This window comes from Pteropus medius, unplaced genomic scaffold (assembly GCF_902729225.1).
Source record: "Pteropus medius unplaced genomic scaffold, Ma_sr-lr_union100, whole genome shotgun sequence".
Lineage (NCBI taxonomy): Eukaryota > Metazoa > Chordata > Mammalia > Chiroptera > Pteropodidae > Pteropus > Pteropus medius.
In genome coordinates, this window is record NW_024354875.1 from 14,882,207 (window position 1) to 15,026,385 (window position 144,179).

General features: G+C 35.0%; 1 protein-coding gene and 1 pseudogene across 1 annotated transcript; one reads left to right on the top strand and one right to left on the bottom strand.

Moving 5' to 3' along the window:
* The first annotated feature begins 5,053 nt into the window (after positions 1-5,053).
* Positions 5,054-111,002, top strand: EPC2 (enhancer of polycomb 2). Its single transcript, XM_039855812.1, has 14 exons — positions 5,054-5,477; positions 43,361-43,520; positions 76,964-77,109; positions 83,098-83,304; positions 88,508-88,656; positions 89,435-89,567; positions 91,753-91,944; positions 95,232-95,321; positions 96,536-96,681; positions 96,791-97,134; positions 104,816-104,952; positions 106,435-106,594; positions 107,563-107,896; positions 108,811-111,002. Exons 1-14 carry the CDS (start codon positions 5,325-5,327, stop codon positions 108,881-108,883), a joined length of 2,424 nt encoding a protein of 807 aa, XP_039711746.1. The 5' UTR covers positions 5,054-5,324; the 3' UTR covers positions 108,884-111,002.
* LOC120597312 (uncharacterized) lies at positions 69,518-69,635 on the bottom strand (annotated as a pseudogene).
* Positions 111,003-144,179: the final 33,177 nt, after the last annotated feature.

The following is a 144,179-nucleotide window of genomic DNA, read 5'->3' on the forward strand; positions in this document are numbered from 1 at the left end:
CTCAAAAGCCACCTAAAATCCTTTCTGAAACAAGGTGAGGGGTGTGGGTGAGCCAGTAAATATCTAAGTAAGTAGTGTATTTTATTTCAATGGTTTCTGTTCCTTCCGTGCCAAAGTCACCTTTAATTGCTGATGAAAGACAAATACACCTGTCTTCTAATTTTGAGATATTAACTTGTTTTCCTTTTTGCCTCCTAACAAGTTACTCCGGAGTTTAGAGGGCTCTCAAGATGCTAATACCAGAACCTTTTCTTTTAGGAAAAAGACCACTTTGTTTTTGGGAACAACAAAGATAAGATCAATAAGGCATGGCTGTTACAAAACCAATTCAACAATTTTCTTTAATTCAGGAATCTAACTGCATATTCTATTCACAAACCTAGGTTTGTAAACATTAGTCCTTTGGTGGTAGACGAGACCAAAAAAAAAAAAAAAAAAATAGGTAGGGTGAGCACATTTAGAATAGCAACCCAAGATTCCTAACAATGTACTCCTCTCAGCTAGCATTTTGGACCCTAGCAAGCTCAGTTGCTCTGAGTCTGCTTCAGTTGAGATGTGCCAGCACATCAGTGAGGCTAAATTGTCTTTACAGGGAGAGAGAAACCATCTTCCAAGTTACTTTTCAGAGATGCTTGAGGAGAAAAGGATGCTTCATGGAGGCCATGGAAGGCAACTGAGAAGAACAGATGTTACAAGAAACCTAAGCCAACAGAAGTGTACCTGTAACCCCAAAGCCCCATTTTCTTCCTTCCACTTCCCTACTGAAAATAATATGAAAGGTCCAGCCAATTCCATGAACGTAACAGTGGCTTCAGCCGAATGGCAGGTGTGCTGAATTTAGAGAAGTATGGAATTTCTTAAGGGCAAGGTAGCTGGATTGGAAAGGATCCTATTTTACCTCCCATGGAAGGCTCCAACAATTGTTTCCCTGTTTGAAACTCAGCACTTAATTAACATAAGTAAGATTGTATTCATCACCTCGGTGCAACCTAGTGCCTCAGAAATCCAAAGTTCTGAAATTAAATTTATGTAGTTCATTTGATGTTTGGACGCAGGTAATTTTCCTAGTCAGATTCATTAGCTCTGTCACAAGAGCTTTATTTTTTACTGCTACCCCCAGTCCAAAAGCTTGAGTGAGCAGCGTCAATCTATTCCATGTGTGGGCCATTGGATGTGTTTTTCGGTCCGGTTTGGGCAACGAATGAGACAGGCTGTCGGTGTGATTCAAAATTGAGTGCTATGGACTCTCTGGAGCGCTGTGTTTTCAAATCTGTTTCCTTCAATTACATCTGTCTCATTTTTCCTTGGTAATAAAATACAGAGCTTTGGGGCTGATTATTTTTAAGTCTATCTGGATCCTTTGTGGAACTGAGAAGTAAATCGTCAGCTTATACACAAGGTGGCACCCTGTGATTCCAACCAGGTCTGAGAGAAGCGTTGCTGCTAAGAGACTGATCCATAGCCATAATTTTTGTTCAGCATTTGGTTTTCCATTATAGCAAATATAAAGGTGGATGTGGATGTTTGGCATGTTACCTCTGAGGGCAGTGTCTTTCCCTGTGTCTCAAAAATTCAGAGTTGCCTCATGAAAGGGCACTAGAACCAGGGAGCTGATTCTATTTGATTGTAATGAACGCAGACCCCACATTCAGATTACATATGGAAAACAACACAGCTTTATTGGCACTGGGCTCATTCCTGGGGCCATAAGGGGGAGGAGTGGGAATATAGTTCACATACCGACTCAATTAACTTTCTATTGGTTTTGCTGAAATAGAGAGCCAATTAGAAAGAATGTGACATTTACAAAACTCTGAAATAGTTGAATAGTAACTGTGTTTACCAGTTTTAAAGTTCCTTTCAAAAAGTAATTCATAATTTGGAAGCTGCTTGTCCTGATCATAGTATAGGGAAAAGGAAACCAGAATATAATCTCAATTCTTACAGTTACTTGACTGGTATTCTAATTTAGATAACATTTAGACAGTGGTTTTATTTTTGATACGGCTTTAAAACTATATCTAATTCTTGAGTGTTTATATATGACACTTGCTTGGCTTAAATGCATATCACTGGGAATTGGTCCAGAGCATATTTAAAGTAGACTGATTTTAGAATGACTGTACTCAGTGCATTGTATATGGAAATTAATATAGGCTATTAGGCTGCATAATCATTTGAAACAGTTTTGATAAAGACATTTTATAATAGGATCTGCTTCAAAAGTTAGAAAGATATTTTCTGTTTTTCTAACAAGTATATTAGTATTCAATAAATAGATTAGAAATAAACTTTATTAAAAAGAATATTTGTGTACAAATAAAAGCTCCTTTCCATATGTGAAACAGAGGCATTCTGGTTTGGGCACTGGATTGGAAGCTAAGAAAACAGAGGCTGTGTCTCACTTGAAAAGTGTATTGTGTTATTTGCCTCCAACTGTTTTATTCCCAGCTCTGTAATCACTGCCTACAGGGCAAGAGGAAAATGGAGATTTGGGGAAGAAATCTGTTACATGGTCAAATAAAAAGAACAGCAAAACAACTACTACAGCAAAAATCTGTTCCTGTAATAGAATTTCAGGTTTCAAAAAGTTTCTTTGAATTGCTTTAATTAGTTCTAAAATTCCTATGCCCAAAGGTAGGAAGCTGGAGAGCAGGGTAGGCCATAATAAAAGCAAATATTAGCAGCGATGGCTAGGTCGAGTGACAGGCCAATAAGGTATGTGTACTCTAAGCTGGAGTGGAGTGGGGTCAGTATCATTAAATCTCTTTAAGGACTATTATCAATCGACAAATATTTATTAGGCGTCTGCCATGTGTGAGGCACAGAACTGAGAGTATAGTGATTAACAGAGATGATGTTCTTGCCTTCATTGAGGCTACTGAATCTCTGGGTTTTGCACCCTATTAGCCATTGGATAGCAGGCTGGCAATGCTGAGAAAACAAGAATTTTAGAGAAAAGCTAGACCTGGTTTTGAACCCAGTTCTGCAAGTTATTAGTGTTGAAACTTAGCAAATTATCTGTCAGATCTTAATTTTCCTTATTAGTAAAATTATAATATTTCTTCATAGGGTTATGAGAATTAAATGAAATTCAATTAATAGGTAATATAAAGTACCACTATAAAGCTAGTATAGATACTCAATATATCCTTTCTTGAGAAAGAGTAATGATAATTGTAGGGAATAGAAAAAAGCTATCCTATCTGAACCTAAGTGCTGGGCATCCTGATAAAAACTTGGGATGATTCGTTTCTTTCATTTTTTTAACCACCTTCAGGCTTGAATCCAGTGTTGACCCCCTCCCAACAACATCTTGTTCTTCCTTGCAGAGAACTGGAATTGCTCCAGAGGGTAGCACTCAGAACAGGACATGCCCATAAGCTTGAGGAAGGTATTGCTTACAAGAAGTGAGTCACAGCATGTCCATTGTTTCCAACAAAACAAAGTAGATGGAAATTACTCAAGCCCAGCTAAACAATGCTCAAAGTCTCCCTGGGCCAAGAAGGTTAGACTATTTAGACACTGCCCCCGAAGTCCATATCCACCATTTTGCTTTCAAGGGGGAAGGTGGGGAGAAAAAGGAGGAAAAACAGAAAAAAGAGAGAGGGGAAAAAATGGATAAGGAGGAGGTGATGGAGGAAGATATAGAGTTTTGATATATAGAAATGATTTTAGGAATAAATTTTTTCACTTCTGGACTTTAGCGAATCATATACTTTTCTCTAAACTAGGCAGAATATTTACCAATTATTAGAAAATGGTACACTCTTCCTAGGGATTTTGTGAGAAAATTGTAATGAAGAAACCTGACTAAATGAGGTTGTCGACAATAGTTGGTACTTATCTGAGTCAACTTGATTTACCTTCCTCTTTAGAACGTTCTCTAACCAGCTCAGGCTAATGTAATGTCTCTTTTCTCTGATTTCTCACGGCAATTCTTGCCAGTACAACTCACTTGGTAATTAATCATATTCTAGTGTCTTGTGTCATCTCCTGTATAGTTTTTTTCAAGTATTTACATCTTTTTTTCCTGCTGTCATTTATCCTTCCAGTTTTCCCGTTTTTCAACCATTTAGGTTTCTTACAGTTATTCATCTTTCCAACCATCCTGCCATGAGGGCAGGAACTTTATCTCAAACTTCTTTGCGTCTTCCACAGCACCTAATATTTTACATGTATCTGCCACTGCGGAAATGTGTGCTGTCTTCGTTAAATTTTATAAGTTCAACTTTTAAGAACTTTAATATTTTTTAAATCAGCGGAATATCTATTACCCACCAAATAACTATTGAGTTTGGGTGACAGGTTCAAGTGCACTTGTTGCATTTGGCAGCCTCAAACATTAACCCTTACTGCTGCCATTAGCATCCTCCCCGCCGAAGGCGAGTACGAGCAAGGATGCCTTACCTTGGAGAGCTCTTTCGGTCAGGTACTAAAGAAAAGATGCGGGGAAGCGGGCAGGGACTACGTGAGTGTTTTCGGGGCGGGCGAGACCCGGCAGGTCTGCGCCCCTCTGAATGGACAGACAGAACGGACCTTTGGCACTTCTCGGGGACGTGCGAATTGGAAGATGCGAATTAGCTGGCGCTCTGAGGGGCCTTGAAGATAAGCGCTTTATGAGAACGGGCTCGGTGGTGGCTGTTGTGGCCCTGGCTATCATCTTCCATTCTCGCTCACAGACTTCTGCATACTCGCGAATTTCGGCGCGGCTGTTTTGCCCGGCGCCTTCCTCCCGGGCGCCCAAAGAGCGGGGTGTCGGGGCCGCGAAGGCAGAGGCGCACGCTCGGAGGCGCGGGTTAACCTGCGCACCTGGCACCTGCCACAAGGCGAGAACGCGGGTCGCCGAGCGGAGGGCCGTCGCGGCTCGCTCTCCCCAGAGCGGCCCGAGGCTGAGCACGCTCCCGCGGGCCGGCCGCGCAGCGGAGAGAGTGGGTGGGCAGGCGAGGGAGGGGAAGGGAGAGGAAGGAGGGAGGGAGGGAAAGGGCGAGGCGCGTCCCCGCGGCGGGGGCGCGCTCTCGCGCGGGCTGCCGGGATCGCTCGCCGCCGCTGTGGTAATGTCCGCCATGTTGGCCATGGCGCAGGGAGCGGATCGGGCGGGCGAGCGGCGGATCTAGTGTGTGGAGGCGGCCGCGGGCGGCAGGGGGCTGTTTTCGGGCGGGGTGGGCGCCCATGCTGTGGCCGGGGGCAGTGAGGAGGAGGAGGAGGAGCGGGCCGGCCGCGCTGCACTGAGGAAGGAGGTGGAGGAGGCGGCGGGAGTCCTCCCCCCCTCCCCACCCGCCCCGCCGCCGCCGCCCGGGCTGTTCCTGTAAGGCGGGGAGACAATGAGTAAACTCTCCTTCCGAGCGCGGGCGCTGGACGCCGCCAAACCGCTGCCTATCTACCGCGGCAAGGACATGCCTGATCTCAACGACTGCGTCTCCATCAACCGGGCCGTGCCCCAGATGCCCACCGGGATGGAGAAGGAGGAGGAATCGGTAGGGACTCGAGTGTTTATTACCCCCCCTTCCCTCCTCCCCCCTCACCTTTGTCAGTCGGGCCTCGCCATTCACAGCGCGTTTTACGCTCGCTGGAGGGCGCCGCTGTCGCTCCAGCGCATGGGATCCTACGCTGGCGGAGTAGCGTAAACCCTCTCGGCCGGCGCAGCGCCCGCCCGCGGCCGCCATGTTGTTGCGTCCCAGTGTTGTGATTAGCTCGCAGCGCCGCTTACGCTGCCGTAAGGGGGCCTTGCCGTAAGCGGCGGCCAGGAATGGCGCAGGGAATGTTCTGCCCGCACTTGGCGTAGGGCCTCTGTTTACCTTTTTTTCCTGCACCCGGTGGGGGTGGTTAATTAATGAGCGAGGGGCCCTTTGGCTAGCAAAGATTTTTTTTCCCCACTTTCAAATTTAGTTTTGCATTGGGTCCTATTTGAAATGACTTGTAGAAAGTAAAGTGCTTTCAAAACAAACATTCCTCCTAGCGAGGGAATCCTCGTTCCCTAGCCTCTGGTGATGCAGTGGGATAAAGCGGTGCAGCACTGCGGCGGGCGAGGGCCGGGGCCGCGGTTGCCCAGTGGGACGTAGAGTTAGAGAGCCGCGGACCCGCTAGCTCCGTGTCCAGGAACGGGACATCTCTGCCTACCCAAGACGGCGCCCGCTCAGTACACAGCTTTAGAAAGGAACCGGCGATGTTCAGCAATGGGTTGTCGGTGCTGTGCTGTCCCCGCGCCGCTTCCCTGAGAATTGTCATGGAGGGGCGAGAGGAGTCTTAGAAGTTTGAGGACTTAGTGCGTTTAAATTGACAGTTGCATTTTTGATAATATAACGCTTTTTGACAAAAATGCTGCTTTTTCTCTCTTATGGGTTAAATTTTGCATACGGTTGAATTTCATCTGGCTTTGGCAGTGTTTATGACTCTGGAGTGGTGTTACTTGCGTGCGAAGTTCATAGTAACTGCACCCTCAAGAATTTCTTCAATGAACCTGCGGTCCCGCCTTATTGTCAACCCCGAGTGTGCGTGGATTGGTTCTCTTGCTTCAGTGACTTGTCAAAAGAAGGCTCAAGGTTTCTGTGATTGGTTTTCTCTTTTGACTGTTAAAATTGCAGGAAATGCTTTTATGCCTTTGATTGGCTGCTGGAGTTTTGAGTTCATTATATTACCCTGTTATTGCTACTTTCTGCTGTGATTTAATCACATTCTCTTTGGTGTTTGATTGCTTCTAAGTCTTGCACTTTAAGTAGAAAATGAATACGGCCGCCGTATCGGATGAACATTCAACCTTCACCTTCTTTTAAAATAAGATAAAAACCCAACATTTACGCTGAAAGTTTAGAGCAAAGTCTTATGTGAAAATTCTTTTTGTTTCTTGAATAAAATTTATTTCTAACAGCTCAGTGTTCCGTGGGAAAGATAATATAAGAAAGTTATAGTATGTACGAGAATTAATTGAATTGAACTTTAGAAAACACAACTTTGGATTCTACAAAGTTAAATTTCCGTTAATATTATATTATGACATATGAACCAAAAAGAAAGGTGGCTGCTGAGTTTTAAAGTGTCAGTATTGTACGTAACTACTTGGATCCTATTATTTTGGTTTGAGAAGTACTTGAACCAAGAAACTTGTTCTAGAATGAAGGTAGCACCTGGAAGATACGGCTACTTTTTGCAAAGAGTGATCAGCACTATACTTTGTTACACCTTTAGTCCTTAGTTTGCCACATATGTATTTTATCTGAATTTAGGGAGAAAACTTGCAGTTTAGTTACCTTTTTAATGATGGCTTAAAAAATAAATGCTTAACCCTATTACAATTTTGTCCTATTAACTTTTTCAGTAAAACTTGTGATCTTTAATCTAAACCGTGAGTACTAAAGTTAGGTTATTTTCAGAAGCCTGTTTCAACTGCTCAATTTTAGGGAAGAAGAAATCCACATTCTGATAGAACTGGACTTGTAACCCAGGACTTTTTGACTCTTTGTCCTGTCCTTTCTGCCTCTTTAATGTTACAAGTAGAGGTTCTTAAAATCAAAACTAAACTAAGCAATAATAGTTACAATTTATAGTCTAAAGTCTTTTGCGTCCCAGAATGTCCAAATTAAGTTCTAATTTTTTTTAAATTAACATGTAAATTAGAAGACTTGTGCTTGCATGAGTGACAGCCAATTCATTTCTTCTGGTCTTATCTAGAAGACTTCTGTTATTAAGCAGAATTATTTGTTCATTTTAAAAAGATGTTTTGCCTTGATAAGCATCAGTAAAACAAATTTCACAAATATATTCTTTCATTTGAGTTGTATTTCAATTTGATTTCTATTGTCAGCATGTTCCTAATTAGTTACCTTTATAAATATTTTTTAATCACAGACTTTGGGGATGCAAAAACAAGAAAAACCTTTGTTTATGGATTTAAAATTGTCACTCTGCATTTCTAAACTGTCCACACTGTGACCATGACCCCTTTACTTCTTCATTGGCAGAATCCTTCGACTTCATTTTAAAGCCTTCATGGATATGTCGTCTCCTCCACCCTCCTCCCTCCCCCCTCCCCGCCCCCAATAAGGACTGTCCCTATGTAGCTATTGGACTACCATTAAACTTGGTTTATACAGTCATTAACTCACTTTTGAGTTACATTTTGATAATGCCTGGATGAGGTAATCTAGATGTTCTTTGACTTTGCTATGACTTTGCTAACACTATCATCACTGAGCATGTCATTCTCTTAGCTCTTTCTTTTCTTCTGGAATGCAAGCATCTTTTACTTTTCTTACCTTTTCTTATTTTCATTGCTTTTTTGCCTAAGGTCTTCCAGTTGGCATCTTCCTATAACTTGGTCTCTGTAGTGCTCCTTTTGACACTTAGTCTAGGTCAGATACTGTAAATTTATGTTTATTTAGAATCTAAACAGTCAGGAAGATCAGATGATCAGTGGTTCTGCCACCTCCCCATGAGTTTGTATAGTGGTAGTTAATGTTCTTAATATATCTGCCATTTTTGAAATACTTCTTGTGCCACAGGTACTATGCTAAGAACTTTACATATATTATTTAATCCTTTTTAAAATCAACTTTTTTGAGGTATAATTTACATACAATGAAATGTACCATTTAATGCATAGAGTTTGATGAATTTCGACAAAAGTGTACACTGATGGAAACAGCACAGTCAAGATATAAAAACATTTTAAACACCCAAAAAGTTCCCTTGTGCTACTTTGCGAGTGCCTCTGCACCAATAGTTCTAAGCATCACTGATTTTCTTTCTCTCATTATAGATTTGTTTTGCCTTTTCTAGAATTTCATATAAATGGAATTATACTTTTTTTGTGTATGCTGCTTTTGCTCAGCACAATGCATGAGGATTCATCTTTGTTGCATATATCAGTCCATTCCTTTTTGTTGTTGAATAGTATCCCAGTGAATTGATAATACTGTAATATATTCATTCTTCTATCTGTTGTTGCATATTTGAATTGTTTCTAGTTTTTAGTTTTCATTTAATCTTTGTAACAGCCTTTCGATGTATTATTGTTGCTGTTTTGTAGATGAAGAAATTGAAGGGTCTCAGTGCTAGTAACTGGCCAAACTAGAATTCAGACCCTTGCTTGTAATGTCACAAAAGCCCATTCTCATAACCACTATGCTTCATATTGAGTTTTTACAGAATCTCAAATTGTCTTATGAACAATTATTAAGTTATAGTTGGTGTAAATAATATTTTACTTTTCATAATTTGGGGGACTGTAAAAGATAATTTTGATTTGATTGGAATATTAAATTATTAAGAAGTTTAGTTTTTCATCACTTTGACTTTTGCTCTTCAAATTTTGTCTCTTCTTTTCTTGTTAGTCTTTTAACTTTGCTTCTTTGTTGGCACTATTATGTTTATATGAGTGTTTGTTATCCTAAATATAAGAAATTTGTGAGAAACTATCCTATTTTATTATTTAGATTTTTCTCGTAATAGAATGTAATCTCTGAAAGGGTGGGGGATCTTTGCATGTTTTGTTCATTAATATATTTCAAGTGCCCAGAATTATGCCTGGCACATAATATGTGCTTGATAAACATTTCTTGAGTATAGAATGAGCTTTTGTTTCTTTTTTCCTATACCAAAAGCTATGTTTTTGTGAAACACTGTGTGTGTGTGTGTGTGTGTGTGAGAGAGAGAGAGAGAGAGAGAGAAAGAGAGAGAGAGATTCGTTAGCAGAATTTGGTAAATTGTTCTTACAGGAATTCTTTTTTGGTTTCTTTCTTTGGTACTATGTATACCTAAATATTAAATCTTTTTGGTACTATATGTACCTAAATAGTAAGTCTTTTTTTTCCCTCATGAGTCAGAGGCTTTTTAAATATAGAATTTTTATACCTAGATATGGTTGTAATTAATATTTCTTATGTTAATTACCCATCATAGTATGTATGCTATGGTACTATATGTACCTAAATATTAAATCTTTTTGGTACTATGTATACCTAAATAGTAAATCTTTTTTTTCCCTCTTGTGTCAGAGGCTTTTTAAATATAGAATTTTTTATATCTAGGTATGATTGTAATGAATATTTCTTATGTTAATTACCCCTCATAGGTGTATGCAGATTTGTGTAAGATGTCTCTCATACTAGAATGAACCAAAATCTACATGAAGTATGCAATTCCTTTTTTTTTTTTTAAGAAAAAGACCATCACTGATCTGAATTGACATTTCTCCTCTCACATATGTTAGTTGCCTACTTTTTGTCATTATCTTAAGATTTTAAGTGATATATTTTTTAAAATAATTATTTTTTTATAGTGACATTGGTTAATGAAATCCAAAGTTTCAGCTGTACTCTTTAACAATAAGGCATGTATATATTTACACTGTGTGTTCACCTCCCTTTAAGTGCTATTTTGAGTGATAGAATAGAAATATATTTCGTCTTTCTACAGTTTCAAAGTTATTTTTGGCACTAATATGTTTCATAATAGAGGGTTCTGAAGAGCATATAAAATGCCATTTTGTAAGCTGATATTATAAAAACATTAAGTGTTTAATCTTTCAACAAAAGCAAATACTAGCCAGGTATCATCTAAGTGCCAGGTATTATCTAAATAAGATATTGGGTAACTATTTAAAGGGGCCTGTAAGTCAATATGTGTAAGGCTGTATTCTGAAGTGTTAGGATTAAAAGAATACAGATCTTAAGAGAATTTAAATGAATCATTGAGGTAAAAAACATCTGGGAAGTTAGCAAAAACTACCAGGTTAATCAGCCTGACAGACATTCAAAGAGCATTAGAGTAAGTTAAATGTCATTGTATTTAAGAGGAGTAAGAGAAAACTTACTGGAATGCATAGAGAAGGCTTGCATTCCAGTAAGTTTTCTCTTACTCCTCTTAAATACAATGACATTTAACTTACTCTAATGCTCTTTGAATGTCTTTCTTGGAGAAAGATTAAACAATTTGGATTTTCAGGTTTGGTTGTATGGTATATGTTGAAGCAAATACTTGGGTGCAGGAATATTTAAAGCAAATTCTATGGATGTTAAGTAGACTAAAGAAGATTATTCCATGTTTTATATTTTTTAATCTGTCTTGTCTAGCCTTCTTCACCTACTGACCGAAACTTGAGGAGGGTAGCAGTCGTTTCTGAGCATGTCATTCTCTGGCTTTTTTTTTTTTTTGGGGGCCGGAGCATGCAGATGGCTTTTACTTTTCTTCCCCTTTGTTCCCTGCTGTATCTTCAAAGATATTGTTTACACTAGAAATTCTTTAGAACATAGAAGGCATTCATTAAATATTTGGTGATTGAATGAATAAAAGTTAGATTGGAGGTTAGGTTGAAAAAAAGGTAGAAGTATACCAGATTACCAGTAGTTTTGAATGTTAGGCCCAGGAGTTTGTAGGCTGGTGTAGAAGAAAGCATTGAGGTATAAGTGTGAAATCTGTTTTTTGAGTTTTAGTTCTGTTGTTGAGTGATCATATGATCTGGTAAAGTTGCCTACCTTCTCTGAGCCTCAGGTCGTTCATCACTACTGTCTCAGTTACCATTTATTGAATGTGTATTAGTGTGTTGAGCATGTACCAGGCACTTTGTTAAACTCAGTAGATGGTTTAGAGCTCATTATAGGTGGGATGTGTGGGCGCTGTTATCTCTTTTCCAGAAGAAGCAGCAGAGGCTTTGGAAATTAAGTATCATGCCCAAGGGCACCCCTTCCTAGACTAGACCATGGTAGAGCTGGTATTTGAACACAGGCCTTATGGGTGATTGACTCCAGGGCTCTTATCTTTACCATTATACACCTCTATCTCTAAAATGAGTGGGTTGAGAACTAGATGGTATCTAAGGTTCATTACATCTGTACTGTTTTATCGTTTATTATCCAATAGGCATGCGAGAGTCATTAAAAGTTTTTGCCTTGGGGAATGATATCATGAAAGAAACTTTGTGGCGAATATCTTTTGTAAAAACACATTCCTTTAAAAAAAATTTAAGGAATGGTCAATCAGGTGTAAGTTTAGATTTTTTCTGTATCAGTTCTCTTAAAAATGAGGCCTAAAATCATTTTACAGGTAAGATCTTCAGGTTGGTTTCAAGTAACAGAAACCAGATCTGATTTCTTTAAGATTCCTGGAGGTTGTCTCACAGACACCAAAGAAGGGTTAAATAGTCAGGGTTTAGGAAGGCTGAGAACCAGGGCAGCTATGGGCCTTTCAGCAGCAAGCAACATTAATGACACTCAACTCTTAACAATTCCCAGTCTTTTAATTAGTAGTATAGGGTAGTAGTTAAGTGAATGTGTTCTGGAACCTGGCTGTATGGGTTTGAGTCCTCTGGCAGGTTAATTTCATCTATAAAATCTCTTGAGGTTTTTGGGAGAATGAATGAGGCAGTTCATGGTGTGTATAAAGCATTTAGTATAAATATTAGCTATTATCATTATTGTTATATATTTTTTTCAGTTCAAAATTCCAGATTCCTGAGATAGAGAGTATATTAGGTTGGCTTTCATCAGGTATCTATCTACCTCCAAGCCTGCTAGTCAGAATAGAAGTTAGTATACATGTGCTGTTAATGGCTACCCTCCTGAGAATGGGGCTTTAGCCAGGGAGCTGCCTTTGAGAGAGAGAGCTGCCTGGTGGGTATATAACATCATAATCAAAAGTTATGGAGTTAAATTGTTTTAACCAATGGTTTGACCCAAGATGAATTTGTATACTTAGTGTGTTTTTACAAACCTTAAATTTGTAAGATATTTTAATGAGATTAGAATATTTTATGTCTTACATTTTTTAAATGAAATTTGAATTAAGGACTATAAAAGAAATTTCCAGAATCCTTTTAAAGAAAATACACTTTTCACACTTACTAATCTTCAGAGTAGTAAAGGGATGAATTTTATATGACCTCAAAGAAACTATTTAACCTTCTGGCCCTTAGTTTCCTAACTTGTGAAATAGAATTGGACTGAGTGACCTTTAAAATACCTTTGGCTCTAAAAATTACTGCATCTGTGAATCCACATGTCTGCCTCCTGGGCATATTATCCAGAATGTTAATCAGATGAATAGAACAAATGAGAGACTAAATGTTAGGAAGATATTAATAGGTAAGGTTTAACTCTAACACTATTGCAAATGCTGTCAATTTGGTTGAGAGAGAGAGAGAGAGAATGAATGAGAATCAGTTACATTTATCCACTCTCTGACACTAACTTTTCCTCAAGGTCAGTGGAACAGTCCACTCTCTATGTTTTGAATATGGTCAGTTCCCTTGCTTTCATGAAATTTTCTTTTACTTTCTTTACTACTCTTGTTGCTGTACATGTTCTGAATTTTAGCATACTTTTTGCCCCTAATATGAGTTTATTCTAATTTTCTGATATCTCATTTCTTTCTGTCTCCTCCCTCCCCTTCTTCCTCTCTCCCTCCCAAGTTTCCAGGTGTGTGTGTGTGTGTGTGTGTGTGTGTGTGTGAGAGAGAGAGAGAGTGAGAGAGTGAGAGAGAGAGTGAGAGAGAGAGTGTGAGAGCACAGGTGAGATAATAGACACTTATTTTCCCAGTTAGACCAAATGCCTTAAGGAAGATATGTCTTTGTTTTATTCAGCACAGGCTAGATACCTACCCAGGCACTTCAGTGATAGAAAGTATGTAATACAGGCATTGACCATGATGCTGGCCACTGGAATTGAGTTTGATTGTTACTCAACATACAGCTCTGCTTCTTCGTTTCATTTTAAGTAGAATTGGGGTCGGAAAATAGTAATGGATGCATAGGGGACAGCCTGAGGAGGAAATAGTTAGGAATAATCCATGAAGTAGATCAGTGTAGATAGTAGAAGGTCCTTCTTGATTGATTTCATCTTAAAACTGATCCTTGATTATTTTTTTGCCTTGTCTGCACTTAAATAGAACAAAACTTCAGCTTTGCCTACTCCATCATGTAGGACTTGTTCCTTGTGGGATTTATACTGGAGGAAGATAGCAGCCACTTCCAGATTCTTTTTAGCACTATTTCCATGTATCTGCTTTTAGATATCTTTTTTCTTGTCAGCTAGTATACTGTGCAGTCTGAAGAATGTGGGGTGGAAGAGTCAGCCTGTCTGCTATATCTATCTTTACTTCCAGCTTTCTTACTCCCCTTTTGAGGGGGGAGGGGCATGGGCAAAGTTGTTGTTGGTTGGGGAGTTGACAAGCAGTCCTTAGTTGCACTACTAATTTGATGAAATTGTTGGAACTTTGAAATTATGACTAAGGTTCCAGTCCTGGCCTCTGTCACTTTTCCTCTGGGCATGATAAATTACCTTATTAAACAACATTCCATCATCTGTTTAGTGAGAAGTGTTTCAAGGGTAACTTTTTAAAGATTAATTTTTTTTTTTGTAAAGACTTAAGTCAGAGCCTTATATAGGCAATTTTTTTTGCTATTTTTTTATTGATAATTTTTAGTTATACAGGATTATAAATGTGAAGGAATATGGAAAAGTAAAATATACAAAAGTATCTCCATTATTCTGTAGTATAAAATTTCACGTTTTTTTCTCCTGCCAATTATATTTTTACATTTCTCAGACATTAGCAAATTGATACTGTATTTTCCTCCTTCCAGCTCTGTTTCCTGGCAGAGCAGTTAACAATCAAATTAATTTTAAAAAATTGAAGAATGAAAATTAACAGCCAAGAGAACTAAATCTTAAGCAAATTCTCAGAGTAATAATTAAGTCTTGAATACTTGGTAGTTAAAGTATTGTATTTGTTTTTTAAAAGCAATTTTTTTTCAGATTAGACAAATTCATCGGTCATGGGGGGAAATAGGTTTTAATGATAAAAATTTGTTTAGTGGGTGGTATAGACTAAAGAAGCAAATGAAGAGAGACATTCTAATATCCTGGTGACTCTGGGATGAACACTTAAGTTTGGAAACTGGAAAGCCTGGTACTGAAGAAGATAATGTTGCCGTATGTTTGATCCTTCAGATGGTTCTCAACTGGAATGTTTGAACATTCAGTTTGTAGTTGGTTGTATGAGGCTGTCACAGACATATCAGGAAGTTTATTAATCAATCAATCTCCTGTCCACTAATTTCTGGTAGCATTCCAATTTTCCATAACCCCAAAATATTCCCTTTCTCAATCTCCAGATGGGTGCTGTTACTCTTGATTTGATAACCATTATTCCAAGTCTTAACCTTTTTTGTGACTGGACTCCTGTGGCTGTCTGGTGAAACTTCTCAGAAGGATGCATAAAATTAAAATAAAATCAAACTGATTATAATGAAATATACTTATCAAAATATTAAAAGTTTTTAATTTATTAGCAAATAACAGGATCTAGGGGAATTGGGTCTAATTACCTTAAATTTGAAATAGTGATGAGTATAAACAATATTTTGGCAGGTGCAACCATTGTAACATGACAGTGAAAAAATCTATGATTTCTGTTGTATTAATAGTCAAAAGTATTACTAGTACTATTGTGGTCTGTTGCCTACATTAGTAATCAAAGGAAATGTTAAATTTGTTAAAAGTTAGTGTTATTAGAGAGGATTATTTTCTAACCTAAGTTCATGGATCCCTCGTGTCTTTCCTGCGAATGTTTTGGGGTTCTACGACCTTTGGCTCACAACCCCTCAGGAGAATTTCCGTGGCCCAAATGGCAATTCTATTCTTGTGTCATCCTTGTCCCAAATATATAGTCAGGCTACAGATTTTATTTTCATCATTATAAAAAAGATGCTACAATAAACAGAATATCTTATTTTCATGTTTAAGACATTTTCTAGCTTTTTTAAATTAAAAAATAAGTCCCACATGATTTAAAGATAAAAAATTAATAACAAAATGATATACATAAAAAGTAAGTGTCCTTCCTTCCCAGTGTACCCCAGACAATCTACAGAGGCAGCTGTTAGCATCATGCACATACACTAGAAAATTTCTAAATGTTTTTTATTTAGTGAAGTGGGCAAATATTACTCCTGTAATATTCATTTTATAAGTGAGTAATATATGATTTAGAGTTTGTTAATCTAGAGTCATAAAATCATTTTGATTTTAAATTTCTTCCTTTTAAAATTTCCAAGGAATTGAGAATTGGCAAATTGTAGCTTTCTAATGGATTGTTTGGTGATAGCAAACTTTAACCTATTGTTCCCATCTGGGAATTTGGTTGTCAGTAATACTTGCACTGTGCATAGTATTTTCTTTATTTTTCTATATATAAAACATGTCAAAGGTAGGTGAACTATTAAGTGACTTGTCTCAGTGTTTTTTCTCTAACAATAATTTATGGCCTTAAATAGCAACTTGGGTCAGAAGAGCGACAACAGGGTACCCTTTTGAAGAAAACTGTCCTTTGTCGTGTATCATATTGGTAAACTGGATCTTTTATACAGACTATATTCCCACACTTGCAGTGTAGTTGTTTGTGATGTTTATTCGTTAAGTAAACAGCTCCATGAACACAGGGACTGGACTGTCTGTATTACCTTTATGTTTGTATCCATCATCTGGTACAGTGAGTGACATATGGTAGCTGCTCACTAAATATTTGCTAATGGAATGAACAACACCTGTTGTGTACTTTTTTAATTCGTTTTTTTTTTTTTATTCCTATTTTTATTATGGCGACATTGGTTAACAAAATCCAGTAAGTTTCAGGTGTACAATTCAACAGTAAGGCATATATATACACATTGCAATGTGTGTTCATTGTCCATAGTTAGATTTTTTTCTGTCACCACATATTTGACCCCTTTTACCCCATCTACTTCCTCCCTGCTCCTCCCCCTCTGTCCTCTGGTAACCACTAATCTATTGTCCATGGCTATGAGTCTCTGCTTGTTTGTCCTGTTCATTTGTTGCTTTTAGGTTTATATCCCACGTATAAGTGATATCATGTGGTTTTCAACTTTTTCTATCTGGCTTATTTCACTTAGCATGATTATCTTGAGGTCCATCCATGTTGTCACAAATGGCAGTATTTCATCTCTTCTTATGGCTGAGTAATATATTCCATTGTATATATGTACCACAGGTTCTTTAGCCAGTCATCTATTGTAGGACACTTTGGTTGCTTCCATGTCCTGGCCACCGTGAATAATACTGCTATAAACATCGGTGTGCAAATATCTTTTTGAATATGGGTTTTTAAGTTTTGGGGGTAAATACCCAGTAGAGGGATTGCTGGATCATATTCTTAGTTTTTTTGAGGAACCTCCATACTGTTTTCCATAGTTGCTGCATCAATTTGCAGTTCCACCAGCAGTGTATGAGAGTTCTTTTTTCTCTGCATCCTCTCCAACACTTCTTATTACATGTCCTACTGATAACAGCTATTCTAAGAGGTGTGAGATAGTATCTCATTGTGGTTTTGATTTGCATTTCCCTAATAGCTAGCAATGTTGAGTATTTTTTCATATGTTTCTTGGCCATTTGTATGTCTTCTTGGGAAAACTGTCTGTTCAGGTCCTCTGCCCATTTTTTGATTGGATCGTTTGTTTTTTGTTGTTACTGAATTGTAGGAGTTCTTTGTATATTTTGGCTATTAGGCCCTTATCGGAGGCACTGCTTGCAAATATATTTGCCCATTTGTATGGTTGTCTCTTTACCTTGTTGATGATTTCTTTTGCTGTGCAGAAGCTTTTTAGTTTGATGTAGTCCCATTCATTTATTTTAGCTTTTATTTCCCTTGCCTTTGAGGTCAAATTCATAAAATCCTCTTTAAGTCTAAGGTCCATGAGTTTAGTTCCTATGTTTTCTTCTGTGCAATTTATGATTTCAAGCCTTACATTCAGATCCTTAATCCATTTTGAGTTAATTTTGGTGTATGGTGATAGAGAACAGTCTAATTTCATTCTTTTGCAAGTGGCTCTCCAGTTTACTGCTGTGTACTTTAGACATGGAAAGAGATGTGATAGCTGTCTTCAAGCAGCTTATAGTCCCATAGAAAAGAATTATACACAGATATCTCTGTATGAGGTTAATGTGTTATATGGAAGATAAAAATTATATTGTGAAAATTTGTGTCATAAAGGACATGATTTGAACCAGAGTATATATGAATTAATGTAATAGCTAGTTGAGCATAGTATACAATTAAATTAATATTTACAAATTAGTTTTGAAATTATTTCCATACGCCAAATGCCATGAGTTAGTCGTTTTTTTTTTTTAAATAGACATGTCTTTATTTTTCATATTCAAAGTGTGTGATACCCAAGAGAGTTGTTAGAGGGTTGAAAGAATTTTTGTGATCTAATGTAAATTCACCTTTTAGGACAAACTTATGTTATGAACAGTGCCTGTTTACAGAATTCTGAGGAAAAGAAACTTTGTGTTATGGAGGATGTTCTAAAGAAATGATACTCCTTGATTATTATGCTAGTAATATGCAGATTTTACTTATTTTAGTTTAAAGTAGAGGGACCACTCTCCATAAAGAAGCTACTTGGAAGAAGTTTGTCTCTACATTATAGATACTTCAATGTGGGTAATAGTAACAGTTAACCTTCAGCTTTATTTGAAATAGTTCATCCATCTTAGAAGAATTCATCAGAGTTTTCAAAGTATCTCCAAAAGAAATACAGAAGATTTAGGTCAGTGATCCTCAAACTTTATCATGCATCAGAATCACCTGGAAGGCTTGTTAGAACACTGATCTCTGTTCACCATTCCTAGAGTGCAGGATTTAATAGGTCTGGGATGGGGCCCAGGTTGTTGCATTTTTTTTTTTTAACAAGTTTCCAGGTGATCCTGATGCTGCTTGTCCAGGGACCCCACTTTGAGAACCACCATTTTAGTGAGGAGAATAGTGGTTCTCACCTAGGCCACACATCAGAATATCCGGGATACTTTTCTAAAGTATTGTTTAGACTTTACTTGAGATTTAACAACCAAATCACAATTTATGGATGATTCTGGTACTAGGTAGAAAAAAAAGATTAGCATTTGTGCCTGTGATCCCTTGTATGCCTTGCCATTTAACCTCTCCTTTCAGGGTTTCTTATCTTGTGCTTTCAAACTTCTCTGGCTGTGACGTGTGTGTGTGTGTGTGTGTGTGTGTGTGTGTGTGTGTGTGAGAAAATGTATTTAATTTTGTCACACACACACACACACACACACACGAATATACAGTGGATTTTCATTTTTTTTCACTAGTTATGTTCTATAAAATTGCCATGGACAGTGAATTAGTAACTACTGAACCATTGATCCTAGAAGAAATTAAGGGTTAGGTTCCTGTGAGACTGTGGTCACATTTTCATCAGCCAATCGATGCATGCATAACCTTGTTTTACATACATTTCTGTTTAAAGATACTTTATATTATATGTGTTGTTGATTGACTGAACTTGAATTTACAGCAGTGCATTGTAACTGGTGCCTGAATGAAACTTGTTTAACACACCATACTTTCTCTATAAGGCACATCATAGCCTTCTCGTGCTGAGGAACATTAGACAGCACTTAAGCACTACATTTGGGAGCGGTGTGGGGAGGGGCATAAACGATGAAATCATTTTAAAATGCTAAAAACCTGGCACTAAATAGAACATTAAGAGGACAAAATAGAAAATTTTCAGTTCTTTCAAAATGGCTCCTGGTTTTTGAATTAAAGTTAAGGTGTTTTCTCCCTCTCTCGGGTTCTTAATTACCTCGTTTTCTTCCAAAACTTACATGGTTCATTCTAGTATAACTGCTCTGTAGATCCAGTTTTTTCATCCAAATGGTTATCCAGGTGTCCAAACACCATTTATTTAATTAAAATTATTGGGATAGGATTGGTTAATATAATCAAATAGGTTTCAACAAATACCATTTTCAAAAATATTTTTTCTCCCTGATTTAAGATGCCACTTTTATTATATTTTAATTTTCTTAGGCATTTGGGCCTAACTTTCTGTTTTGTTCATTCTGTAAAAAATTTGCTTTTTTAATCACTAATCAATTATTATTTCATTATTTTATCTTTATATATTTATTTTTTTAAAAATCTGGTAGAGTTAGTCACTTTTCCCATTCTTATCGCTCTCTTTTTTCAGAGCTTACTTTTGTTTCCTATTTATTTTTTTATACGAACTTTATAATTATTTTGTCTAACTCCAGGAAAAAAGTTGATATTTTAATTGAGACTCACCATACATTTATAAATTAGCTTATAGAGATTGACAGCTTTGTGATGTTGACTTCCTATCCAAGAACATGGTTTAGCTCTCTATTTGTTGAAGTCTTCTTATATATCTTTCAGGAATAGTTTTCTTATATTAGTTTTGTGCATTTTTGCTTAAGCTTATTCCTAGGAATTTTACCTATTTGGTTGCTATTGTAAACGCTATCTTCTCACCCATCATACCTTGTAACTTGTTATTGCTTGTATTTTAAAATGCTATAGATTTCTGTGTGTTAATATTATATTCTGTAACTTCATTGTTATCTAATTGGTAATTCACTGGATCATCACTGGCTTTCTTTTCAATACATTTTCAGTAGTTACATGGAACTAAGAAAGATCCTCTAAGTCACCTTCCACCTTCACCACCATCTTAATCCACCACCACCACCACCTTGCCTTCAGATGTTAGTTGCAGATCAAGATTGTCACCTTTGCTTTTAACCAGCTGCTTATAGATTGAAGGCTTTAGTGACCACCTCCTTGAGTTCAGTTAATTTACAAAAACAGCTTACAGAACTCAGAAACATTTTACTTGCTACATTACTAGTTTACGATAAAAGAATATAACTTAGGAAGTCAGATAGAAGGAGATGCATACAGAAGTGTATGCGAAAGGGGTGCAGAGAGTCCATGCCCGTTCTGAGTGTGCCACTCTCCCAGCACCTCCATGTGTTCACCAACCTGGAAGCTCTCTGAACCCAGTCCTTTTTGTTTTTCTTTTATGGAGGCTTCATTATTTAGGCATGATTGATTAAATCATTGGCTGTTGGTAATTGATTTGCAGTCTGCAGCCCTTCCCCAGAGTTCAGTGGGTAGAACTGAAAGTTTCAACCCTTCTAATCACATGATTGATTCTCTTGGAAACTAGCCTTCATCCTTAGGTGCTTTCAAAAAGTTACTAATTCGGGTATAGTTGAAAGGGATTTGTTAGGACTATTAATGCACCTTTATCACTCTATCATTTAGGAAATTCCAAGAGTTTTAGGAGCTCTGTGCCAGGAAAGGGTACAAAGACCAAATGTACATTTATAATGTACATTATAAATCACAATATCACAGTATTACATGGAATTTTCAGAGTTAGAATTTATCTGTTATATATGGTGACATTATTTTAGCCAGCGTTTTGTATTTGAAAGCTATCTTTCTAAAACATTTATTGAGATATGATTGACATAAAGTGCACATACTTAATGTGTACAATTTGGTAGACGCTGGTATTTGTAGACAGCTGTGAAACCATTACCATAGTCAAGATAATGAGCATATCACCTCCGTGCCCCTTTATAAACCTCCCGTCTTCAGGCAGATACTGACTTTCTGTTACTGTAGATTAGTGGTTTGCATTTACTAGATTTTTATATAAATGAGATCATACAGTATATAATCTCTTTTGGTCTGGCTTCTTTCACTCAGCATACTTGTTTTGAGATTTCATACATATAGCATGTATCAGTAGTTCATTCCTCTTTATTGCTAAATAGTATTCCATTTTAAGGATATACCACAGTTATCTATCTGTTGATTGATTTTTGGTTATTATAAATAGAGCTATGAACATTTGTGTGTGTGTGTGTGTGTCTGTGTGTCTGTGTCTGTGTCTTTGTCTGTGTCTATGTCTATGTCTGTGTGTGGGGGGGTGGTATATCTGCTTTCATTTGTTCTGGGTAAATACCTGGGGGTGAAATGGCTTGGTTGTATGGTAGGTATATTAAAAAGGTTTAATTTTTTAAAAGCTGTTAGACTTTTCTAGAGCATTTATACAATAAAGATACCTTTTTTTGAGATGTTTACATATTTTAGAACCTTGCCACTCGAAGTTAGGTCTGTATTTGGAATTACCTGAGAGCTCATTAAAATTGCTGTATTTCAAGTCTCATCCTACACCTATTGAATCAAAATCTGCATTTAAAAAAGATCCCTAGTTGGTTCAAGTGCACATTAGAATTTGAGAAACTGTGATTTAGAGCAGTAGCTCTCAACTTTTTTTTTCTTTTCTGTAACACACCTAAGGGCTTTTTGACACGTTTCTATGAAATTCTTAAGTGTGGCTGGGAGATGCAGTATCATTTTTAAAAGTCCAGCAGATAACCTTGATAAATAGTGAATGTTCTGCCCTCCTTCAGATGATTGCTTGATAATGATTCACTTATAGCAATGACTTTTTTGCCTAGTGCCCATTTCAAATATGGTAGTTTCAGGAGGAATTGCTTCCCAGCGTAGAGCTATCTAGTCTGGCACAACTTTTTTGTGAGTAAGAGATAACCATTTTCTTTTTGTGTAATTTCTCTGGTGAATGAGTTCATTTGCTAGCCTTTTTCAATAAAATGTTATATTTTTCTTCATAACCAGTGATCTCATTCTTGTTATTTTCATGTGTAAGTATCTTGAAATTTTCTGCATGGATTATCTATCTACTCTTAGTATTCAAGGAATGCAAAATAATTTTAGAAATGACTTTGTTAATAGGTAAATTAATAAATTATCAAATAATGCTTTTTAAAGCCAAATATCAATAATTTGGCCTGTTTTTAAATTTCTCTGGTACTGCTCATTTCCATTGTTGAGTGAATATTTAATATCAAGCTACATTGTTGTTAACTGTTACCTTCCTGAATTCATGTTGACATTGAAGGTCATGGTTTTAATCAGCACTAGGAAATTCTACATTTAAAACAAAGTTTCAAAAACCCACACAATTAGATTAAAAAGTAAACATTAATTACTTTATCAAGTGAAACAAGTTGGTTTTATGTAACTTATAATTTAGTTCGTTTCCAGAAGTTGATTTGTAAGTCAAATATTCTAGAATTAATTGCTTGTGGCAAAATATTTCTACTCAGTAAGATTGCTTTTACTTTTACATTTTTGTGTAAGATATCAGTTACTCAGGCCATTAAAGCCCCCTCACCCCCATTTCTTCTTCACATCCCACTGGCAGTTAAGATAGAATGAGAAGCTCTGGGTGATTCAATTCTTATTCATTTAACATTTAACACAGCTGTTTTTCAGAAAAGAAAAATCTTTACCCTGTTATTAAATTCTAAAATTCATTGCAAATGGGCACTTATCTGTTTAATTGAAAAATGTCTTTACAGTTTTACAGAAAAAAAAAAATCAGAAGCCTTAATAAGGTGACTTTTTGTTTTATTGATTTTTAACTAAAGCTGATGTATATCTTTGGGAGGCAAAGTTAATGAAATATATGTAACTTAACAATAGCAGTATTTAGAATAGTAGAGGAATGAATGGATACTATGTTCTTGAGGCCGATGTTTCTCAGATTTTCTGTGGTAAAAGACCAGTTTTTTTTTTTTTTTTTTATTTAATTCATTGCTTGCTAATACTTTTCTCAAGGATAATAAAAAAGTTACTATAAAATTTAAATAAAAAATGCAAAAAAATTACTAGGCCACTATTTTTTTTATCATTCATTTTAGCAGACATAAAATTAAGTCTGTCACGTTGCCTTAAAATTTTCTAAATGCTAAATTTCTGTACTTCTAGAGAACCACAGTCTGAGTAGCATTGCTATAAACTGGTAATTCTAAGTGTAGTCCCCCAATTTACAGCTTTATTATCACATTAGAACTTGTTAGAAATGGAAATTGTCTGGTTCCATCCCAGACCTACTGAATCAAATTCAACTCAGCAGTCTTTTGAAATGAGACCTACAAGAGATTCTGAAGCACACTGAAGTTTGAAAGCCACCGCTTTGGGCTTTATCCCTAAAATGCTGATTATCTCAACTTTTTAAGGAGAAACTAGATAGTCTAAAGCCTCTTTGAGTGCCAACTGTGTAATTGGAAGACTGAAAGGTATGACTGGTTAAAAGTTAAATCTCATGGGTTCTGAGATAGGAGATAACACATTAAAGATTGAGATGTTTGAAAATATATGTGCTAAATGAAAAAATTCTGATGTTTTAGATCTCAGGAATATGGATCTCAATTAAAATTCTTTTGATAGAGTTGAGAAGTCTGACTTCACTCTCACCTAGATGAAGATTTTGCCCTTCAAAACTCTTCTGGTTTTAAGACCTCAGGGTTGCATAGCAACTGATTCAGACAGTTTTGGATGTTTGGCAGGTTGTTTCAGTATATATTCAAAGGAATTAGCACATTGTTATATTTTGAATCACTTGAGATTAAAATGGGATCTTTGTTTTGATGAATCTGTAATTTTATTCTAACTTCAGAGTTTTGTAACTAGTACATAGAAAAACAATTGATTTTGTATATTGATCTTGCATCTTGAAATTTTGCTAAACTCAGATCTTTTGTAGATTCCATCAGATATCCTATATAAAGGATCTTGGGGTTCTGTGAATAAAGGCAATTTTACTTTTTCCTTTCCCTGTCTGGATGCTCGCTCACTCTTTCTGCCTGTCTCCCTCTGGTTTGGCGATTACACTGACTAGAACCTCCAGTACAATATTGAATAGAATTGTTGAGAGCAGTTATCACTGTCTTATTCCAAATATTAGGGAAGAAGTATTCAATATTTCACTTAAGTATGATATGGCTTTTTTTTTCTTTTTTTCTTTTTTTTTTTTAGTAGGTACCCTTTATCAGTTTGAAGAAACTCCTATTTTTAGCTTTCTAAGAATTTTTGGAATGGATGTTGGATTTTGTAAATGCTTTTTCTGTATATGGAGATGATCATACTGGTTTTTGTTTGCTTGTTTTTTATTTATTAATACAGTAAATTACATTGATTTTGGATGTAAATCAGTGCTGCAGTCCTCGGATAAACCCCATTTGGTCATGTTTAATGACCTTTTAATATATTGTTGGAGTCTATTTGCTAAACTTTTTTTTAGAATGCATTTATGTTCACAAGCATTATTTGTAGTTTTCTTGTAATACCTTTTTCTGGTTTTGGTATCAGTAATACTGGCTTTATAGAATGAGTTGAGAAGTATTACTTCCATTTCAGTGTCTTGGAAGAATTTGTGTTGAGTTGTTATTATTTTCTCCTCAGATATTTGGTAGAGTTCCTTTACCAGTGAAGCCATCTATCCCTGGAGTTTTTCTCTGTTTGAAAGTTTTTACAGTTTAATTTTTTTTAGTAGATATAAGGTTATTCAGGTTATCTATTTTTTCCTTTATGAGCTTTGGTAGTTTGTTTCTTTCAGGGAATTTGTCCTTTGCATCTAATTAACAAGTTTATTGGTATGAAGGTGTTCATAATATTCTCTAGGGTGATATCTCCTTTCACGTTCCTAACATTGGTAGTTTATGTCCTCCAACTTTTTTCCTCATTGATCTGTCTAGAAGTTTATCAATTTTATTGATTGCATTAAAAAATCAGCTTTTGGTTTTATCGATTTCCATTTTGACCTTGATTAGTTCCCTCTGCTTACTTTGAGTTTAATTTTCTCTTTCTAGTTTCTTAAGGTAGAAACTGAAGTTGTCGATTTGAAACCTTTTTTCTGTTTTTATACAGGTGTTTAGTGTGCTATAAATTTCTTCTTAAGTGCTGCTTTAGCAGCATCTCACAACCTTTTTGAGTGATTTGGTGATGTATCTAAAAAATCAGTGACATACCCAAGGTTATATAGGTTTTCTCCTGTTATCTTACAGTTTTATAGTTTTACTTTTTACATTTAGGTCTGTGATCCATTTTGTCTTAATTTTTGTGAAGGATGTTAAGTCTATGTCTAGACTGTTTGTTTTGCATGCAGATGTCCAGTTCAAGCACCATTTGTTGAAAAGAATTGCTCTGTTGTGTTGTTTAAGTCTTGAAGTCAGATAGTGTCAGTCTTCCAACTTTGTTGTTCTTCAATTTTGTGTTAGCTAATCTAGGTCTATTATCTCTCCACATAAACTTTAGAATCAGTTTGTCAATATTGACAAAATAACTTGCTGAGGTTTTTATTGGGATTGCATTGAATGTATATAGATTAAGTTGGGAAGAATTGACATCTTGACAGTTTTGAGTTTTCCTATTCATGAGCATGGAATAGTTCTTTATTTAGTTCTTTCATTTTGTTCCTCAGAATTTTATGATTTTTCCCTCATAAATAGTGTGCTTAATTTGTAAGATTTATACCTAAATATTTCATTTTGGGTGATGTTGATGTAAATGGTATTATGTTTTTAATTTCAAATTCTACTTGTTTATTGTTGGTATATAGGAAAATGATTTACTTTTGTATAGTAATCTCAAATCCTGCAACCTTCCCATAAATCACTTGATTAGTTTTAGGAGTTTTTTGTCACTTCTTTGAGATTTCCTACATAGATGATCATGTCATCCGCAAAGACAATTTTATATCTTTCTCAATCTGTATAACTTTTATTTCCTTTTTTCGGGGTATTGTCTACAACTGCCAGTACAAGATTGAAACAAAGTGGTGAGAGGGGACATCCCTTCCTTGTAAATGATCTTAGTGGGAAAGTGTCAAGTTTCTCACCATCAACTATGGTGTTATAGTTTTTTGTAGACGTTCTTTATGAAGTTGAGGAAGTTCCCCTCTATTCTTGGTTTACTGAGATTTAATATGATTTTCGATATGGTTAGTTTTTACTCTGTCATTTTATCATTTTCCATTTCTTCTGTTCTTTGTTCCTTTTTCCTTTCTTATTCTGCCTTTTTTAAAATTATTTTTTATGATTTCATTCTGTCTGTGTTTGGTTCATTAACTGTTGCTGTTTTTGTTACTTTAGTGATTTTCAGTGGGGTCTGATTTATTTCCCATAGGGACACTTGGTTATGTCTGAAAATATTTTTGATTTTCACAACTTGGGGTACACTACTGATGTCTTGTAGGTAGAGATCAGGGATGCTGCTGAACATCCCTGCACAGGGCAGCCTCCCACAACAAAGAATTGCCTTGCTAAGAATGTCAGTAGTGCCAAGTTTGAGAACCTCTGATTTGGGGTTTATAATATAAATTTTTATTTAATCACAATCTACTTTCAAGTGATATACCACTATATATAGTGTAAGAACCTTACGATAGTGTACTTCCGTTTCTTCCTGCCCAGCCCTTATACTGTATTTTTCATATGTAATAATAATCTTATTTAAACAGCCAATTATTTTTCAAATACTTTTAAATAATATGGAAAAGATGTATATATTTACCCTTGTAGTTATCACTACTCCTACTTTTCATCAATTTGTCTTACAGCCAGACTTCTATCTGCTATCATTTTCCTTTTTACCGAAGGATTTCTGTTACCATTTCTTGTAATGCAGGTCTATTGGTGATGGATGCTTTCAGCTTTTGTATGTATTTATTTCACCTTTTTTGTGTGTGGTAAAACACGTAACAAATTCATCATCTTAACACTTTTTAAATGTACATTACCGTATTAACATGCACATTGTTATAGAACAGATCTCTAATTTGTCCTTTGTTTTTGAAAGATATTTTTGCTGGGTATAAAATTCCAGCTTGATAGTTTTTTCTTCTGGTACTCTTCAAATGGTGCTCCAGTCTTCTCACTTGCATTGTTTCTGATGAGAAATCTGGTATCATCCTTATCTTTTTTCCTCTGTATGTAGCATGTTTTTTGTTTGTTTGTTTGTTTGTTTTTAGTCTGGTTGGTGGGAACATGTGCTCTCCTGGCCCTGAGTGCCAGGCACTGTTTCCTCTAATCCTTTGGGATAGTTCTTTTCCAGTGTCAGATAGCTTTTTCTCATACATATGCTGTTGAGTACTCTGCTGAACATTCCAGGAACATTCCTTTGCAGGCTTCCTGGGTTCTCTCTCTGTGAAGTTCTTTCCTCTTTGATACTCTGCCCTGTGAACTTCAGGTGCCTCAGTCTTCCTGGATTCTTATGTCTGCTCAACTCATGAAGTTTTCTAGGATCTGCCTCAATTCACTCTCTTGCTCCATACCATGGAACTCTTTCATGGCAGTAACCTAAGGCAGTTGTAGGGCTCACCTCATTTTATATTCCTTCTTTCAAGTATCTTTATCCTTTATTGCCTGATGTCCAGTGTCTGGAAAACCACTTTTTCAACTCTTTTGTCAGATTTCATTTGTTGTTCCTTCAATAGAAAGGTGAATTCATTCTCTGTTCACTAATCTTTTTTTTTCTTTGCAATTTTTTTTATTGCGATAACATTCATATAACATAGTTCACCATATTAAAGTGTACATTTTCATGGGGGTTTTGTATGTTTACAGTGTTGTGCAATGTCACAACTATTTTGTTTCAGAACATTTTCATCACTCTAAAAAGAAACCCCATACTTCAGCGGTCCCCATCCTTTTTGACACCAGGAACCAATTTTGTGGAACACAATTTTTCCCCACACTGGAGGGTTGCATGGGCGAATGGTTTCGGGATTATTCAAGCACATTACATTTATTGTGCACTTTATTTCTATTATTATTACGTTGTAACATATAATGAAATAATTATACAACTCACCATAATGCAGAATCAGTGGGAGCCCTGAGCTTGTTTTCCCACAATTAGACGGTCCAATCTGGGGGTGATGGGAGACGGTGACACCTGAAGTGTTGCTTATCCTTGGTGTACTCTGTAATCTCATTTTGGTTCCTGTCATTGCAGAAAACGACGCTTCACAAAGATAGGATGTTGGAAATGGAAACAGGCTTTTCATTGTGCTTTTGTGGCAATCTCAGAATATTCTGCCTCGACTTTAATCCAGAACATATGAAGATTTGAAGTTATCTCAAACATACTTTTAAGGCCACCGTCATTTGCGATCTCAGGCAGTTGATCTTCCTCAAACATAAAGTCAGTTCACCTGGCTTATTCACAAATGGGTCATGGATCCATTCCTTTTTTTCCATTCTTTTGTAGTTGGGAAGTAATGCTCAAACTCTTTTGCAAGTTGACATAGGTGATCATTCTCCAGTTGGGAGAAGGAAGGCCCTGGCTCAGTGTCATTCAAAATCTCTGCTAATGTTTGAAAAGTGTCAAAAATCACAATGTTCACTCGTCACTCCCATAATTCCAGTTTGGCTTTGAATGCAGCCACTTTATCTGCTGACTTGAACATAGTTGTCGTTCTCCCCTGAAGTACCAGATTGAGTTGGTTAAGCAGATTGAATATGTCACACAAGTTTTGTGACCCATTCTGTGTCACTGAAATATGCAGCCAGTGGTGACTGTTTTTCTCAAAGAAATCTCTGGAATGGCTCTCGTAATTCAAAAACTCTGGCCATTGATCTCTTTAGAAAACTGTCTCACTTCTGTGTATAAGAGAAAACTTTTGTGTTCTGCATCCATCTCACAGAGCTGTGCAAACAGATGTGAGTTAAGGACTTGTACTTTAATGTGCTTGATCATTGTAATCACATCCTGCAGATCCTGCAGAACGTTAAGTTTAGTTAACATTTTTTGGCTAACCAGCATTTCTCTAGGGATGACAGTGCGTAGACACATTCAGAAGCAACCTCTTTGACGCAAGTAGTGAAAGCAGACCAGCCACTCCATGCATATACTGACACAAAATGACCAATTTAGTGTTCCTGATGTGTAATCATTCAAAGACTTGAATAGTTCTGCAGCTATGGCATTGGTTGGCAGCAAAAGTGCACATAACATATCCTCATGCACATCATCCTGAAAAATACATTGCACAAAAACAAACATTGTCGACTTGTTGTCAATGTCAATAGACTCCTCAACCTGGATTGCATACCACAGTGACTCATTAGTCCTCTTTAACAATTGTGCCTCAATATCCTCTGCTATTTCATCAATTCATCTAGTTATGGTGCTAGCTGAAAGAGGAACACGTGCCGCCTTTTGAACTGCAGCCTCTTAAAAGTTCATGACAAACATTCTTAGCAGGCAGGATCAACTCTTCACCAATAGTAAAGGGCTTCTGAGCTTTAGCAATGTGGTTAGCCACTAAGAATGATACTCTTAGTGCAGACACATTTGATTAAATGGTGACCTTCAATAATTGTTTCTGTTCTTCGTAGTCACGGTTTTTCTTTTGAAAAACTCCAAAGGCTTGTTTTTTGATGCAGGGTGCTTCGTCTCCATGTGGCGAAGCAGTCTCGAAGGTTTCATGGCTTCGTTGGATAGGATAGCTAGTTGCCACACATTATACAAAGCAGACTTGGACAATGTGAATCACCTATTGCAAAGAACTGATAGTTTGAGTAGGACTCTCGATATTTTATTTTAAATGCAGTTTTCTTTTCTTTGGCAGTCTTAGAGGCTTCTGCTGTCTCATCATTGGGTCTTTCCCCCTTTTCAAAGAAGCTCTCCAGTGACGTTTGTTTTTTATTCATTTTGGCTAGGGTTAGCTTGCAGGTTTATCAAAACTGTGACTGATACAAGTGCACAGTGCAGCAAAGAGGCACGTATGAAAGTGGTAAATAAAATAATGGGCAGGCCATGTGTGGACTAAAATAAATGTCGGATTCTGACTTAGAAAGCCTGCCAGCACATGCAGCTGTACAATTGAAGTACATCAACTCCCTTGGTACTATAAAGCCTGCCACCAGATGCAGTTTAATTGTCACTTGCCACTCACTGATAGGGTTTTGATATGAGTCTACAAGCAATTGATTTTTTATGGTCTCTGTGCAGTCAAACCTCTCCGCTAATGTTAATCTGTTTTTGCAGCCACTCTCCAGCTCTAGCATCACCGCCTCAGCTCCACCTCAGATCATCAGGCATTAGATTCTCATAAGGAGCACGCAACCTAGATCACTCGCATGTGCAGTTCACAGTAGGGTTTGTGCTCCTATGAGAATCTAATGCCTGATGATCTGAGGTAGAGCTGAAGCAGTGATGCTAGTGCTGGAGAGTGGCAGCAAATATAGATGAAGCTTAGCTCTCTCACCCGCTGCTCACCTCCTGCTGTGTGGCCTGATTCCTAACAGGCCATGGACCAGTTACAGTCTGTGGCCTGGGAGATGGGACCTTTGTCAGACCCATCAGTCATTCCATTTTACTCCTCCACCACCACCACCACTCCCAGACAACCACTAATATACTTTTCTCTCTGGATTTGTCTGTTTCTGTACATTTTCTATAAATGGAATCATACACTCTGTGGCCTTCTTTCACATAGCATAATGTTTTAATAGTTCATCTGTGTTGTAGCATATATTAGTACTATTTCCCATGTAGTCCATATTTGACTTCTTTGTATTAATTTTAATATGCTGCCAGGGCTGAGAATCAGATTTAGAAAATACTAGAAGAGGAGCAGGATTAAATAGAATAGGCTAAGGACTTACTTAAAGTCTTTTATTCTTTGTCTTCATCCTGCCTTCCTTTCTTTGATTCTGAAAGGGATACCAGATCAGTTTAAGTGGTTTTAAAGATTAGCACAGGTTGCTTTCTGTAATACATACTATGATTTAATAGTAGAAAATGTAGAGAATAGAGACCACCTATACTCTTAGCACCTAATAATACTTTGGTGCATTTCTTTCCAGCCTTTTTTTTTTTTTTTTTTTTTTTTTTACTTTTTAATTTTGCATTTATGCATCCCATCACCTATTGTCTGTTTACTGTATTATATTTGAAATTATCTTTAACATGTGATTTTGTTTCTTGTGTTTTCTACTTAATGTATAAGCATTTTCAAATACCATTAAATTATATTTAAGAAGTTTTAAATGGCAGTTTATAAGTTCATCATATGGATATACCACATTATAATTATAATTATTCCAGTATTAGAGATGATTAGGTTGTTTCCAGTTTTACTGCTTATAACTATTGTATAAATAATAGATCAACTGTTAGATTTTTTAAGGCTTAGAAACTACCAAACTGCTCTCCAGAACGTGCCAGTTTACACTTTAACACATTCACTAGCACTAATTCTTGAAAGTGTCTGTTTTACTCATCACAGTTTCACCAGCATTATAAATATTGCCTTGCTAGCATGTTTTGTTTATGTTAAATATTTGTTTACCTCACAAGCTTTTTTTTTCTTAGATTTAAAAAGTCAATTTTATTGAAATATAACGTATATAGTATAAAGCATTTATTTTGTGTTTGGTTCTGTGTTTTAATAAACAAATATACCAGTGTAACTAGCACCCCAAACAAGGAATAGAACATTTTATTCCCTACATAAATTCCTCTTACCCCTTTCATAGTAATATCCTCCACTTTCATTTCAGGCAACTACTGATCTGATTTTGATCTCTATCGATTAGTTTTGTCTGTTCTCAAACTTCGTATAAAGAGAACCATACAGTATGTAGCTGCTTGTGTATGGTCATTGCTTAGTATACTTTTGAGATCCTTGTTGTGTGTGTGATTAGTTTGACCCTCCCTCCTTATTTTCCCTTTTAACTAAGTAGTATTCTGTTGAATAAATGTATTCACTTGGATTTTCTGTTCACCTGTTGATGTACATTTGTATTTCCAGTTTTTTGCTATTGTGAGTAAAATTGCAGTTAACATTTATGTGCAAGTTGTTTGTGGACATGCACTTGACTTCTCTGGTACATACTTAGCAATAGAATTGCTGGGTCATGTGATAAGTATATATTTACTTTATAAGAAACTGTTCAACGGTTTTCCAAAGTGGTTATATAACACTCCAGCAGTTGGTGTGGTCAGTTTCTTAATTTTAGTCATTTTGTGGGTGTATAGTCAGAACTTTCTGCGGTTTTACTCTGCATTTTCCTAATATAAAGATTTTGAGCATCTAATAAAGTATTTATTGGTTATTCCTGTATCTTTTGTGAAGTATTTGTTTAAATCATTGGCTCACTTTTTTAAAAAAATTGGGTGGTTGTTATCAAATTACAAGAGTTTTTCGTATATTCCACATTTAAGGTATCTCACATATATATTGTGAATATTCTTTTCCAGTCTGAGTTATCTTTTTGTTTTCTTAAGAATGTAATTTGAGTAGCACAGTTTTGAATTTTGAGGAAATTTAGTTTATTAATTCTTCCCTTTATAATTTGTGCTTTTTATGTCCTAAGAAATCTTTGCCAAATTCAGGGTCACTAAGACTTTTCTCCTATATTTTTTTGTAGATATTTTATAAGTTTAGGCTTTATGTTTAGTTCCGTGATCTATGTTGAGTTAATTTTTGTGTGCAGTGTAAGTAAGGTAGGAGCATTAGGCTCGTTTTTTCCCCACCTCATGTCCAGACCATTCATTGAAAAGACTATCCTTACACCAACTTAATTCTCCCATTAATTGACATCTTTGTCTAAAATTCATTACCTATGTGTATGTGGTCTATTCCAGACCCCTTTTCATTTTCATTGCTTTATATGTTCATCTTTATGCCAGCAACATACTGGTGTTGGTTAATTTAGCTTGTAATCAAATTGTATATGTTCTTCAAATTTATTCTTTTCTTTCAAGATTGTTTTGGCTGTTCTATTTCTTTTGCTTTTCCATATCAGTTTTAGAATCAGCTTGTCCATTTCTTTTCTTTTTTTTTTTTTAAGCCTGTTGGTTTTTTGATTGGGATTATGATTAGTCTCTGTATCATTTAGGGAAAAATTTACCTGGGAAAGTTTTTCTTGAACATTATTGAGCCTTCTGATCCATGAACATGTTATATTTATGTTGCTGTGCAAGTTTTGCACATACTTTGTTAAACCTATTCCTAAATATTTAGTTCTGATGCTGTTATAAATAATATTGGTTTTTATTTTCACTTTTCACTTGCTAATGTATAGAAATACAGTTGAATTTTGAATATTGACTTGCGATCTTGTTAAATGCACTTTTTAGTTCTTTCAGCTCTGTTAAGATTCCTTGGGATTCCATATCATGTACAGATAATTTCACGTCTTCATTTCTAATCAGTATGCCCTTATTTTTTTTTCTTCCTTCACTGCATTGGCTAGAACCTCTGGTCAAGTGCGGACTAGAAAACACAGTAAAATGTGCGTGTGCGAGGATAGACTTACTTGGCTTGTTTTTAATCTTAGAAGGAAAGCATTCAGTCTTTGACCATTAAGTATGGTGTTGTAGGTTTTCCGTAGGTGCTTGCCCTTTTCCTGGTTGAGGGCATTTCTTGCTTTCAGAGAATTTTTCGTTATGAATGAGTGTCGAAGGCAGGTTTTTAATTGTCAATTTTTCTAATTTTTTTTGGCTTTTAAAAAAAATTTCAAGATTTTTAATGTTTTGCCTTTGTGGTATGTTTTAATAAAAACAAACTTTTATCCTTACAGTGTGCCATGGACTATGCTGAACACCTTATTAACTTACATAATCATGACAATTCTTTGAAGTATATATTTAAGTTTTACAGATGAGCCTCACATTATTTTCCAAAGGAACTTAAATTCCTTTCTTTCCCATCTCCTTCATTATAGATATATGAATAATCATTTATAATAAGTGAGGTTTATTTGTTGTTTCTCTATGTATTCTGTTTTGGATTCTCCCCACATCCCTGTTGATTTTAATTATTTTTAGAATACGTGAAACATTAACATGGTTCTAAAATTTAAAACTATGCAAAGGTATATACTCAGAATTGTCAACTCTTCCTTATATCTTCTCCGTCCATAATACCCTATTCTTAACTAATATATGTTCGGTTTTATGAAAGACCTATTGATACTTGAGAAGGGGCATTGAATGTAAATTTTGATATATAACTGTACAGTTTACCTTATTAATTTGTGTAGGTCCTTGCTTGTTTTACTTTATGCTGAGAGTGGTGTGTTAAAGTTACTTAATGTCTTTATTAGTCTTTGCATATCCTGTAACCTTGCTTTATAAAATGGTTGCTATGTTATTTGATGTATGGATATTCATAAGTGTGCATAGATATTCAAAATCTTTGCTGTGAATTGTGTTTTTTGGGTCATTCTTAATGCTCTTTGGCTTGAATTCTACTTGTCTGATGTTAAGGTTTACTTGTCTGTCTTATTGTTTTCTATTACATGATAAACTTTAATCTATGCCTTTAATTTTATTCTTTCTGAACTACTGTGCATGTGTGTGTGTTTCTTGTACATACCATATAGCTGAGTCTTGAGTTATGAGACAAGTTGAAGATATTTTTTTCATTGATGAGTAAAATCTGTTTATATTTATGGGTATGACTATGTTTGGTCATAACTCTTTCCTAATATTTAATTTTTAAAAGTTTTGTTAATTGGTTATGTTTAATTTTTTTTGCTCTCTTAATCTAGAAAGATTAGATTTGGTGTTTGAAAATGTTTATTTTTTTTCAGTCTCCCATTTTCAGTTGTATTATTTCTACTTTAGTGTGCATATTTTTGTACATTAGTCTTCCAGCCTTTTCCCCATCGTTGAAGTACAGTTTTGCTAAAATTTTCCAGCTAATCATTTCTTGGTTGAATGAAGCCAATATGAAGATGGACTACACTATCCAATGTGTAGCCACTAGTCATTTGAGGCTGTGGAGCACTTGAAATATGGCTAGTGTGAATTGAGATGTTCTATCCATGTAAAAAAAACCCACTAAATTTGGTAGACTTGTTATAGAAGAAAAAATGTAAAATATTCCCATACGTTTTTATATTGATTACATGTTGAAATAATGTTTTAGATATGTACATTGTATACATACACATATGTAAATAAAATGTTAAAATTAATTTCTTTTTACTTTAAGTGGGGCTATTACATAAATATATAGCTCACATTTGTGGCTTGTATTATATTTCTTTTGAACAGTGCTATTCTAGTAGAGTCCTCAAAAGTCTACAGAATTCCCTAAGTTCTTTCTTGATGCTTGCTGCTTGAAGGACAACTTAGCTGGATGTAAAGTTCTTGGTTCACACTTTTTGTTCACCGAGGTTTCTGAAATGCTGCTTCGTTGATGCTTTGCATTGCGTGTTGCTTTTGAAGTCTGATTCTTTTGGCCTTTTAAGTTATTTTAATTAGTTTTATTCAAATATATATCAGAGTAGGTTGCTCTGGGTTACTTTTGCCAGGCCCTTGGTAAGCTTTTCATATTGTTATAAAAAACCACATAACCTAAAATTTACCATCTTAACCATATTTAAGTGTACAGTACAGTAGTGTTAAGTATATGTGGTGCTATGCAGCACATATCTAGCATTTTTTTCATCTTGGAAAGCTGGAACTATACCCACTGAACAACAGCTTCCCTTTTCCTCCTCCCCTCAGACGTTGGCAACCAACATTTTACTTCCGATTTCTAAGAATTTGATCACTTTAGGTCTCATATAAATGAAGTGATGTATTACTGGTCTTTTTGTGACTGTCTCATTTCACCAACATGTCATCAAGTTTCATTCATGTTGTAGCACATGTCAGACTTCCCATTCTTTTTAAGGCTAAATAATATTCCATTACATGTATGTACTATGTTTTATCCATTCATCTGTCAATAAACACTTAGATTGCTTTTACCACTCTACTGTTGTGAATAACAGCAATATGAACATGGGTATACAAAAATATCTCTTCAAAGTCCTGTTTTCAATTCTTTTGTATATATACCCAGAAGTGGGATTGTTGGATCAAATGGTAGTTCTGTTTAAGTCTTCTAATTCATGAAAACAGGGCGTCTCTCCTTTTACTTATGTCTTATTTAATTTCTTTCAGCAGTGTTTTGTGGTTTCCGATATCCAGGTCTTTCACCTCCTTGGTTAAGTTTATTTCTGAGTATTTTTTCTTTTTGACATTGTTGAAATGGGATGGTTTTCTTAATTTCCTTCACAGATTTTTCATTGTTAGTATATGGAAACAATTGATTTTTGTGTGATCTATCCTACAACTTTGTTGAATTTGTTTACTAGTTCTGACAGGGGTTTTTTTTTGTGTGTGAAATCTGTAGGGTTCTGTACATAAAAGATCATGTCATCTGTTGACAGAATGAATTTTATTTCTTCCTTTTCAATTTGGATGCCTTTTTTTCTTTTTTTTTTCTTTTTTCTTTTTTTCTTTCTTTTGGTGATTGCTCTCATTAGGACTTCTGGGACCATGTTGAAGAGAAGTGGTAAAAGCAAGCATCTTTGCCTTATTCCTGATCTCAAAAGAAAAGCTTTGTTTTTCATTATTGAGATTTTTAGCTGTGGGCTTTTCATATATGGCCTTTATTATATTGAGGTAATTTCCTTCTATTCCTAGTTTGTTGAGTGGTTTTTAATATCATGAAAGAATGTGAATTTCGTCAGTACATTAATTGAAATGATCATGCCATTTTCTCCATTTTTTTATTATGGCATATTATAGTGTTCAATTTTTGTATCTTGAACGTTCTTGCATTCTAGAAGTAAATCTCACTTGGTCATGATGTATGGTTACCATGCTGTACATTACATCCCCAGAATTTTATTAATCTCGTAACTGGAAGTTTTTGCCTTTGACAACCTTCACCCATTCCATCCCCCTCCTCCCTTGTAGTGTTTTTGTTTGCTTTTGGTATCGAGTAATACAGGCCTTATAAAATGAGTTTGGAACTTTTCCCTCCTCTTCAGTTTTTTTGGAGAATTTAAAAAGGATTGATGTTAATTCTTTAAATGTTGGTAGAATTCTTCTTTGAAGCCATACGGTGGTGAGCTTTTCTTTGTTAGGAAGTATTTGATTACTGAATCAATATCCTTACTAGTTATAGGTATGTTCAGTTTTTTCATTTTTTCATGATTTAGTCTTGAAAGGCAGGGTGTATGTTTCTAGAAATTTATCTTCTAGATTATTCACTTGGTGCATAATTGTAGTAGTCTCATGAGTTTTTATTTCTGTGGCATCAGTTTTAATGTATCCTCTTTCATTTCTGATTTTTGGTATTTGAATTTTCTCTTTGTTAGTTTGTGTAGCTAAGGCTTTGTCAATTTTGTCCATCTTTTCAAAACAACTTAGTTCCATTGATTTTTTCCCCTATGTTTTTATTTTCTATTTCACTTATTTCTGCAATAATATTTATTGTTTCCTTCCTTTTTTCAATTTGGGGTTTTGTTCTTTTTCTAGTTCTTTGAGGTGTAAAGTTAGTTTATTGATTTGAGATTTTTTCAATGTAGGTAGGAATTTACCGCTATGAACTTCTCTCTTAGTATTGCTTTTGCTGCATCCCTTAAGTTTTTATGTTGTAGTTTTGTTTTCATTTGTCTCAATATTTTCTGAATTTCCTTGTGATTTCTTTTTTGACCCATTGATTGTTCAAAAGTATGTTGTTCAATTTTCATGTATTTGTAAATTTTCCGGTTTTCCTTTTGTTGTTGATTTCTAGTTTCGTTCCATTGTGCTTGTAAAAGATACTTAGTATGATTTCAATCTTAAATTTTGTAAAATTTGTTTTGTGTCTAAGGAATGTTCTGTCTGAATTTGAGAAGAATGTGTTTAGTTGTCTATTTGCGTTCTTTTGTAGAGCTTTGAGGTTTACTAAGATTATTCTAAACCTTGTTGTCAGATAATTCACAGATCTCCATTTCTTTAGGGTCAAGTCCTAGAGATTTATTTTGTTCCTCTGAGCCAATTTCTTCACGTGCCTTATTTGTTGCCGAAAATTGTGTATTTGAAAACACAGTCACCTCTCCCAGTCTTTATGAATTGGATTTATACAGGGGAAGACCTTTACCAATCAGCCCACATAGGAAGTCTGGAAGCCCAAAACTTTTTTCTGGAGAAGCATCTTCTCTGGCCATGTGCATGTAATTTCCCAGTTAGAGAAGTTTGTTAGTTCTTGATCAGGAGCTTGTAACCTTTTGCTCTCTCTGGTGTCTGTCTGTGGTACTGCAAGTTCTCTGATGCTATAACAGGCCTTTCAGCAATCTTTTGTTCTCCACAGCCCCCAAACATCCAAAGAATGCTGGTTTAGTCAGCCCTCTGAGTTAGGTGAGATAGATGTTAGTCCCTTGGGCTGCTCCCCAAAAGCTGGAATGTTTGATGCACGTTCCTCTCTTCTCTTTCCCTCCTAATGGAGAAGCCTTGAGCAGGGTGTTTCTCTAGAGTGCACCAAGCCATATCAGTTTATGTCTGTGGTGGTACAGGTTGTCATCCACTGTCTTGCTCCTTGGTGGGCTTTTTTTGATATGTAGATTTATATCTTTTATTTTCAGACAGTTGCAGGGTGTGTGTGGGGGGGGTATTGTTTTAAGTATTAGTTCTGTTGCACTGTTTTGTTTTTCTCTTTCAAGGACTCCAATTTTATGAATGTCGTTTTTTCTTTCACTGTTTTACATCCTACTATATTCTTTCTTATTCATTTTTTTCTTAACCTCATTTTTATTCTCTTGGTTATTTAACAGTCTTTATGCAATACATTTATGTTTTTGTTGGAGTATATTTTGTATTGGGCTTTTACTAATTTTAGTCTTCATCTCTGATATACTGCCTTTTTCTTTCCTGAGTTCAGTCAACTCTTTCCATTTATTATGAGTTTTTTACATCTGTCTCTGATCTTAGCTTTTGAGTTTCTCATTCAAGGTGATTTTTTATATCTCTATGTCTTTATTTGGGGCATATTTAATTAAGTTTAGAGCAGTTTTCTTAAAGTTTCCTTTTGTCCCTCCACCCCCAAGAGTGGAGGTTTCATTAGAAGTATAGTTGAATTTTGTTTTATGATTTTTGATAACAATAGACTTACTTTTGTAGATTTGGGTGGTTCACAACATTTCAATTTCAATGGCGCCCTCTTCTGTCTGTGTAGAATGATCTGCTTTTGAGGAGTAAGCAGTTGAAGGGCTTATCTCATTCTCGTTTCTAGCTAACGTTTCAAAATCCTCATCATTTGGTTTTCTGAGGGACAGATGAACTCAGTTTTTATCTTTTCTTTCTCTGCAACGATTCGAAACTTCTCTCAGTTTTCATCTCCCAGAATTTTGTTACACTCTGTTTTGTGCTGATGGCTCATCTCTCATTCTCCTTGTCATTGTGGCTTTATAAATTCCTTAATCCTATGCTAGTAAGTTTCTGTTATAGGGAGGTAGAGTAGATAAATGGAGGCATTGAGTCTTTTATCTTTAATTGGGAGTTTTGCATATGAATTTTTAAAATACTAATGAATAATCTTTGACTTTGTATGCAGCCTGACTCAATTGATAGATTCTGAAACCCAGTAAGTTGGGACATGAGCTTGGCAAGATGACAAAGAAACATATAAATATCTACCCATGTGGCCATAGAGCCTTAGTTCACTCATCTCTAAAAGAAGAAGAAAAAATTTCTACCTTGCAGTATTGTACTTGGTACTTATTATATATGTCTAAAGTCATGAATTATTTAGCTTCCTTTAGATAGCTTTTAATGGCTTGTGTTAATTTCACATGTACTAGGAAAAATATAAGATACAGAGAATGTATAATATCTCCAGGAAAACTCAAAAAACGTTTAGGTATAATATAGGTTTCAAAAGGATATTTCAGAATGTCAGTGTAACCATAAGAAGTGATTACGTGTATTTTGATGGAGAGTTTCTTCATTTAAAATGCAAAACTTATAAACTTTTTTCAAAAACTTAACAAAAGAATACAGATGTACTACAGAAAATTCAGTAAATATAAAAGGTCATACCAAAAAATAAAGGCCACTTGAACGGTTAGCATTTTGTGATATTTCCTTTTCTGTATTCTTCCAGGCTCTGTTTTCTACATTCATACTCATTTATAGTTATACATATTACTTTAAAACCTGCTTTTTAACTTAATATCTTAATGTCTTTTCAAGTTAGTAGAGATCTACATTGTGTTCTTTTTTTACTACTACCTAAGAGTTCCATTTTATGTATATAAAATAATTTATATAACTAATTCCCAATTGCCATTAGACTTTTTTTGGTATTATAAACAATGCCATGATGAGCATTTTTATTTAGTTACTGTTGCCCATTTATGTTGCCTTTTGATGAATTTCATAAGTAGAGTTGGTGGATCAAAGGAATGAATGCCTTTTTAAAGGAAAGGAAATCAAATAGTGCTTGATATATAATTATTTTTTTAAAACCACGTGATCTCACCAATGTATAATGCCGCATATAACAAGGAATCAACATCATTCCTGTCAGTCTCTTTCCCCAGTAAAACAAATCACAACTTTGGTACCTACTTCTAGGATTTTGTGTGTTTGCCACTGGTAGTTATGGTTATTGTATGAAACATAGGTGTCTAGAGGCCATACCTTTTTGGGAGGGAAGGTTGGGGGATGACAGACTGATAATCTGGGGAAGGAAATGATAGCTGAGAATTTACTTTTAGAGCTAAATTTGGTCTGTAAATTAAAATGGGAGATGTGTCATGGTCCTTAATATCTGGCTGCACCTCTGTCATCTGCTAGCTGTGTTAATAAGAGAGTCATCTGATCTGTTTTTAAGTTTTCTCATTTGTAAAATTAAAATATTAAATCTTCATCTATTAAAGATGTATTTCAATAATTGGATAATGTTTAAAATGTTTTATTTAGAAAGTTCAATATATATCAAAAGAATCTCTTCAGATCAAAAATATGTTGCCAGTTAGCTCAGTTTCCTCTTGTCACCCATGTCTGTGCATTATCAGCAATACAAGAACATGGTTTTTTCTCTACTAAGGATGGAATAGTCAACATTTGAGTCAGAGTCCTGAAATTTGACTTATATATTTTATCACAACTAAAAGCAAATCACTTGTTTCTTGAATTTCATTTATGTAATGGGATAATATCTCTCCTTATGCCCCAAGATCGTGAGGGGCTGATAAGTATGTGGTTGTGGATGTACTTTGAGAACTGTAAAATGTTATATGACTACAAGGTGGCATTGCATATTGCATCACTTTCTTTGACCAAGAGGGGTGCAGTATCAGCAAAGTAATAGGAAAATATAGGCTTATATAATGCTAGAAGTTGCTCATTCAGGCAAGGCCTGGTTTCTTAGTTTTTTGATGGGTGTGTGTGTGTGAGAGAGAGATCCTCACAATTTCTTAGTTAACTCAGAAGTTTTTACTACTAAAAGATCCTAACTAGATTGATGATAATATATGTATGAGGACATGTATTTAGTGCTCCAAGTTGGTATTCTAGCTTATGAAAACCATATTTCTACCTGGCACTGAAACTGGAGAAACTCTCAGCTGTAAGCCAGCACCCAGCCTCCTGTCCTTTTCCTTAGCTCCTTCCCTTTTATTGGATGTCTCCGGGCTTTTGTCCATTTTGGATATTCTGTTTTCTCTACTTGGCTTGTTTCTTCTTTTGCCTTACGAAATCTCCATTGATCCTAAAAGTCTTAGTTTAGATTTTACTTTTTTTGTTTATCTTTTGCTATCAAGACAAGTGGTTGGAGAAGAGACATGCTTGTCAAGCTCATACATGGTTGCATACTTAGATATCTATCTCTCTTCTATTAGCTAACTTCCTTAATGGTAGAGTCTTTGTCACTCACTCTTATAATTCTCAGTGACAGGACTGGTGTCTGATAGGTGCTCTGTAAGGTGTTGAAAGAATGACTACTGATAAATAATTCTTAATTTATGCGCTGTGGCAGAGCTGTTCTCTTTTAGATGAGGAAATCACAGAAGGCCCCTCCAGATGAGACTTGAAGGACTTTCCAAAGCAATCCACTGGATATTTAGGAACCTTAAAGAGAGGCAGTGTAGCTAGAATGAAGAAAGAGAAGAAAGAGTTAAGAGATAATAAGGTCATGAAGATAGATATAAGGCCTTATAAGTCATTGAGTGATTTTTTTAACTAATCTAAATGTGAAGGGGATCTACTGGAGAATAACATGATCTAATTTTCCTTCTACAAGGTCAAGCTGGTTTGTTGGGAATCGTCCATAGTGGGTCAAGAGAGAAAGTATGCATTAAGTGGTGGAGGTAATGAAAAGTTATTAGAATCTGCGTTTATTTTATAGGAACTTTTTGTTTAACTTTGTTTAAAAATATCTCCTGCCATGATAGTAATATAGTCTGTTGAACAACATTTTATCTTTGAATTATCCAGAAATTTTTACTGTCAAAGTTTTAGGTATATAAATGCAGAAGATACTTTAAATCTGTGATAAAAATTGTTTTCTTGTCATTTGCATTTTGTTTGTAATCTAGTATTGGTGGCATACCTCAATTACTTTAGCAAACAAGGGATCAATCTTCTTGTAATTAAGATGTTAAATTCTAGTTTGTGAATATGCATATGTTTAATCTTTAAAAATTCCTATTTATTAAAATTCAAATTAAGGTGATATCAGTATAAATAAGTATCAAAGGGGAGCTATGGCAATGTTTTCTATAGGTCTGTGGCAAAGAAACTACTTGTAATTGATTCTTAAAGCACCTTGCAATTATTAAACAAAGTAAAATTTAAATATAATTATGCATTGAATTAACATTATTAAAACAACTTATGTTGCCTACTTTACATTTTCCAGGAACATCATTTACAACGAGCTATTTCAGCACAGCAAGTGTTTAGAGAAAAGAAAGAGAGCATGGTCATTCCAGTTCCTGAGGCAGAGAGCAACGTCAACTATTACAATCGCTTGTACAAAGGAGAGTTTAAACAGCCAAAACAGTTCATTCATATTCAGCGTAAGTTTGTTAATTCATTGTTTTCTGTTTGTAATTTAAATTTATCAACCAGCGAAAATCCTTTCTCTCTTCTGCCCAAAGAGATTTTAATTTTAAATTCATATACCCTGATTAATAGAAAACGTACAACCTTAAAGAATAAAATCCCTTTGTGCTTACATTTGAACTTAGAGATCATTTTGAATGTTAGTTGCATTTGGATCATTTGATGTTTATAGTTTAGAATTTTGTATAACACTTATACCTTATTATACAGCTAAAAGTTGCTGATTACCATACCCAAATAAGATTTACTTTTAAAGGCCCAGTGGCTGTAACGCCAATTAAGTGTGAGTTGTCTGAAAATTTTTAGAATTAGATCCTACCTTCATCTAGTTTATAAAATTCTAATTTCACTTCTTTGGTACTCTCTCTCTTTTTTTTTTTCTTCCCATTGTTACTTTTTAAATGATCACCATCTCTTGCCTTAAAACTATTTTAGTAATTTCCTAACTATTATATTTATTATCCCCCATCTCCTGTTTTTGCCCTCTTCTAATCTTTCCACAAAGTCCACTGGTAGGAGAGTGGTCTTCTTGAAGTGTCAGTCTGATTAAATTATGCTCTGGCTTAAAATTCTGTTATTTATTGTCCACAGGAGAAGTTTTTAGCTAATTCTGCAGAGAGATGCTAGTGGCTTGGTATCTCGTCTGGTAGTGGGTAGTGTTTTAAAAAAAAAACAAAAACAAAAACCAAAAAAAAAACCTACTTTGGGTAGCTTGTTAAAAGAAGAGATTCCAGGTCTCTGCTTCAGGCCTGCCTATCTGAGAATCTCTGGTATGCAGCCTGGTAATGAGTATTTTTTAAAAGTTCCCCAAGTAATTCTGAAACATCTCCAGATTTAGGACTCACTGTAAGATCTGGTTTTTTAATCAATTCTGAGATGCACATTTTTTTCATTTGTCATCTTTGAAATGAGATTGCATCTTAAATTGCTATTGTCCTGGAATGAAGTCTGGTTACTCTAAAGAGAATTTACATTTGTTTCTGCCAGGCATCTGGGGACACTACCAACCTGAGACCATTTTAAGTTCTTTGCTTGTTTTGTTTTGTTTATTTGTTTTTGGACCACAGTGGTAGCTTTAGTTCAGACTGCAGACCTGCTTGGAATTTAGTTCTCAGAGGGAGATTTTTACTCTCCCTTCCACCTAAGGGCAAGTTGAGAAATATAAACTTACTTGCTTTTCCTTTTGGCATGGCCAGTTTATATCTTTACCTTACACTGACATTGTTGTAGGAGTATTCTATCAGACTTCTTGATAGACCCCAGATAAAGCTTTTTTTCTTTCTTTCTTACTCTGTATAAAGTAATGGTGCATGTTGTAGTTGATGTCAGGTTAGATTTGACAGACTTCAGTAAAAGCCGAATTCTTCAGTTTGATTTGTGATTTGTTCCCTGACTATTCTGCTAACTTCATTTCCTGTTGCTTTTCCTCTCACTCTGTACCATAGGGAGCAACTAAAAATTATACACATTTGCTTTGTTTCACATTTCACAATTCCTTGCATGTGCTATTTAAGTCTTCTTTCCCTTCCCATAGCTCATTTAAGACCTAAGCTCCCTTATGAAGCTTATCTTGACCTTTCTCATTCTGTCTCTTCTTTGTATCTCAGTATCTTGTATATCATACCTCTATTAGTGGACTCACCATACAGCTTGCAATTATTTGTAACCATTCTTTCTCCTTTAGACTGTGAGTTCCTTGAGGGCAGGGGACTTTGTTTTATTTTCTCTTTGTATCTTTAAAGTGCATGGCTTATAGAGATACTCAATAAATGGCCTGTTTGTTGACTGATTGAATTGTTTTTAAATGGTTTTTTAAAGGCCCTTAGGTGTCAGAATCATCTTCCAGAAACTCTTCTGAAGCATTCAAGAGAAACATACATGCAAAAATTATTGTCATATGTTTTCTCTGTATTCTTTGACTTCGAATCCCTTTAACTTATTGAATTTGCCTTTGTATCAGGAAGGAGATAGCTGTTCACAAGAATTTCTCAAGCCAAAGTATCTGATTTTTTTGTATATTGAGAACAGTATAGCTGGACAACAGGACCATTTGTAAAAACTATTCTAGGAAACCAAGAACCAAGAAATTAGGTGTAACCCATTTGGGTCAGGCCCATTGAGTACAATAAACATGAATTTTATGTTGGTTTTTTTTTTTTTCCATTTCATTTTATTCTATTGTAAAAAATGGAATAAAATTATGTATCTTTTAGTTTGTCAGCATGTAAATTCTATGTACTATACTATATAATATACTATATATGTAATTTGTTCTGCTTTTCTACTTATATTTTAAGTTTCTTAGATTTTTATATAGTCTCTTATTTTCATTTCCAATGTATATTAATTTTTCATGAAATTGATACTCCACAATTTGCTTACCTGTATGCCTATTATGGGCTTTAAGGTTATCTAATAAAATTTTAACTCATGTTATTGAGATTGGTTTTCAAAGAAGGGTTTAAAGAAATTTTTTGACATAGCTTCTTTCCAAGCCATTAAATATAAGAAATTTCAGAAAATATTACTCTGTGTTTTTCCTTTTACTCTTTTAATGATAGATTGAAAAGAATCCTGACTTGCCTGGCTAGAAAAAGACATTGTAAAGTTGCCACAGATAGGGTAGCCTAGTTCAGGCCCATCACATTGCTTGCTTGGGCTTTGGCAAAAACATTTTTATTGTTCTCTCTGCTCTTCGTGCCTTCCAGGCCATATCCACACTGCCACTATTGTGATTATTACCCATCTAGAATTTTTCAAAGACTCTCTGTTGCCTGTAAGATAAAATTTTAACACTTTTGTATAATGTTTAGGCTCTCCTTTGTGCCAATCCATCCACGGTTTCATGCATGTTCTTCTGCTATGACACCAACCTTATTGAAATGAACTGTTGGAGGGTCTGGTTCCTACTCTTGACTGTAAGGCCCTCAGGAACAGAAGCTCCATCTCATTCACCATACAGCCTCTACAGTTTCAACATATTCCCCTCGCCCTCAATTTCTGTAACTCTTCACATTTTCAGCTACAGTAACAAGCTTCTTGCATCTCTCTGACTTACACCTGTTTCCACATGCCTCCATGCTTCCACATAGCCCTTTACTTCTTCACTTATTAAAATATAACTTGTTCTCCATGTCTGGGACACCTTTAGGAGCCTTTTCCTGACCCCTATAAGCCCTTGGCACTGTTTACCTCAAGCTCTCTTGTATCATGTGCACACCCTTGATGTGGCATAGACCACTTTCAGTTTTGATTGTTTGGCCTTTTGCCTCATTAGGCATAATGCTCATTGAGAGCAGGGGCATTTTTTTCTTTTAATTTCACTGCCTAGGATTATCATTATTTGCTATTGAGTTTTATGAGTTCCTTAATATATTTTGGATACTGGCATAGAACCTAGCATGTGGTTAAGTATGTAATTAAATATTTGCTGAATACATAAATGAATGAGTGAATGGATAATTGAAGATAAAAATATATACATTGTGATATTTTTCAGACAAGGTAGGACTCAAAATTGTACACAGAATCAAATGTAATAAAAGTATTGGTGTATAAAATGAAATTGAGAGACTCACTCTGTGGATCCAAGTTAGAAATTAAAAATTAGCTCTGTTATTCACCAAAACGTCGTTTTAGGGAAAAAGTTTCCACCAAAAGGGAGTTGGGAGTGGAATGATACCAGTTTTGGTATGGATGTGAGATAAACCTTGTTCCTTCCTGTCCCTTTCAGTACTAGTTTTCCATAGTCACTCATATTGGTATTTTGGGGAACTTATTTAATCACAGCACATTGGGGTAGTCTTACCAGGTTGGAAGCATCTTGGAAGCAAATAGTTTTTGATGATCCAAGATACTCAAACTTTCTCATTTAGGCTAATTCTACACACTGATTAATTGTGCGACACATATAGAAAATGCTGCCTCCATTTTACCTACTGTTATAACAAATTTACTTTGGGTATCTCAATTCAGATTTTATAATTCTTTAATTCCTTTTGGAGTTTAAAACTTGATCAAATTCAGGATCCAAACTTTTCTTCTTAAAGAAATGACTGTTTACATTGCAATAAGTTTTTTATTTTGACCTCCTGTGACTCCTTTAATATAATATTTTACAGTTCACATTAAGTATTTCAGAATTTTAGAACATAAAGGAACTTGAGATAAATTGTTTCATGAGTATTCCGAAGTTAATTTGTGTCTAATTTTGAACTCAGATGGTTCTTGGAAACAGGACTCCTTTTCATGTTTTGAGAGGAAGCTTCACTTTCCCTTCTCACTGCATTACGCCTACAAACAAATCAGTGGACCATCTCACCTGCTTCTTGGCTATAAGAAAAGAGAATTCAGGAGAAAGGATAAGTGGGAATAGCACCCTCTTACTTGTTAGGGAGAGAAAGCCACTCTAAGGAAATTAAATTCTGCTCTTTGTATCTGCAGCCAAGATCATAAGCCCTAAAAAAGTGCCTGTCTGTGTGTGTACGCTACTGTACAACTCAGTACACTTGAAGCTGGCTCCTTCTATGTCCAGCAAAACTGACTAGTCAGTCTACACTGGGAAAAGAAGAAAATTTTCATTCAGTGTAAAGTGGACCTGTATAGACCTCTAGGTTTTCAGCAAGAGTGAGACAGATGCTGACCTAACATCCAACTTCAGTCTCATTTTCCTTGGAATGTCCTTTGCTTTCTCCTCATTAAACAAAAATGATGATAATTGACCCTTCGCCCTGGCAGGACAAGCATGTTTTGATTGGAAAGAATTGGTAAAGATTCCAAATGAGCATTGTTTTATTTATACAGCAAAACTTCTTGGTGAAAAGGATGCATTTTAGGAGAATATCAGTTTCTTATATATTAAGAAATCAAATCAAGCATTAATCTCACGAAATGATATCACATACTTAAAATAAATAGTTGAAAAACAGTGTCACAGCTACAAAAGCAGATTAGATTTGTGGAGACATACTCTAAGTGAAGCTAGATCCCAGGTTGGAGTGATTAGAGGGGTGATAACAAACAATGAGCAAGGTCTGGCACTGAGAGCAACCCACATTCAGATCAGATGGCTTTAAAAATCTTCCTTTCTTCTCAAGATTGGGCTGAGCCTCCTGTCCTTGAGTGTGGGCACTAGGGCTGTGAGTGTGGGCACTAGGGCTAAAATGGTAGACCAGTATCTGGGTAGCTACAAATCCAGGAAGGAGGAAGAGCCCCAGAACTCTTAAAATACTAAATTTTAAAGTAATGCCAGGTGTTCGGGTGAAACGCAAAATACTCATTTGGCAGTCTGGAATAGATGAAAGAGAAGTCTGAGTACAAGGAGAGTGCCCCTTGGGCCTCTATGCATTTATTTATGTCCACTATTTTAAAAAAAAAATTGAGATGACTATGAATGAAATGCAGCACAATAGATTAAAGACCATGGTTAAAGAAATTAGGGAGAAAATAAAAACACTATAGTAAGAGGTAATTTTGATATATAGCAGTAAGTACATATTTTAGGCATGATGTAATTAATAGACAAAGCAAAAAAGATTGGTTTTAAGGTGCCTATTTTAGTGTATGTTTTCTGGCACTGAAATATTTAGAACCCTCCCCTGGGGCCACACGAAGAATATACTGTGATGTATCCCAGCAGCACACCTGCTTGTACTAATAGGCATTACCAGAAAAAGGCCTTCAGCATTCACCTAGCAACTAGATTCTTCACTGACACCACACTGCCCTGAGAGTTGGCACTTTTCAGCCTCGTGTCTAGTCTCCTAAGATTAAATTTCTTTCTTATCATACCCCAGTAATATAATTTCTTTGGCTGCCTACCTATAAAAATATTTTGTCATGCTTATTTCATGAAAATTTTAATAGAAGACTGGACTTTTTTTTCTACAGTAATGGGTAAAAGGCATAATAAAATTGTTAACATTTACCGATTGCTTAGGTCCTATTAGTGTTTTACATATTTTAAGTCAGTTACTCTTCAAAGGAACTTTATCAGGCAGCTAATATTTTTACCCCATAAAGATAATGCAGCTAGCAAATGAAAGAGTCAGAATTCAAACCCAGGCCATCTGGCTCTAGAAGGTACCTGTTTAACCGTGTTATACTGCTTCTCAGTCATAGCTCATTATTATAAGATGCAAATACTGATACACATTAAACAGAAATCCATTACCATTCAAATGTGGTTGATAAGAGAATCAACAATTGTGAGTAAAGGATTCTTCTTTTTTTTGATGGATAAATTGCAGGATGAATTGTAGGGTAGATGCTAGGTTTTCTGCCGATAGAAAAGGGAGTTCTGGATGTGAAAGACAGATGCAAACACCTGCTATAACATTGTTCTGATTTGGCCTGGCAGGATCGATTAATGAATAGAAGAGTAGTTTGCATAGGAATGAGAGAAGGTGCCAGCAAGAGGGAAAAGCTTTAAGAAAAGGGAATCATAAAAGTAATAAAAACATATTTTGCAATTTTGCTTAGGATAGTGAGGAGCTCCAGTGAAAGGGGGTGAATTTTAGTATTTGGAAGGCCTAAGATCTAATTATTTAAAGCCTTTTAAGTTTTACCAATCAAAGATGTTGGGGGAGAAAGCCACTAGGCAAACAATATGGGCTGAGTCTTTAAAAAAAAAACTCCCACTCCAGTACATTGCACACATGTGCGCAGGTGTGTACACGCACATACATACATACATACATACATACATACATACATACATACACAATAATGGAGGGATCAGCTAAGACCTTTGGGCTCTAGGAACTAACTGAGCAGAGCTATAGAATCTCTTCTAGTGCCTCTGGATGTCCTGGCTTTCTCCAAGTCCAGTCGATATTGGAAGACATTCTTCCCACCTTAATAGAGGAAAGCCCAAGTTAGCAAGAGGCTGTATGGCAGTTACTGCTTTCTAAAACCTCTAAGCACTGTGCCTGGCAAACAATAAAGTTTGCTTTGGGTGGACTAAATTGGACTACATAGGTCTTTGGTCAAGTTTCAAAAAGCGTATCATAGTTGACAGTACCTCACATGGTTTGTTCAGAGGAGACTAAAATAGATAATAGAAGTGATGTAAAAAATGAAAGAATAAAAAAGTGGCCTTTATGATGATGTTTTTTAAATGTTGCTCACTATCCCTGTTATCACCCCTTCAATCACCCAAACTGAGATCTAGCTTCACCTAGAATATGCTCTCCACAAATCTAAATACAATCTGCTTTTGTATTTGTAACACTTTTTCTAGTATTTAAAATATGATATTTTCGTAATTGTTTTCTCACTGACGTTCTTCAGTAAAGTCAGAATAATCAAAAATATAGGTATATAAGATATCCTCCCACCATGGAGGTTAAGTAAAGCCACCCGCCCCCCGCTTCCTAAATTGGACCTTGTTCAAAAATAGTTGTTTCTCATCACTGAGTTAAGAATCTCCTTTGCTTCTCTGATTAAAAAAAAGAAAAGAGGGTATGGGGTGGGGGGATTGGAGAAATTGAGGTTTATTCTCTACAGTGAAAAGTAAAATGCTCATTGCAGAAAAAAGTTAATTTTATTGCACAGATAACTAACAGATAAAAGTTGTATTTTCTTCCCTTTTACCCCACATTTGCATTATATTTTATATTTACGTGTGTATTTGTGACTTTTACTTTTTTTACTTATAGTAATAGAGTAAGCATTTTTTTGGTCATTAAATAACTAATTTTGAAAACTATAAAATATTAAAAGAAAATTTATATCTTTTAGTAGTCAACAGGAATCCGTAAGAAAGCAATCTAGTACCGAAGGTATTTTTTTGTTTACATTTTAATTAAAGAGTTTTAGACCCAGGTTATATGTGGATTTGTTATATTAGTAAAATATGAGTTTGTATATTAGTAAATATTGGTAAATTAGTAATCTGCATTAGTAAAATATAATTTGCATTTCAAAGAAAAATAGGATTTTAGGCTTTTTTAAAAAGTTTATTTTTGTTTTTTGAGAGCTAGTGTGCAACGAACTCTTTAGATAAAGCCTTATTTGACTTAGAGACATTTACAATCTTGTTATCTAATCCAGCTACATAATCTTTTTGGGATATAAAGTTTGTAGGATGCCAATACTTATGTTCTTTAAGGGGATATTTATGACTTTAGTTTTCTGGAGGAAATAACCCTCTATAAGAATTTTTCCCCTTTTTCCCTCATAAAGAGTATTAAGAAACAAAATTTATATAACCTGATATTAATGAGACATTCTAGCTCTGGTACTTATTTTAGTTATTAACTGTGTTAATTTTGGTCAAGGTATCTGGTTCATCTAGAGTTTTAGATACTTATATTGAGGGAGGGAAAAATAATGCCTACTTCATATGATTGTATGAAAAATAAAATGAAATAATTTTAGAATAGCCACTGTTACTTGACACATGTTAATTTTTACCTCCTACCAGCATCTAACCTGGTGCCACAAAACCACAACAACATCTACAAAATTCTGGGCAAGAGCCAATGAGGTCTAGATTTAGAGAACCGTATTTTGAGCAGATTTAGGCAGGTTTTTTGTAACTGACTGGAAGAGAAAAGTGAAAAAAGAACAATTAAACATAACTAATTATCTATCTGTGGAATGTGGAAATGAAATATGTTTAGATGTGGTTCCATAATATCTCATAATTAATACATATTGAGTGTTTATCGTGAACCAAATATTGTTAGTAGTCTGTATGTTTTACCTTATTTCATACCCATGAAAACTGTATGAGATAGATAAAATTATTTCCGTCATTTTGTAGAGGTCATAGTGGTCTGTTGTAAATACAGACAAGTTTAGGAGCATGCTCCCAAAACCTTGTAACTAGGGAGCCAGAATTTGAGGTAGGCAGTCAGATTCCAGAATTCATCCCCACTCCCACCCCGCCGCCCCATGTTTTATTGAGATGTAATTGATATACAGAATAATAATGATTTGACTTAACATATGTTGCGAGATGATTACCACAGTATGTTTCATCCATCACCTCATACAGTTACCCAAAGAAAAAGAAAAAAGAATTTTTTTTTCTTGTCATGAGAACTCTTTAAGATTTACTCTCTTAACCTTCATATATCATGTAGAAAGTAGTATTAAGTATAGACATCATGGTACACATTTCATCCTAGTACTTACTTATCTTATAGCTGGAAGTTTGTACTGTTTGACTACATTTTCATCTGGTTCGCCCCTCCCTTCACCTGATCTTTTCTATGAGTTTTTGTTCTGGAGTTTTTTTTAGTGGTAATGGCTTATTTTGAGATTCCACATGTAAGCGAGATCGTATAGTATCTGTCAGACTTAATTCACTTAGCATAATCCATGTCACAAATGACAGGGGTTTCTTCTTTTTAATGACTAAATAATTGTGTGTGTGTGTGTGTGTGTGTGTGTGTGTGTGTGTGTGTGTGTGTGGGGAGAGAGAGAGAGAGAGAGAGAGAGAGAGAGAGAGAGAGAGAGAGAGACAACTTTGCCCCTTCATCTGTCAATGGACACTTGGGTTGTTTCCATTCTTGGCCGTTGTAAATATGGCTGCTATGAACAGGGGAGTGCAGATATCTCTTCAAGATAGTATTTTGTTTCCTTCGGATTTATTCTCAGAAGTAGAATTGCTGAATCATGTGGTAATTCTAGTTTTAGTTTTGAGTAACCTCCATTCTGTTTTCCATAGTGGCCGTACCAGTTTACATTCTCACCATCAGTACACAAGAGTTCCCTTTTCTCCGTTTTCTCGCTATCATCTATTATCCCTTGTCTTTTTGATGCTGGCCATTCTGTTGTAGGTGACATCTCATTGTGGTTTTTATTAGAATTTCCCTAATTAGTGATATTGAGCATTTACTCATGGACCTATTGGCCATTTGTGTATCTTCCTTAGGTAAGTGTCTATTCAGGTCCTTTGCCCATTTTTTAATTGGATTAATCATTTGTTTTTTTTAAGATAGTTCTAAATTTACAAAAAAAAATGAGCAGATGGTATAGAAAGTTCCCATATGTTACTCCCTACACACACACATACACACCTCACACATTTTTCACTGTTTGTATAGTTTTATGGACTTTAAAAAATTCATATTATGGATCCACCATTACATTATCCTACAGAATACTTTTACCACCCTAAAAACTCTCTCTATTTCACCTATTCATCCCTTCAAATCCCTGGCAACCCTGATCTTTTGCCTTTTCCAAAATATCATATAGGTAGAATTATACAGTACTTAGAGTTTTCAGACTGGCTTCTTTCACTTAGCAATATGCATTTAAGGATCTTCTATGTCTTCGGTGGCTTGATAGCTCATTTCTTTTTATTATCGAATAATATTCCATTGTGCGGATGTATACCACAGTTTGTTCATTCATCTATTGAAGGACATTTTGTTGGTTGCTTCCAATTTTAGATGATTGTGAAAAAAAAAACTGCTCTGAATATTCTTCTACAGGTTGGACTTAAATTTTCAAGGATTGATTGCTATTTGTATATCTTCCTTGATGAGGTATTTGTTTTCTTAATGTTGAGTTTTAAGTGTTCTTTGTATATTTTGGATACAAGTCCTTCATCAGATATGTGTTTTAAAAATATTTTCTCCCAGTCTGTGCCTTGGCTTTTCATTCTTTTCATAATGTCTTTCATATAGCAGAAGTTTTTAATTTTAAGTCTAACTTAATTTTTTTCTTACATGGATTGTGCTTCTAAAATCTCATCGCCAAAAGTAAGATCATCTAGATTTTCTCCAGTTACTTTCTAGTAGTTTTATAGATTGTGTTTTACATTTAGGTCTGTGATCCATTTTGACTTAATTTTTGTGAAAGATCAAATGTGTATACCTAGATTCAGTTTTTTATATATGAATGTCCAGTTGTTCCAGCACCATTTGTTGAAAAGACTATTATTTTTCCATTGAATTGTCTTTGCTCCTTTGTTAAAAATCAGTTGACTATATTCGTATGGGTTTATTTCTAGGGTCTTTATTCTGTTCCATTGATTTTTTTCGGGAGAGGGGAGTCAATTCTTTTGTCAATAGCACACTGTCTTAATGATATAGCTTCATAGTAAGTCTTTGAGTCTTTCCCTCTGACTTTGTTCATCTTCTTCAGTATTCTGTTCATCTTCTTCAGTATTCAGTATTCTGATTCTTCTGGACCTTTTGTTTCTCCCTAAACTTCAGATTCAGTTTGCCAACATCCACGAAATAACTTGCCAGGATTTTGATTGAGATTGCATTAAATCTATAGATCAAGTTGGAAAAAACTGACATCTTAACAATATTAAGTCTTCCTGTCCATGAACTTGAATATCTTTTTATGTAGTGTCACCAGAGTTTTGTAGTTTTCCTCATATAGAACTTTTACATATATATTTTTTTAGATTTATACTATTTCATTTTGGGGGGTGCTAATGTAAATGGTTTTAGTTTTACATTTCACTCTTTCGTTTCAGTAGATAGAGAGCATATAACTTTTATGTATTAACTTTGTGTTCTGCAACCTTGCTATAATCACTTGGTTCCAGAAGATTTTGTCATTTCTTTTGGATTTTCAACAGAGATGATCATGACATCTGTGAACAAAAACAGTTTAATTTCTCCCTTCCCAATCTTTATAACTTCTATTTCTTTTTGTTGTTGTTACATTAGTTGAGACTTTTCAACAATGTTGGAAAGCAGTGGCGGGAGGGGATGTCCTTCTTTGCCTTGTTTCTGATTAAAGTGAGAAAGCTCTTAGTTTCACACCATTAAATATATTAGTTAAAACTAGATGTTTTGTAGATGTTCTTTATTGAGTTGAGGAAATTTCCCACTATTCCTAGTTTGCTGAGAGTTTTTATTTTTTTTATCATTAACGGATGCTGGACTTTACTAAATGCTTTTTCTGCATCTGTTGATATGCTTTTATGATTTTTCTTCTATATTGATGTGGATTACATTCATTCACTGTCCCAGCCTTGCATACCTGGGATAAATCCTACTTGGTTATGGTATAAAAATTCTTTTTTTTTTTTTTTACATTATTAGATTTGATTTGCTAATAATTTATTGAGGATTTTTGCATCTATGTTCATGAGAGATATTGGTCTGTAGTTTTCTTGTCATTTCTTTGGTTTTGGTTTTAGGGTAATGCTGGCATCATAGAATGAGTTAGGAAGAATTCCCTCTACTTCTGTCTTCTGAAAAGCATTGTAAAGAATTGATATAATTCCTTACTTAAATGTTAGGTAGAATTCACCCATGAACCTATCTGGTTTCTGGTGCTTTCAGTTTTGGAAGATTATTAATCATTGATTCAATTTCTTTAATAGATATAGGCCCTTTCAGATTGTATATTTTTTCTTGTGTGAGTTTTGACAGATTTTGAAGAAATTGGTCCATTTCATCAAGCTTACCAAATTTGTGGGTACAGTTATTCAAAGTATTTGATTGTCCTTTTAATGTCCATGGGTTCGGTAGTGATGCTCCCTATTTTTTTCATTTCCGATATTAACTAATTGTGTTTTCTTTTTTTCTTAGCTTGGATAGAGGCTTACTGAATTTTTTAAAGTTTTTAGTTTTGTTATTTTTCTCTTTATTTCCTGTTTTCAATTTCAGTGATTTCTGCTCTATTTCTTATTATTTCTTGTGTTAATAACAGAATTTGATTTGCTGCTCCTTTTTTAGTTTTCTAAAGTGGAAGGTTAGATTATTGACTTTAGATCTTTCTTTTTTTCTAATATATGCATTCAGTAGTATAAATATCCCTCTAAGTACTGTTTTCAGTGCATCCTACAAATTTTGCTGAGGTCATTTTCATCTTCATTTTGTTCAAAATATTTTAAAATTTCTCTTGAAATTTTTTCTTTGGTCATATTTATAAGTATGTTGGTTAATCTAAGTATTTTGGGATTTTCTAGCTATCTTTCTATTACTGATTTCTAGTTTAAGTCCATTGTGATCTGAAAACAGACATTGTATGATTTTTATTCTTTTAAATTTGTTGTTTTTATGGCCCAGAATGTGGTCTCTTGTTCAGTGTTCTATGTGAGCTTGAGAAGAATGTGTAATATGCTGTTGTTGGCTGAAGTAATCTATAGGTGTCCATTATATCCAGTTGATTGATTGATGGTACTATTGAGTTCAACTATCTCCTTATTGATTTTCTGCCTCCTGGGTCTGTTCATCTCTGTTTGTGGGGGAAGGAGTGTTAAAGTCTCTATCTATAATAGAGGATGCTATTTTTTTCTTGCAGCTCCTCCATTTTTTTTTGCCTCACACATTTTGATGCTGTGCTATTAGGCATATACACATCAACTATTGACCTCTTTATTATATAATGCCCTTCTTTATCCCTGATAACTTTTCTTGCTCTGAAGTCAGCTCTATGTGAAATTAATATATCTCCTACCACTTTCTTTTGATTAGTTTTAGCATAGTAAATCTTTCTCCATCTTTTTACTTTTTAATCTGTATGTGTGTTTGTATATAAAATAGGGTTTTGGTAGATAAGAAGTTGGGGTTTGTTTTTTGACCCATTCTGACAAGCTTTGTTTTTTAATTGGTGTATTAGACTATTAATGTTTATAGCAATTACTGGTATAGTTGAATTGATATCTACCATGTTTGTTACTTTTATTTATTTATTTGTTGCCATGTTCTTTGTTCCTTCTTCCATACTTTTTCTGCCTTTTTTGGTTTTAATTTAATTTTCATTTCTCCGTCTTTTCTTAGCATATCAATTATGCCTTTTTTTTTTTTTTTTTTTTTAGTGGTTGCCCTAGAATTTGCACTATACATTTACAGATAATCAAAGTTCACTTCCAGATAACACTACACCACTTATTGAGTAGTGCAGGTACCTTAGAACAACAAAATATTTTTGATTCCTCCCCCTTGTTCCTTGTATCATTGCCATTATTTTGTTTTGCTTATACACAGCATACATAATCAAATACATTGTTACTGTTGTTATTTTGTACAAAACTGTTGTTGGATCAATTAAGAATAAGAAAATAAAAGATTTTATTACCTTCACTTATTTTTCAGAGCTCTTCCTTTCTTTATATAGATCCGAGTTTCTAACCTATATCATTTTTCTTTTCTCTGAAGAACTTTTTTTAACACTTCTTGTAAGGCAGGTCTGCTGGCAACAGACTTTCTCAATATTTGTTTGTCTGAAAAGTATTTCCTTAGTTTTGAAGGATAATTTCATAGAATACAGAATTCTAGGTTGGTGAATTTTTTCTCTCAACATTTATTTCATTCTCTCCTTTGCTTGCATGGTTTCTGAGAATCAGATGTAATTCTTATCTTTGCTCTTCTCTATAGGTAAGATGTTTTACCCCCTCTGGCTCCTCTCAAGATTTTTTTTAATAGTTGATTTTCTGAAATTTGAATATTATATGGCTAGGTGTGGTAGGGTCTGGGGAGGAGGGGCATTTTCCCTGCCTGGTGTTTTCTGCATTTCCTGAATCGGTGGTTTGGTATCTGACATTAATTTGGGGAAAATTTTCAGCCATTGTTGTTTCAGATATTAGATCTATTCCTTTTTCTTTTCTTTTGGTAATCTTTTTACACACATGTTACCCTTTTATAGTTGTCCCACAGTTCTTTGATTTTTTTTAAAAGTCTTTTTCTCTTTACTTTCCAGTTTTGGAAATTTCTATTGTGTTATTGTCACACAGATTCTTTTCTAAGCCACTCCGCTAATGAGCCCATCAAAGACATTCTTTCTATTTACAGTATTTCTAATTGCTAGCATTTCCTTTTGATTTTTTTTTAGAATTTTCATCTTTCTGCTTACATTATGTATCTATTCTTTCATGTTGTCTACTTTTTCTATTAAAACCTTTAATCATTGTGTTTAAATTTCCGATCTAATAATTTCAACATTCCTACCATATCTGACTCTGTTTATGATGCTTGTTTAGCCTCTTCAAACTGTTTTTTGCCTTACTGCACCTTTCTGTTGAAAAGTGACAGTGATGTACTAGGTCTAGGTAAAAGGAACTAAGAAAAATAGGACTTTAATGATGTGGCGGTAAGGTATGGATGGAAGGGAAGCATTCTAAGTCTTAGATTAGGTCTCAGTCTTTTGGTGAGCCACCGGCCCTGGACTCTGTACTTGACCAGTGCTTTTCAGTTTTTCTCTCACCTTAGGTGGAACAGGATGCCTACAGGGTGTTGGAGTTGGGTATTTCCCTTACTCGAGGTCAGTAAGGCTCTGATAAAGCCCCAGAAGGTTTGGCTGTGGTAAAATAGTTTCTCCTAAGTGACTTTGTTAGGAAGAACACAGTGCTCCGGCATATTTCAGATGGTTCCTTTTCCCCTCCTCTTGCCTGAAGCAAGAGGAGATTTTTCTCTAATATTCACTCTGAGGACCTGGTAGAGTTCCTGGAGGTAAAACTTAGCAAAGTGTATCTTACTCCTCCACCCGGTTCCCACTCCTCATTACAGAGTCCCCCTAGAGTTTTTCCTCAGACGTGTCTACACTGAGTTTCCAGCAGTTTGTTGATTGCAGTTCATGTTTTCCTACCCTGGCACTGGTTCCCAGGGTGGTTTCTGCTAGTGAGTTTCTGCTCTGGTAAGTTGTGATTCTCTGTCTTTACCTGCCTTTCCACTTTTGAGGACAGCTGTTTGCCCTGTGGCCTTATTTCTCTGATGGAAATAAGAAGAGTTGTTGATTTTTTATTTTAACATTTTACTTGTTAGAATAGAGTGGTGACTTAAAAGCTCTTCATATCTGACTGGAAACAGGAAGTCCTATGTATGGTTTTGTTTTTAACTTGTTAAAATTAACAGATTGTTAATTTTTTTGGAGGGGGATTTTTCTTTTTCTAGTTTTCACATACAATTTCATAGGTTTTTAAATAAATTTATTTATTTAAATTAGTTTCAGGTATACAATACATTGGTTAGATATCTATGATGTTCATAAAACGATCCCCCCAATTGCTCCTTCCTTCTCCTGGCCCTCCACTTAGCCATCATATCAGTGCTAACTTCATTCCCTCTGCCGTGCTCCCCATGCCCAACTATCAACTACTGATTTGTACTTCTTTAACCCTTCACCTCATTCTCCCAGCCCCCCAACACTCCTCCCCTCTGTCCGTCACCAAATTGTACACTATATTTGTGAGTCTGTTTTTGATTAGTTTGTTCTTTTTGTTCCTTAGATACCTCATGTAAGTGAAATCATATGGTATTTATCTTTCTCTCTCTGACTCATTTCACTCATCATAATAACCTCTGGGTCCATCTATGTTGTTGCAGATAGTAGGATTTCATTTTTTTTAATGGCTGAGTAATATTCCATTGTATGAACCATAATTTCTTTATCCAGTCGTCTGTTGATAAGCACTTAGGTTGCTTCCATATCTTGGCTATTGTAAATTGTGCTGCCATGAATATTGGAGTGCATAGATCCTTATGAATTATTGTTTTGTTTTTCTTTGGATAAATACCCAGAAGTGCAGTTGCTGAGTCAAAAGGTATATCCATTTTTAATTTTTCGAGGAACCTCCAATACTGTTTTCCATAGCGGCTGTACCAATTTGCAATCCCACTAACAATATATGACGGTTCCCTTTTTTCCGCATCCTCTCCAGTACTTGCTGTTTTTTGATGTATTGATGATGGCCATTCTGACAGGTGTGAGGTGATATCTGATGATTAGCGACCTTGAGCATCTTTTCCTATGTCTGTTAGCCATCCGTATTTCCTCTTTGGAGAAGTATCTCTTCAGGTCTTCTGCCCGTTTTTTAATTGGATCGTTTTGGTTTTTTGTTGTTGAGTTGTATAAGTTCTTTATAAATTTTGGATTTATCAGATATATCATTAGCGAATATCTTCTCCAAGTCGGTTGTCTTTTTGTTTTGTTGATGGTTTCTTTTGCTGTACAAAACCTTTTTAGTTTGATGTAGTCCCATTTGTTTATTTTTTCTTTTGTTTCCCTTGCTCAAGGAGGTATATCTGAAAAGAAATTCCTGTTAGTGATATCAGAGAGTTTACTGCCTATGTTTTCTTCTAGAAGTTTTACGGTTTCGAGTCTTACATTTAAATCTTTAACCCATTTTGAGTCTATTCTTGTATACAGTGTAAGAAGATGGTCCAACTTCTTTTTATTGCATGTATCTGTCCAGTTTTCCCAGCACCATTTATTGAAGAGATTGTCTTTACCCCATTGTATATTCTTGCCTCCTTTGTCATATAGTAACTGAGCGTATAGGCATGGTTTTATTTCTGGACTCTCTATTCTGTTCCATTGATCAATGTATCTGTAGCCTTGTAGTATAGTTTGATATCAGGTAGTGTCATACCTCCAACTTTGTTCTTCTTTTTCAAGATTGCCATGGCTATTTGGGGTTTTTTATGGCTCCATATAAATTTTAGCTCTCTGAAAAATGCCATTGGTATTTTGATAGGGATTGCATTGGATCTATAGATTGCTTTAGGTAGTATGGCCATTTAACAATGTTGATTCTTCCTATCCATAAACAGGGTATATGCTTCCATTTATTAGTATATTCAATTTCTTTTTTCAATGACTTATAATTTTCTAAGAGCAGGTCTTCTACAACTTCTTGGTTAATTTGATTCCCAAGGTATTTTATAGTTTTGGACGCAATTGTAAATGGGATTAGTTTCTTAATTTCTTCTTTCTGAAAGTTCATTGCTATATAAAAATGCTAGTGACTTCTGAATATTTATTATGTAACCTGCTATTTTACTGAATTCATTGATCAGTTCTAACATTTTTTTTTGGTGGAATCTTTAGGGTTCTCCATATATAGTATCATGTCATCGGCAAATAACGAGAATTTTACTTCTTCCTTTCCAATTTAGATGCCTTTTATTTCCCTTTCTTGCCTTATTGCTCTGGCTAAGACTTCTAATACAATGTCGAAGGGGAATGGTGAAAGTGGGCATCCTTGTCTTATTCCTGATCTTAAGGAAAATGCCTTTAGCCTTTCCCCATTGAGTATGATGTTAGCTCTAGGTTGGAGGGGGAATTTTTGATAACATTGCTTGCATCTGTGGCTTTCTCTTTTTAATTAGAAGTTTATAAAACGATTTTAAATTTATTTTGGAATTTTTTTATGATTTATCTTTTTAAATGTCCTAAATAGTAGTAAATATTTGCCTTTTGATAAAATGGACTTTATTTGATATTGGGAAATCATTCAGAACCAGATATGGTCAATAATTTAGATATTACTTTGGTTTAAAATAAATTTTTGACCGTAAAATATTAGACCGTTTTATCTTACATCACTTATAATTTTATTTTGAAGGATTTCCAAGAAGAATTTCACAAATAGTTTTTCTATAGGTATCCTCCTTGAGGATTAAGAACATGGCGTGTTCATTATGAATCATCAAAGCCTTATGTAAAGAAAAGTCTCATTTTATTTTTTTCTTCACCTCAGTGAAGACAAGATCTGAGTAGGTTTTATATTGTGTTCTGAAATGTAAGATTTTTAAAACAATAGTTTTAAGAACTGGAAAATATTTTATTGCAGCTTATTTTTTCATTGACTCCTCAGTATTATTGGCCCACTATATTAAGGGCCCAGTTTTGGTGATATAAATAAAGTCAATTCTTTATTCGAGCCTCAGTCATGAATTTTACATTCTGTGTAGTAACCGATAATTATTTGACCACTCTTTCTGGCAACATCTCTAGTGAATTTTTAGGCATTAAAGATATTAAAGCAGAAACTGCTGGCCAAAGTGTTATATTGGGAATTCAGAAGTCCTATGGCTGAAGAATCAAGTTACAATGACAGGTTGTTTTGAAGAGAACATGATGGCACTGGAGGAATAAAATTATACATAGTTAATGATTGAGACACCAGCTACAAATTTACCCCTTCTTCTTGAGACAATCACTTCATATTATAATTGCGTTAATTTATTAGACAGTTACTTAGAAGGAAGAAGCTATATTCATCTCTTTGATTACTATATTTTTTATTACTTTGACCCTGTTCTAGTAATACTTGGCATATAATGGTAAAAACAGATAGGAATAGTTAAGAAGTTTAGAATTTTCTGGGTTACAGAATTTAATCTTTGAGAACAGCTATATTAGACATCTGTATCCTAGAACTGGGTTCTGAGAAAATTGTGCTTAAACATATATGGATATACATATACATTTATTTAATTTTTGTTTTAACATAATTTTAATTAAATTTTTTAGATTGGCCTAATTTCCAGTTTATGGAAAAGTGCAAGAATAATATAAAGAATTCTGTATACCCTTTTCTGTGCTTCACTAAATGTTAACACTTAATGTTTGCTTTCTCTCTCATTCTTTCTCTCTTTCTCCTTACTGTCACAACCTTTATTTTTGTCATTCTCCTCCTCCACATTATTTTTGTTGTGATCCCTAAGTTACAGATGTTGTGCTCCTTTGTCTCTGAGTACTTCAAAGTGTTTCTTTAAAAACACATTCTCTCACATAACCACAGCACAGTTATCGAAATCGTAACTGACCACTGATATAATACAATTTATCTAATCTGTTCACCTCATTCATTTACAAATAATTTTAATAATTTTCCCAGTAATAATCCTTATAGTGAAGGGAAACTCCAGATGATGTGTTACATTTTGTTGTCACATCTCTTCAGACTATTCCTAAATTTTTTTTGTGCTTCATGCCACTGGCATTTTGAGTACAAGCCAGTTATTTTGTAGAATATTCCTCAATTTGAGTTTGCCTGTTTCCTCATTACTTGATTCAGGTTAAAATGGATTTTTTGTTGTTGTTGTTTCTAATTGTGATAAAAAAAAATCTCTCTTAATTGTTTTTAAGGGTGTACTACAGTATTCTTAAACTACATACACATTGTTGTACAACATATCTCTAGAAGTTTTTCATTTTGCATGACTGAAACGATATCCATTGAACCAACCCCCCCATTGCACCCTCCCCTTAACTTCTGGCAACTACCATTCTACTTTTTGTTTCTGTGACTTTCACTATCTTAGATACTTTATAGGAATGGAATATTGCGGCATTTGTCTTTTTGTGACTGACTTATTTCACTAACTACAATCTCTTTAAGGTTCATCCACTTTGTAGCATATGACGAGATTTTTTTTAAAGGATGAATGATATTCTATTGTATGTATATACTGCATTTTGTTTATCCATTAATCTGTTGATAGACATTTAGATTGCTTCCACATCTTGGCTGTTGTAAATAATATTACTGTGAACATGGGTGTTCACATATCTCTTTCAGATCCCGTTTTCAGTTCTTTTGGACGTATACTCAGAAATGTGATTTCTGGATCACGTGGAAGTTCTATTTTTAATTTTTGAGGAACGTCCATACTATTTTCCACAGAGGCTGCACTATTTTACCATTCTACCAATAGTACGCAAGAAAGGGTTCCAGTTTCTTCACATTCACACCAAGTGTAATTTTTTTTGTTTGTTTTTTGTTTATAGTGGCCATCCTATGAGGATGAGGTGATAGCTCATTGTAGTTTTGACTTGTGATTCCCTAATGATTAGTGATGTTGAGTGTCTTTTCATGTGCTTGTTAACTATTTGTGTATCTTCTTTGGAGAAATGTCTCTTCAAGTCCTTCACCCATTTTTTAATTGGATTATTTGGGGGGGGTTGTTGTTGAGTTATAGGAGTTCTTTATATATTCTAAAATGAACCCTTTACCAGATACATGGTTTGCAGTATTTTCTCTCATTCTGTAGTTTGCCTTTTTACTCCTACTTGTTTCCTTTGCTTTGCTGAAGTTTAAGTTTGGTGCAGTCCCATTTGCCTATTTTTGCTTTTCTTACTTGTGCTTTTGGTATCATATCCAAGAAATCATAGTTGAACCCAATGTCATGAAACTTTTCCCCTTTGTTTTATTCTAGGAGTTTTAAGTTACAGGTCTTATGGTTAGGCGTTTGTTTATTTCGAGTTAATATTTGTATATTATATAAGATAATGGTCCATCCTCATTCTTTTGCATGTGGATTTTCCAATTTTTCCCAGTACCATTTGTTGAAAAGAATCTCCTTTCTCTTTGTGTAGTCATGAAACTCTTTTTGATCATTTAATCACTAATTTATTAGCTTTCTGTTCCATCAGTCTGTATGTCATTCTTTATGCCAGTACCACACTGATTTGATTATTGTAGCTTTGTAATGTGTTTTGATTCCAAAAGGTTTGTTTTTAAATGAGATACTTTATGTCTCCAGTAGGGCTGGTTTTTGAAAAGAACATTTGGTGAAATCTTCTTTAGCAAAGAGTCTCTTAAGTAACGGAAATTATTCATTGCCCTCCACTTTATGTTCTATATTTTTAGATTTTTTTTCAGATCTATTAAACTTTCTATTTTAGAGGGTATTGATGTTCTTTATAAGAATACTGCTATTTAATCTCTCAATTTTCTGACCATTTAGTGCACTGAGAAGCTATGTTCTCTTTCTGTGACTTATTTTAATTAATTTACTCTATTAGTTATTAGATATGATATATTAAACATAAGAATAGGACGTATATTCCTGCCCATATACTGTATAATTTTAGAATTAGTTTGTAGTAGTTAAGATCTTTCCTGAACCCAGATGTCTTAAGTGAGGCTTTTTGCCCTCATTCTGTATTTGTTGAATGATTGGTTGGGAGTAAATGAGAAAGATAAGAGGTCTGAACAGAAAGTGGGAGAGAATTTAAGATAGTACATAGGAATCACTGACTCAGAATATTTTTTAAAACACATAATTGTTTTTAGAGTCACAAAGTAACGTGATTTTATTATATTTTTCAATAGACAATACATTCAGATTATTTCAAAATAAAAAGTAGATAAAAACATCCTCATTCCTGTCCACGCTCCACTCCAGTCACCTTCACCTTGTAAGTAATCACTTTTATTAGTCCATGTCTCTCAGGGTTTCTTTATGCAAATTGAAGCACATATGAATTTATATTTTTACATCTCCTCTAACACAAAAGTTAGCATACTATTTTGTGTACTTTTTGGCACTTTTTTTTTTTAGCGTATAGTCTGGAAATTATCCCATATAACATACAGACTGTGTCCTTGTTTTTTTTTACTGCTACATAATAGTCCACTGAATTTAGATATACCAGATTATTATCCAGTTTCCTATAGAAGGAAACTTGGATTGTTTTCAGTCTTTAGTTATTACAAATAGTACTTCAGTGAATAACTATGAGCAAACATAGTTTCATAAAGGTGTAATTATATTTTTTTCTTACAGAAATTGCCAAGTTGCCCTCTATAGGTGTTATACCAATTTGTACTTCCACTAGCAATGTATCAGCATGCTTGTTTCCCTGTAGCCTAGTCCTTGAATTTTTTGATTTTTCCAGTCTTATAGGTGAGAGATGATGTACTTCAGTGTAGTACTCTTTTAAATAAACTTTTTATTTTGGAAAAATTTTAGATTTCCAGAAATACTCTGTACGGTAGTACATAGTATTCATGTATGCCTCTCACCCAATTTCAGTTTCCTCTAATATTATCATCATACATTATTGTGGCACCTATGTCAAAACTAAGAAAGTAGTGTTGGTTTATTATTATTAACTAAAACTCAGACTTTACTCTGTTTTCTCTCAGTATAGTTTTAATTTGGATTTATTATTAATGAGGTTGAGTGTCTTTTCTTATGTTTAGGAGCCATTAGCATTTTTTATCTCCTGAACTGTTACTTTTTTTTTTTTTTGCCATTTGTCTATTGACTTGTTAGTAAAACAAAGGAGGAAGAGTCTGAAGGAGGAGAAGACTAAGAAAAAGCATAATTAGAGGATAATATAAAAAGATCGTTATCTTTACACGCCTTTTTTTTTTTTTTTTAATCACTGTTGCATCCCATAGGTCCTGTCTGTCATTAGGCTCTATCTGCTCTCTAATGATGAAATTCTCTACCTGAAAGACACAGAGAGATCTCTGGCCAAGTTTTATAACTGTAGGAAATCATGGAGAATCAAAATCAAGATTCATTATATTGATTTTCAACATTAATGATCTCTTTGTACTATTGAGAACTGCTGGACTTGGAGGCTGTCAGAACCTTGGAGAGCTCCAAGCAAAGGCTTGGGCTGCTTGAACTTTAAGACACACTAACTTGTCGGTAACTATTTTTGAAAGTTATTTGAAGCCTGAGGAAAAGATTTACAATTTTTTAAAAATTCAGTGTATTTCGTATTAGGCATAAGTTAAAGTTATAATATTTTAAGAGCAAAGACTTGGGTTTAGGTCAGAGGTTCTCAAAACATTGTCCAACATCACAGGAACTTGTTAGAATTCACAAACTCTCCTCCAGATCTACTGGGTCAGAAACTGGTGATCAGACTCTATAATCTGTGTTTTAACAAGCCATTCAGATGATTCTGGTGAATCTTAAGTTTGAGAAACACTTGTTAAAAGGCTTTGATGATAGTCACATATCAAGGAGAGACTTCTGAGCCTTTGTCAGATCCTAACTTCCTTCAAGTTAAGAAGTATATGGGATCTTAGGAAGATGTTTTATTCAAACTGCTTCCTAGATCATAGCTCTGCCTAGTCAGAGCCCCCTTTAGTGTACATTAGGTTCTACTTAACTGAAACTTAAATATGCAGGAGCATTGCTGATGCTAGACTTGTAAAACTATTCAACTCTGCTTTTTAAAAAATCACATGTCTTATATATGCACATAAGTTTCTGACAACATGTAGTTCTGAATTTTCGTTGTTTGAAGGTGGATTTTGAGCATATAGACTCCTATCCAAACTCATTATTGATAATTTGTATCTCTAGCAGTCAAGCATATTCTGTCTCTGCTGCTGCCACTCTCTCTGTCTGAGATGTTTTTGCATCCACTTTCTCTATACCTTATGGTATTGATATCTATTCTAATTTAGAAGGGAGTCTATTGTACATGTTGTACTGGAAAATAATCTGTGGTTTGTTACTGGATTCATTGCATAATTTTGAGAAGTTGTATAAAAAAGAAAATGCTGAATTGGAAGATGAGATAGACGAGCAAGTTATTAAGTCAGTGGCACTCTTAGCAAGTGCTGTTGTTAATACGTTCAAAGAAGAGCCCTTACAAACAAGGTGCACTTGTGCCTCTGTTTTATTTTGTCGCCTGCATTAAAAAGATTGGATATTAACAAATAGTTTACAGAAGTTAAACATTTAGGAAATTTTTAAAGATGCATGAAGGTAGTAGGGGCTTTGTATAAAGATGGATGTTGCTTCTATTTATGTTAAAAAAATTATTGATAAGTCTTAGGTAAAAGTTGGAAGTTTTCTTGACTTGAAATAACTTACTGTGGGAAACACTATTTGAGTTTGTTCTTTTTAATTTTTTATGTTTGTTTTTTCACAAATCTTTAAGTGCCTGATGCACTAGGTTCACAATAGCTTGTTTTATATGCATTTAGTAAACCGATAGTTATTTTAACTGTAGATTAATCTTTCATCTGTGGTTATTAAATGTAATTTATAAACTTGAACATTTAAGTCCAAAATTTAACAAAAACAATTTTTTGACATTTATATTTTTCTTCTCTTTGATATTCAAAGAATTTTTCATTACTGCTGTTAGAATTAGAAGAGTATAATTTAGCATCTCTGTGGTGTAATGGGAGAATCACATCTCTGTGATTCAAAACCCTGAAACTTGTGCTCAACTCACCAAGATTCTTATCCTCTCACAGTTTTCTGTTCTGTAACATAAGATGTTTCTAGCTCTAAATTATGTAACTTTTTATTATTTGTATTAATGTGAAACTTAACTATATAACTAAAAATGTTAACTTTTTCAGTTTGTATTTTTTTAATAATGACCCCAGTAGGAGTAGACTAGAAAAAGAGGGTTTGTAGAGAGGAGAAGAGAGGGAGATTTGAAAGAGGGAAAAGATTCAAAATGGATTCCAAGAATAAGAAAAGACATTCTAAAAATGAAAACTATCTGAATTTCATTTTATGACACTGAGACTTATACTTTATTAAATATTGCCTGAGTAACCATATTTAGTTATGTAATTTTCCTCCACACCTGATGTTTTTCCACCAACATAAGGAAAGGGAATTATGTGATTAATTGAAGGGTGGTCTGTGACTACCCTTAGAAACTATTAATTTTTAAGATTTTATTCTGTGTTCACTAAAGAAGATTATAACTATTTTAATTTGAGTAAAGCTAATTGGAGTCTGGATCTCTCAGCATATCTTTGTTTATTCTAGTTTTCCTCTTGACAAGTTATACATAGATTAAAAATTTTTTAAGACTCAGGAAACAATCTGATTATTCATTTCTGTTGTTAGTACCTACCATATTATAGACCCTCAGTAATACATATTGAACTTCAGAGAAAATTCAACTTGTAAGGAAAAAACTCTGAAAGCATAATAGTAGGTATTGTCTCCATTCTCACTGCCTTTAGTGTCTACAGACTCTTTATTTCTTTTGATTCCTGTCCAGAAAACAAGCAACTTTAGGTAAAAAAAAAAAAAAAAAAAAGTTCCCTAATAAAAATGGAGTAATTTTGATGATTAAAAAAAATTTGAAATTAGGAATTACCATTCTTGTGTTTATGTCACTTTATTCACTTGTGAAACTGTTTTAAATCTCAGAGTTTTGCTTATATTTTGTTACTGTTTCAAATTAGAGAGAATATGTGTGTAGATGAGGGAATTTTCATGTGAAAACTTTTTTCTTTAATTTCAAAGTAAACAATTGTTAGATGTGTGAGAGAAGAAAATATATTACAGATATTAACTCAAGGTAAGAAATAACTATCAAACAATGCATCTGTCTGCTCCTTCATTGAAAGTATTCAAGCTGAATTGACAGCCTTTTTTTTGTCTTCTTTTATCTATCTATCTATCTATTTATCTATTTATTTAAAAAAAATATTTTTTAGGCGAGGCAACCCTTGGTTGACCTCACAGTTTGCAAGGACTTTGTCAACTTACAATCCCTTATTTTTTATTTATTACGCCTATAGTACCTGGTATTCCTAGGTGGTCTCCCATCCAAGTACTAACCAGGCCCGACCCTGCTTAGCTTCCAAGATCAGACAGGATCGGCTTGTTCAGGGTGGCATGGCTGTAGACTCTTCTTTAAAACTGTATTATAATTTGAAACAAGTAGTTTTTATCATACTGTCTCTTGGGGTTTTGTTTGTTATTGTGTTTTTTGTTTTTTAATAGACCACTTTATTACTTTAAGATGGGTGAGAGGAAGTTAGCTTCTCTGGGCCTTGATCTTCCTTAGATGGAATTCCAGTTTCTTGGTTTCCAGCACAGAGCTATCAGCTTAGCCAGTTGGCCATACTGGCCAGACCTTAAAGTGATGCTCTCAAGTAGCTTTCCCTGCTCTGGAGGAGGAACTCTTTCAGAAATTTTTATTCTTAATTCATATTTCTTTTTAATCTTTTTGACTGCTTTTGTTTTAAATTTCTTCTTCCTCAGGAGTCAACTGTATTGACCTCATGGAAGCATTTTTGTAAAGGGCGAAGTGTTTTAAATAGGCAAATTTTGATTGTAAGGTTGGTGACCACACATATAACTAAAAGGTGGAATTAATGCAAAGATTATTAATGCCTATAAACTGGAACTGGAATTCTTTTACTTTTTCCTCCTAGTTTCTATTACTTCACAACTTTGGTTTTTATGGACCATAATGCAAATGGTACCTTTTCACCTCTTTGTTCCCATTATTAACATTCTTTTTTTTTTTTTAAGTAATTTTATTTATTTTTTTAACATTTTACTTTTTCCTTCCCCCCCCCATTATTAACATTCTTATTATCTTTGGGTTTTTATTTGTTTTTAAGTTTTTAAAGTGACATTTTCTATCAAAGTAATCCATATATCATTAGTCTTAACTGAAAAATTTTTTTTTTCTAAAAAGAGCAGTCTCCTCTCCATTCTGAGAGACAGCTAACTTCAAATCCTTTACTTGTTTCTTTTGGTATTTCTAATGGGCTTATATAACTGTCTTTTTAAACTTTTTTTAAAAAATGTGTTATCTTTAAAATTTACTGTTCACTTCCTTACTCAGCACACTTCCATGTCCTATATTTTGGCTGTAGTTACATTATTAAATCAAAATTCAGTGTATATATTATCATTCTGCAAATATTAACAGCATAACGATGATTATGTTTACTTTCTTGTTTAGGTTTTTGTTTTCAAAGCAGATAACTTCCCTATCTTTGTATCTGCTTCCTTTTCTATATATCATTAATTAATTCACCATAAATTTTCCCACAGAAGTCAGATAGGATAATTTGTCAGTTTTATTTCTTTCGTGGACATTTTTACCTGTAACTGTTTGTTTTGCCATTGTATTCTGGACTGGTTGCTCTTGGGCTCGCTGCATGGTTATCATCCATCATCTTGGGATCTCTTTGCTTCTCTCATGTGTTGGTTTCCCCATTTCCTGGATTCCATGCTTTCTTCCTTTTGGATTTACTCCATTCTAATGGAGCATACCTTCCAGTGGCTTTCTAAGAAAGCGTGCATGAAAGGTGAATTTTTTTGAGGCCTCGCATGTCTGAAATTATCTTTATTCTAGCCTCATACTTAATTGATAGTTTAACTGGGTGGAAAGGTTTAGGTTGGAAACTTTCATCCTTCGGAATTTTGAATAATTTTATTGTTGTGTTCTGACTTTTAGTGTTACTATTGAGAAATCTGATGTTCTTTGTTTTTTGCCATTATAGTTTTAATTTTTAATTTTTTTAAGTGTTCCTTTTATATAGTATCCTGTTTCTGTTCTTGTTTCATTGATGCAATACTATCTCTGAAGATTTTTTTCTTCGCCTTGCATTCCTGTTTTCTCTGAGTTTCTTTTTTCTAATGTTTGCTTTGCCTTTTCTCAAATATCTAGATTACTTGACTGTTTATATTTGAGTGAGGTCATTTACCTAATGATGTTTTTTAGGGGATTGATCAGTTTTCCCCAGAAAAGAATTCTTCAGTCTTATTCCTGGGTGGCTGACAGTGTTTTTATTTTCATAGCTGAGTTAGGGGAAGGGGATGGGTTATTGGGGTGGCAGTGGTGCTAGAGTTCATGGTTCAACCTGTAGACTTTTATTTAATCTTCTTTGGTATGGAGCTTTATACATTCCTTCCGCATGCCTTGTACTTCAGAATCCACTGGCTCTTTGGATCAACCTTGCAGATTAAGCCTTCAGTCTTCAGCCATTTGCAGGGAAAAGTACTTACCTAGGTACACTGGATGACGGAAATATCTAATTATTCATATAAAGATTTTTAACCAGTCTTCCTATTTTCAGAAGTGTCCTACCCTCTCTTTCAGAGAGTAACCATTTATTTCAACTCTGTTAGTCTTTAGATGAGTGGGGGAGTCTTCCTGTTTCTCGTTGTGTCCTCCTGTTACCACCGCCACCCCCTGGCAGCCATTCTACATTTCATTATTCTCTTGTCTAAATCCATGTGTTTTATAAGTCTAAAAATTTGATTGATAATTTTTACTTGTTCATTCACCTTACCTCTAAGGATAAATGACATTTGGGGAAAAAATTGCTTTGCTTTTACTTTAATGAGATTTCAAAACAAATATATGTTCAGTCTGCCTTATTTAATCAGAAACCATCTTATGTTTATATTTCTGTTAGGGGAAATCTGGCCCAGGTATACTTTAAGCCCTGAACCATTTCATAGGTCACTGATCACCTATGGTTTGGCTGTTCGAAGGTCATTTAGTTATCTGTGGTATAGTTCCCTGTGAAATGGAGTGTCACATGGCACAGACAGATAGACACAGTGATTAACATCTATAAATACTGAGACAGTTTCATGTGAAGTTCTAAATTTACAAAATTACGGTAGGGAAATTATCAGTATTCTGTTATTACAAAGGCTTGAATTTAAAGCACTTTGGTTTGGTTTACATTTAGTGTGTTAGACCAAGGGTACTTACTTACGCTACATGTGCTGTTGCATAATACTTGTGTAAATGAACAGAGGCGGGGGATGGTGAAATAAACTCAGAGCATTGAGTATGTATAGTTTTAGGGGCCATATGATGAAGACTGAAATATAGAGATAGAATGTTCTGGAGTCAAAAAAAGCATAAACTACTTACAAAATAAATTATTGAGTGTAGCCTATAATGTTGGGGCTTAGGAGAATAATAAGAAACATGTCTCTCTTTTTTTTCTTTGGAACTAATTGAGAAACAGAATAGACATATAAAATTTCAGTTTATTACTAATAAAAATGGTGTTGGAATGGAAGACATAGATATATGGCTTCAACAGACTTTCTAATATTTACCCCCTGAATTAGAAAAGCTTACCTCACCACTGACTAGTCACTGACAGAACAGGTCTCCTCGTCCAGGGGCAGAATCATCCCCTGTGCTTCCCACAGAGTAGAGGGCCAGCTAGAATGCAGCCTCTCCAAAGGAAGGAAGAATCATGAGAGTTTATGCACCTGAAGGTATTGAGATGATTAGAGTCTCCTCCCAAGTTCATAAATCAGTTTAAGTCACCCCTTCCTCAGCTGAGGAGAGTGAAGGGATGGAGAGAAGCTGGTAGGTATTCTTATACTTTTCCTCTGGGATAGGTGAGTGGAAATGTGGGGAACAAATGTTTTTCCTCAAAATAAGACATAATAGGCATACTATTTAGTAATATTCATATTCATAATAATAATATGAAGTAATGGCAGTAACTGACCCATTATGTGCCACATTGAATTGCATGCCATTCATTTTGTACTATGGTTGGTAAATGCCTTTCAGTCTGAAAACTTCTGATGTTTTTTAGCTCTGGGAAATTTTCTTATTATTTCTTCTCTTAGAGTCTCTGTATTTTCATTCCATTAAATAGCTGTGCCTATTAGATTCTTATATATGAATATATCCAAGTAAAAAGCAATCTAAGGAACTTCGAAAGGTACTTTTAACTAGAAGTAATATCTGCTTTACCAGCTAATTTTCAATCAGTTCTGTTATATATATTCTTTAAGCTGTAACCAGTTAACTTGTAAAATGCCTTATATATCCAAACAGCAGGTTATACCCACTTCCCTGCCTACACGGAAGCAGTTGCTCCCCCTGCCAGAAAGCAGGAAAATTTCTCTAGCTACCTTGTGGATACTGCAGGGAACTTTCTGATCTACTTTCCTCCCCACTTCCTTTTTCCCTCTCATAGTGATCATGCACACTCTCTGGTTCTCTCATTTTTCTTTTTTTATTGTGTACTGCTCAGTTTAACTTCACTCCAGGAAGTCATCTACACAAACACACACACACACAAACACATACACACGCCCTTATTAACCTCAATCTTGTTCATATCTTGATTCTATTGATCATTATATCGAGAAATTTTCAACCTTCTGCCTATCTTCTTCCCCTCTTGTGGGGGATTGGGGGCAGAAAATAGGGATTGTTTTACTTGTTCTGCTTGATTGACTGGCTTGTGAAACTAACTCATTATTTGTAAGATTTCTTTTTTTTACAGGAAAAGCTTTCTGGGTTTCAAAAAGCGGGGTATTAAAAAACTTAAAGAAAACATTCCATTTGTAGTTTAAAAGAATCTCACATTTATATTTAAGAAATAGTATTTTTATTCAACCGTTTTAGCACACACTCTTTTTCTTTATATGTGCTGTGCAGGGAGTATACATGTATGGCTAAAGTAATCCCTACCTTTGAAGAATTTGTCCTTTTTTGTCTGGTAGAGGAGATAATATAATCTGAGGTAAAGAGAGATACAAATGAAACAGTACAGGTGTTCAGAAGCAACAATACCTGAATCCATAATGATATTCTTGTATAGTTTTTAAATGGAAAGAGAAATGGTAGCATCAGAAAATTTACAGTTCTAGTGCAAGTCTTTTCCCTGGTTCTGATTTACATATTGTAAGACCTGCTATTAGTTCTCACTGTTAATTTTTTAAAACTATTCTCCAGCTTTTCTTGCACCTTCCCCTGTCTCAGAAATTGGGGCACTGGCTTTTATAAGACTAGAATAAGAACATAGTAGAGAGATAAGAAATGGAGGAATAAGAGGTAAGATTAGGTCAGTGTGTTAAAAAGTTGTTCATGTAAAATTTGCATATATAGCCTTTCCGATGAACTTTTGAAAACTTGTATTTAACTCAGAAATTCAGTATATTAGCTTAACTCTGCTTAACACTTTTTAAAATCTGTCTTCCTCCCAGATGTCTTCTAGTTATGTGAGGTATCTGATTTTATTATTTGTTGTTAGTCTATGGACTAAAAAGCAGGTCCTTGACTATCACTTTGTGAATTTGCAAATACAACATTACTTTGAAATTGAATCGTAATTTTTAATGATCTGTGTAGTTTATGGGGTCCACAACATCTCATTGAGTTTGATGTAGATTGGATAAATGTTTTTAAAGCATACTTTTAAATTGTAATCATATAATAAATATATCAAGATAAGGAAGAAAATTTTCTTTTCAGGAATGTTTTAAATGAATCATTTTCAAATAATCTGTATCATTAGTTCAGTAGCTTTAACTTCTCTGATTTATTAACTTTATTGGGTAGTATGGGATACAAGTTAAATACATTAAATTTTTACAAATTTTAGAATGTAGGGCTCATTAGGACATAAAATACTGCCAGTCCAGTGTGTATGAAGCACTTTGAACGCTGCTTGGCCCATATTAAGTGCTACATAAGGTTATAAGTGTTAGCTAATATTTATTCTTGGTTTTATTGTTATATACTGGTACAGTTTTATTAAACAGTTAACTGTAGTTCAAATTTTTAATATATAGTCATTTGCTTTATAATTAGCTATTTTTCTATAAATATTTTACATCCATCAGTACTATCTCTAGTGGGGAGCTGATTGTACACAAATTATATAAATATACACATCTGTTCCTGTTACAGTGTTATAAACTACCTTTACGAATGTCATGCTGAATCTCAGAATACCAGGACATTTTACACAATATGAGTATAGGATATTTATTTATTCATCAATATGTAGGCAGGCTTTAAATAACCAACCTGTTGATGATTGATAACTCTTTCATTGCTTTTGGCCTAAATCTTGACATGTGATTTCAACACATACTTTGTGGCACTTTAGTTTTTTTCTCCCTTTATATTTTAAAAATTAATACATGCTCATGCTTAAAATCTTAAAATCCTTTATTTTTAAGTCCTAAAATAAAGGAGACAATATGAAAGGAACAAAGAGAAATTTTAAATTCTCTCCACTATTCTTGAGTCTCTACTTTACATTCCACTCCACTAGTGGAGCACTCTTACCAATTTCTTGGGTATTCTTTCACACATATTCTGTGCATTTATAAGAATATGTAAAAATGTATCCTTTTTACCCTTTTTAAAACATAGTTTAATGCACTATATACAGTATTCTGTACCTTAGCTTTTTTCACTTAATGTTCCTGAGGATTGGTTTCATTTTGTATCAGTATACATATGTCACTGTCATTCATTCTCAGGGCTTCAGTCTATTCCATTTATGTACCAGCCATCATTTATTTCTCTAATATGCTGCTTGTTTTGTATTTTTTACTTCTTAACAGTGTCATATCTAATACTCTTGTTTATATGTCTTTGTCTTAGTGTAAGTTTATCTATAGGATAAATTCCTAGAACTAGGAACTAAATACTAAATACTGGTTTATAATTTTCTCTTCACAGTGTTTGAGAAGGCCTTCTACTCCCATTCATTCCAAAACAGTGTATCAAGTTTTAGATCTTAGTCTATCTGATGAATGAAACATATCTCATTATTGTATTTGCATTTATTTAATCAGTTTTATGGTTTCTGAGCTTGTACCTGCCCATACAACATTTTCCCCTTGTATTTTCACCTAATTCTTTTTGTGTTCTATTTTTGACAATAAAATTTTGTTGAGTGTATCATTAATTAGTATTAGGAGTGAGACAGGAATCAAACTTAATTTTTTAAAAATAACGTGTCATTAGTGTGTCGTGCCAGCACCACCTCCCTTTTTTAAATCTGTTTTATCCTCAGTGATCTGAAATGCCATTCCTATTATATATTTTGTACTTGAGTTTATTTCTAGGTTCTTAATTTTGTTCCATGGCTTCTCATTATGCTACCAAACTATCATATTGATAAATTTTAAAAAATTATAATTTTTTATTATTGCTATTTTATATTTTAGCATATATTTGTGATCCTTTATTTTTAAAATAATTTTCCTTATTGCTTTTACTGTTCTTTTAAATTTTAAAATCATACATGAATTAATTTTTTTTTCTTTTTGCCATGCCCTTAGTCTCTGAAACCAATTTTTGAATGTCTACTCATGAGCTCTTCCTTGGTCACTGCATTATAATTTAGGAGTATTCTGTGGTCAGAGGTAAACACTATCGAACTCTGTATTTTCTCCTCAGCTTAAAGAATTTTTCTTTTCTTTTCTAGCCTTTAATCTAGACAACGAGCAACCAGATTATGATATGGATTCAGAAGATGAAACCTTATTAAATAGACTTAACAGAAAAATGGAAATTAAGCCTTTGCAATTTGAAATTATGATTGACAGACTTGAAAAAGCCAGTTCTAATCAGGTACTGTACATTGTAAAAATATCTCTTGTCTTACAGATAATCCAATTAGCAGCTTTGTTTTATATTTTCTTTAGACTTTAATATATTGCATTTTACTGTCTTTTGAATTTCTTTTCTGACATCCTAGAATGTCTGTAGTATTCCTTGAGATGAATGCTTAAGCATAATTTCTTTGAATAAGAATATGAAAAATAACTGTTCTGACATGTTTCTCTTTTGGATGTTAAAATAATACTAGTTAAATATTATAATATCTTGATCCTTTTCATAGGGCTTTCTTTTTGGTGCCTCAGTAAAAATAAATTTGCTTGATTGGATCTCTAAGGCAGACATTTCATACCAAATCTTGCTCAGTTGCTCAGGCTTATATTAAGATACTCTTATTATCATTTTAAATGTATTTTAGTTTTACTTATTTGTATATTTAATTTTTTAAATGAAGGAAAAATTATTCACAAAGTTATAAAGAATATTCTTTATATATGGTATAGAGAATTTAAAATGGTATGGTCTTTCTGGAAAGCAATTAGGTAGCATATGTCAAGAACCTTAAAATGTTTATACCCTTTGATTTAGAATTCTACCTCTAGGAATCATGTTCAAGAAAAATAGTGAAAATATCAAAGATTTTTGAGCATGATGTTCAGAATAACTTATAAGTTGTCTCTAATGGAATATCATACAGCCATTCAGAATCATTATTTTGACTGATATCTAATGCCACAGGAAATTGCTCATTTTATTATGATAAATTTCAAAAACAGGGTATAGAATTCTTTGAGGGAAAAATTCTGAGGTTTGTTTAAAGCATTTACATTTATACTTGTGCATAGAATAAAAGAACAAGAAAGTCGTCAACAAAATGCCAACTATAATTATATTTAAGTAATGAAATTATTGATGATTTTTATGTTCTTTATTTTTCTGTTTTCCACATTTATTATAATGAGCATGTGTTGATGTTGTAATTAAATTTAACAATAAACTTTTTAAAAATAATTGTTGGTGTACCTGTGTGGTATATTAATATGCTATTTTATGAATGAAGTAAGAAGTTGCAGATATAAATAAACTTTTTACAGTAGACTGTTAAAACTTTTCACTAGTTTACGCATACAAATTTATCTTCTCTCAGCTCCCAACTTAAATACGTTGAATCCCTGAAGCATTACCAGCTATTCAGAATATGTCCCAAAACTCTTCCATTATAAAGTGACTTTGCTGCATATTTAGCCTTTCTACCAGTCTTTTCCCCACATTTTGATAGAAAGTAATATCTAGCGTACTATCCAAAGAAGTATGTTGAAAACTGAATTTTGTAAAATTCAACTTAATTGGCTTTTTGAGAGACTATCTTACTTGTTCTTTTAATTGGAAATTTGTTTTACTTATCACATTGATATTCATTATAGTTAGTACTCACAGGTTTTCTAGGATTTTGATCACTAGCATCAGATATTGCTTCAATTTTTCCTTATATGCAAATTTTTCTAGCAATACCAGGTTTGGTCTATCTTCTGGTATTTCTACTGTTTTTTATGATTGCTCAGAAATTACAATGGCTGAAATTATGTCATCAGAAGCCTTCACCTCTCTGTAATTTGCTTTCATTCAATCAGTAATATTTTATTTATTGCTCAAGTGAATAGGAAAGGTGACAGAAGTTCTGCCCTCGTGGAGCTTATTATATAAGTGAGGACAGGATAAACAAAACATGTAAACAGTGCAGTTAACTATCCCCATATAAATGGCATTATCCTATTTTACTTCCCTTTGCTCGGTAACATTAACTTCTAGTCCTTAAAGTAACCGGCTTGATATCAGAGCTTGATATCACTTTCTTTCAGCAGTGGAGATGAAGGTGGAGGTTTTGTTATAGAAACAAAATAATAGTCCTGTTATTAGAATCAAGGATTAAAGATACCAAAAGACTATTCTTATTCCAAGTTCCTGATCTGTGGATTCATGGTTTTCTTTATTGGGGGATAGCATAGTACCAGATATAAGAGCAAGGAATAAAGTTTGTGGTTACACCAGTACTTATTAGGTTGGTAGAAAAAAATATAAAAAACTGAGGCAAAGCTTCTGTTGCCATCATTCTGGGGAGACTACTGCAATGAAGTCATTATTGGAAACTCCTGTTGCTAAATGCTGTGATTATTTTCAGTCCCCATCTTTTTTTATTTGTTCTCTCCTTTTTTTTTTTAAATTAAATTTATTGGGGATGACATTGGTTAATGTAATTATATAGGTTTTAAGTGTGCGATTCTATAATACATCATCTGTATATTGCATTGTGGGTTCACCACCCAAAGTCACCTTTGGTCTTTAGAATCCAATTCATTCCCTTCTATGTTTTCTTATTTTCCATGACCATTCCTTCTAACTTTATTTTACCATCTCCTTTCCATTCAGCCCCTGCAAACATCAGGGTTTCCTGAAATTTCCTTCTTGGTATTCTCATCCTTTGTATTTTGGGGTAATATCACCTCAGCAACCATTTTTGTGGGTGTAACAATACCTTTAGACTTGACCTCTTTCTCAAGCTCCAGGATTTTCATTTTTCATTTTTCGTGCTGCCTGTTGGCATCTCCACCTAGATGTTCCACAGACCTTTCAAGTAACCTTTCCAAAACTTGACTTACTCTTAACTCCAGATGATCCAAAACTTGACTTACTCTTAACTCCAGATGATCCTATACTGTATTCCTTATCTCCTGTGACTCCCAAAACTCAGTCGTGTGTTTTTATCCTTTTTAGTCCCCAAGTTTCTAATTCTAACTCTTCTTTGTGTACCTGTATATTCCTTGAATATTTCATCTTCAATTATATCTTTTCTCATTTCTTCAATCCTCTCTTTGCCAAAAAATGTGCTAAGGGTCCCCATATTTGACCCTGTCTCTCTTAATATACTACCACTCTATGTTTCTCTTTTTCTTCACAGTTAAATTTTCAAAAGATTATCCACCACAATCATTTCAATTTACTGAAATTGCAATAAAGTCACCAGTGACATCCTCATTGTCACTCAAGAGCCTCTTTTCATCTTGTATTCTACTTAATATCCTTGCATTATTGGGTGATATTGACTTTATTTCTTGATTCTTGTCTCCTTTGTTCATCCTTTCTTCTATTGCTTCTCTACATCTTATTTGTTGCTATTTTCTTCAGTATCTGTCCTCTGAAGTCTTATTACTTAAGCGTCCAACGCAGGCACTCCCAGATGGCATTTTTGTGCCTGCCCTGTATCTTACTGAACTAATTAATACTTAGCTTCAGAGTTTTTACATTGTTATCTTATTGTTTAATTTGTATTTGTCTTACTTTACCTTTTTTGTTACTCCATAAGTTTCTTTAGGTAGTAGATTTATCTTTAAGTTTTTTTCCTTATCTTCCTCACAACCTATAATAATGGGGTTATAATAATTATTAACTACTTATCACTTAATTGACATATATAAAACCATTAATTTTCACATGTAATTTATTCATTCGTATATTAAAAATGTATTGAAATTGCTAGATCATGAGTTTTGTATATAAACAAACTAAATGATCTTTGTCCTCATGGAGCTAGTAGCAGTCTAAAAGAAATATCCATATGGTAGTATAATTTTTATCTTCTTATCTCCAAGATGCTCAAGTAAGTATATCAAGTAAATCAAACAGAGCTGTCTTGAGAAAGTAAATTTACCAGACTCTTTGCCAATTAAATACTAATTTCTATTACTTTCTCATAGACAATGTGTTAAATAGCAGAATTTTTCTCTTAGGGTGTAAAAGTAATAGAATTCTGATATTGTGGATTTTTAATCATGTGACAAAATTTGGGACTACGTTATCTGGAAATAGTTATTGCCTACTCAAATTGATACTGTCACCATGATAACAGTAATACAGTGATACTTGTTGCCTTAGAATAGCTACAGATAATTTTTGCAGAAGGATTAAAACCAAGATTATTCCACAGAATAAAAATTTGCTGTATAACAACATAAAAGCAGCAGTCAATCCAGAAAATACAGTTAACACTGGAAAGAAAGGATGTTTAACTGTAAACTGTGTATTGATTCTTATTACCTGAGATACAAAGATGGTACGTACCAAATAGGCAGAAAGACACTTCTAACAGGAGCAAGAAGCACCAGAGAAGAAACTCTAAGGCAGTATTTTAATCCCCTAACACCTCCTACAGGATAGGAAGCAATGTTATTTTGATAGTATTGTTATATAAGAAACTCTGCTGTTCTGCTGGTTGATGAAGAGAGACTGTTATCCCCCACTCTAAGGTTAAATTCTTGATTTAATTACTGAAGGTTACAAAATTTTCTCAGAAACAGAATGGCCAAACACTAAAGCATGCGTAGCACATCACACAGCATTGTTTCTCTTAGTCCCCAGAGCACATGATTGCTGCTTGATGCTGTCAGCATGAGGTAAAATAATTGTATTGGATCCAGAAAGCTTGATTCTTAGTCTGTCACTGTCCTTATAAACTTTGGAAGTATACATCACTCATTATTCCAGAGAACTTCAACTAGTGGTAGGAAAGTGTTCATTTAAAGTTGTTTGGAATTATTGATTCTTTTGATTTGGTCTCATGTTCTAGGCTCTGGCCCTCCACTTTAAAGACCAAGTTACTCAGCCTCTCGGTTGCAGTTAAGCTGACTCCGTTGAGAGACTGAATAAACGGAAGAATAGACATTTGTAATTTTAATGCACTAAATGTAATTGTTACATGGACTAGAATACTTGAGTTGGACATTGTCAGTGCATTCTCTTCTGGTGGTCTTTCTTGGCAGGCAAATTATTTAAGAAACCAACTAATTAGCCCTATTAATCACCATCATAGGACTTGAAGTCCAAATGATCATTGCATTTATTTGAGTCAGATCATATCAGAAATTTATTTGGTGAGTCATGCCTTCTTCAGATGACTTCATACAACCTACAGATCAATAGATACGTCGATTTTATAATTTGAGAAAAAATTTCCCTTCATTTCCATCTTCTAGGGAAACATTTCTTAAGAAATATCTCAACCCGTTTTGAAATGAATTTTCATCTCTAAAATGATAAAAGTGAAGATTGAGATAGCATCACTTCAGTAGGGGTTTCTAGCCCTAAAACTCCATGACTTTTCCCAAAGTTCACTGTAAATGGATATGTATAGCCCCTAATCCATCCTGCTAAAGTTGATTGGCCTGATCTTCATAAGGAGCAAGGCGACAGATGTGACCAAGCAAATTTTTACAAACCTTACTTGAAATATGTCAGCATTATACTGGCTGCATTGATAAGTATATCCCTGAGATACCAATGTCAGAGCTCCTAAAGGAACCCATCCTAGGGCCACTGTCCCAGACATGACAGTGTTATTAGTAGAATGAATATTGAGAACAAGGATAAGCAGATTGGATAGAGGAATTGCATTTATATGTAATTGGCATAAGAAATTCAAAATTTCATAGTGTCAAACTTCTGGAAACATGCTCAGTTTGTCCTTTTACACTTTTGAAAGAGACATACTATGTTTCATCACAGTATATTAGAGCAGATTCAACTCTTATTTTGGAGGGAGATCAAAAAGAAACATCTAGTTTCTGATAAACAAAAACACAGAAAGAAGCTAGGAAACTGTTGGAAATTAGTAGATCCTCAAATGTGTAGATTTACAGAATATCAGAGTTTCGAAGGATCCCAGATATCTTTTAGTACAAGACTTACCTGAGGCATAAATCTGTCATAGTCTTCCCAACTGTCATTCATCCAGGCTTCTGAAATGTTTTAAGTGGTGGTAATCAGTACCTCTTAGGGAAAAATATAAATGTTTAGATAAATTGCTTTTGTTAAATTGGATTGTTTTTTTTGCCATGATATCTGTTCATAATTATTAGAATGATCACATTTTTTCCTATAGGTATAGTTTAACTTGGGTTTCTCTTTATCAAACCTTGTAGTTGATGGCATGTTGTATTTTTCATTTAGCTTGTAACACTTCAAGAAGCAAAACTGCTGCTAAATGAAGATGATTACCTAATTAAAGCAGTGTATGACTACTGGGTGAGAAAACGTAAAAACTGCAGGGGGCCATCCCTCATTCCTCAGATAAAACAAGAGAAAAGAGATGGTTCTACAAACAATGACCCTTATGTTGCCTTTCGGAGGAGAACAGAGAAAATGCAGACTCGAAAGGTAATGTGCAAATTAGATTTAATTGAATATACCTTAATAGTATTTAAGACCATTATTTTTTTCTGCTAATAACTTCAATAATTTCGGCTACTTTGAACATAAAGGGGTGCTAATGACATTGTCGAACTTGGGTTAGAAATCCTTCCCTTGAGTAGCTTCTATTGGCCAGTTGTGTACAATATTTATCTAATCCCATGCCTTTTATAAATCTACTGATCATACCATTTTAAACCTGCAGTTGAAGTGATATGAGGAATCATATGTCTTTATGTACCTTGGAAGTTTTGATTTCTTCAGTAAACTAAACATTCTATATATACTCTCTGTTTGGGAAGCTTAAGAGCTTACAATTCCTTTGAAATCATATTCTAATCCTTGCAAGTAAAAATGAACTTTACTGCCTCTAGCTTCTATGGGGTCGTGGGAAGTAGGGAAAGGTTCATTTTCAAGCCTGCTCTGCCTGCAGTCAAAAGTGGAATCTTTTTCTCCTTTTCTGAGTTGTCAGTTGTGTCAGATTTCAAATTGATGAATTTGTTCCCATCTGGCTTTCAGAAGCAGCATGAGCCAGAATTTTAAGTAAAAGAAATAGGGTCTCATGCTGTGGAATGATATGGTATAGAGAAAAGAATTATTTCAGAGGGGTATTCACTGCCTTTCATTTTTCATCAACAGTAAACACCATACATGGTAACACATTCTCTAACATTGCAAAATATTGGGAACATACATGAAAAAACCATGAGGAATTATAAGTGGATTCCACTTTCTCCTAACATTGAAAGCTTGTCCTTGTCAGCTGTTAATATAACAGCTGGGAAACATAACAGCTGCCAGGGATAGTGTATTTTAGGAGAAACTCTCCTACTGTTTAACAACCAGAGTTTATATAACTCTTTCTTAGATTTCCCAAATGTAGATGATATTCCCTAACCCAAGCTAAGTTTTCACTTTGGCATTTTAGTTCTTAGCTATGAAATCTGAGATATTTTATGAAGATTTAGAGCCTGTCTTAGAAAAGGCTAAAATAAGATAAATTTGTAAATACAGTTAAACTTTATAAATATGGACTATTAGATATTGCTTTTTAAAAGAATTGTAATTGAATCAGATATATTGCAAAAGACAGACTTGTAGCAATGTCTTCTGAAAGATCATTGGTCAACTTTTAGTGAATGAGTATAAAGTACTTAAATTAGCAGTATATTTTGACATATAAACAATATTCTAAATATTAAATGTGTTTTATTCTTAAATAGGTTAAATCACTATTTTCCAACCAGTGCATATTGAGAAGTGCTAGTAATGGGTTTTCCTGAGTTTTGGTGCTTCATCATGAGTAATAACTGGTCCAGCTTTTTCCTGACACTCTGATTCCTGCCCTTTTTCTTAGTTGTTATTTTCATCTTTCTCTGCAGAAGGGAACATTTTCTTTTCCAGTAGTCTTTTTATTCCTCTCTAAAATATTTGCTTGTTAGTCTAGAATTTAATTTTAATTCACTAAACTAATGTTTAATTTGGGAATGCTCAAGTACTTTAGGATATTCTTAAATGAGATAGTCTTTAGGCACCAGCATGTCTGAATGTACTGATTTGGAAGTCTTGAATCAGCATATGTGTTTAATATGTTTAACCCTTATAGATACAACTTTTAGTCTCTGCGCCTTCTCTCTTCCCTCTGTGCCTTTTTTCTTCCCAGAAGTAGCAAGTTAGAAGAGGAAACTCTCAAGGTAGTGGTTCTCAGTGGTGCACATAACAATCACCAATGAATCATCTTTGGTTATAAAAGATCTACAGTTAATGCTAAAGTGCAGTAGTTTGAGAACCATTTCACTAGAGACTAGGTCAGAACTATAATGTGTAACTAGAAGAGATAGAAGGGAATTGGCTCCGAGCAGAGAGTTGCGAGGAAGGGTAAAGGGAGGAAGTGGATTTGAATACAGGAAGTAGGGCCATGTTAAAAGCATAGAAAACATATCAGTATGAACTCATGGATTTTAATATTGCTATAGCTAGAATTAGATATGGACCTGTGCATGTGTATGTACATATGTGTATTACAGACATACTTCCTAGCTCTGTTCACTGAGAGAGTCTAGAAGTAATGACATGCCGTAGTAATGGGCATGTTTACCATGGAGATTTTGATTTTAAATACCATTTTCCATTAAAAGGAATCACAGCTCTCTAGAAAAATGGTTGATTACAGATATGGGGCTAGGAAAATATAAAGATAAACTTGGAACATTCTGCTATGCCAGAATATAAGAATATGATTGAAGACTGAAGAATATTGGAACCATGTCAGAAAGCCTCAGGAGCCAAAAGGGGGACTTTACTGATCAGATATGGGAAAGTTTGAGTGTTGGAATAATAGAGTAATGGATAACCCATAGAGTATAAATAACTCATTAATCTATAGTAATACAAATGGATGGATGAACAGATGAATGAATGGATGATTGTTAAACAAATAGATAAGAGAAAGGTACACTTTTCTTTATAGTAGATTTCCAACTTATAAATGTGAGCAGATTTTCGAAAACCAGCATTTAGCAACCACCATAGTAATAATAATTGTTTCAGGGAAAAGTTAGAATTAATGGATACTAAACTAGTAGGGGGAAAATTTGGTGAAAAATAAGATACGGAGTCCCACAGCATAATTTTTAATTTAAAAAAGAAAAATAGTAATTTGACTAAAGAAACCTGATAGACACCGTCTTAATCAAGTGATCAAAGTTAATATCAGCAGTAATGAGACTAATAGATATCATTTAACTCCTGAGATGTTGAGAGAAGGGTGTAATATTACTTCTTTGATAGTCCTACTAAAATATGTATAAACCAAATTTAATTGTGGAAAAACATCAAAGAAACCCAAACTGAGGAACATTTTATAAAAATAAATAGCTTCTACTCTTCAAAAATATCAAGGTCGTGAATACCATAGAAAGACAGAGAGGAACTATTCCAAATTATAGGAGATTAAAGGGACATGACAAAATGCAATAATATATAAAATATATGTAACAATTATATTTGTTGCTATAACATGTTAGTGGGACAAGTGAAATATGAATTAAGTCTCTAAATTAGATAATAAAATTATATCAGTGTTAATTTTCACATTTCAATAGTTGTACTGTGGTCACCTAAGAGAGCATCATTGATTTTAGAAAATACACATGAAAGTGTTTAGGAATAAAGGGGCATTATATTTTCAGTTTTTCTCAAAAAATCTTTACAGTACTACCATCAATGATTCATTGTGTGTTTATATACATAACATGTACATGTGTTTTAGTCCATTTGGGCTGCTATAACAAAAATACCATGGGCCGGGTGGCTTAAACAACAAACATTAATTTCTCACAGTTCTGGAGGGTAGGAAGCCCAAGATCCAGGTACCAACAGATTCTGTATCTGGTGAAGGCCTGCATCCTGGTTCATGATGGTCATCTTTCTGTGGCCTCACATGGTGGAAGGAGCAAGAGAGCTCTCTCCAATCTCCTTTATAAGAGCACTAATCCATTCCTGAGGACTCCACACTCATGACCTAATCACCTCCCAAAGGCCCCACCTCTAAATACCATCCATAACTTTTTTGTTAATCTGAAATTATTTCAAAAAGTAAATAAAATTGAAAGGACAGGACTTGGGAAAGGAAAAATTAGGAAGAGTGAGTATTTGGGCCTAAAGAGAGCAGGAAATGAATTGAAGAAGACAGGGCAGAAGCACATAGTCCAAGAGGAACACATAATGAAGAGGGAGGCAATCTTAAAAGGTTCTGGTACACTTTTGAAATTGTTTAGCTGGCGTATAGCCTTGTATTATCATTCATCTTTTGACTCTGTCTTTCTCTCATTCTCATTAGACTTTAATCCTTTTGAGGATAGGGGACATGTGCAATACCCTGCACAGAGTGGGCACTTTAATATTTGCTGTTGGTGATGTTAATTTTTTTTCAATTGGAAGGTGTTACTGCTGCCTGTTTACTCCCCAAAATTGCTTAAAATTGTGCTTTAGATTTTGCCCTTTGTCACATAGTACAGAAGAAAGGAAAAAAGATTAATTTCCTTTTGATGAGATAAAAGGATGACTTAGTAGCATAGCATTTCTTAATATTTGATATGTAATACCTTAATTGGACTTAGTTTGGATAATACTTTATAGGCAATGATTAATTTTCAAATACAAGAAACTATACACAAAGAAAAAAAGTAAAACTTTGAATCTTTCTTAAGTTTCATTTTCTCTTTTATAATTTTCCAGTATGAAATCTGGCTTTCTTCAATTTCTTTGATATATATTGCATTATTAACTCAAGGATGGAAAGGTTGCTTACGTGCGGTTCATGTGAACATTGTAGCATGAGGAGTAGTAAAGGCTTATTTTTAAATAAATAGTTTTATGCCTAGTGTAAAGTAAATGTATCCTTTGGCTGTTTGAACAAAATATTTTACATTAACAGTAATTTTCATATATAAATAAGTGTCGCTAAGTGCAACCGATCCTTCTCCAGTTATTAAACAGGACTCTAAGTTTCTTCAATACTTCCTACACTCTAAAGTAAGAACTTCTTAACAATACATGGAAATTCAGAATTTTCATTAAATCTCTTTTCTACTCCGCATTCTTGAAGCATGATAATCCCATTCCTTGAGATGCTTATACCTCACATTCAGTTTTATAACTGAGATTCTGAAGTGAAGCTTCATTTATCATTGTGAATGTTTACATTGTAGTATATTGAACCTTCCAGCCCCCAATGACAGAGCTGGATGGATGGGTAGAGATATGTTTTAGCTATTTTTAGGTAACCTTAACTTGACAGAACTGTTTCTCTCTGTCATTGGAAAATACCTTGCTACAATATGAATGGACTACATTTTTCTTATACACTAGATTTTATTTCAGACAGACTTTAAAAAATTTATTTACATTGGAATTATTCTTTCTATATCATTCTCTCCAATAGCTGGCAACATTTTTTTCTGAATATTTATTTGAGAGATAGTTACTTACGTTAGTTTTTTTAATGTAGTTGCTGTTTAGATGATTTTTTAAACATTTTTATGGTTAATGTTTTTTAACATTTTTCTTTTATAGAATGAATTCAGATATGATAAGATTTTATTAAAGCTGGAAATGTAGATAATTGGATTAATAGTCATTCTTCCTAAATTTTCATTATTTTCAATAGAATCGTAAGAATGATGAAGCCTCTTATGAAAAGATGTTGAAACTGAGACGAGAGTTTAGTAGAGCCATAACGATTTTGGAAATGATTAAGAGAAGAGAGAAAACAAAACGAGAATTATTGCACTTAACCTTAGAAGTTGTGGAAAAAAGGTAACATTACTACTATTATATACTAATGGAAGCTTTAGCCAAATGATAGGCATAATATATACCAAATGAAAGTTTTTTGTCTTTGTTTTTTTAACTAACCATAAAACAATTGAAATTAATTCTCTAACAAAATCTACTTTTTTTGAAGAATGGTTACTTTTTTTTTTTAATCAGATTGTTATAATTTGAAGTGCAAATTGGGGGAGTAATTTTGTTGTGTAGTATAGATCCTCTAATACACTTAAATTTTTTTTCAGGATCATTGAATCCTGGTTAGAAAAGAACCTAAAGATCATTTTGTCCATATCTCTGTATTAAAGTTTCTATTAAATAAAATTTGAGGGAAATGAATGTTTAATTGATTTTATTTTCTGACTGGGTAGAAAACATTTTTTGTTTCAGCGCATTTTGAAACTGTTCTCTATATAATAGTCATTTTTTTTTGCATAATTAGATGATACTAAACCTAACAGAATTTTATGTGATTCTTGAGGTAAGCATTTTAAACATCATTTCCCAGTGCTTTAAAATATAGCATATATGAGAAATTAGTCTTCTGTGTGTCTTAGAGTTTTGGAGATTCAGAGTTTGGGGTTTGTTTTGCTTACTAAATCTCAAATATGAGCTCCTTTATTTCTGTAAATTTTCTCTTTTAGGAATAATCTGATTAATCGTTGGCCCTATTTGATTAGTTATGTTCCAGTTAATTGAAGTGTCATTGGTTTTTCTTTGTTTTTATACAATGCAACTTTTTTTTATGTTTTGTTACCTTCTCAAGATATCATTTGGGAGACTATGGTGGTGAAATCCTTAATGAAGTGAAAATCAATAGATCTGAAAAAGAGTTATATGCCACTCCAGCAACTCTTCATAATGGAAATCATCACAAAGTCCAAGAATGTAAAACTAAGGTGAATATCCTCAGGAAGTATGTATGGTAATATTGATCGCACAGTTATTGGTTTCTGTAGTTGTCGTAGTATAGTTTGGTTAAAGAAGAAAGTAGCGAACATGTATTTAGTTCTTACTATCTTCCAAGCACTTTGCTAGGAATTTTATATACATATAACTCATTAATCCTTATAACAACCCATTGAGATCGATTTTACTTCTGTGTGACTTCTAAATCAAATAACCAATAAGTGGCAGATTCAAGGTGTGGGTCCAGGTCTAACACCAAAGACCATGTGCTTTCCACTATGAGATCTGCTTCCCTAGAAAATAAGGGTGTAAAGTTTAGTTATTATCACTAGCTTCAGCAAATCCTACATGGTACTGGCAGGCATCAGAAACTAAAATTAAAACTTTCTTCATTGAAACTATTGGAAGTTATTCTTGTTGTCATAATTATTGCCAAAACCAGCATTCATCAATTGCTATCTACCTTGAATGATTTGAAAAAGTCCTCTAACATCTAGCTTACAATTTCTTCTAATAAAGAACCAGACTTAGTGATCAATTCAATCTCTTAGATTAAAGAATTATATTTATTCAATATTTACTTGGCATATTTAATTATTCAGTTATATTTATTCAGTATTCACTTGGTACATTAATTGAAGTATTCAACAGATATATAAAAATTAGTAAGAATTAATTTTAGGAGCCTAGATTTAAATAAGAAACAGGTATTGACTGAAACGTTAGACAATAGAGCTTTACTGTGTAGCAAGATTTAAAAAGTGACTTAGGATGTTTGTGGAAAATTCATCTTTTAAAAATGTAGTCAATCCTCATTTTTGTGGGTTCATTCTTAAAAGTCAAGGAAGAAGGTGGAGCAGGAAGACTCCTCCTTTATTCAACTCATATCAGTTCAAACACCAAAGTTCTTTCTTATTAATCACAGGCATTTAGCCCAACTACCTGATTCCCTTAAAATCACACTTGCCTCTATAGCCAAAAATGTTATCAATGCAATAAATGTTATTTTTCTTATTTTTTTAAATCCATTTAATATAAATCAGTGCTTTTCCTAGGTTTGTGATTGGTAGGCATAGAATATGAAAATCTCAACCCAGAATTATTGACAGAATCAGCCTTTATCATATATTGATTCTTAATTTAGATCATCTCTAAGAATAAAGAAACACTCAGCCTTTTAAATACTAATTTTAGAGATATGGTTGCATTCATCATTGCTCTACCATCTTTCACATAGTTAACTATATTTACTTTCTCACACATCCCACTTAAGATATAAGTAGTTTCCAAGAAGTTGAGATTTTCTTTTTGGTGTCGTAGCTATATCCATTCTATGAACAGTTTATATCTCACTAAGTAATTTGTCATTTAAGCAGCATTTTCTTTGTGTGTGTCATTTTTTACCCTAATGCAATTTCAACAAAAATCTAGGCTACGTGAAGAAATGTATGACTTTCTAAATATTTTTAACCTTTTCATACTGTTTGTAATTTGGTGCTTAAAAGAATCATTTTCAAACTTTTTAAAGTGGTAGGTCCTTTTTAGTAAAAGGAATAGCAGTATGTAAAAACAGAACAGAGCTACTCTGTTGAAGAGAGGCAGAGCCAGTCTCTGCCAGATGGCCTCTGAAGTACCAGCACAACTCTGGGTTACTTGAGAACAGTTTGATTATTGTTTAATTGAGGTAGTAATTATACATTCTAAAAAGTGAAGTTTTTTTCTAGTTAATAAGCTTATTTTCTTTAAAAATTGACTTTTTTAAAATTGGAAATAAGCAAAGAAATGAATTAGTGAATTCATAATCTTATTCGTTACTTTAAAAAGTTATTAATTTTCATCATTAGTACAGTGAATGTAAATAAAATTAAAATCAAATGTAAATACTTTTTAAATGCTGGATTGTGTAATAGTAATTTTTAAAAATCACTAACATTTTAGTTTAAGTATTAATAACAATATAAAAAGCAAATCTAAGTACCATAATTATTTTTTATCATAACTTGCAGAAAGCAAAACCTTTCAGTTTATGATCACATAATTTTTGTGTATTAAAAACAGTAAATAAAATCATCTCCTGGGTAAAAATGTATGTTTTTCAAAGAGCAGTATAGTTTTTCATGATTTCTAAAATGATTTTCATTTTTTCCTTTGGGGGAAAAATCGTCTTGTAAACAGCACCCTCATCATTTGTCTTTGAAAGAAGAGGCTTCTGATGTGGTTCGTCAAAAGAAGAAGTACCCAAAGAAGCCTAAAGCAGAGGCTTTGATAACATCTCAGCAACCCACTCCTGAGACATTGCCTGTGATCAATAAGAGTGACATTAAGCAATATGACTTTCACAGCTCAGATGAAGATGAATTTCCACAGGTGCTTGTTTTAAAACTGTTTTAAAGACATTTTCTTCTAGTCTTTTATTGCTCTACTTTAAAACATAATTCACATCTGAGAGTTTTGATTCTTGCTTTCTTCATCTAAAGGTATAGCATAAACATCTTCCACATTATGTATATCGCCACTGAAATAGTATTTATTTTTTGTTATTTCTCATCATCAGTAGGATAGACTTTATTTCATTATGGAACATTTAGGTGGTTTTCAGTTTTCCCCTTTATAAAAATGAGCATTCCTGTCTTTCCTCTGTATTTAAAATAGATTATTAGGAATTGAATTACTGAACCAAAGATTATCAATATTTTAAGATATTAAATATGTAATTGTAAATATTCACTAACAATAATAATTCCCTTTCATCATGTTCCATTAGCATATTTAACAACTTTTAATGTTAATTTTGCTAATTCGTTTGGCAATAACTATTTGATTATAAAGAAGATTTAGAAGAATTGGTTCAAGTTTTAACTTATGAAGATAATTCTTTGGTTTATATTGCAACAGTTTTATATCAAAATGTTCTCAATTAAAATCTTAATTTTACTTTCATAAGTGATATATTTAAAATAAGACCTTAATTGTATATATTAAAGGATCAGTTTTTAAAAATAATAATATTTAGCACCTGGTATAGCAATATTCTTTTTTTTCACTTTTCTATATGGTATAGGAAACATAAAGAGAATACTGTAACAGACAAGCTTTTATCATATTTTAACATTCTGACCTTCTTTGAAAGAAAAATTTTTAAAAACCAACATCACAAATATGTTTGGAAGCAAGACTGTTTATAAAACACTACATTGTTATAACTATTTAAAATCTAGAGTTTGTATAAAATGTGTTCTTTGACTAGGTTATATTTTTTTTACTCTTTTGTCACTGATGTGGGTTTTGTATCCTAGATAATATTTAGCATTCATATGAATTTTTACAAATGCACAAAGATGTGTTTAATTTAGTATGCTCTTGAAAAGCACGTAATGAAATAATTCATTACTTTTGTCAGAGGATCATCCAATTAAATGCCAGCAGGACTTTGAATAGCCATGGAACTTTAATTAAATGACCATTTTGAAGGTATGAGGGAGATAATGTCCTAACAAGTAGTAGTTTTCCAGAGAGAGAGGAAAGGGCTCTAGGCAGAGAAAACAGCATGTTAGAGACAACTGCTAGCAATTTGACATTGCTGGAGCATAAAACACAAAGGGAAGAAAGGGTGAACAGAATGATACCTGGAGTAGTAGCCAGGTGGCAGATGGCCTCTGTCTACATTATACATATTGGCAAATTATTAAAGAATTTTAAGTCAGAATATAACATGGTATTTAAATGTGTGTGTGTACATATATATATGTATGTATATGAATGATAGCCTTATATTGGTACTAATGAGAGCCTATGATACTTTGCTGTACATTCCTAGGCCTTTAAGAATGATGCCATGGGATACTCTGACCCCTAGAAACTTTTTCCTGAAACGTAAATTCTTACGTTTATTCATGTAGTCTACAGCCCTCATCCCCATATGAAAATTACATTTTGAAACTTGTGGTTCCTCTAATTCCTTGTACTAGATCTTTTACAACCCTCATTCATTTTTTATAATGGTATCCTCATGTTGCTTAAGAGTTAAGTATTTGCCTATAGTTAGACCTCATTCAGTGAGGCAACTGTTTAGAATGTAGTCTCTCAAAATCAGGAATTTGTTGATAAAAAAAATCATTAAAATAATCGCATGCTTCTTCTTTGTCCAATAAACAAGGAAAAGGGGAGCTTTAAGAGAACAAACATTTTAACCAGACTTACCCAACTGATTTCGCAGCATAGCAGAACTAAATATCTTCTCTCTTCTTGGTCATACTTTGATTCTCCTAAAATGGCTCTCTCTTCCTATGACTCAGACTAAATCCTGGAATCCACTCCTAAGGAATGGTGGTTGGGAGCAAGGGTTGGTATACATTATGCAAAGAATTTTTAAGACTTTGCAACACTTCCTGTGTGTATTTTAGAAGAGGTAGATGATTTGCAAAGGAACCAAAGTGTAAAAATCACATTTGGGATTTCCTTTCAAGTTTCAGGTTTGGAGCATGGTTCCCCAGGAAGAAGAATCAGCCCTAGCTTACTGTTTCTGTGTCTCCCCCATAGGGCTGGTGGAGGTATATTGGAACCTCAAACAAATGCCTTTCTCCCCTGGATGACCCTGCTCTGTGGTAATTACCACAGTTTGGAAATAATGTGGAGAAAACATTTTTCCTCTCAAAATAGGAAGAGAGGGATTTGTGAGGTTCAAAAATTTCCAAGTAAATATGTATGAGCCAGCGTTGTCAGAAAGAGATGTACTCCAAAGTGAAATTGCGAGACAACTGAAACTTAAGTACCAAAACTTTTTTTTTTTTTTAATTTTAACCATAGTGGGTAGAAATTTATATAAACCATATTTATTTCCTTGCCATATCAGAGTATATTTGTATATCATTTAATCTGTTTTGGATGGCATTTATAAAGTGTGCTATAATGTATCATTGCTGCCCTAGGGGTTCACTTAGATTATCTAGGGATTTGACCTAATACCACATGGTCCCAGGCAGAATGTTTTTTAATATGTGACAGCTTTTTGAAGGTCTTTATTTTTTCTACGCTGTCAAATTGTAGGCTTATCACTTCTCTCTGCAACCAGTCTGCTTACCTTCAGCAACTCTTCTTTCCTCTTCTAGCTTTCTGCTTCTAATTTGCTAAGTTTAAAAAGTAATTTTTAAAAAATAAGTGGAGAAATAAGGGACACCCTTTTGAGTAAAATGTATGGCCTTTATGGCGTTTGAGGGGACTATTTATATGCCTGTTTTTACTTCCTAGTTTTTGCTTTTATTACCAAGAGATGGATAAAAACACACCTACTTATAAGTGAAACATAACTGTCATAATGAAGTATTTATGGCTACATACATTATTTACTAAATATAAGTGGGATCTATAAAAACTATACTGATTCTTTTTAAGTTTATAGCAGTTGACAAGTTTAGAAGCAATTAAGCAATACCATGTAAATTTACCTGCAAGAACTAATCCATTAAAAATAATCATTTTTCACCATAGAAAATTTCTGCTAGTCTTTAAATGCTTTGGAGAATTTACTGCCCTGCTGTATGTAACGTAAGAATAATTTACTGTTTGTAATCAGATTCTAATTTTAGACCATTACAAAGATTTATCTACTGACTTTTGATAACTTAAATGGAATGTCTCATGCCTCTTTTTTCTAGGTACCATCCCCAGTATCAGAACCTGAAGAAGAAAATGATCCTGATGGTCCCTGTGCTTTCAGGAGGCGAGCAGGATGCCAGTATTATGCTGTAAGAACTTAATTTTTTGTGGTGTTTTTGCGAATTAGAAGTAATAGGTAACTCTTGTCAAGATTACTTAGTCTTGATCTAAAAATGGGAAACCCATCAGCATTTTTTACTTACTATTCCCTATGCAGATACCAGTAAACAATGTTCAAAGGTACTGAATTCTTTCAAAGGATATCAGAATCCTTTACTTGGAAATTGATGCCGCATATTTTAGAAATCTAGTTTCACTTTGGGCTTTAACTATAGCTATAGTTCAGCAATTACAAAAAATTACTCACTGTGTCTTACTGGTTAGGTAAGCCCAGAGTCTCTAATTGAACCTTTTATGACTGCTAAGTGTTTACTGAAATTTACTGTTAGGCAAGCCCATCTTGTGCATACATACCCAATAAGTATCAAACATAAAGGAGTCATTTTTAAACTTTCCTCATGGCAATATTTTATCAAGTTATTATCGTCATAATTTTTTAACACACTTAGAAATTATTTTGTGCTATAAAATCAAGTTTTGGTATAGCATCATATCAAGGAATGTCCCTAACTCCCAAATGCTCAGGTTTTCAGATAAGGTATTAACTATAGAGTTAGAGGATGGCTTGTGGACACCATTCGTCTTATTGCATTACGGTAAACATATACATTTAAAACTTTTTCAAAGTGTGTGTGTTTAATGTAGAAGAGGTAAGGAGCTGTTTACAATTTCTGCTAATGAGAGAAAGGGGGAATTATTATAAAAGGGGACAGAAAGTGGTAAGACACCCCAAAAAAAACAGAATAATAAAGGGAATAGGAAGGCAAAGAAATGGAATATACATTCTTTAAAGAGGAAGTGCATGCTTAAAGTGTAATTTTTGATCCAAAAAATTTTCCTTCTGATTTATCTCAATAGGAAGCCTATAAACTACTAACTTTACTATCTCTACTTTTCTACATATTTGATAAAAGCTATATTTTATAAAGATGTATTTCTTTTTAAAATATAATACACCCTAATTATATTTATAAGCTAAATTCAGTTTGAGTTATTTTGGTGCATGAACTTTTGATTGAGTTTTATAAAATTTTACCTGGTTAATATTATTTAAACTTCAATTTTACAGTTCATATCTAAGTTTGGATCTAATATTGCTGTAGTTACTTTATTTTTATCATGATTTAGTATTTCTTTATTTCACATTTACTCCATGAACTTTAATTTTTTTCTTTCTTTGCAGCCGCGTTTAGACCAAGTTAACCATTCATTTGAAAATTCAGAATTGGCAAATTTGGATAAGTTGAGATATAGGCATTGCCTTACGACACTCACAGTCCCAAGAAGATGTATAGGATTTGCAAGGAGGCGAATTGGCAGAGGTGGAAGGTAAAGTATTTATATTGACCTAGATTTTGTTTACAAGCTGGAAGGGATGATATAGAGAAAATGTTATTAAGTTCTTTCAGATAATAATTGGTTTCATATTGCTTTTCAGGGTCATAATGGACCGAATATCCACAGAACATGACCCAGTCCTGAAACAGATAGACCCTGAAATGCTGAATGGTTTTTCAAGCTCTTCCCAAACTATAGACTTTTCTTCTAATTTCTCTCGGACCAATGCTTCCAGTAAACATTGTGAAAATAGACTGTCCCTTTCTGAAATATTAAGCAATATCAGATCATGTCGACTACAGTGTTTCCAGCCAAGGCTACTAAATGTACAGGAAAGTGATAGTGAAGAATGTACCTCAAGAAAACCAGGGCAGACTGTGAACAATAAAAGAGTCTCTGCAGCATCTGTAGCTTTATTGAACACCAGCAAGAATGGCATATCAGGTAAGCTGTTACTTTGTTGAATGTATATCCTTATATTCTTTGTTTCTTAATTTTGATTATCTACTCAATAAACTCTCAAGGTAAATTTTGAAAGTTCATTTTCATAATCCTAATGAGAACAGCAATTTTATCGTAACCTACTACATGTTTTTTCCAACCTAAGAAGCTAAACCTCATTATTGTGGTTCACATTTTAACCAAAACGTCCTCATACCTATAAAACTACTGACTTGTATTTTGAAAGTATATGTCTGGTATGGTGAATATGTAGGCAGAATGCATAGAGATCCCTATGGGCAAAGTGGTTATAAGCTGCAACCAGATCATCATAGCGTAATATTGTCTGCTCTTGTTGAAGAAAATTTTCATTTTAATGTATTAACTTTGCTTAAATGTGGCCATTGCTCCTTGAGAGTACTGTTGAAGGCTTTCTTTCCAAAAAATGATTTTTAAGAAGCTCCCTGTGAATAGTTATAATTTTTTTTCTGATTACTTACCTCTAATTGACATTAGAAAATTTCTTTCATTTTGAGACTCATGGTGTTCAAATTAGTTTAATATTTTCTATTGCTTGTACATTGTAAATAATATATAATATCTGGAGAATCTAATCAAATGTAATTTTGATTTGTTTCCTCCTGTGGATAGTCTGTCATATGTATGCAAGTATGTATAATTTATAAATATTCTCATATGTGTACATTGCAAATAATGCATGGTATCCAGAGACAGAACTAGATGTGACTTAACTTATATCATTGATATCCTTTCTTTTTGTAAAACGTATATATTTCTAAATTATTTCTTGGATGGTGCATTTTAGTATGCAAAATTATGTTAAACATTTAAAAATGATTTTAAATCATTTTAGCTTGAAATTTGGTCTCAATAGTGTTCCGTCTTTTTAGTTACTGAACTGCGTATTTTCAGACTTGACTAGACATTTATCTGTTTAAAGTTTATAATGGAAAATTGGATTTTTTGAATGATTGGAAGTTGGCATATCATTTCTCCAAATTAGTTGGTTAATTTTCTCCTAAACGTACTTAGGTAAGGAAAATGCCATCTTGTTATATAAAGTTCATGAGTCTGTGAACTTTAATGAGCTTTTGAAGCTGAAATGGAGAAATACTAATATGATCTTGTGATGGCAAGGTTTTTAGAAATCTAAAGATAATAGGAAGTTGATGAATATTAAGATCTTTTTTCCAACCAACTCAAATTATTTATCTGAACTAGAATTTCTGTACCAAAAAGGTCTCAAAATAATTCTTGCCAAAAAGAGAGTTTAAAAACCTATCAATGTAGACATTTATAATTTTAACCATAGAATGAATTTCTTCTCCACCAATGTATATCATACCCAAAAATGATTTAATATGTTTCTTCTCTACTTGAGCATGACCACATATTTTTAGCTTTCTGATATACATTTTCGATAAACTTCAGATCTGTTTGACTTACCTCTTTTCCAGAAAATGGATATTTATTGCATATTATTGTATCATCAATACTCTAGTGATCCAGAATAAAACTTAATGTAACTTAAATAATTTTATAATCAGCTCTAGAATTTTATTACACTACATTAGCATAAAATACATTTTTAAAATATCACAATAAAATGCACTTCTCAGGGAACTTAAATCACAATGTTAAAAAATCATAGCATCATAGATAATAAGATTTTTTTACTTTTGCCTTTCCCCTACCATCAGAAAAAGTGTTTTTGGTCTGTATAATTTTTCCAGTCTTATGTTCTTTAGTACTGTCCACATAGTACTGTTTCTTCCTTTGAAAAATTTCAAGGCTTAAGCAACAGCTAAGGTACATTAGAATTAATTTTTTTAATCACTTTTCAAATATATATTTAATTTTTGTTGCTAGAGTAAAGGATTTTGTTTTCCTTCTCTGCTTAGTGTGCTCCTCTAGTCATTGAAGCCACAGGTTTTTTTGTTGTCATCGTTGTTTTTAACAATTTTGTTTTGTTTCAAAATATTAGGCATGAATATATAAATGCATAATAAATCTTTTAATAACATTTTTGTAAATAATTAAAAAGCTATGGCAATTTTAAGTACCCATCTGTACCAGTTATATTCATTACATAGTTTTCTCAGTTCTGGTTAGATAATTTTAAATAGATTCACTTACAATTCGATCAATATTGATAGAAATTTCTTCATCTTCCTAAAGCAAAAGATATTGATACAACTTTTAGAAAGACGTCTTTTTATATTTGATGAACATATACAAAAGGATCGAACCCTCCTGTATTTAGTTTTTTTTAAGCTATGTGTCTTTTACACTTGATCTTCTGCTTATTAATTGACTTGGTCCTGAAAGCATGTGTCTTTAAGAGTAACAAGGCTGACACAGGATTATATTTTTAACTGGCAGAGATTATCACTGAGCTAGACAAATTATAAGGACTGAATTGTCTATTTCACAGCCGGGAAATTCAGCAAATAAATGATTTAATTTATGGTAGCGTTGATAAACTTGACAGTAATACTAATTTGTATCACAAGTTCCTTAGTTCTTAAAAAAACTTGAACTTGTGGACTAGTGGCAAAGAATTTACTTTTATGTTGTTAATAACCTAGTTAATGTTTTTCAAGTCATCCCTGTATCCTAAGTATATTCCAATTATTATTTTCGATATCATACATTAAAGACTTAAAAGAGAACAAATTGAAATATGTATTCTATGTCTTAGAAGAACTAAAACAAAGGATTTCATTTTAAAGCAAAAAGATTTGTCTTGTTAACTATTAAAATAAAGGTATGTTTTCTAAATTGAAAAGTTCTCAAAGAATAGAATCTGGACAGAAAGGAAAGATAGATTGTGCTGAAAATGGCAAGTGAATCACCAAGGAAAATTACTTTCATACATAATTATTTAGGATCTATTATGTGCAAAGCACTATATTGTTTAAGAGTTGCAAAGTTTTACACGGTAATAATCCTTACCTTCAGGGGTTTACAGCACATGGCAAATACTACATTCTTTACATAAATAGATGATAAGATTTTAGTCATTTGAAAGTACAGTATTATTTAACTATTCTCTTTAGATGCTGTTCTTAAATCCAAACCTCAGTAAACTGTAGTTCACATCTAAAAGTAGCTTTGCATGCTCAGGTTTGAAGGGCTGGATTAATTTATGCTTAATCTTGGTTTTGACTCATGCATGATTGCAAATTAGTGTATTTTTTTATTTTCTCACTTGTCTTAGTGTACTAAGTAGATAGATACCAGAAGCCTTTTTGACCAGCTTCAAATATCTCAATTTATAAAATCATCAACATTTGGGACAGTTTTCTAAAAGAAATTCCCTATTTTTCAGTTTTCCGGTTTCCCTTCCCTTTCTTTCTTAAATTGCTATAAAATGTTTGCAAGCATAAAAGTTTTAGGACAGATAGAACTATGTTTTAACAATTGGCCAAGGTCATCACAAGGATTTGTTTTTTTCAAGTTAGGGTCACTTCCAAAGATGAGAAATGAATTCAGACTTCAAGAATTAAAAGATTTTAGTTTGACTACTAAAGGAAATAATACTGAAAATTCAGTTGTAGCTATTTAGCTTCAGTGTCAGAAGTTTAAATGGACCTTTAGTCTGTTTTATTTATTCTCACATCTTATTTGTTCCTCATTCTCCTCACCCTCACCTCACCTCCTGTCTCCACCTTCTCTAACCCCACCTTCTCTAACTCCATAGTTTTGCAGTTTATTTTTTAGTTTGTTAGTTTGCCATTAGTTGTGAGAGTTACATATTATAGAAAGTGTATAGTCCCGAACACGTAGTGCCAGCTTTCAAGGATTGGGAGATTTGTCCTCAGAATAGTTGCAGTGGTTTATGTAACCTTTCACCTGATTCCTCACTATGACCTGGAAGGTTTAAAATAGGATCTCCCTCCCCGTCCCCATTCCCCAGTCCCCATCCCCCAGTACAGCCCCAGCTCTGACTTTACAAACAAACAAAAATTGCATATAGTCTGCATTGCTTCAGTAAAGCATATTTAAAATTTTTTGTAATAAAGACCTCTATCTGGTTGATGAAGAAATGCTGGATAATACATTGTTTTGACTTATTGATAATCTTTACTACCACATTAGGTGGGAAAGATGATAATTGGGCAACCTAACAGACCATATATAGGAACCACATGCCTGAAAGGTAAAGAAAGATGAAATAAGAGATGCCAAGGACCTTTGAAAAAAGAATCAACATTCCAAGGATTGTGACTAGTGTTCTAAGAAAAGGTATCTGGATTCATCTGAGGAATAAAGCAAACTGATAAATCCAAGATAGATAATGGACCACATATAAAAAGATAGCTTGAAAGGTTAGGGGCTTTAGTGAAAAACAAAATATTTAGAAGTGTAAGTATGTCACTAAGGTACAGAATGGCACATTTACATACATAAAAAGGAAAATCTGTAATACGTATGTATACCTATTAGAATATGTTAGTCAGGGAGATTTGCAAAACTATTTACTTAGGGAAAGAAATACTTCCCATTTGTCTGGAATAGTGAAATATTGCCACCTTCATCAAACATTCAGATTTGCGGATACTTTTAAACCGATAGGACTTGGAGGGGGGAGGGGGAGGTTTATGACCAGCATGAATTTTCACTTTTAAGCTAGCAACTTAAGAGCAGCTAGTGCAAATAACTTGGGTTGGCCCTACGCAACTGAAGCAGATTAAGGTTTCTCTTCTGTACCTTCCCACTTCCCTTTTGCACCTCTACCACCCCACTGCCACCTGCCCAAAGCTGGGCCCCAACCCTATATCTCATTCCTAAACAGATTTCTTCACACTATAATTAGGACCTTTTCCTGATGTATTTTGATGTTTGCCTCTTGATGATTCAAAGTCAGTGTAAGAAGTAAATCTCATAAAGTATTTCAGTAATTTTTGAAAGGAAAAATAATTAGTGGAAAAGGTACTTTCAATCAAATTACCATGTTCCACCTACCAGTAAGTCAAACCTAAGAATGGTAATTCAGTACTCCGTCTGTACCACAAAAACCATACTTTTCTTACCACTTTCCATTCACCCTAACAAAATGAAAGCAAGTCAGAAAGGATGCTTTGTACATGTTCTATTTTTGTCTGAAGAGTTGAAATAAAACTAATATTCTAGAAAATTCTGAATGAGGAACATCAGCTTGTTAAAATAAATGAAATGAGGAAGAAGAGAAGAAATGAATGTAACTTTTTTAAAGCATATCCATATTATAGAACTAGATAGTTTATAACAGTAATTCTCAACCAGTAATGGAATCAGAGATGAGATTTTTTTGTATCAAAGTCAGCCTAAGTTTTAAAAGGTTAGGAAACACTGACTATTAATTTAAATAATTTGGATTGAGCCTTAGTTGGGATTTTATGAGTTTTCATTGGGAAAAGATGGGGTTCCTGAGCAGATGAATGGTCTCAACAAGATGGTGATAAGTAGATGTATCGCCCCAAACAGACAAGTTTATCAGCATAAATGATCATCTGCTCAGAAAAGCAAATAGAATACCAACAATTGGCAGCACTTTGTTAGCCATGGACTACCAACTGAAAGTAATTTTTTAATTTAAAAAAGATGCAATTTATTCTTTCTACTAATTTAGATACACACTTTATTGCGAATTAGTAAGATTTTATGATTGTCTTAACTTCAAAGGTTTTGGAAAAAGAAAAGATCCTCCTTATTCTCATTTCTCTCTCAATTTTAAAATAGCCACTAAAAGTATATTTTCCTTATTTGTTTATTCCTCACTTAAAGTTAACCATTGTGGCTCTTCCCTTTTTACCACAATGTAAACCTTCGCCCTGGACAAATGTAATGCCGGATCTGAGGGAGTAGACCATGTTAACACCAGATTCCATGTCTGTTTCTTTTGCAATCCTACACTCCTTATACACATAGGACTTAAACAGATTTATTTGGGTTTAATTTTTTTCTTCCTGCCTTTGTATCTAATAAACTATTTTTCATCTCTTTCCCAAGGTTTTCAAACAGCTGGAAATTCGTGAATACTTCACATTTTCATTTGATTTTGAAGATTGTAAATTTAGAATTAAAAATTTTTTTTTCATTTAAAAATAGAACACTTGCAGTGAATTTAACATGTGCAAAGAAAGACATTTGATTTTGTTGGTAATTCAGTAAGATAACTAATGTGTACTTCAAAAATACAGGTAATATTAAAATTTTAGAATGAGTACTATCATAGCCCCAGATTTTTTAATCTTCTAAAAATAAAATCGCTATATATTTAAGAACGGTTTTTCCCTCATTGTCAATACAAATTTTAATGATAATGTGAAACAGAAATGAGGACATATCTAAAGGCTTTGTCCATCTCTGAGGCCAAACTCCCTTTTCATAGAAAATAGACTATACTGTACATAGCTTGTTATATAAGTAATTTACCATCAAAAAATTTTTTTAATTTCCCATTTGTGATCCTACTAAATAAAACACTTTGAGGGTAGTTAAGTAAGCTAGATTAAGGGTATAGTCTCCTGTCTAAACTTTTTTGGTCATATCGATTAGATTTCTCAATTACATTTAAAGGTCAACTCTCATATTAGTTGGTATTTTTTTTATATGTACTTTTTCTTTTCTCCCCAAGGACTTTATAGCAGGGACTCTCTTGATTTATTTTCCCCTGTTGTCACTCTTACCTCTTATTGCAGCATTCTGCATTATAGTAGATAGTAAATACTTGTTGACCGGGTGAAATAGTTGGAAGAGAGGAAAGAAAGCAATAAAGAAAAATAGAGTAAAATGACTTTAGAAGTAAATATATTTTGATGTGATTTAATATTTCTTAACTCTGGTAACAAACTTAATTTCTATGGAAATAGCTCTGTATCCTCTAAATCATTTTATCAGTGATCTACTTAAATATGGAAACTTGTTTACATTTCTTTAAGAAAAACATTTCCTATTACAACTTTTTCTTCGCTAATCTTTTAAACAAAAGTTTTAGATGTCTTGTTTTTATTTGAAATTACTAACTTTTAACACAATTATACCATAATTGATTACATCTGAAGATACATTGTATATTTAATTTTCCGGACACCTCTCTGATTTCTAGCCCACATTTTTATAGATAGGACTTATTTTAGGCATCTTATCTATTGGTTTAAACTATGGTTTATGGTTATGTTAGATGAACTCTTTGTCTTCCACTCTGATTCGTAGTCAGAGAAAAGATATTTTCACTTCAGTGTTATAGATGAAAACCAGCAGTCAGAATCATATACATTCTTGCAGGTAGTCATGCTTTCTTATTACAACTGTAGCATAGTCATTGTTATTATTTGCACTAATAAATCAAAGTTTCTCATTACGTAGTTACCATAAGACAGAGAATTAAGAGTGATCTCAAAGATACTGTCTGAGTCAATGGTAGAATTCTTATATTAGAACTGTGTTATACAGTAAAAACTACATATAAGAACTTTTTTAGCATAAAGTCATGAATATTAGCATAAGCTACTTTGGCTGAAAGATTTGTCATTTTTATTGGGTTCTTTGCTGATGATGTATATTGGTTTCTAATTGCTTTTCATCTTAATTGTGGAATATTTTATGTTGTATTCTACTTGCATTGTAAAAAGTACTTTAAAACATACTTATTTCTGAAATTAATGTTTTTTATCAGTGACAGGGGGTATCACAGAAGAGCAGTTTCAGACACATCAACAGCAGTTAGTTCAAATGCAAAGGCAGCAACTTGCTCAGCTTCAGCAGAAACAGCAATCTCAGCATTCCTCGCAACAGACACATCCAAAAGCACAGGTAAACCTGTCTTTAAATCATGCTTATGTCTCTTCTTTTCTTTCAAAATTAGGTAGTTCTGTTTAATTTTAATCTAGTCACAGAAAATAACCTTAATATCGCCAATCTCTATTTTGGAGATGAAATCTAGGTGTCTTTTTTGTTAATTTACATAATTTTAAGTGACTGGTTTATAGTTTATGAAAGGAGCACAAGAATCAAATATAATATTTTTAATTTAAGAAAAAACTACTTTTTTAAAAGGTTATGAGAATTCATAAAAATAATTATATACTCTTAGAACCATCATTCCCCACCTCTGCTCCCCTCCCCCCCCAAAAAATTTTTTTCAATGATTTAACTTTGCTAATCTCTTCCTAAACTGTATGTTTAAGTGCCAGGTGAATGTGACCCATGAGCTAAAAAGTAATTCTCTTGAATTGTACAATAAATCTTAGCCCCTTGCCCCCTTGAATCACATTTCCCTGAAGAAAAAAATGCAACCAAGTGAGGTTTTCCATAAGCACCACAAAATGAAGACACGGTGGATAAGAAAAAAATACTTTGTAAAACCGTAATTGCCAGAAGAAAGAAGTTCTTTCAACACCTTAATATGAGCCCTGTAAGACTCATTTGGACTTCTGAACTATGTGAGAATAAATTTCTATTGTTTAAGCCACTAAAAACAAAACTGTAACTGAGAAGTATATTTCAAATTTGAGCCATCTGAAAAAAATAAACCTAGTATTTTAGGTCTTACATTTTGTTGCTCCATAATTCTAAAATAATAACTGGATTAACTCATTTTCGTTGTATTCTGTGAACTCTGAGGCCAGCACCTCCTCAGCTCATTCTCAGAGTGTCAGTACACAGACAACCATCAACAACCATCACCGTAGAATTATTCATGCATTGAAAATCTCAGTGATCCTAGGACACCTCAACACTCCCATAACATGCAGGTGGATTTGGGACTGGGCCCACATTGTAAGGCTATTGGCTGTTAGTAAATGCTAACCAGTATTTTACAAAATCAAGGAAAATGGCCATTAAACTTGCCTTTATTTGCTTTCTCTGAGCCTCTTGGGTAACCAGCTTAAAGTATTTTCGGTCTCTACTGCAAAATTAGGCCAAGACATATTTTTTACTTTGTGACAAAAATGACTATTAGTCATCTCTGTGATTTCATTTTGCCCATAGTATCAAGGTTGTCGAGTACTTTTAAAAGCATTCGTTAACCCTTATTGGAAAAATTAATAGAACGTTAAAGGTTTGAGTTTTTTTATCCCCTAGTTCTTTCTTAGAAATAGTTTTTTGCTTCCCAGTTTTTAGTCAATTCCCTGCTTCATATGTCAGAAAAAAGTCTGTAGAGTCCTAGATCTCTTAATATAAACACTTGTAACTGATCAAAATGAAAATGACAACAACCTTTTGGATTTGCCCTTAATATGTTCACGGAATCACATCGTAAAAATTGAGAGTTTAATTTTGTTCATTTTATAGGGCTCAAGCACCTCTGACTGTATGTCTAAAACCCTTGACTCAGCCAGTGCCCACTTTGCTGCATCTGCAGTGGTCAGTGCACCTGTTCCAAGTCGCAGTGAGGTAGCCAAGGAACAAAACACTGGCCACAACAACATAAACGGTGTTGTCCAGCCTTCAGGTAAGCCTGTGGTTTCATGTGGTACTTACTAGCTCAAAGTTGTAACTTGCTGATTTGAGTATGGTTTTTGTCTTTTAAATCTAAAAGGAAAACATTGTACAAGAAGTCAATGAGGACTTCTAGAATTTCAGAATTCAGAAATTCTGGAATTTCTATGGATAGATGTGGTGGAATAGCTGGATGTTTTCTAGAATTCACATAGAACCTGCTTTCTATTTCTTCCTGAACCCACTGCTTACCTACCCATGTTACTCTCCACCCTACTTGTTTTTATCCATGTACTGTCAGTTGCCTCACATCTTAGGAAATGAATTGAGCAAATTGACAGCCATCACTGTGGAATTATTCATGCATTGATAAAAAGCCAAATATAATCCAGGATGGTTTGTCAATAAGTTTGAAATTTAATTTACCTTCCTACTCTTACATATTCATAGACCTGCTTTCACTGACTCCTCCTGTTGATATACAGTATGACTGAAACTGTCTGCTTCTTACTACACCCTGAGTCCTCAGACTTATTGTTCCCATCATCCTTTAACCACTGGTCAGACCTCAATTTTCTACTTACTTTTACATGTACCCACAATCCTGATTGCCCCTTCTTACTGATGTTCTTACATGGGTAAATTCTAATGGAAATCCAGCTACCATTTTTACCTGTCATCAACCTTTAGAGAGGACTTCCCTGTCCTGTTACACAGTTTCCAAATATGGGGGCAGCAGAATACTTTGCAAAGCTCTTTTATGCAAGCCAGGAGAAATAGGGCATCTTTGTTTTGGGGGTTGTAACAGGTAAGTATGTTATACTTACTTGTCAGAAGCTCTCTTTGGAGAAGCTATTGTGTGGAAAGTTAAATTGGCATTTAATTAGAATACAGATGTTTGGATTTATTTTTATTATTAAACTCCTAATTTTTTAAGAGTTTAATATCTCATGACATGAATGATTTTTTTTTCTCTTTCAGGAACCTCTAAAACATTATACTCCACCAATATGGCTTTATCATCCAGCCCAGGGATTTCAGCTGTACAACTAGTCAGGACAGTTGGCCACACCACTACAAACCACTTAATCCCAGCATTGTGCACGAGCAGTCCTCAGACACTTCCCATGAACAATTCTTGCCTGACCAATGCAGTGCACCTCAGTAACGTCAGTGTTGTTTCTCCGGTCAATGTGCATATCAGTACACGGACTTCAGCGCCATCGCCAACAGCCTTAAAACTTGCCACAGTTGCTGCCAGTATGGACAGAGTGCCAAAGGTTACTCCCAGCAGTGCCATCAGCAGCATAGCAAGGTGTGTGTGTGTGTGTGTGTGTGTTTCAAGCATCATTCTATCCCTTTCTGAAAGCTAGCTGTCTTGTGAGAGGAAAAAGACTTATTTTGTTTACTGCTGAAGCAGTAGATATCTGTTAATTGACTTGGTTTTCAACAGATGTTGAGTATCTGGTTAGCATAAAGATCTGTGACTTACATTATTTGTTTGAGGTCACTAGTAGGTGTTTAAATGCCAACCAGAATTGTAAAACCACAAGGAGAAAACCACATCCAACTGGTAACCAAATATATCAAAGAGTCTTATTTTAGAACCTACAGTTACTCTTACATTACTTTATTGTAGTTCAGACAGTCTGGAAGGTTAGAATTATTATTAACTTCCAACTCAGAGTTTTAATTTCCAAATCAAAATCGTGTTTTCTTCAACCTTAAACAAAAAAGGGAAATTAAAATTATCCTATGTATATATTAAAATTGAGAGTATTCTGGGATTAACTAAGTCTAGAATAATATATTGCAGAGTATTTTTTATATTTCTTTCTATGAGACTAATTTAGTCTCATAGAAATCAGAAAAAAAATTGATTTGCATGGATTAATAACTACATAACCTTAAACCTGTAAAATTAAACTATAGCAGAAAGTAATTTAAGTAGTATTGTATTCCTAATGATTATCGTTTTTGAGCATCAAAAGTTCTGTCTATTGTAAAAAACTTGGATTGTCCTATGTCATTTATCTCATAACTGAATTATCACTGGCGTATACTGAAATAATATGTTAAATTTCTTTCTTAATAGGTGTAATCAAGTAATTAGAAATTGGGAAGTACATGTTTAGTTGTAGTTACATAAAAATGTATCTGTAAATACTAAGCAGTAGCATCATATTCTAGAGAATGTTAATGTTTATTTTACTCTTTGCCTTATTATAGAGAGAACCATGAACCAGAAAGATTGGGTTTAAATGGAATAGCAGAGACAACAGTAGCTATGGAAGTGACATAACCTAAAACACGTGGCTTTGACCTGTGCTGATGGTGTGCAGTTATTCATATTCCAGCTGAATGCAAAAGGCGACACTCTGTGGATCACAGAGCATAACAATGGACCTAAATGGACTACAGTATATCGGATGTGTAATCGATATATGATGTATATTTTGTAAAATTGGGAAAATCACTACCTTGTAAAATAGTTTATTTGTATCATCAATATTATTTCTGTTACTTGAATAGTAGATATTCATCATCATGCTTTTGCACTTGAATTTGCAACTGAATGGATTTTAAAAAATAATTCTTTAATGGGATCATGAGCATGAAATGGGATCCTGCATCACTTGTTTTAACTATTTATTTTGCCATGTTTACATTTTGTATCTTGTAAAAATAAATCCAACTTTGTGTCTAAAAAGTTAAAAGATTCATAGCTAGGAAATGAAATTCTTGTAATTTTTTTCTAAAGGAACTGTAAAGTTTTCACTTGGTTCATTTTGTTTCACAATTTGACTAGATGGACTTTTTGGTAAATACTTTAGTGGCATTTCACTGTCAAATATGAAGTTCAAGGCAAAATAGTATTTTCTATTACTGTGCAGGGGAAAGGGATGGATCGATACATGCAAATTTAATGTAGTAACTCACTTTTCCATATATTTTGAATGTATATTTCTATTTATAATACCAGTTTATAAAAAATAATTACACAGAAAAATGGACTAGGAAAAATTATGCATCTAGCACATTTAAACTGTGCAGATATGAAAATTTTTCAAGGATTACATTTTATCTGAAGACTGCATATTTTAACTGGCTTTAAAACTGTAACACACCACATAAAGGATATTTTACCAGGTATGTATTGCATTATATCATTGCAATAATTATTGGAAGTCTAGATATCGAGCCATCCCAGGTGTTGGGAGGGGGGGAGGGTTGTGGCAAGATTGTCTTTTCAATTTTGGAGAGTTTTCCTGTGGCTACAAGGCAAGTAACGGGTTGGAAAAAAGTCTGACTGTAAGCGTTGGACACCTTCATAGTGTAGTGTTTTAGTGACTTTTTTTATACGGTTCTTGTAAATTAGATACGTGTAGTGGTGTTTCAGAATGTTTGTTTATGCACTAGTTCAGACAACTTTCCCTGTTACTTGTTCTTGATAAGTGAAAACTGCAGGGAAATAAAAATACATATCAAAACATGGACATGCTGCATATGTGTTTATTTCACAATGTGCACACAGTATAATTTAAAATTTAAAGGAGATAATAGCACTTAACAGCACTTTTCATTTTCACAGTGCTTTCCAAGCATTAATGAAAAGAATTATAAGAAGCTCATCTGTGGGCACTATTGGGTTTCAAATAATCCAATATAAACTACCTTTGATATGAAAAGTTCTTGAAATATTTTACAGAATGTAAGTAATTTGCAGTGTAACATTCATTGAAATCTCATAAATGAGCCTCATTTTATAAATAAAAGTTTAGAGTAGAATTATATTGCAAGGGGTTTTGTCAAGTAAGTATGGGGAAAATGTAAATATTTTTAATGAATATGATTAAAACCATTTCAAACTTACATAATTTTATACTTTACATTTTTATATCTGCAGTCCTGAAAGTTGTAAATTGATATGTCAGTTGAATTAATGGGTCAAGATTTCTGCCGAGAGTGGTTTTTATTCAGGTCCTAAATGTGTAAAGCAATTTATGGGCAAAACCATAGAAAAAATAAATTTAATTTCTTCCTTGGTTGTGACCTGATAGGATCCATGCTCATTTCTGCCATACTACCTCTGGAGTTACTCATTGCTGATGATATAAAGGAAATAATTTTGATTTGATATGTATTATGACTGTTCATTCTGCTTATAGTTGGATGTATCTCCTTGCTATTAAGAATTTAAAACAACTTTAGTGCCAATTTCAAAGAAAGCTTTTTTTTTCCATTTTACTGAAGCAAAGCATGAAGTGAATTTTCCTTATGTGATATACATGTTATAAATAATTTAAGCAAAACAGAAGAGCTATCCATTTGTACAGTTTCTGGAGATGTGGCAAATCCAGAATTTATCAAAGACTGATGACCAATTTATTTGTCCTTTTTGAAGTAAAATAGAAAAACAAGCCTTCCTTATTTTGGTGGTTGTAACTATTTCACAGATGCTATTTTAGATACTTGCACACACATTTTCCCAGTGTTTTTTAAAAACCTATATGACAGATATTTATTTTCACCTTATTAAATTGAAGAATAGTTTATTTTGCATGGGTCCTCCACTGGGCAATACCACTGTCTCTTGGTTCTCTGAGGAAGCTAGTGTTGTTCACTATAGTTACCTATAGTTCAGGAAGCTCCTAGAGTCCTTGGAGAATGTTTTCTGATAGGATGAGTGGTAAGTTTCTGTATTTTTTTAAACAGGTAACTCTCATGTGCTTGGATAGCTAGTAATTCAATATAGATGCAAAATATAACTAGTTTTCTGCCTTTTAAAAGAGAATATTCTTTTCCTGGCAACTCGATCATCATTATGGCGAATTATGATAGTAGCTCTAAGTATACTTCAGGATGTGTTGTATATCTTTCTTTTGCAAAAGGTCAAGGGGAAAAAAATAAAAATATCTGGAGGGCACATTTAAAAAATATGTTCACCAAACACATACACACATTCTTTTACAAATAGGGAATACAGTATTTGCAACAATACTTAGTATTTATTTTTTTATTACCAAGTTTTTTTTTGGGGGGGGGAGAAGGGGGAAATAGGAACATTTCAGAAACTGCTCCCTAGTATGTACTGCTGTATATGATATGCTATATTTTGAACGGATTTTATTGTTCAGTAATATACTTTTGACTGAAATGTTTTGTTGTTCCTTGTCTGGTTTGGCAAATTAAATTTCAAAAGGTTAAGGGTATTCTAAGTTATTGTGAATATTTTATGATGTAAGATGAGAGAGGTTTTCATCATTAACCATATAATAATAGGTAGAGTCATCCAGCATGTGTAGTTCTCTCCTAGTGACTTTTTCATTTAGTCCTAATAATAGTTATGTGAAATATTATTACTTTTCCCATTTTACACATCAGGAAATTGAAGTTTAGAGAACTTAGGTAACTTGCCCTGTCGTCACATAGCTGGTAAGTTCCTGAGCCAGGATTAAAATTGGGGGTAGTCAACACTCTTAAACCACTGCTTCCATCTTTAATGTGAAAGAAATGCTCTTCAAAGAAGCACTTAATCCACTTATTGGCAGCATCTGTAGCAGAGTTTTAAATTTCACGTAAAAAACAACTTTCTCCCATTCTTACACCACCACGCAATTAATGTTTTTGCTTCTCAGACTGAGTGCATTTGATCCAATTGTGGCTTCTAGCCATCCACCCAGCAAACCCAAACCAATCAATTTATCCTCTCAGACCTGGCTGGTAAGTGCTAAAGCGCTCAGTCAGCACAAGGTGTTGGGAGCTGGGTCTGGGCCAGAACTTGGCTGAGGTTAGCCCTTTCTGCACCTTGGTTTCCCAACCTGTAAGATAATCAAGTTCCTAAAACTCCAGAAAGGAGGCCACACAGACAAGCTACTAGTGGAGGTATATGTGTGGCCCCTGTGTCATTGGTTTCTCACCAAAGAAGTAAATGATGTAAGGTATAAAACCGAGCATACAGTTAGTCTGGACCTTTTTTTTCTTTTTCTTTTTTCTGTCATGTCATGAAGACTGACTAGAGTACAGACATTTGTATTCTGTGTAATACAGCGGACCTTGTACAGAACTAATAATTTTTAAAAATTTTTTTAAAGTACAACATACTCAAAATGTTTAAATTTCTTAATAAATTTTTAAAAAATAAAGTTTCTATTATCAAAGAGCAAAAAAAAAACCTAACCAATTTCAGTAACTACAAGTCTCAAAAGGGCACAAGACACATTTTTCGGAGGAGGCACCAATGGGGAAAACGACAGACAACACAGTGCTGTAGAATATTAGAGTATATGTTGAGCCTGGTTTTAATACATTCTGTGCCATCTAGTTGGCTAGTGATTGTATCATGTTCTTATTTCTGAACTTTTATCACAGGACAAATGGGAGGAATTAGATAACATCCAACATCTGTGTCAGCTCTTGTGCTATAGGAATCAAATCTCCAACTCCCTCTCTTACCTACCCCGGTGGCTCCAGAAAAATCACCTCCTCTGCTATTGTCAGTACCCATTGACTTAACAGCACCATTCAAAAGGGTCAGTAACAAATCAGACCTTCCTACCATACCTTTTTCTATTTTCTGAGGAGGGACTGTTTCTTATTTCAAACACATGGACTTAAGCTTTTTGGCTGTGGCTTACTGCAAACCTTGAAATTTTAACATAGGGAAGAGAAAGGTAACTCAGCTACATATATCCCCAGCGGTGGTTTATTTGGTAGAGAATTTTAGGTTTGGGCTATCTTGAAATGAGATCTTATATCAAGATTAAGAGTTCTGTGTGTGCTTAGAGATGTTTTGTTACTCTTATGAAATCTCCCTTGCCCTTTTGTATATTTGAACCAAACCCCTAACTGGCTGGCTGACTAGAGCAAGTCAAGAAGATGATGAAATGTCCCTGAACATTGACCTGGCCTCAGAGTGAATACCTGTTATCAGGAAAGCCTAGGATTCTGCAATTACTTTTTACTGGTAGAACAAAAGAGACTGACTGCAATCACAGAAAATTATTTTACCTTCCATATACATGCTGTTGATTTGATCAGCACGGTCTAAGGCAATGACATTTTCCATTTGTCAGTGTTTAAAACCTTTAACTATTAGTATATAGAACACTGTGTTCTTCCTCTGTTCAGTCCCAGGGCCACTGAGGGTCATGAGCACACACGGCTCCTGTCTTACTAATGCCTGTCTCATGTGCTCTTCTCACTGCCAGGGGTAGATTTTGGTCAGTGGCCAAGTGAACTCAAATTAGAGAAAGCGAAGATGCAGGATTTCAACTTTTATCTTAATACATTATTAGTTATCTTCTGCTGAGCAGTAAATTGTTAGAAACAACACATATAATGTGGGTTAGGAGTCTGGCACAAGGCTGACAACAGGGTGACAACAGCTCTGTGTTCTTATCTGGAAGTTCAAGTAGGGAAGGGTTCACTTCTAGACTCTCTCAGGTTGTAGACAGAATTGACTTCCTTGTGTCTGTAGAATTCCTAGCAATTTGCTTCTTCAAAGCTAGCAATGGAGAGAAATTTTACGCTTCATGAAGTCTCTTGCTCAGGGAAGGCCTTAGGCCTCTTGAAGGGCTCATCTGATTAGGCCAGGCCTGTGCAGCCAGATCTGCTTTGATTAACTCAGTCCACTGATTAAAGGCCTTAATCACATCTGTAAACTTTCACTTTTTCCATATACATCTAGTTAGAAGCAAGTCGCAGGCCTTGACCACACTCAAGAGGAGGGAATGCAGAAACACAAGGAGACAGGAATTATAGGGCTCCCGCGGGGTGTGTCCGCAACACCTTAGTAACTGGATTCCATCCCACTACCGCCAGTACCTTGGATTAACTTCAATAGAACTACATATTTTTATAAAGAAACAACTTAAGGTACTCTAGTGTGAACATTGTGCTCTTCTATAAATCATAAATTTCAGTCTTGACTGTCTGGCAAGGTCATGTCCAGTCTGGACATGATCGGCACACAAGCGTTGTAGAAACGGGTGGATGAGATCAGCTAGAGTAAAAGAGTAGACTGGAAAGAAGAAAATTGTGAACAGCAGATTCTCAGCATCTATGTGGCTAGGGGAAGACGGGGTGGGTGGGGGACAGAAGAGGCTGGGTAGTAACCTGGGTCAGAGGATCTGGTAATTCAGGGGCTTCTAATTCCCTTTGGGAGAGCTATGCAGAGATGAGTGCGACTGGGTAGGGATGAGTGGTTTTGTGGTAAGGAAAATACAGGTGATGAGGGTTTAGCAGTGAGGAGGTAAAAATTGAATTAATGTGGACACAAATCGGAAAGCCTGAGTTTTAGTCCTATCCAGTACTTCTAACCATCAGAAGCACCTAGGAGAGCTTGTAAAAGTACTCTCACCCCAGGCTGCGTGAACCTCTAAAAGTGGGTCAAGACACCAGTTTTTTTGTTTGTTTTAGTTCTTTTGTTCGCTTGTATGATTGGTTGGTTAATTGGATATTTGTTTGTAAGCTCATCAGATGATGTTTGTTGATTATAGCTAAGGTTGGGAATGAATGACTAGTCTAAAATTTCTGTTGACTGGTCATGACAGTAGACTAACTTTACTGAAAAATTCAGACTTCATTTCCTTAGCTATAACATAGAGTTAAATGATTTCCTCAGTCCCATTAGCTCCAAAGGTATACAGAGAATCCTTCTCAATGAGCAAGCTCCATAGCCACTAGAAATAGTGCCGATTATGAAGAATTCCTTATAACAAATGCTTTTCCATGCTCCTTTAAGGTTTTGAGATCATATGCCTTAAAAATAATAATCATCGTCTTGCAGTTCATCACAGATTAACATCGTGCTTTCTTAAATTCTCTACAGCAATTCGTAAATATACCTCACGCCTTCCCAAATCTAAGTTCCCAAAATCTAAGTTCTCAAGTCACCCCCGGGACATCGACATGCCCAGAGAGAGACTTGTTCACCACTTTTTAAACGTTCATTCATCACCAATGTTAGAGGCTTTCAGGCTCTCTCGACCTTGGGTGTCAGTACACCCTTTCCAATTGTACATTTATCACTGGTATTTGACTACGAGAACAAAATTACTGTCCTGAAGAAGCTGTTCTAGGGGAATTTTACTTGCTTAACATCTACGCCGTATGTTGGGGCTTCTCTTTCCAAGGACCACCTTGCCATTCGGTACTCTTCCCTGCATGGATTTGAATGCTATCTTTATTCTGGCGCCTTCAAAATTTGTATTGTTAGCCCAGAACTGCTCCAAATTCCATTCTTCTATACCCAATGCTTTGTTGACACCATCATTTGCACATGGTAAGTATGAGAAAGTCTCACAGACATGCTCATACTTACCATGTGCAAACGGTCTTTTGACTGCATGCCCCCAAATCTGTCACCACCACCTCTTCACCCCACTACCACTCGCCCCAGTCTTTACCATCTTAGATATGGAGTCATACCGGTTCCTCCCTTTCCTCACCCCTACCCCCACTTATTACAATCCAACAAAAAGTCTTCTGACATGAGCTCCAAAATGTATATTGGGTCCACTCACTTTTCTCCTTGTTCGGACCACTGCCATTTCTTGCGTGGCGGCAGCTTGTGACACTCTCCTCACTTTTGTTCTTTCTCATTTCCAGGTAATTCCTGTGGTAGCAAATATGATCCTTGAAAAATCAGATTATTTCAAATGTCTCTTAACACCCCTCCCACTGCTACCATTACTCTTAAAAATCCAGTTTCCTACCATGACTCTAAGATCCGTGTCTTGCTCTGCCTTCCTCTTCAAATCCATCCTGTATTACTTCCTTGCGTCACCACACTCAAGCCCCAGTGGGGGATCTGGGTCCTGACTTCAACAAATAATTTCCTGCTGCAATGTCTTTGTAGATGGACATCCCTTCTGCCTAAAATACTCCCCTTTTAGCCTATTAACTACTCATCTTTTAGACCTTGAGGGTCCCCTCTTCAGAGAGGCGCTCTTTGGCCTTCCTCCTGTTATTCTCTGTCCCAGTCCCTTATCTGTGAGTATTACAAAGGTGATCATTTTAATTACTTGTTTACTAGTCCCTTCATCTGCCACATGAGCCTCATGATGGCAGAGACTTGCTCTCTATTGTATCTCCTGCACAGAGTCTGGCACATGATAGTAGCTGAAATATTTGTTGAATAAAAAAGTAAATGAATAATAATTAGTGCTATCAAACAGAGTCAAGGGATTTCCTGTTTATTTTTTATTTTTATTGTTATTTTAAACTAAAACATGGTGATCACTAAACATAATTTTGTTTCTTTCTCTTGGATTTATTAACCAAACGGATGATATCGAAAATAGTTCAGTTATGCTTAAAATGATTGACCTATAGCTTCAGAAACTCATTTTCCTGGAGAAGCTTTCCTAGGAGGTCGCTGTCATCTTCTTTGATCTATAGTTTAGCAGATGGTTGTGGGTGGATAGTGGCAGAAAATAGGCTTCGTTTTAAGATTCCTGAAAGCTATTTTTTTCTGCTTATAGTTTTACAGAATTAGCAGTCATGCTCAAATATAAGAAAATCTGGGAGCAGATTGGCTAGCTGCTGGTTTTGTCATTGTGTTTATGAGCTAGAAATATTTCTTCATCAATGATTGCTGTAAGACTCATATCTGGGATTTGTGACTAAATCAATAGTTTTCTTGTGCATTATGCTTTCTGGGTGTATTTTTGTCAAAAAATCAGATTTCAACACACTTATCAGGAATGTAGTGAATTAGCAAAGCTTTCCACTTAAACTATTTTGGAGGGAAGATGTTTGTTCCCACCAAAGCCACATTAGATGTTTGCCAAAAAATGCAGATAACATTTGTACCCACCTGTTAATATTTGACACCGGTTCTCTTGCAGATGTGGCTTGACTTGGGGTTGATTTTTCATCTGTAAACGATTCTGTCCTGTTTGCTTTAGAAAATGCCTTTCTCCCCAACCTCTATCACTGCAGGTGAAATTTGTTTTTTGGTGTTTATGAATGAGGAACAACCCTTTTCTCAAAGGCCTTGTCTTTTTCCATTTTGTCTTGGGAATCGATTGCATAGACTTTTTATAACTAAAAAGGAACCCTACTGATGATCTCATCCAACGCTCTCATTTTACATATGAAGAAACTAGGACCCAGAGAGGTTAAGAAGCTTGTCCAAAGTCACAGAGCTAGATGGTGCCCGACCTGGGACTAACTCCAGAAGGTTGCCAATTCCTGTGGGAGTTTCAGACGTTCATGACACAGGTCTAACAAATGCTTAAGTGGATTTTAGCTCTAAGTTACAAGTTCTAAGTATGAAAGTGTCAGATGACCTTATTACTAATGAACATTTAGGTGGTGGTTTATTAAACACATTGTATAGGTTAGGGGCCCTTAAAAACTATATGTCTTGAAATTAATATTTTAAATGTCCATTTACATGTAGAGTAATTTTTAAGATTATTACATGTAAGTAGAAATTCGTTAAACAATTTTTTTAATTGCAAGCCAACTTTTCAGAAATTTTTAATATATTCAGTAATTCAGCCTAATTTCATTGGGTAAAAGATACTTATTTGCAAGTATTTAAACTACATACCTCTTTGAAACTAGTAATTTCACTGGAAAGTGGTAAATTACTGGGGTAGTAAGCTCCTGCTAATTACACTCAAGAAATCTGTAGAGATTTCATGGAAATCTGGATCAGATTGCTTCTTTTGATTTTATTTACTAATTTTTCAGAAAATTTATTTCAGAGAATTTATTATTTTATGCAGCAATTATTGACCATTCACTTTGTTTAAGACACCGCTGGGCACTGTTGGGGATATAAAATTTTAATTCTTGTTCCTCTGGGAAAAAAGACATACAAGTGTACCAATGGGGAGGATGGGAAAAGAAAAGGCAACAAGGGTCTTGGTTCCACTCCTGCGTCTGCCAAATGCGATGTTTGAATCCCCTAAACGTGGTTCCCAAACTCCAGGGCTTCACATTACTCTGAAAATAAAAATCCAACTCCCTATTCTGGCCTATACAGCCCTTCTTGACCTGCTCCCTGCCCACCTCATAGATCGGATTCATTTGTATCCTCTCTTGCGGTCACATTGGCCTTCTTGATTTACCTGGTACCCATCAAGCTGTTCCTACCACAGAGTCTTTGTGGTCTGGTCCCTCTGGAGTATTTTCTTTACATCTTCACATGACTATACCTCCTTCTTACACAGTTTCCAGCTGAAATACCTCCTCAGAGGCCTTCCTCAGCCACCTTCTCTAAATTCTGCAGTTAAATTATCATTTCACCCTGTTTTACTTTCCTCACAGCACATATTACTACCTGAAATTATCAGTGTACTTGTTCATTTATTTGCTTGTTGCTTGTTTCTCCTCCTAAACAGCCGGTCTCGTTAGAGCTGGAACAATGCCTGCCTTATTCCTGGCTCTGTCCTCATGACCTTCTACAGTAACATGGAATGTAAATAGGGGCTCAGTAAATAGTTACTGAATAAATAAGTGAATGAATGGTGCTAGGCTTATTACATCAGGGTTTCCTGGGGATCTTAAAAGAAAAAACAGACTTCTGAGCTATTCCTCCAGAGATTCTGATTTATTTTACAGTGAGCCCTAGAAATCTGCTTTTAAATCCTGCCCCTGCATCCAGCCACTGCCCCTCCAAAATCTTAACATATACCCAGGTTTAGGAAACAATGTACTAATACCAAGTGACTCCTTGCGATCTTCCACCTCCCAAAGAACCCTACCACTGCTCTGCTTTTTTAGAAAAATCTTCCTGAAGCTGAACTAGAGTTTTTATAGTCTTCATCTATTTCCCACCCATTGGTCCAAGCTCTACTCTTTAAGGCCATACAGAATATGTCTTCATTCATTCATTCATTCAATAAAAATTCATCGAAGACCTATCTTATACCAGACAGTGTTTTTAGGTCCAGAGACTGAGCAATGCACTAAGTCTCTCACAGCTGTCCCCATCCACCTCTACAGATAGCAGATATTTATTAGTTTCTGGTTTGTCAGTGCAAATACAAATAAAAAAAAAAAATCCACTCATTCTTATTTTTCTGCTTTCTTATACAAAATGGAGCAAATTACATACACTATTGTGTATCTTTTTTCATTTAAATGTATATCCAAGAAATTTTCATTAGTGCAATGAGAATGTTTTATTTTTTTATAGGTGCATAGGATTCTATTTTGGGGATATACCCAAAATAATGTTGGACATAATCAAAATAATGTTGATTATGTCCACATTGCTGAACATTTGGGTTATTTCCTGTCTTTTGTTCCTGTAAACAGTGCTGTAATGTAGATGATGGCAAACTTATTCTGCAAAAGGCCAGATAGCAAATATGTATTTTAGGTTTTTTGAGCCAGCAGGAAAAATTAAGGTTATTATGTCAACCCTTATTTAACACAAGAGAAAACAAATTTCTACAAATTTTTTTATTGATGAAATTCGAAACCGTATGGGTGCAGGAGCATATGAGATCTTGCTCCCTGACATTTGTCATCAGTTTGGCTTAAATAAACTCTTATAAAAATTCTCAAAAAAAAAACAAACAAACTATGAATGCTGAAAGGTAAATTTTATGTAATTTTCATGTGTCATAAAACATTATTTTTATTTGGATTTTTTTCCAACCACTTAAAAATATAAATATCGTTCTGAGGGTTACAGGCCATATAAAAATAGGTAGCAGGCCAGATTTGGCCAGTGGTCCAAGTTCATCAACACCAGTTTGATGAACAAGTGGTACATACGTCACTTCATATGTGTGCAGATACATCTGTGAAATAGGATCCCGAAACAGGATTAATGAGCTAGAAGATATTCGTAGTTTGAACAGGTATTAACAGATGGAGGTTGTGAGATTTTGTACTTTCACCAGTAATATTTGTGCATCCATTTTCACCTAGTCTCACTGATAGAGTGTATTTTTGAACTTTGAGATTTTTGTCATTCTGAGAGGTGAAAGTGGTATTTCAGTATAGATTTAATTTAGAATTATCTTATAATGAAAGAGATTGAGTATTTTTTTATAAATGTAAGGGCTACTTTTACATCTCCTCACCAAATTTTCTATTGGATTATTGGTCCTTTTCTCAATTTCTAGGAACACTTTATAAAACAGAAATATGAGCACTTTATAATAGGAGTTGAAGTACATGTCTTATAACTTTGCTTAATATATTTTTATTGCACAAGTTTTTTTTTAATTTATGTAGTCAAATATATCAATTTTTAATGCTTTGGTTATTGAGTCATGGTTTGAAAGGCTTTTCCCACTCAAAAGTAATAAAGAATTTCTCCCTTGTTATCTTCTCAGACTTGTATCATTTCATTTTTTATATTTAAATATTGATCTATTTGCAGTTTTTCCTGGCAACTGATTTGAAGTATGGTTCAACTTTATCCAAAGTTATATTAAACTTTTGTTAGTAAGTCTATTTTTTCTTTAGTGATGATGTCCTGCTTTTATCATATTCTAAATTCTTATATATATTTGGATCTATTTCTTTTTTTTTTCTGTTCTATTGATGTTATCTAAGTGCTAATATATAATTTTTATAATATTTGGGCTTTATAGTATTTTAAATATTAGAGAAAGATAGTCTCCCATTATTACTCTTCTCTTTTTTTAATTATCCTGCCTATTTTTTCTATTTTATTTTTCAGTATCAACTTTAAATCATCTTATTTAGAATACCTTTCTTTGTCATGTTTAGTAATTTTTCGGAATCTATCCCACTTGATATTAAGGCAGGAGTCTTTCTTTATGTTTGAATTTTACAGATACAGTTTTGTTTTGTTTTGTTTTGTTTTGAGATGGCATTCACATAACATAAAATTAACCATTTTAATGTCAACGGTTCAGTGATATTTAGTACACAATTTACAGTATTGTGCAACTACTACCTCTATCTAGTTCCAAAACATTTTAACACCCCCAAAAGAAAACCCATAACTATTAAGCAGTTATTCACCATTTCCTTCTCTAACAAGCAACCATTAGTTTCCTGTCTCCATGGGTTTACCTATTTTGGATATTTTATATAAATGGAACCACTAATGACCTTTCGTATCTGGCTTCTTTCACTTAGCATACATTTTTAAGGTTTATCTATATTGTAGTATATATAACAGTACTTCATTTCTTTTTATGGCTACATAATATTGCATTATATGTATATACCACAATTTCTCCATTTATTTGCTGATGCATTTGTTTTGGGTTTTTCCTACCTTCAAGCTATTATGAACAATGCTCCTATGAACATGTGTGTACATGTATTTGTTTAAGCATCTATTTCCATTGCTTTTGAATGTATAACTAGGAGTGAAATTGCTGGGTCATATAATTCTATGTTTAACTTTTTGAGGAAGCACCAAACTGTTTTTCACCAGTAATGTATAAGAGCTCCAATTTCTCCACATTATCACTAACATCTATTATTATTTTTTTAAATTATGTCCATCCTAGTGTTTATGAAGTCGTATCTCATTGTTTTGATTTGTACTTCCCTAATGACTAATGAAACTGATCATCCTTTCAAGTGCTTGTTGGCCATTTACATATCTAAAATGTCTATTTCAGTCCTTTGTTCACCTTTTAATTGGGTTGTTTGCCTTTTTATTTTAAATTTTAAAAGTTATTTATATATTCTGGATATTAGACCCTTATAATTTTCTAATTTTAGTTATCATGTCTTCTTTTTTCGTTAGCTTAGCTAAAGGATTGTCAATTTGTTGATCTTTTCAAAGAATCAACTTTTAGTTTTATTGATTCTCTCTATCATTTTTCTAGTCTGCATTTCACTTATCGACACTCAAAATCTTTATTTCCTTCCCTTGCTAGTTTTCATAGTTTGATCTTTTTTCTGGTTCCTTAAAATGTGAAGTTAGGCTATTGATTTGAGATCTTTATTCTTTTTTAATGTAGTCATTTATTGATATAAATTTCCCTCTGAGTACCGCTTTTGCTACATTCATACATCGTGGTGTATTGTATTTTTGTGCTCATTAATCTCAAAGTATTTTCTCAGTTCCCTTGTGATTTATTTTTGAACCATCAATTGTTCAAAAGTATGTTGTTCCATTTCCACATATTTGTTAATTTTCAGTTTTCCTTCTGTTATTGATTTCTGGTTTCATCTGATTGTGTTCAGAGAAGGCACTTTGTATAATTTCAATGATTTTGAATATATTGAAACTTGTTTTGTCTTTTAACAAATGGTCTATCCTGCTGAATGTTCCATGTGCACTTAAGAAAAATGGGTATTTCTGCTGTTGTTGGATGAAGTATTCTATAAATATCTATTAAGTCAGGTTGGTTTATAGTGTGTTACACTTATCTTAGCCAAAAGGCCGAGAAGCGATTGGTTTATAATGTGTTAAAGTGCTCTATTTCCTTCTTGATTTTCTTTCTAGGTATTCTATCCATTATTGAAAGTAGGGTATTGAAATCTCTAACTATTATTGCAAAACCTTCTATTTCTCCTATCAATTCTGTCAATGTTTGCTTTGTATATTTTGGGGCTCTCTTGTTTGGTGCATATATGTTTATAATTTTATATTTTTTTAATGAGTTAACTCTTTTTGGTATATGATATTCTTCTTTGTTTCTTGTAACAGTTTTTGACTTAAAATCTATTTTTTTATATTATCTGATATTTTTCTGATATTTCTGATATAGCCGAGCCAGCATTCTTTTGGTTACCATTCAGTGAAAATTATTTTTTCCTTGCACATCGCCAAATTTGTGTCTTTGGATCTAAAGCAAATCTCTTACAGATAGTATATAGTTGGAGTATTTGTTTTTAATCCATTCTGTCAATCTCTGCCCTTTGATTAGAGAGCTTATTCCATTTGCATTTAAAGTAATTAGTGATAAGGAAAACTTAACTTCTGCCATTTTTCTATTTGTTTTCTGTATGTCATATCATCTTTCCCTTTATTTTTTTTCCATTATTGCCTTCTTTTGTATTTAATTGATTTTTTTATATTGTACCATTTTAATTCCCTCTTCATTTATTTTTGTGTGTATATTTTTAGAGGAGGGCTTCTCAGATGAGGCTACCTTCTCTTTACTTTCCATTTACAACACTTGCACTTTAATTCATTACACAGTGGACCACATCTCTACTAAGCTGCTTTAGGGCAAGGAGAGACCTCGGTGCCTCATACATTGATGCTTGGCACAGATTAGGCACAAAAAAATAACTTGTTGGACTAAATGAATTAAATTGCTTCTACCAATGGGAAAAAGGTTGTTCCTTTTTCAAGGTAGTCCTTTTCTAGACTATCTAGAGATTCTCTTTCCCATCTTAAGAAAGCCTTTTACTAATGGGTCCCACTCCCAGCTCACTAGAAGATGTGGCCCAGGATTTCAGATGACATTTGCATGGGTGATGCTGGTGCTCCTCACCCCCTTGTCAAAAGTGTGTGGGTGCACAAGGCTGCCAGCTATAGTACCTTGTCCTCTGGAGCTCTGCCAGTCACTTTTTCACACATGGCCCCCACTCCTGTCCTGCTCAGACCATCAGGGTTCCCATTAATTAGCCTGGTAGCTGTTTTGCCTCTGTCCTTGGCTTAGGAACTCTTGGCCCCTTATACCCCTACCCTCTGTCACCCCTTCCCCCACCCCCACTTCCCAATTATCTGAGAAACGTTTTTGCAGCTGTCACAGGGCCAGGACTCCTGGATCCAGTGCCAAGAAACCTCTCGTACTAATTTATAACCAGAGTGCCCAAAAGTCTAACCTTGAGGATGTCAGTGAGTCATGCACACTTCCCAGGCTGGCAGCCAGACATGAACACCCAGGGTAGAGAGCTGCTTGGTAGTGGATGCTCAGCACAGTGTGCACTAGGCTATTCCAAATTCTCAGTCTGGTCCCTTCACTTGCCCTTGTTTTCTGTTCCCTGTCTCTGCCAGACCCAGCCATCCAGGGAGCGGTCAGTCTGGGGCAGAGAAGAGGAGCCGGGAGTCTTGAGTAAGCTTTGGCAGCCCTCTTGGACTGTGGCGGCCAGGAAATGCAAATTGCTCCTGGGCCTCATGACCAATGCTGAGCTGCAGGAACTAAGGTAGATTTCTCTCTCTCAAGAAATTGCTTCAGCGTAAATTTTTTTAGTCACGTCAACATCTCCTGCCTACCGCATCACTTTCTTCTAAATCCTGATGAGTATATGCCAACCCCAACAAGAAGAAAGCATGCACTGTTCGCTTTGTTAGCACTTACTCTTAAGGAAAACCACTATTTTATTGTTGTTTTAGGATTTTACCTCCAATCATTGATGTGTATAGGCCAGCACTGTCCAATAAAAATATAATGCAAGCCACACTTGTAATTTAAAATATCCTAGTAGCCACATTAAAAAATATAAAGAGATGCAGGTAGAATTAATTTTAATAGTATATTTTATTTAACTCAATATATCCAAAATATTTTAATTTCAACAAGTAATAAATATAAAAATAATTAGTGGGATATTTTACACTCTTACTAAGTCTATTTAATAGAAGACTATTTTACACTGCTTCAGTTATTAATATTTGATAAATTAATTAAAATTAAATAAAAATATAAAATTCAGTTCTTTAGTGACACTGGCCACAATTCGAGTGTTCAATTGCCATGTGTAGCTAGGGGCTACTGTGTCTGACAGCACAGGTAAAGAGGCCTGGGAACAAAACGATAGGCTCGATTAAGTAGGCAAGCTTTTAGGATCTTACTTTATTATTCCTGTGTATTAGCCATGTCTTTTATTTTCTGTATACTGGAGGGACTACCCCGACCCAATTCCTGAAGATAGCAAACAATTTGACTGTAAGTGTGCCTTTCATATATAAACCAACGAGTTCAGAACCTACTCCCCACCCACCTCTTCTATGGGACTCCAAACTCTGGGCCACTGTGGCCCTGGCTTAGTCATACCAGGGCTGGGTACCAGACAACTAGGGACAGCTCTGTGCCCCAGGGCCTGCTGAAATAATTCATACCTGTCAGTCCTAAGTTTGCTCATCCTGCCTCAAATGTTCCTTCTCGTAGAAACTACAATAAAGACTTTTGTCCCCATTTTCTCCTCACTCCCCCTGCCTCCTGTGCTCCAGTGCTTCTAGATGTGGCCCTGCCTGGCGTGGCATGTCTCCTATTCCAAGGGAACTGTGAGTATAATAAACTTCTTCCTTCATGACACTCACTTCCATGTCTGCTTATCTTACTATGCTTAATTAAAAGAAATCCCAGCTACTCTTCCCAAGTATTCTTAAACCTCCCTGTTCTGGGGCTCATCTTCCCTTTCATCCACTTCTTCTCCTTCCCCAACCCTGACATCCTCTTTTTTATCTCTTCTTTGTTCTGAGCATGAAACTCCTGTATGGTTAAGCTCTCGTTTCCTAAGCAGGCCCGCCATATCCAGTTATTCCTGTTGTGGACAGCAACCAGTAGGGCAGATATCCAGCCTGCCCCGGGTAGGCTAGAGGAGGCCCCTTTATCGATGAGCTGGTGAGACTGTTCCTGAGAGCCTGCCTCCCACCGTCCCACCTACCTAATTCCAACCCATCCTGGAACCCTTCCAGATATGCTTGCAGACCTTACACCCCCCAAACAGGGTGGAATCCTACTCATGTAGCTGCTTTGTTATTGCGCTGGAATGTAACCTCTTGCCACAGGGAAAATCTACCGAAGCCACAGTGTAAAGGCAGAAAAACTACTCCTCTGCCTTCCCAGCTGCTCTGCTGCTTCTGGGCAGAGTTCTCACCTTCATTCATCCAACCCCACTCCCACCCCATTTTTACCAGGGAGAAAATAACTGAAAACAGCTTGAAACAGGGCTGTCCTCACCTGCCTCCTGCTGTAATTTAGGAGAGCTCAAGTTTCCCAAGAATAATTCTCAAGAGTTTAGGCTAAATCAATGGTTGTCTAACTTTAAGGTGCATCAGAACCACTGGAGGGCTCATCGAAACACAGCTCGCTGGGTCCCATGCCCAGAGTTTCTGACTCAGTAGGTCTGAGACAGGACCCCTGAATGCCAGTGCTTTGGCCTTGTTACCACACTTTGAAAACCGCTGCTCTAGATGTAGTGCTTCAGGCTCTAGGTGTAGTAAAGCCTGAGGTAGCCCTGAGGTGGCCATGCCTCTAGTTTCTGCTCCTGAAACTCAGGCGTCCTTGTTTTGCAAAAGATGGCACCTGAGCTTTCTGGAGAAAGATTTTGTTCTGATGTGGGTCATTCTATTTCCCCTCAGCAAGTCTTATAGATTCTCTTTGTGAAACTCGTCGACCAGGAACACATATCCAATATTGTTTTGTGCACTCTGTGTGTTTTTGACCCTCAAGTTATGATGATAATTTTTAAAACTCCACAGAAGAATTACATTAAATTCCTCCTCTCTGTTACCCTCAACTGAGTGACACTGAAGTTCTGATTCCAGAACAAATAAAGATTTTCTGGGCCCATTGCTGTGAGCTGTAAATATCACAAGGAGGAAAAAAATCAAGAAGCACCTTATTTTAGAAAAGCCTATTTCTCCCTGGCTCTCTCTCCTTTCCCACTTGATAAAGATATTGGCTTTTCAGGAACCCCAGCTCAGTTTCTGAAAGCCACAGCCACATCAGTGGAATAATGAAAAGAAAAGCAGGGCCCCTCCTCCACTAGGTACCAGCTTTCCTTGGAGAGCTGGGAAGCTTCGTTAAATGACAGCAAGTTGAAAATTGTCAGCTGAGAGAGGTGATTTGCATGCAACATTGAAACCCCTACGTAATCATCATTTCCGAGTTGTGACTGCCTGTCTGCAAGGACACCTTGGATGGTTCCCCAGATTGCTGCAGCCTTCCAAATTGGACCTGGTTTTGTGCACTGACGTCTAGATATGCTGCCTCCTGGGGAGGAGGAAATAGAGGAGAGAGCAGATTTTAAAGAGCTTCTTAAATTAAAACCCAAATCATCTCCAGTCTGCACAGTGAAAATTGCCTCAGCCAGGCATGCATTCTCTTTGCACAGCCTATAAATGAAGCTGAGAGATGGCCCCTGGGACGGACGGCCTGTCAATTAACTCTTTCTGTACTGGCAGGCAGGGCAATCTTCAGAAGCCAAACCCTGAGTAACAGCAGGAAGCGCAGAGCCCATTTTGAGTCAGAGGTTCTGAATAGTAGAATCACTTGGGGAGCTTTTAAAAAACACCCATGCCTGAGCTCCTCCCTAGACCAAATAAAAACCCCTGAGGCTGGGACTTGAGCATCAGCAATTTTTACTCCACGTCCGCCCAGTAACTCAAGAGTGCAGCCAGTGTCGAACACCATTATTTTACTTTAAGGCCTCCTTGCCACTACTTACTGGCTTGGTGATACTGGACGACTGTTCAACCTGTTTCCCCAGTGATTCAACTTGGGGGATGTTATTTGCCTCCCAGAACTGTGGTGAGTAGCAGAAGAGGTCAATAGGCATAGAGAGCTCAGCACAGCAAAGGGCCCACAGTAAGTGCTCAATAAACAGCATCCTCTATTTTGATCTTAGGTTAGCAATTGGTGAAGAAGATCCCAAAGTGTAGAAATAAGTGAGCAATAAATTTAAAATCTAAGGAAATGAAATGACAAGCCATGGATTAGGAGAAAATATCATAACATATATATATATATATCCATCAAAGGACTTATACCAAGAACATTGAAAGAATCCCTACTAATCAGTGATAAAAGATAAACAATCCAATAACAAAGGATCCAAAGACTTGAACAGACACTTCTCAAAAGCAGATGTAAGATTAACCTATAAGTGCATGAAAATGTGTTCAATGTTAATCTTTAGGGAAATGCAGGTAAAAATTGCAATGAGAGATCACATCCATGGCCATAGCTAGAATTCAAAAGATTTATAACACTAAGTGTCAGTGAGGATGTGGAGCAATTGGAACATTGTGAGTAGGCATGTGAGATGGTACGATCACTTTGTAAATCTGTTTGGTAGTTTTCCTAAAGTAAAGCACATACTTACAGTGCAACACTAATTTCAAACCAGGAGGAATGAAAACATATGTCTACAGAAAGACATGTACGTGTATGTTTATAGTTGCTTCATTTATAGACAAACACTGGAAACAACCCAAATATCCACCAGTTGGTGGAAGGATTAACAAATTGCAATGTGCTAATCAACCTTAAAAATGAGTGAACTACTGATACAGCAACATAGATAAATCTCAAAATTATTATATTGGTGAGAAAGAATCTAGACACTGAAGAGTTTGTTCTGTTTGATTCCATTCATATAAAGTCCAAACCAAACGAATCTAATCTACTGTGATAGAAAAGAAATCAGTGGTTCTGTTTGAGTGATGGGTGAGATTGCCTAGAAAGAGGCATGAGAAACTTTCTTGAAGATGGAAATGTTCTATTTCTTGTTGGAATGATAGATACATAGGATGTGCGTGTGTCAAAACCCATCAACTTATACAATTAAACTTGTGCATTTTATTGTATGTAAATTACACATCAATAAGAAAGAGTTTGGAAAAAATAAGTAATAAAATCTCACTCCAGAGACTCTACATGTTTGGGTGCAAAGAATGGATACTGGAAGGTAGATGAAGGCGTGGCTGCCAAATTCACCACCAGCTGTTCTTGCTTGAATCAGAGGAGGTGTCTGTGCTTAAAAGCAGATGTAAAGCATATTTACTTGTAATATTAATCAAGAATATGTGCCCTCCACAGAGGACTATGATCTGCTCTCATGTAGTCCTTTTGCCAAGTTGAGAAGCTTTCCATTCTCCAAGGTTTGTGCAAATAAAATCATTTGACAGACCAAAACTATTTCATGTGGATTTTCAACTTGAATATTTACCAGAGACTAACCATTAAAATACGATATTGTGATGTGTTGTCTCAACTCAACCAGTACTCGGGAGCAAACTTGAAGTGGTTCAAACTGGCCAAAGATTGGACAATTTTAGCATTGCTGAAGATGATGACTACAGTGAAGCACATCAAATATGTGTAAACATACGAGTGTATAACAATATTAAACCAGCAACGACAACAAAAGTAAATCTGATTGGTCACCATTGGAGGATGCTGGAAAACCAAGCCATTATTTTGAAAAGTGTAAATAAAAGGAAAGAATTAAGCATTTATCTTGCCTTCTCTTTCCTCACTGTACCATCAGGTAAAGCAATAGACAAGGAGAAGTTTAATTTTATAGAAGTATCCAGCTAATAAATGAAGAATAGTGGATTTCGAATATCACAATTTTGGATCTAGGAGCACCGTTAGCTATTAACATGACAAAAAGAAAGACAACCAGACATTATGTACCCCCTGATGGAAGCACACACCACCACCTAGCAGATATTCTTGCCTAAAACATCTAGCCTGAATCTGATCAAGCCTATAGATCTAACTGCCCATATAGAAAATGGAGAAACTTGTTAAACAACACCCATGTGAAGCATTCAGCAAAATCCCGACTTGGGAAACTATAGGACAAGCAATCTATTTTTTTTTCCCCAACAAATTAATTGTAAGAAAAAAAAAAAAGATGGAAGGGAAACCTATAGATAAATAGAGTTTGTAACCACACATCAAGCAACTGCAGTATTTAAAATGAGGACTTTATTTGGATTCCAATTCAAACGAGCTGTAGAAAAAAGAAAAAATTAATGACATTGATGAGACAATTAGAATTCTGGATATTTATGAGATATTTGATAATATTATTAATCTATTTTTAGATGTGATACTGATATTGCAATTATATGTAAAAAGGAAGTCCTTATACATTTTTGAGTTAGGTATCAACAAATTTACAGATGAAATAATATATATGTGGGATATGCTTCAAAACAATACAAGGATGGGGATATAGATGAAATAAGATTGACCATGAGCTTATGTTTAAGCTGATGAGGTATACAGAGGAATTCATTATACCCTTTGGTCTATTCTTGTCTGTATTGGAAATTCTCCATAATAAACATTTTTAAAAGGAGGTATGGGACAAAGTTTTGATAACAGTATTACTTTTAGTATAGATGTTACAAATGCCGATTAATTCTCAACATTTAAGGAAAAAATATGTTTAAATATCTCTATTAAAATATAAATAGAACATCAGTTAAATAGGAATGAAATACATAATTTTCAAATAGTTAAGGGAGGGAAAAAGATACAGGATCCTTGAAAGTCCAGTAAAAAGCAGAAGAAAATAAAGAAACACCTTTCTCAGTGAGAAAGTTTTCTTATGCTTAGTTAATTCCAAGTGATTATTTGTGTAAAGAAGACCCTGTATGATTGTAACATGCATGAAAAATGGAAGCCCAGACTCTTAACTCCAAAGAGAGGAGCGGGATTTCAGTGGGCAAAAAGACAGACTTTCATCATTTTATTTACTTGATACTATTTGAATTTTTAATATAAATGTATTAGTTTAGGAAACTTTATTAAAATATCAAAAAGAGATGACAAGTTTCAGCCACACATAGAGACTGGTCGACCTTGAATTTCTAACTCAATTCCCTGGGCCAGGGCCCATGTACCACCATTTTACCTCCACCCCGGGGGATTCTGTGGAGGTACATCTCGGATCGCACTTAGAGAAACCAAGACTTGGGGTTGAAGGGCTCGGCGACGCTGAGAAGATTGTTGAGTGAGAATGAGGGAGCAGCAAAGGTGGCTGGATGTCAGGCTATTATCGTAGGTGGAGAAAAGAAATTCTCCAGACCCTCCGTCCTCTGTGTCCCCTGCCACCTCTTGCCCTAGCCTGGAACTTTGTGGGTGTTCAACAGATATTTATTTCATACATGAATAACTGAGCAAGTGAATTAGTGAACAAGTAGGTGGGAATTGAAGCAATTGTTAAGAGATTATAAGTTCCAGAATAAAGACAAAGAGGGGACAGCTGGCGTGAAGTAGAAATGAGGGTATTCAAGTAAAACAGGTCGACATGATGTAGAAATCACTGATAGGACGGGAACTGCCAACGTGATGGTGCAAAGCTTTCATTTCACCATGTCTGAAATAAAGACAATCACAATATCCGCATTATCGGTTTTTGTGAGTCTAACATATGTTTCATACACGATCATTTATGTGCTTCTCAGCAATGTGTTTAGGGCCCATTAATTGTATCATTCATATTTCCATTTGCATTATTATTTTCATTATTATTAAATGCTGAATTGAATATCCGGGACCTCAGTAAACATGCAGGAGGTCTGTAGATGGTGGCGGTCGAGGCAAGAAGAGCTGATGTAGCTCGATGATAAGAGATTTTAAATAAAGCCTGTAGACAATGAGTGTCTGGATGCCTCAGTGCAAGATTGGCAGATTCCCAGCCCCAGAAACTCACCCTGGAAGAACAACCATTCAGAGCATCTGGGCAAAATCAGAGGCTGGTTAGGCTGTGGAGGTAGAGTCAGTACTTTGGGAAAACATAGGCATGATACTCTTCCTCCTGTTCTTTGTCACCTATATCTGATTCCCAGTAACACAGAGAATTAAAATTCTTCTGACTCTGGATCATTCTTCTAAGGATTGAACTTATTAAGATTATGGAGATTTGCTGAAACCTGTTATTCAAAGCTTGAGTCTTATACTCTTAGTTGGCCAATTCGGTTTTCTTGAGGAAGATCCATGAAATGCTAAGGTTTGTTTGTTTGATTTTTCCTTCAAAGAAATATTCTGAGGTCAAAAGTACTTTAGTTTGAGTCTTATGTTTACTTGTTTTGGCATCAAAATTTAGACTGTACTAATTTTTTTAAAGCTTTATTAAGGTATAATAGACAAGCAATAATCTGAACATGTTCAAAGTGTACAATTTGGCACATTTTGACATATGTATATACCAGTGAAACCATCACAATGGCTAGGCTGATTTTTTATTTAAAAAAAAAAATCAAAGTGTAGTAATCGCCCCTTTAAACATATGCACACATACTCACCCACTCACACATAACACATGCATACTCCAATGTTTTTATATGGTAAGAGAAACTAACCTGGTCAGAATTCACCATTAGGGAAATAGTACATAGGACATGCAATACTCAAAGTTTAATGAGTTGTTTGTTTCATCATAATAACTTTTTTAAATTTTGCAATAGTTTTAGATTTACGGAAAAGTTGCAAAGACAGTACAGAGTTCCTGTGTCTCCTATTGTTAATATCTTATATTTGTATGGTATATTCATCACAATTAATGAACCAATATTTGATATATTATTATTAACTAAAGTCTATACTTTATTCAGATTTTCTTTGTTTTTACCTAATGTCCTTTTTCTGTTTGAGGATCCCATCTAGGATACTACATGACACTTAGTCATTATATTTCCTTAGATTCCTCTTGACTGTGACAGTTTCTCAGATTTTCCTTCTTTGCATTGACCTTGACAGTTTTGAGGAGTATTGATCAAGTATTTTGTAAAATGTCCTTTAATTTGGGCTTGTTTGATGCTGTTTTCACGATTTGACTGGGATTGTGGGTTTTTGAGAGGCAGACCACAGAGGCGAAGTGCTATTCCTATCACAGCATACCAAGGGTATAAACTATCAAAGTGACTTATCACTGATGATGTTAAACGTGATCATCAGAGGTGTTTCATACCATATAAAATTATCCAGAATATATTTCCAGAAGAGATTCTTAAAAATGTTTACTAGTAGCATGTAGTGTCTTTTTTAAAAACAAGATAAAGTAAATAAATTATTTCATTAAAATCTGATGTAGCTACAAAGGCTTTGTGGCTTCACCAAGCCTAATAAAAACATACATGACTGTAAAAGGCTGATGGGGCAGGAACTGTGTCCCTTAAACTACCCGCACTGACCGAAGCTACTTCTTGCAAGTATGTGTTCTCTTCCTCCATTAGGTCACAAAATCCTCTGGGACAGGGACTGTGTCTTTGATTTGGTTTGCGCGCATTCAGCACCAACCCTAGACTGCTCAGCACTCCACACAGGAGGTGCCAATACATGCTTGCTAAATAGCTGAACGGGTACTTAACTAATGACCTGGCCTCACCTCCTCCAGGCCTTTCTCTCCTCCCTGTGTTTCAGAGACATCTCTGCTGGCAGAGGTGTTTCAGCAACAGGGCGGGGAAAGCTGGGACAGGGTGCCAGCTTTTTGGTCATTCAGGGAGGGTCAAGGGTGTCGGCTTTGCATTGGATTGGGTGCTGGCAGAAGTGGGGCAATTCTATGATTGGGCATCTCAATAAATCTTATCTATACAGAGGGCAGACCAGAGTGAGGCGAAAGCTATAATTGTAAACAAGCAGCAGTTAATCACTTTGGTATGGGGAGGAAGGGAGAGGTATAGAGAGAGATGTTTGGTATTTTGTGGGTTGCACAGTGACCTTGTTTTTGTCTCACTTTATCATAGTATCAGAGTGACAGTGTCTGACATTGGTGTTTTGTGAGATCATTTACGTTCTGACGTAGATGTTCTGTGAGATTTATTTCCTGACATCAGTGTTCCGTGAGGCTTAAAGAGGTGAATTAACGTATCCAAGGTCATACAGCTGAGTGATACAGCCAAGATCATCACTCAGGCAGTGTCTTTAATTCACCTCATATCTTTTAACCACTATGCTTCTCTGTTCACTGTTTTGGCTGTGTCTTGCTCATGACTTATGGATTCTATTCGATACTCTCATCTTGATGCACTTTCTTCTGGCCCTGTGCCCTAGCCATCATTTCTTACTTGACTAGGCCCTTCTGGTTCATTTGTCTCCCTATCCCACTTCCCCCTGAGCATCCTCACAGCAAGCCCATGTCCTGAAGTGCTTCTTTCCACCTCCTCCTCCTCAGCCAGTTCTGTCTCCTAGCAAGTGAGCAATTTCTGATATTCCCACCCATGCTGTGAAGTTTGCCCAGATTGGAGGTGGCTTGTTGAGTCTGTGGTCAACAAAAGCTCGTAGGCTTCTTTAACCAAAGTCAGGTTGTATGTGAAGCTCCCAAAGTCTCACCTGTCAACGTCCCAGAGACTGATTAACATTGTGCCCTCACATGCCTGCAGACTTGTCTGTAGTGTCAGACCTCATTGGCCCCTCAGCTTCGGTCTAATGGTTTTATCCAACTGGCATTTATTCATCTTTCTATTTTAGGCCTCAAGTCCCTAGAGGACCATTTCTGCCATAAGAGTCATGGGAAAAGAGACTTGCTGACCAGCCCTGAGGTGGAGTCAAGTTTACTGGGTTGGGTTAAAAATGAGTGGGCAGAGGTGTAGCAGCATGGGCTGCAGTATCAGTTTGTACACATGGCCGTGCCATGTCAAGTTTTTCAAGGTATGTCTATTTTATTAGCTCCTTGAGCTGAATGACCATGTATTTGTTCTTTCCATTCTGTCCCCCATACTATGATGTCTAGTGAGATCCGAGTACACATGCATCTGGGGAATACGTGGCAGCCTCCCGTGTCACAGCCACTGGCCATGTAGTTGAAAGGAATGGATTATACTGTCCACACCCAGCTGGTTGGTAAGGGGAACAACTGACAGCCTGAGCAATAAGGGATTGCTGTAGGAAAGTCCAGAAACTTACAGAATGATGTAGAAGCTCTCTGAGACCAAGGAACTAAGTCCAGAATCTGAGATCAAGAAGGAGGCAACAGAGAAATACCAAAGGTTCTGGCCAGCTGCTGGATTCAGAATCCAGAGCACTCTGGAGTCAGCCAACAAGAGCAGCATAAAGGAAGGAGGCTAGACACACAGGCTGAGGGCAAAGTCCCCCTCACCATGCTCCTTCCTCTCCAGAGGCATGGATGGGCAGGCTGCACATACCTATAGCAGAGGTTGAGCTTGGGGGCATTCTTGACTCAAGCAGTGAGGAGGGTGGCCTGAGGCTCCGCAGACCTTTTGGTCTTCTTGGCTTCTTCATGTCCTTGGTCATCTTGGTCTGGCCTTCACTCCACAGAGACCTCACCAGGGTGGAAGCTCCTGAGTGGCTCACTGCCTGCCGGTCGTGCTGTTGTCTGAAGGCACACAGAGTTTGCAAGGAGGCAGCTGGTAGGTGCCAGCAATAGATAGAAACAGAGCCTGGGGGACAGGGGATGGAGAGGGCTAGACACTGGTGCCCAGCTGTGTCCAGAAAGAGTTTTTGCTGATCTGCTAGGGTTCAGCTGCCCAATGTCCATTAGAATTCAGAGCCAAAGTGCCTTGGCAGTTTTAGCAGTAATAATGGTATCAAAGAGGAAATGAGGTCAAAGCAAGAGAGTAAAGTGCTAGCACATTTACTAGCACTCCTTTTAAAGAATTTGGAAAAGTCCAAGAGTTTCCAAAGCAGTTTAATAGTTGGTAATAAATATTGAAAGGAGATGAACAGGGGAAAGAAGACCAGGTGGTTTGCCCCCAGGCAAATGTGCAGGCCTTGTCTTTAGTTCACTCCTTGTTGGGACCTCATTTCTTGTCAAATCTCCCATCTGCTATCATCAGTGACATCAACAAACATGGATTGAGTACCTACTATATGCATGACATATAGGCAGGCACTGAAGATGCAGAAAAAGAAGTGAGAATAGCTCTTCAAGGGGCTCACGGTTGGGGAGGAGAGACATCACTATAACTCTTACAAAGGAGCTTAGACCGAAGCTGGATGAGGTCCTGGGATGCTGCAGCTTCCCCTCCATTGCCTTGTATGGCAGATAAGACAGTGTTTTCCCATTAATTTCAGTGTTGTTTTTGATTGCCAGCTCCCATCTTGTGACTGCCTTTTCTGACCACAGCAGCATCTTGGCCAGGTCCTCAGGATGGTCCACGATGTTGTTAAAAGCATTGAATGAGGAACATTGGGCAACTTACTAGTCATCTCTGACCCTCAGTTTCCTCCTCTGTAAAGTGAGGCAGTTGGACTTTTGAGTGGACACTTATCAAAGGCTTTTTAAAGGCTAATAGGGCAGTGCTTCCCATACTCTCATGTGCATTTAACTCACCTGGGGATCTCATTAAAATGCAGGTTATGGCCCAGTAGGTCTGTGTGGCACCTAAGAGTCTGCATTATGACCAATCTCCCACTTGATGCTGATGCTGCTGGTCCATGGACTACACTTTGAAAGAAAGAAGTTGGCAAACCATGATATAATGGGAAGATCTAAGGCTTTCAGTGAAATAACCCTGGTTTTGAAGTCCACTGCTGCTACTGTGCAGTCCTGGACAGATTCCTTAACATTTCTGAGCCTCAGCTTCCTCATCTGTAAAATGAGGGCAATACTGCATTCTTTGTAGGGGGGTGGTTCGCCCTTCTGGTTTGGGCCACACTTCTTGAGCAAATCTCTCCCACCCACCATCCTGTGGTGGGATAATCAGATCATGTTTGTAAAATGGATAAGATAATGTTGGCACATAGAAAGTACCCTACAACTAACAAGCCTCTCTCCCAGACACCTCTCCTCACCCAGGCCACCACCATCAAAGAACACACACAAAAACTTTATTTATTTATATATCTGTTAATTTCTCAGGCCTCCCAAGGAAAATCACTGGATTTGGGTGCATGGATGTTGGCTTTGCATCTCTTTGGCTGCCAGAGAAGCAGTATATGCCCAGAGCTTCTTTGGATTAAACATCCCCACTGTGGCCATGGGTGGCCTTCTGGTGAGTAAAACAGAGCAGGTTGGCCTGGTGCTCGTGCAGGCGACCCTCACTGTCTCTGACCCCTGCACCTTTGGGAGGCCTGTCACATAACCTCACTTATACTCTGAGCTACTGTTGTCTAGTGCAACTCCTGCATGTCTTCAAGACTCGTAGTGATGCATCTGAGGCTAGTTCGTCAGTTTGGTTTAAATGTAGTCCAGCCCGATCAGTTTCTTAAAGCCGCCTCATAAAAACAAAGTACTTGTGACCTCAGCTGCCCCATCTTGTTTTTTCTCCGGTATATCCCCAGTCCCCATAACCATCAAGGAATTCCAGTAAATGATCTGTTCCCTTTGAGATCCAGAATTTAAAGACTTATTGGTCTTGGCGTCCCTTCTAAAGTGCTCAAGTTTGTTTCTGGCCAACTGATTTTTCTCCTTTGCAATCCAATGTATCAGCAAATTCCTCTCAGCTCTGCTTTCAAAATATATCAGGAATCAGATCCTTTCTCACACCTCCCTGCCCAAGGATCTGCTTCTCTTGTTCAGATCTCTACAATATCCACCTAATTGGTTTCCCCATGTATCAGTTTGCTGGGGCTGCTCTAGTAAAGCTTAAAAAACAGAAATTTATTCTCCCACAGTTCGGGAGGCTCGAAGTCTGAAATTAAGATATCAGCCATGCTCCTTCTAAAAACTCTAGGAGAGGATCCTTCCTTGCCAATTCTAGCTTTTGAGAGTTCCAGGTGTGGACTGTGGGTTGGCAGCATAATTCCACTCTCTGCCTCCATCTTCACATGACTGGCTTCCTTCTGCATCTCCCTGTATTTTCACATGGCATTCTCCCTGTGTGTGTCTCTGTGTACAGATTTCTTTCTTTTTTTGAGGACACTGATAATGTTGCATTGTGGGCCACAGTAATGATGTCATTGTAACATCATTTTATCTGCAAAGACTATTTCCAAATAAAGTCACAAGTACTGGGGTTAAGACTTCCACATATCTTTTTTAGGGGATACAATTTAACTCATAGCACCCTTATCTAACACCCTCTCCTTTTCCACATATCTTTTTATAATGTAAATCAGATCATGTCAGCACAGCCTTGTTTAAAATCTACTACGGCTTCTCATTACATATAAAATAAACTCTACCTTCCTACTGAATACTTTTTACAATGGCCTGAGACTCTAATGAGTAACCTGGTTCCTGCTGACCTCTTCAACTCCATTTCCTATTGCTCTGCCCCAGCTTACTGCGCTCCAGCCCCACTGGGCTTCTTGCTGTTCCTCAAACTCTCAGAGTACATTCCTGCCTCAAACAGCCCCTCTGCCTGAGATTCTCTCCCTCCACGTAGTCACAAGGCTCACACGTTTGCTTCAGTCAGCTCTCAGCTCCTCAAGTGCCACCTCCTCAGAGCCATCTGTTTCATTTACACCATCATGTGGATTTATTTTCTTAACTGGCTTTATTTTCTCCATAGCACTCATCACTATATGATGTTCTATATCGGAGCTTTGTGCACTGCTCACTGTCTCTTTCCTTCCTAAAATGGAAGTTCCATGAGGGCGGGTTCTTAAATACTGCTATATCTACAGAGTATGGATCACAGCAGATGCTCAGCCGATATTTGGTGAATGAATTAATGAATATGCTGCCTCAACTGGCGATCTTTTCTGTTTTCTTCAACAAAGCCATCTTTTCCTTTTCTTCATAATGCACCACCTTCCCCGCCTTTCACCAGTCCCCTTCCAATGTTGCCATTAGCCGTGTAGAGAATTATTTTGAATGCATAGGGTTTTTTTGGTGTGTGTGTATCCTTGACATTTTCTAGTATTTCCAACAAGACTATTTTTTGAAGCAGTCTCCAAGCCTCTTGTAGTTTGCTGACCTTTAAAATGCTGCCAGGGATGGATTTTTTATTCTGCGATCACTAGTATGCAGTGGTTCATCTTCTATTATCCAAGAATCAGTATCTGTTCTCTCCTTTACATTTCCATTCTCATTTTTCCCTCCAGTCCAGTTAGTTTCTCATCTGGACCATTGCAACAGACTCCCCATCTTCAGATTCTCCCCATCCAATCTATTTTTTTTTAAGACAACTCTATTGAGATATAATTCACATAATATATATTTCATCTGTTGAAAACATACAATTTAATGACTTGTAATATATTCACAAAATTGTTCGACCAATTTCTTATAATTGCTGAATAATATTCTATTGTGTGGACATACCACAGATTTTTTAAAATGTCTTCTTTGATCAGTTTAGTTAGTGTTTGTACAGGGATTTTTCCATTTCATCTAAGTTATCTAATTTGTTGGCATACAGTTATTAATGGTATCTCCTTATATTCTTTTTACTTCTGTAATGTCAGTAGTAATGTCTCATTTTATTTCTGATTCTAGCAAGTTGAGCCTTATTTTCATTTTTCTCAGTCAGTCTAGCTAACAGTTTGTCAATTTGTTGACCTTTATGAAGAACCAGTTGTTGGTTTCACTGATTCTCTTTATTATTTTTCTAGTCTCTATTTTGTTTCTCTCTGCTCTAACCCTTATTATTTCCGTCCTTTCGCTAGCCTAGAGTTTAATTTCTCTTCTTTTTTTGAGTGTCTTAGGTGGAAGTTTACGTTGTTGATTTAAGATCATTATCCTTTTTTAATAGAGGCATTTTAATAAATTTCCATGTAACCACTGATTTAGCTGCATCCCGTAAGTTTTGGTATGTTATATTTTCAATTTCATTCATGCTAATGTGTTTCCTAATTTCCCTTTTGATTTCTTTCTTGATTCATTGGTTGTTTAATTTTCACCAATTTATGAGTTTTCCAGTTTTCTTCTGTTATTGATTTCTAACATTTCCCCTTTATGGTCAGAGAAGATACTATGTATGGTATCTATCTTTTAAAATCTATTGAGACAATTTGTGGCCTAACATGTGGTTTATCCTAGAAAATGTTCCATGTGTACTTGAGAAGGATGTATATGCTATTGTTGTTGGGTAGAGTGTTCTACATGTGTCTCTTAGATCTAGTTGGCATATTGTGTTAAGTCTGCTATTTCTTACTTCTGTCTGGTTGTTCTATTCATTATTGAGAATGGGGTATTAAAGTCTCAAATTATTATTAGAGAGCTCTTTATTTCTCCCTTTATTACTGTCAATTTTTGTTTTATGTATTTTACTGGTCTATTATTAAACACATGAATGTTTATAATTTTTATATCTTCTTGCTGTATTGAGCATTTTATTATACATAAACTTCTTTGTCTCTGGTAAACTCTTCTGATTTAAAGTCTACGTATTCTGATATTTATATAGCATTGAATATTCTTTCCCATCATATCACTTTCAATCTATTGTGTCTTTGGATTCAAAGTGAATCTCTTGTAGATGGCATATATGGCTCATATTTTTTTTTTGCGATCCATTCTGTCAATCTTTGTCTTTTGATTAGAGAATTTAATCCATTAACATTTAAAGTAATTACTGAAAAAGAGGCACTTACTTCTGTCATTTTGCTATTTTTTTCTACATGCTTTATAACATTTTTGTCCTTCATTTCCTGCATTACTGTCTTCTTTTATGTTTGGTTATTTTTCACAGTGAAACGTATAAATTCTTTTTCCATTTCATTTTGTGTATATTCTTTCTGGTTACCATGGGGATTATTTTTAACATCCTGAAGTTATAACACTCTAATTTGAATTTATACTAACTTAACTTCGATAACATACAAAATCTCTGCTCTTTTAACAGCTCAGTTCCAACCCTTTCAGTTGTTGATGTTACAAAGTTACATCTTTATACATTATGTGTTCAAAATATAAACTAATAATTTTTACTTTAATTCTTAAATTATGTCAAAAACAAAAGATGGAGTTACAAACCAAAAATAAAATAATACTAAATTTTAGACTAAAAATTGTTTTAAAAAATGTATTAGTCTCTTAAATCAGAAAACAAAAAATAGAATTACATACCATTGTTATAATAATACTAGTTTTTAAAATTTGTGGTAGGGCAGATCTATTGGCAATGAACTCTATCAGCTTTTGTTTATCTGGGAATGTCTTAATTTCTGCCTCAATTTTGAAGGACAGTTTTGATGGATATAGGATTGTAGGTTGAGTTTTTTTCTTGATGTACTTTGAATAAATCAGCCCACTTTCTTCTGGATCTCCAAAGTTCCTAACTTTGGTAGACTTATTAAGGATCCCTTGTATATGACAAATCACTTCTCTCTTACTGCTTTCAAAATCTGTCTTTAGACAGTTTGATTATAATGTGTCTCAGCATGAGTTGCTTTGACCACATCCTACTTGGAGATCATTGAGCTTCTAGATATTCATATTCATGTATTTTATCAAATTTGGGAATTTTCAGCCATACTCTTTGTCTCTCTTCTCATTATGGAACTTCCACAATGCATTTGATCTGCTTAATAGTGTCCCACATATCCTTTAGATTCTGTTCACTTCTCTTCAATCATTTTTCTTTCTGGTCTTCGAACTCAATGTTTTATTGTCCTATCTTCAAGTTTTCTTATTCTACCTTCTGCCTGCTGTAATCTACATTTGAATTCCTCTAGTGAATTTTTTCACTTAAGTTATTACAGTTTTCAGCTCCAGATTTTTTTTATTTATTTATTTTTTTTTAGTTTTTCTGTCTCTTAATCGATATTTCCATTTTGCTCATACATGGAAATTTTGTTTTTTTGACTTTCTCTACATCTTTCTTTGGTTCTTTGAGCATATTTAAGGCAGTTGTTTTAGTTTTTTCTAGTAGAACTGCCATTAGGTTCTTTTAAGGGACAGTTTCTATTGGCTTGTATGTTCCCTTTAAATGGACCATACTTTCTTATTTCTTTGTATGCATTGTGATTTGTGATTTTTTTTTCATTGTTGAAAACTAGACATTTGAACCAAATAATGTTGTAAGTATGGAAATCAGATTCTTTCTCTTCCCCAGGGTTTGCTACGTTTTGATTTTGTTTTTGTTTTTTAATTGCCATGCGCTCTGATCTAAGGATCAGGCTAAGGTGTGAACTTAAGGTCTTTTCAAGGTGTTTTCTGAGCCTAGGCTATGTGGCGACTTTTTAATGTTTCTTGTATATGGGTTTGCTTTTGAATGTCCTAGTCTTCAATGTCTGGCTCCAAAAATGGGGAAAAGAGAAAAATGAAGGGGAAAGAAAAGCATTGGTCATCAAATCACCTGTAAGTCACATCAGCCAGAGGGAGGGTGCTTACAACAATAGGGGGAGATGCAACAATGATCACTATCTCTTTGTTTGCATCTCTGTGATCAGAAGCAGCAATCAGTGTTCAGAGCATAGATCCTTGATATTTGGAGTACAAGATCCTTTTTGCCTACCACGGCTTCTGAAAGCTGTGTGCAAACTGCTCCAGGAACATGTGCACAGCAGCCTGCCACTGGGCTGAGAGGTGGGGAATGGATAGCTGCTATTGTGCTAAGAGCTGAAGCTGACTGAAATTAACTGCAAATTACCATCCCCTGGAATTTGCAGAGCTTAAATAGACCCCAGAGCTCCAAAAGAGCTATATGAGACAGCTTCTGCCAGCACAATTATTGTCTAGGTGGAGAAACAGAATTTGGGTGCTTCCTACCCTCCCATCTTCCCAGAATCATCCCAAGGCTAGTTTTTTAGCCAGATTGCGAAGTTTATTCTCACCCCAGAAGGGTTGTTTTTAGCGGTCACTTTCCTCAATTCTCTCTGATGAACTAGATAGCCTATGGGTTAGCTTATTGCTCTTAATTAAAAGGAGCTCTTGTTTTCTATAAACTCTTCGGCTTGAACTACTATATAGTCTGTTTTAAATAAAGTTAGTTGAGAGAGAGAGAGAGAGAGAGAGAAACGAGAGCACTTTGAAGCTCTCTTTTCTTATGGATTACCTCTCCACTTGGACAAAATCTCTGAGCCACCACTCTAGGAATAAGATGGTGTGGTAGCCTCTGATCTTCTTGGCTCGTGAGCAAGCTTGGATGAGGGTAATTGAGGCCCCAGAGTTCTTGGTTTGTCATGCCTGGGATATAACCTCCATCCCATGGTTTGAGGCTGGTTGGAAGAAGAGAGCTCACCAGAAATTTAGCCTCTTTAACTTGGAGATAGAAGAGATGAAATGTGCTGGTGGCCTGCCTCTCCTAGTGAGATATAGTAACCATTGATTGGGAGGGGAAGGGCAGGGAGCCCCATCTTCTAGAACACACCTGCTTGGAGTGGAGCTTCCATCAAGTGGAGATGGGGTAAGGAGAGAGGGAGGAAGTGGATCATGGCTCAAATGCCACAGATGCTTGCTATTCTTATCAAGTCTAATAGGATTCCTTGAATAAATGTTTCTTTATTTGTTGTATGCCCTTAGGACAATTTCCAGAGACTTCAAATGATTGTTTTCAAAATAGTTTTTTTATCAGCTTCGCTTGTTTTGCTGGGAAATGGGTCTGCAGAGCTCCTCATGCTGCCATCTCAGAAGCGAAACTCCAGTCCAGTCCATTTTACTTGCTGCTGATGGGGTGGTTTTCTTTGGGGGCATTTTGATTGATATCATTACTTTTTTTAGAAACTTTCGAAACTCCTGTGCCAGGAATCTGCTAGTTGAGATTTAATATCCATTTTCCCCTTCTTTCTCAAGCACAGAATCCCAGTGTTATTTGGGACAGTGATATACCCAGCTAAAAAACTATGGCAGCTAGTTGTGGTCATGTGAAAGAGTGCTCATCAATGAATTGTAAGTGGAAGTATTGTCTGCATCTTGGAGGAAGCCGCATAAAGGGAACTTAAGTCAAGATTGTGACCCTTTGCCTCTTTTGTTGCCTAGAATATGGTCTTGATTGCTGGTGTGCTAGCAGTCATCTTGGACGATGAGGCAATCTTGAGGATGGAAGCCACACAGTAAGAAAGGCAGAGTAGAAGCATAGAAAACCTTTTTGCTTTGATTATTGGGTCTTTTGTCATCTCCTGGAGCTGTCATATCAGACCTTGATTACCTTCCTATAAAGGCTATAAATTCTTGTGTTTTTAAGCCATTATTTTTTCTCAAATATC

Bases quoted from the DNA above. Each gene is read 5' to 3' on its own strand.
- EPC2 (XM_039855812.1), top strand. From the start codon at position 5,325: ATGAGTAAACTCTCCTTCCGAGCGCGGGCGCTGGACGCCGCCAAACCG. The intron at 89,568-91,752 runs GTGAATATCCTC...TCTTGTAAACAG, and splicing joins TCCAAGAATGTAAAACTAAG to CACCCTCATCATTTGTCTTT. The intron at 106,595-107,562 runs GTAAGCCTGTGG...TTTCTCTTTCAG, and splicing joins CGGTGTTGTCCAGCCTTCAG to GAACCTCTAAAACATTATAC.